This window comes from Talpa occidentalis, unplaced genomic scaffold (assembly GCF_014898055.3).
Source record: "Talpa occidentalis isolate TD23 unplaced genomic scaffold, MPIMG_talOcc4v2.1 talOcc4.3, whole genome shotgun sequence".
NCBI lineage: Eukaryota > Metazoa > Chordata > Mammalia > Eulipotyphla > Talpidae > Talpa > Talpa occidentalis.
The window spans coordinates 15,379,071-15,523,249 of NW_023603184.1; the positions used below are offsets into that span (position 1 = coordinate 15,379,071).

The window sequence follows — 144,179 nt, forward strand, 5'->3', positions numbered from 1 at the left end:
TGTTCTGGACCGAGCCAGCCGAAAACAGCTGCGGAACGGGGAATACCCCCTCCCCAGCCCTGCCCTGGCCTAGAACAGGAGGAAGGTGACTGAAAAGAGCTGTGAGCCTTTTTGAGTAAAATGGGCGAAGAAACTTTGTGCCTGTGAGTTGTGGAAGCATCGGCCATGACGATCCGCCCCCACCCCCCACCCCCAGAGTCCGCCAGCCAAAACCCTTCTGAGAAAGTCATGGACGCCATAAGCTCAAGACAAGTTTAACGAGTGACTGAGCGTCTCTCCCCCATTTTTTGGGTAATGGCTTTTATAAGTGACATTTTGTTTCAAACTCTTGTCCATCCATCAATCCTTGTCCATCCTTCTGTTGCCTTCCCAAGTCAGCAGCCTCTTCCCAGCCCACCTGGCACCAGATGTTCTGTCAGCCACTACGGTGTGTCCCGTGTCCTCCGAGTGGCAGAATGCGAAATCTCAGGCGACATTCACCTGGAAGCGCTTAGCCCTCAACAGCTGCAGCCCCTTGATTACCTTGCCCGCCTCGGCAGCTCCGTGCCGCCACCGTATCAATTGCTTGTCAATTCGGTTTAGCCATGACTTTGACTGACTGGATTGAGGGGTGTGGAAGTGGGGTGTAGGCGAATGGTTGAAATTAATTGCTACATAAGAAAAAATTGAAAGATAATTATTCCTGCTTTCCTGTCAGTGCTCGAGGGTAGATGACCTCATTAACTTGCAGCTTGTACACAATTCAATTACTAGGAGATGGAAAATACATTTTTAATTACCTCGGTGGCCTGCATACCATTCATCTCCATTTGCAAGGCTTTTTTTTTTTTTTTTAACTGTTGTGCTCTGAAGAAGTAGCACCATCTTCGGAAGGTTGTCATAAAAGCCGGTTCCTGGCTCCTTTTATTCCTGTTCAAGGATGGGATATTGAATGAGTGAGATGAACCCTTAGGTGCCAGGTGAGTTGCAAGGCAACCCTTGCTGTAGTAATGTGTTTTTAATTAGCTTGTTATGTCAGAAAATTCCCAACTCTGGGAGAGAGAGAATTAAGGAGGATAAAAACGTGGATTTGGTTTCCAATCACTGCAAGGAGAAATTAAAAGCCTCAAAAAGCCTGGGGATCAGGAAGGTGGGCCAACACGGTTATCTATATGGATCCCACAGGAGAGTTCTGGTCCTATTTTGAGGTCTGTTGTTTAACTGATTGAGTTAAATGGTAATTATTGTTGGTGTATCGCTTGGTATCTTCTTTTTCTTTAATTCTACCCACAACTTAGGAAACTTTCTAATCTGTGGAGGGCTGTGGCAGTGCCGGTGCGTGTGGCCTGTTAATGTGCTCAGGAGCAGTTGTGTTCTGGGGAATAGCTGTCACCCCTCTGCATCGCAATTCCCTGTGCCCAAAGTGCCCTGGGCATGGGTTCCTAAATACTCTGGAACAAGGCAGATGTGAACCTCTGAAGATGATCACACGCATGGGACCTGCCCCCTTCACACTCAGCCACACAACCCCCATCCCTCTACCCTACACATACAGAACTTGAAGACAACCGAGTTTATACTGTCCTCATAAAGTGCCTTTAGTTCACATATTTGGGGATTTCGGGTTGTATTTGCAAAGGCAGCTTATTTGTTTGTATGAACTTGATGGATCTTGTTCTTTAATTGTGATGGCCATGTGCATTGTAGAGCATAACCAGTTGTACGTTGTATATTTTGAAAAAGAAGCCTGGCTTTTTAAATTGACTTGATCTTCCATCTATTTGCATATAGCATCACGATCAAAACATTGCTCTTGAACCACATAGGAAATGCCTACATAGTATGATGAGACAGTTAATTCTGCCAATGCCACATTTATAAAGGAGATCCTTCCTCTCAGTCTCCCTCTTTTTAGGCATTTCTACATGAACTCAAGAACATTGACTGAATTCCAGCTGGGCAAGGGATGAATAAGAGCTCCAGATCTAGCAAGGGAGATTAACTGACAGTGAATCAGTAACTAATAATGTTGCTTGACAAATGCAACAAATAAATGTTCACATGTAACTAAGAAGAAGCTGTGATTAACTTTTCCCAAGGTGTTCAGGGGGGCTTTTTATTCCAGCTGGGCTTGTTGTGTTTCTGGGTCATGTTCCAGGGGAAATTTTTAATTCTGTTGAGTAATCTGTGGTTAGCTCTCTGGAAGATGGACTGAGAGTTCAAAAGACCTTAAGAAGCTGCGAACTGGGGCATGCATCCTTGGGAAGGGGACCAGGCCTGAAATGTTACTCTGCTAGAGGTTTCTTGGGATGAGTAAGGACCTTGTCTGTACAGTTATGAGAATTTATTGCTGAAGGAGTTGTGTAGGTTGCCCTGGGTTCTATCCAGTGGTGTACCTTAACTGTTTAGTAAGTGATTCTCCAGGAAAAAAAAACCTATTTAAAATTTTCCTGACTTAAAAATGTATTGCTCACAATATACACTCAGCCCAAATCCCTGCACGGAGTCAATGTGTAATAAATTGCAGCTCTTACTGTGAAAGAATAGCCTGCACATACTAGGTATGAAGTGAATTCAAATACATTTTTTCTCTATTAAATGGAATGATGATGATGATAGAATGAATGAGAAGCATGTGCTCCGGTGGACAGGCTCCTGTGAGGGGTCAGTCTCTACTTCCCGATCCCCAGCCCTGAAGTCTGTGCCCAGAAACAAGCTGGTCACGGAAACAAGAGTCCGGGATCACCTCCAACTGTTCACTTGTTCTCGGTTTTGACACTGAGTAGGAGGAACGATTAAGTGTCTTCATTTTTTTCTTATTTCAGAAGTAAGGAATGCTTGTTGTAGAAACTTAAGAAAATATAGCTAAGCCAAAATCACCAGTAATTCCACACTCATCAATAATTATATACCCTCTATGAATGCTTTGATATTTTCCTCCTGACACTAATTTCTTAGAATAATACTATAACACTGTTTTTTTTAGAATAACATTTTTATTTATTTATTGTATTGTAAATTTTATTTTTATATTCCCCATACAATTGCGACCCCCTTATTTTGACCCCAATCCCTCCCCTCCCCACCCCCATAGAGTGTCTCTGGTTCATAGTTGTTTGTATAACACTGTTTCTTAAATGTTATTACACCTAACATCTTGCAATGTAAGTAAGTATTCCTTGCCAATATTAATTTTTAGTATCTGTATAGTGTAAGAATTTACCTTAATCTCTTTACCAGGTACTTATTGAACATCTCTGTGGGTATAATATTTTCTGCAATCAGATATCTCGTCCTCAGGAGGACTTTCCAGTTTAAAAGGATTGCACATTTAAAATTTTATATTAAAAAATTCCTCCCCTATTTATTTTTAGGCTCTTCTGCCTCATCTTCTCTAGAGAAGGTGGCGTTCACACCTGGATCATGGGAAGGGATGTCAGGCCTAGTGAGGAACTTGCTGGAACTTCTATTCATCATTCTCAGGTTTCCCTTCTCAGATCTCTAGCTTCCCTAAAGGGTCTAGTAAAGAGAACAAAAGCTACTTAGAGTTCCCACTGCTGGTCTGGGGTCCTCTTCTCTGAAATGTCCCCCTCCCCTCACCCCGTGTCCAATTGTACCTTGTCCAGTTATGGAGGCCAATTCTGAAATCAAGGTGCTGGCAGGGCTGGCTCCTGAGGGCTGTGAGGGAGAATCTGCTCCTGCCTCTCCCTTCACTTCTGCTGCTTTGCTGAACCTTCTTCAGTGTTCCTTCCATCTCCCCAGACCCTGTCTTCATCTTCCTGTGCCAGTCTCTGGGTGCCTGCGCCTGTCCATCTCCGAATTTCCCCTTCTTATAAGAACACCAGTCACGTAGGAGTAGGATCCCTCCCCATCACTTCATTTAAACTTGATGCCCTCCTCAAAGACCCTGTCTCCAACCACATTGCATCGTGGTCCTGGGGGTTAGGCTGTTGGCATGTGAATTAGGAGAGGGGCACAATTCAGCCCATAATGGGGGATATACCAGTGCCCTTCTACAGATGAGAACACGGAGACCTGAGGTTGCACAATTAGAAAGTGGTGGAGTGAGGAATTGAACCAGTTTGGGCTGGAGCCAGCCCTTTGTCGGCTCTACTCTGCCGTGCTGCCTTTGGTGTTGGTGTGCTGATGGACACTGCCTTATGGAAATTCTCAGCTGCCACGGGGTCTGCAAGGTTTTATCTGAAGAGCCGATGCTACAATTAAATTCTTTCATCCTGATAGCTTTATGTCCAGCTGTGAGCCAGAGTACAAGTCTATAAGCTTTCATGTCTGTAGAACTAGTCTTCTCCCTTAGGAAATCTGGAAGCTAAAACCTGAGGTTACAGTTCTTTCCTTTGTTCATTTACTATTTATTAGGCACCTGCCATAGGTAGGTAATGCGGAGAAGATATAAAAAGACAGGACCCTGGCCCTCATCCATTCCTGTTGCTAGTCTGAGATGTGCATAATAAAATTTAAATTGGGAAGCCCACATGTGAGAATAAATTTGGCTTGGAAATCATGGCAGAACTTTTGATTTTTAATTAGTTTCAGAAAAATGAATCCACCCTATTCTCAGTGCTTTAAGGCTTCTTTAGTTAGCACTTCTTTAAAGAACGGAAGATTGGGGGAAGAAACCATGGTACCTTTCAGGATGCAGAATGGACCAGCAGACTTTGTGTGGCTTGAAGAAGGCTGAATAGCAACCATTTATTGACTGTGTGTCCGACTTTCTACCGGAAGCTCGATATACATGGTCTCATTTCATTAAACGCTTGTCACCACTGCTGTCCATGGTGCTGTTTTCTCGATCTTACAGATTAAGAAATCGAGTTGAGAAACAGATGAAACAGAGATATCTGATTGCAGAAAATATTTCATTCATTCCACAGATGTTTGATGAGAGCCCCGCTCTGTGGGCACCGAATGGCCGTTGGTCAGTGGGACATAGACAGCATAGGCAGAAACCCCTGGCAGAACTGAGTGGAATCTGGCTCTGCCCTCTCCAGAGCTTATGCCCTTAACTAGCACAAAAGCAGAAATGCCCCACAGGTTAAAAAGAAGGCAAATGGGGCCACGTCCAAGGAAGCCCATAGATTGGGTAACAAATCCTCAGACCAGCCAGAATGGCATTATCTTGCTTATGATCTCTGCCTGCACTATGGACTGCAGTCTAGCCCCAACACAGTGCTGTCAGTGGATCCAAAAACTCCACCCCATAAAACGTGGGGTCACATTATTGCTTATGAGAGGTGAACAGAAAGGCTGGGCTGAGTTTACTGCCAATTGTCCATTGGATAATTGGATATAAGCATTGTCATGGGCCTTGGGACCATGGTCTAAAATCATGAGCAGCACTCAGAGAAATGCAGTCTAGACCCAGAACAGGACTGGGGTGGTGGTGGGAGATAGGACTTGCGTTCCAGGCCATAGAAGAAAACAGAAGGCCAGATAGGTTACAGGTGGTGAGCAGGACTGAGAACAGATGGCAGCTGCCAGGTGAGACGGGGTGGTGAGAGGTGGGTGAAATGGGTGAAGGTGGTCAGAAGTTACTTACTCCCAGTTATAAAGTTACACCTTTAACAAAAGCAGCCTTGTTACACTGCCAGAGGGGAAGGGATTTCATTTTCATTTCTCAAATCAAACTTGTAGTTCCAAGGCTAGATTTTAGCGTGTGGTGGACTTAGGAGTCAGAGACAGCTTCCATAGCAAAATGAGAGCACATGTTTAGGAGGGCCCTATCCGGACCCTTATCAGGCCACAGGAGGAAGCTTTCAGGAAGATGCTATTTGGGAAAAACTCAAGCAGGAGGTGGGGGAGATGTCAAAAATCAGAAACAAAAAAACTCAGGCACAACTCCAAGCCTGACTGAGGAGTTGCCAGGAGGCCAGGTGCTGCTGCTGGAAGCCTCGCTTCCCACTTGGCATCGCCCTCCGTCATGGTGGCCATTTCCTGTGCTGGGCCCGAGAGGGACCAGTGTCCCCAGCGATGGGCACTACAGCCACAAGCACAGAGGGGTTTGCCAAAGCAGTGGTGGTGGGGAAAGAGACAGTGACAGCCAGAGAGACAGAGGGTTGTGAGAAGACCCTGTGCAGAAGCTCTCTCCGAGGGCTTCAGGGAAGCGGTGGGCTCATGCCCCACGCCTCACACTTCCTGATACTTCACGTTCTGGTTTCTGAGGAGAAGTAAAACCTTCTCCTGCCCGATTCTGCATCCTTTCCAGAGCAGGCACCCATGCCGGTGTGTGGCAAGGACCCAGAGGTGACAGCTTTAGCACCAAACAGGAGTTGAACATTGAGTGAGATGGGCACCCCAGAGGCAGGCCTCAGGTGAGCTGAGGAAAATCCTCATGGGCTGGATCCTCTCTGGCCCCAACCCAAGCCAAATGTTTCCTGCCTGTCTCCGGAGGCTCCAGAGTCCCTGCAGACAAACTTCGGTGTAAATAACGGGGGGCTGCTCCTTCCAAGCATGGAGAGTAATTCTTACTTTCATCTTGAGATTTTTAACAAAGTCTGTGTAGTTGGGTGGCAATGAACTGATGTTGGAACAGTCTGTTGTTCAGCTAACATTTATTGAGTGCCTGCTGCATACTGGGCACTGCAGGGGGCGGGATAGTATGTAGTGTAAGAAGCCACCCCTGGTTTACGAGATGTTGTGATTTGGCGTCTATGGCCAGATGGCCTGGCTGAGTCATAGCTTCATCATCTTTGAGTCACAAGAGTAAAGACTAGGAAAAGTTGTCAGCCTCTCCTAAAGCTGGTGATCTCACTTGTTAAAGGTACACGTACTTACCTCATAGGACTGTTATGGGGGTTCAGTGAGATGGTGCACAGAAGGCACACACTAGCACAGCACTTGATGCCTAATGCAGACTCCTAGGGCATAGCTATCATGAGAGATTGGCACCAAGTACTATGGGGGCACCGAGGACAGTCGCCTCATTGAGCTTTGCCCAGAGGAGAGGACCCCAGTCCTGAATCGTAAAAGATAAGTAGGAACAAGTCAAGCAAGAGGGAGGCCCCTGAGAACTTCAGTTTGGGAGGGTGTTGTTGAGAATCCTCTTGAAAGCCCTATTAGACATCAGTCCTATGATAGGCAAGAGATTGAACGTTCTCCACGGGGTCTTGGGAGTTAAGGGCTGCCTTTTGGGGGCTGCAACATTTGTAAAGTAATGAAAGAACTATACCACCACAATAGCAGTAAGCTTTGTGGTGGTATTCTGGCTTGTAATTTGCATTAGATGTAATTACATTTCCTAAACATAAAAGGAAATATTTGTGATCTGCAGAGAGAGGCCCTAACACACAAAGGCAGGTCTCTCTTGGTTCCCTGACCCATTATGTGACAATTACGGTACCTGTGTTAAACATCTTCTAAGTAGAATAACTTGCCATAGCTCTGTGCTGTTAATGCTTGAAATAATGGCATTTCCTCCCTCGGTTGCATAAATGTCAGCATTTATGATTTTAAATAATAGCACATAAAAGCCCAGCTCTGAAGTATTTGCTGATTTTCTCTGCTGCACCAATTTAGAATTTCAAGTCTTTTCCTCTTTATTTCTCTTTCTTAAGTAACTGTTGACCCAAGGAAGAAAGTAGAAAATCCAATGTAACAGAGATTTAAATAATAATGTAATTTTTTTCAATAAAAGAAGTGCTTCTATTGTCAGACATGGGTAGGACAGGACCCAGCTTTCTATCTCCTGGTCTCCATTTTGAAGTCACCCAAGATTTAGGCAAATATGTGGCAGCAAGAAGGAGGAAGTGGGCCAGGACAAATCGGCCAAATTTCCAGGTGGTGTCAACTTCCTTGGAGAACTTTCCTCGGAACCCCACACAGTATACATCTCAGTGGGCAGCCCTTGCCTCAGAGCCCCACCATCCATAAGGGCAATTGGGAAGGCAGTCACCCCAGTGAGTGATTGTCACCAGGATAACACTGGGGTTCTGTTTACCCCAAAAGAGAAGAATGGATGCTGGATGGCAGGCAGAGTCTTGACCAAGTAAGATAACAGTTTCCTGGGGATAGTGTTTGTAATGAAAATGGGAAGAGCTCACAGTTGAATAGTCAGGTTAAAAAGTATAATTTAAAATAACTCATATTGTTCTTGTCCTTTTGCAAAAGGAACATAACTTTATTATTACAAATTTTAAAATGACAGATTAGCTGGAAGATTATGATGAAAGAACACCATGACTGCATTGCATAGCAACAACTGCCATGAACATCTTGATAACTTTCCAGAACTTTCTACATTCACATATATATGTATGTTTTTAAATAAAATGGGATTATACTGTATGAACTATTATTCTATGCTATTTTGATATAATAAGATATGGTAAATATATTTTCTCTGTCAATAATATCAACCTGGTATTCAGACTTCTGATATCCCACTGAATGGATACCATAATTTCATAACTAATGATCTATTATTGAGCATATTTCCAGCTTTTCATCAAATAATATTGCAGTGAATGCCTCTCGACATGTATAGCTAAATCTCCGAATATTTTGATTATTTGGCATAAATTCCCATAAGAACTGAGGGTCCTAAGAATTTTCATATTTTATATTTCATATTTTGAATACTTTGGTGAGTATACCAAACTGCCCCCCAGAAAGTTTCTCCCCAGCATGTCAAGAATGCCCTTTGGGGTGGTCATTTAGTGCACCAGGCTAGCCACTTGGCTTTGCCTGTCAGGTGAAGGGCTTGCACCTCTGGTAGCTTTGTAGCTGTTTTAAGCCCAAACCACTCATCACTCCAGTGGCAGTGAAGTGAGCATGCATTTATTTTGTGGTACAATTGTGCAGTAAAGAGGGGGAGGAAGTGAGCCAGAGATCAGAGTGTGAACCCCCAAAGCACATGACAAGATAGAATTGACCTCTGTCAGGCAAAGGGATAGACATGTGCCCAATAGAGAGACTGAAGCCAGAGAATTCAAGCAGCTTTTGCTCATACCCCCACAGGCAGTAATGAGAAAACATCCTTATGAAATATTTGGCTTGAAATATTTGCATCTTCTGAATCCTGTAGAAAAACACAGTGAACCTGAAGTGGTTAATGGATAACGCGGATTAGGAGGCAGGGAAGCAGGCCAGGCCAAAAATGTAAGGTAATGTCTCCTCTTTGAATGGTACCAGGCAGCTACCTGGTCCAATCTGGTGCCACCTGTGAGCTCACCGTAGGTTTTGCCCTCTCTGCTCACCTGCCCTGGCAATCTGACCCAGGCTTAGTTCCTAGACCTGAGCACTCCTGTTCAAGAGCCCCTGTTCTGTCCTTCTGGGCTGGAGCCAACCCTGTCGCTGTCCCCATCACTCTGACTTCAGGCTGTTCCAGGGACCTGCTTAGCTCCATAGACCTCGGGCCTCTCCAGCAAACAAGGCCAGCGGCTGAGAGTGTCTTACTGTCCCCTGACTGTGTCCTCTGGGTCCTCTTCACCATAGTCCTTTTCTCTTCTATTCCTTTACCTGTCCTCTTTGCTAGTATTCTTTGGTGAACAAAAGCCCCTGAGAGAAAAAGGAAAGCAGAGAATACGGAGAGTGAAGAAGTTCTACACACAACAAGCAGAGAGAACTTTCCCCCCCATGTGAGGAGCTGTAGAGAGGCACAGAGGCCCAGAACCCTAAAACCCTGTGTCCTCAACCCGCACCCTCTGGGCAGGGGGTACACATGTGATTGAGGACCACAGAGGGCCATCAGTGTTATGAGGCCTGTTAAATGCCACAGGAGATTAAAAAGATGAGAAAGTCATTAAAACACTCAACCTGTTTTCAAGGAGTTCCCAGGAAGACCGGGGAGGTGGGAACATTTCAATATCCACAATAAACTGTGCCCTTTTTAGAATAGGTGGGGTACTGGTGGTGCAGGTGTTTGAGCGCAGTGCTGTGAAGCTGCCCGCAGCCTCTGCAGCGTGGGTTCAATCCTGGCCGGCCGTGGAGATACCCACATGGCGCGGCAGACCTCTCCTGTCTTGCCCGCTGCTCCCCACAGCAGTGTATTTCCTCAGTCTGCCTGTTCTGTTCCCCACTCTGTCTCTGGTGAATCCTCTCACCCTCCCGCACATCTGGCTTGTATCCCGGTTCTTATATGCATGAATAAATAAATCTTAAAAAAAAAAGAATAGCTGGGGTGCCATGCTTTGGGAACAGAAGACAGAAGCAGACTCCCCCTGCACAGAGTGTTCACATGACTTTCCAGAAGACCTTTCAGATGTGTTGGGTCTTGAGAAAGTGAGTGTTTGCCAGATTGAAAGCAGAGGATGGACAGCAAAGCAGAGGGGTGGTGTGGGCAAAAGTGTGGACATTTGAACAATGGTGGTCAGTTTGAGGAAAAGAAGCTTTAGAACTTGAAGCTTGGGCTGCACTGGACGTAACAGCAGGAGTGGGGTTGGGTCAGATAGTAAAGGACCATGATTATTTATTGTGTGGAGAATTAGTCTTTGAGAGTGGGGAGAGGTTTGATGGAGGAAGAAAGGTTGGAAGAAGTATAAATGCAGAGGAGACCCAGGGTGGGATTGGTGTATGACTGAGCAGGGCTTGAGATGGCGGTGGGAGTAGGAGACCAGTCTGGTCAGCAGGAGAATTTGTGTGAGGTGGGTTGAGAGATGAGGCTGAAAATAGATTTATGTGGGAAGCAAGAAAGAAGCTTATGAGCAAAGATGGGTTCATTAAATAAAATGTTTGAGGAAGAATTGTTTCATAGCTGTTATAGGTGGTCTGGAGAAGGGGAAAGGCTGAAGGCGGTTAGGTTGGTTATGGAGTTTCTTATAGAAATCCTGTAAATTCTATGTGGGGAAAAAAGTTCTTTTTGCATCCTGCTTGTCTGGTTCTGAAGCTACTGTTACCACAGGGACTGAAAAAAGAACATCAGAAATTTTTCCTAAATTGTATTGTTTTAGTTCCCTGCAGAAATGGCTTGCCAGTTTCATCTTAAACCTTTGCACTTACTTTTATAGGACATTAACTTCAGCAGCCCTTTCTGGAGAACATTTTTGTGCCTTCTGCTGACTGTACTGAAACACCTTGCTGATCCTCTCAGGTAGTGACCTTATGGTAAGGAAACCCATAGCCATTGTCACTCACATTCAGCCTGAGGAACGAAAACAGGTCTATCCAGACAAACTTAGTTACCCCAGGGACATCAGATAAAGGGATCAGTGTGCTGATCCAGTGTGCTTAGCACTTTTTCCTTGGCTGCCAGGAAGCTCAGAACTAAATTTGGTTTGTGAACATGGTAACCTTATACTATACTATTACACTCTATTCTTTTCCTCACTGACTCTTTTTTTAAAATTATATTTCTTTTTATTTATTTATTTATTTTAGTATGAGTCAGGTAAATGCCTCAGATACTTCAGGGAGATAAGCTAGGGGTATAATGTGATTAACTCTTAAATGAAATAATTTCCTTCTCCCTAGGAGAAGCTTGTACTGTGCTTTTCCAAAAAGCTTCTCCCTACTCCTCCCTTTGGCCCAGCGCTTGTCTGGTTGTGGTGCCCAGCCTGCCTCTCCATCAGTTCATCCTGGCCAAGCTCCTTAGTAAGATACACTCACTCTGAGCCGGTCTGCCTCTGCTCGCTGGCCCTTTTGGCTTGAGATGTTTTCTATCTTTTCTATATTTCAAAGCTTTGTGGTAAATAATCAATTCAAACCAGCACCGAGTCTCTCTTTCTGTAATTCTAAAAACCCATTAAATTATATTGTTGGGAGAAAACAATAGCTGTGCTAATCATGCCCTGTGCATGCGCATCTTAATTTCCCCAGAGGCCTGAATATGAATTTTTACTAACATGTTAATTTTGTGTGTTAATCAGTAGCTGTAGGCCGAATGAATGGATTGACTATGTAAAACTGTTTGATATTGAAACAACTCCTTTTGACCCCCTCAAATTGGCTTCATTCCCCTAAAGACGGTTAAAGTTAATTAAGCACTCAATAGGTTTATGGTGTTTAAATTAAAATATATTACTCCTCATTGTGTAGTCATCAAGTGAGAAAGACATCCTCCTCCTGGCTGCCTAGCTGGCTAATGGGCTTATCAAAATTCATGATGTAATAAGAAGGCCGACAAGTGCATAAGAGACTCTGGCTGTCACTCAAGGAAAAACACTGACCACTTTTGCCCACTAGAGGGCACACGCAAGCCATGAAAGCTTGTGACTTGGCCTCGCGCTTTTGGGAATGAGTAGGACCCGACCCCTTCTCAGCCTGTTTTCTCATTTGTGAAGAAAGCAATTTACTATTCTTTTTTTTCCAGCAAACGCAGAGCTCTGTTCATCTCGAATCCCCTTCTTTTTCTTTCCTTCCCTGTTCATGTTTTACATCCTTCTGTGTCCTCTTGGATTTATTTGTGACTGTTTATAACAGTCACATCTAGCAGAAAACAGCCCTCATGGCTGGAAGAAAAAAAAAAAAAAGAAATGTTGCTTTCCTGAGTCTGGATAACTTTTCTATGAAATTTTCATTGTGCTGGAGTAAAAGCCTGAGGCTTGTGCTTCCCGAGAAAATCACTGACATGGTGCAGAGAAAATATATAAAATAACACTTAAGTCGTCTCTCTAGAAAGACACATGAAAGCTATAATTGTGCCTGCTGACTTTCCCTCTGGGCCTCTCAGGGGCTGGGGGTAGGGAACACGGCTTTGCTGCCTGCCACGACAGTTAGCATTTAGATCCTGGAGAAGAATTGCTGCATGCAATCGGCAGAGTGCAGAAAGGGGGAGGTGATAGCGAATCCTGAAGGAATATTTACTTTGACTGAAAATTGGGCTTAGGGGATGCTGATGAGAGGAGATCTGTTAAATTGTATTGGACCCCAAACTGCCAGCCCCTCCTCTGTCCTGCAAATTCCATTCTTGACCATGACGGGGTCTGATGAATTGTTGGGGTTCAGTGAGTGGGGTTTCGGGTTCCCTCTGAGAAATGTTTCAGCAGTTTCCAATTCAGCAGCACGTGGCGTGTTTGCTGAGGAAAATGACCTTTGCATAGATGTGATCAGGCAAAGCCTGCGTTTTTTAAAGGACAGGTTTATTAGGAAAAGGAGGAAGGAAAAAGAGGCACCTGTGTAGACACAGGTGGGTACAGAGCTGCATTTTGCCAGGGCAGGAATTGTTCTTATATAGATTTGGTGGGGGGCGGGGGGTTTCCCTCCTTTGTGGAATTTTATCTATTGTGAGATCTATCACTTCTAGGGTCTCATAGGGCTAATCTGCAAGGACTGGTCTTTCTTTGTAATGACCAACAACCTCAATATCCCTAAGGATTTCCTATCTGGTTTAATGACTTGATAATCATTTTTACTCCCACTTCAAGTTTCTGTCCCTGGGAAACCTCCATCCCAAATTTTCTACTCTAAATCTCCATCAACCACAGAGGGTGTTAGGCAGCTGGGGACCAATGTGGCTGGTGGTAGGGATCATGGGAGGGGGGAATTCTAAAATAATTTTATCAATGAATCTGTAATTCATTAAGCTAGTTTTAAGATACGTGTACTTTCATCTAGCTGTTAAGTGTATGTGTGAATGGAGGAATGAGTTACAAAATGGACAGAAGATGCCTCTTTTAAAGGATAAGTACCATGAGGATAAGACAAAGGGAGAACAGAGCGATTCAGTGAATGAAATAGAGAGTCATGTAAGGAGGCTTACAGGATGCCAGGTTGTTGTAATGCCTTTGCACTTGAAGCAGTGGAGCCAGCCCCAGCCTAGACAGACAGCTGTCAGAGGGAACAGGCATTTAAAGGGCATGGTTGGCTGTCTTACATTAGGCTGTCTAATAGCTTGGGATTTTATTTTCTAAATAGTTTTGATTAGTAATTATTAGTGGCTATTACTCAGAGGGCAGTGGTTTTCAAACAATGAGGTGGGGAGCTGAACCTGGAGGGTGTGGTCAAAGGGGTGCTGCTGGCTGCACCCCTTCTTCAGCCTGAATGCTGTCCTTCTCTGTTTCATGTTTTGAGACCCTACTTAAGACACTGCTTTGCATAAGAAGCTGCTGCTGCTAAAAAAGAAAGAGAAGAAATTTTAAATTCAGAGAGGTTAAGAAGTATCTGCATGGTCATACAGTGGCTGACAGAGCTCATTCTGGAGCCTGAGTCTTGGGGTTCCCATTTGCTGGACTCCTCCCGCACATCACTACAGGATGGTGGTGAGCCAGATAGAGGAAGAACCCTGGGATTAACAGGCAGGGCAGCAGGAGGCAGTGGCCCCTCAGAAGGGGAAGAATTACCTGGAGCCTGGGTAGGGGTGGGCAGCTGACTCTTGGCCTGAACCCTCTTCCCAGGCCACCTCTTGGCTTGGAGAGGGGCAGAAGGCCCTGTTCCTTTCCTGCTGGGATGGTTATTATTATTCTAGTTCTTTAGCAGGTGGGGAAATTGAGTCACAGAGGGCTAAGCTAATCAGGAATCAATTCTGCAAAATTTAGGGCCCAGTCAATTGAGGTTTCCTAGTCATTCGGGGTGGGGAGCAGCGATTGGTTTTGGGGCTGTGAAAGGGGAATACTTGGGTCTTATCAGCTCCACGTGTTTCTGGCAGCCCCTCCTAACAGCCTGTTTCCCAAGATCACTCCACCTATGTCTTTGACAAACTTGTTTTGACAGGGCGGGTTCAATTCTTGTATTAAGATGCTGTCCTTCCCTCCCAGCTCTTTCTTAAAGTTAACCAGTAACTGGTCTTTTTGTTATCCCATTCTGGGTGAGGAACCCTTCCAACAATTCTCACGGAGAAGTGCTTGCGAGTTTTGTTTCCTTTCTCTTTGGGGTCCACAGAAAGCCTTTCATGTCCCTTTGTGTTGAGAGAGAGTCACACGCACCCCCTGCCCCCCATGTGCTAAGTGGCTTTTGCCTTTCTTAGCACTCCTGATGGAGCCCCGGACTGTTCCCTTCACATCTCATCTCTGGCAATAAAACAGGCCAGGGTGATTTAGGGCTCCCCCAATACCACGCGCTTTTAGGGCAGTCCCTTGGGAAGAAGCAGCAGAGGCGGCAGGCAGAGCGCAGGGGTAATTACATCTAAAGTTTCTTATTCATTGGTTCACTTTTTCATTGTGTGGAGTTCTTCCCCTGAAGAGGGGCCGATGAGCAGCAGAAAGCCTACGGAACCAATTGGCTGGAAAAGAAATGACAATAAAAGTCACACAGAATAGTTTTCTGTCAGCAGCCATTTAAGGAAAGCAGGTTTACAAGTTGCAGCAGAGAATTAACTCTTTGATTTGCTATAAGCCAAGAGGGGTTTTGACACTTAAACTAGAAAAAAAAAAAGTGGTTTACTTTTAGTTCAGATCTTAACTTTCCAAAATGGGACCGGATTGTTGACCCCAAAGGTATTGACTGGAAAAGTTCAAATTCGAGGCCCGGGGCTCCCTGGCTGTAGTCTGCAGCCTCGGAATGGGTTCCCTTGCTGCAGCCTCTCTGTGTCATCTCTCCTAATTTGTGCACTTAATTGACAGCTTATTAACAGTTCATTAGGAACACTGGGGACCACGTGGCCACAACAGATCTATCTAGCCCAGAGGATGTGGTCCCTTCTTCTGAACCACTTCACTGTTTATTTAATTTCACTAGAAGCAAAATCTCATGGCAGAAAAGACCCACTGCCTCCTTCAGAGCCAGCCTTTCCAGGCCCTTCCTGCTAATGATCTTGGCAGCGCCTGGCACCCCGTGTGGCCTCCTAGCTGGGGCTTTGTTCCCTAAGATCAGGAGAGCTTGGGCCCCAAGGTCCTTGGGGCAGCGAAGGGAGGACTCAGCCATCTGTGGAAACAGATTGGCCATGCTAGGAAGACAGGCTTCCCGCTTCCTTCTCCCGTGCGTCTCCGGAGACCCTAGACGTTGCCTTTGTAGAAGTTTCTGGACAGAAGAGTTACAATCTGCACTTCTTTCCTGTAATCCTCCCTCATCCCTGATCCTTAATTACCTCTTCATCTTTGTGCCTAGAACATTTTGCAACTGCTTTTGTGATACAGTGTCAGATGGTACTATGGCTCCTCCGGTTGCCTCTTGCCCTGAGTACCTGTGAGCTTGTGTTTTTTTCCATCTGTTTCCCCAGCTCCGGACAGCCTGGGTTAGCATTGTCAGAATGACTGCGTTAGGTTTCTGCCGGCATTCTGTCTCAACCAGGGCCTCACCACGCCCGCCCCTACGCTGTCTTACCTCCATCCCACGCCCCTAGAGGAACATCAGGACATGGGACCGAGTCTACAGGCTGAGCCTGGATGTTAAAATGGGTTGGCTTCTACAAAAGAAATTCAGTCTAATTTCACTCTATCAAATATTTACTGAGTACCTACTGTGTTCCAGGATTTGGGGACGTGGTGGTGAACAGAGCAGACCCAGTGCCTGCCCATATGGATGTCACTGGTTATTAATTACAGTCATTGCTATAGATTATAAACTTAGGAGGAGCATTCCATCTTTCAAATGAATGTGATATTGTAATGCCCCGTGGAGCAGAAATATACTAAGAGACACTCCAGTGTCAAGAATTATTCTTTTTCAAAGTGCATTCCTTGCTTCGTTACCCCTAGGATAACCAACCCCCTTGCACATGGTGCCCTCTCGTCACCAGCAGGGGCTGGCACAGCAAACCATGAGCTGAAGAAAAATTTATCTCAAGAACCCTTCATGAAAATTTGATGCTACGAGCTTCCTATAATCACTTTACAGGACATTGAAAGATGTGCCAGCCCCATGTGGGCCCCGGTTTTGCTTGTGTAATCTTAGAGTACGAGCTGTAAAGTCTTGAGCTTTGCTCCTAAAATCTGGCTGTAATTTTTAACTCCTGGGAGGTGTCTATGTCTTAATATCCTGGGGTTACATTCAGGCTTTCAATAGAGCAGTCCAAGGAGGTCCCACCCAGGATGAGGGATTTGTTTTCTTATACGTATTGTGCTAGGGAGATTTTCTCCATCCAAAGGAGTCCAGTTGATTATACCAGTTCTCTGCAGGGATTGAAATTAATATTATATGACACAGTTGAAGCTATGAGAGAAATTCAGCAATTCCCTCATTGAACCCTCCACACATCAGGCAAGATAAAGTAACAACCATGGACATTTGTTGTGTGGACATTTGTTGGGGTGTCTCTGATATCTCCTCCCAGCTTCTAACACTGAGGATTTGATTTTTCCCTTGGTGCATTCATTCCCCGCTCCCCACGATTCTTAACTGACAGTTGGGGTGGGATTAGCCACAGTCTTGTCTGTTAGAGAAGTCAGTAGTTACTTGTGATGATTGGTTCAGAGATGAACATGTGACCCAGTTTTGGCCAATGGCAGAGGATGAATTCTAGGATTTGTAGGGCACTGGCAAAGAGGCTCGTCTTCATGAACAGTCTGCTGCCATTGAAGCCACTCTGAGATCTCAGGGTGACTTGTACCAGGTGCCAGAGACCACTAAGTGAAACTTGAAGAGAATATCGACATGGAAGAGTGTGGAGTGCAAAGGGTACAAAGTCAGGTCCTAAGTAAAACTGATGAAACCTTACCTGAAACTTACCCTCGTTGGGCCTTCTGGTTGGGTGGACTGATAAGGCCACTAATGTTGCTTGAGTTAATTTGTGTTGTGTTTCTTGTTTTTTAAAGATTTATTTATTTATGCATAGAAGAACTGGGGTGTAAGCCAGAGATGTGGGGGGTGGGGGTGAGAGGATTCACCAGAGACAGAGTGGGGAGCAGAACAGGCTGATCTACAGAAATACACTGCTGAGGGGAACAGTGGGGAAGACAGGAGAGGTCTGCTGCACCATGTGGGTCACCTCCCTGGCCAGAGATTGAACTCATGCTGCAGTGGCTGGTGATAGCTTGATAGTGCTGTGACTTAACCCCTGCGCCATCAGGGAGGCCCTTGAGTTGGTGTTTCTGACACTTGCAACTGATCAGTCCTAGTTGATAACTTTACTAATATCCATAGCATCTTATACATTAGAATCAATTTGTGAGAGTGCAATAATGGAATGGGATTTGGCCAAAGAGATCAATTGTGTAAGTCTTTGGGGCTGGTAGCTCAGATATGGGAATGTCAACAGGCTCTTTTTACCCCTTATAAAAATTAGCTATAGCAGGAATCCCAAGGCGGGCCATGCTATCAGGTTCCGGGCCTACCAGGGGGCAAACGATGTCTACCACAGGCCACGCCCTACTCTTTTGGGTCTGTTCCATTGCCTGGTATAGTGCAGCTAGAAGGTTGCCTAAGGACAGTCACTCCGAGAAGTCTGGACCATGATCAGGGTAAGGAGAGAACAACTTCTGAACATCACTTTGCATAGAAAGGAAATTAATGATTGTGGAACCACCTTCGCGCTCCACGAGGCTGTCATCCCTAAGGCTGCACTGTCCAGAACAGTGGCCAGGAAAGCCAGTGACTGCTGAGAAATGTGGCTAGTCAGAATTGAGATGTGCTGGAGGTATGAAATAATATGGGATTTGAAAGATGTAGTGCCAAAAAAAATCTCACTCATGACTGTTGTTATTAATTACATATTGAAACTATACTATTTTGATATATTGGGTAAAATAAAAATATTAGTCACATTATTTCCCATGAATCTTTGTACTTTTTTTTTTTTTTTAAATGTGGCTAACATGGCTAATTTAGCTTCCCTATGTGGCTCACCTAGTATTTCTATTGGATGGTGCTGCTCTGAAGGACAGAGACAATGTCTCATTTGCTTTGTACACCAGAGCCTGGCCTAGAGAGAGTTCTCCATGGTGAGTGAATGAGTCATGGTTGAGATCTGCCATTGAGGGCCCCGCTAGGAAACACTGCGACCTGTATATCAACTACATGTTAGTGACTTTTCTGTGGAGATCTCCTGATGTGGTGAGGTTCTGAAAGATACCTCACTTCTGAGAGGAGAAGAATGTCTCCCCTGGAGAAGATGACCACTCTTGAGCCAAAGTCAGGAAAATTGCACCTCGGCTAAGAAGCTCACCTCAGACGCTGAAGAGCGGGGTCCTGTCTGTCCCTCTACTTTACTCTGACAGTTCTGGGATGGGAATAGGAAATAGAGGTGGCTGGAAGCAGGTGGGGAAAATGTCTTAGGGGACTCAGCAGGTGTTGAGAGAAAGCTGCACCTTGAATCTACACAACTGAGGTGTGTGTCACTCTGTGCTCATGTCTGTGAGCAAGGCATAGTCTGGCCCAAGAGTAGTGCCACAGGCGAGACATACTCAGGAGAAGCCTGAAACTCGCTGCCCCTCTCTGGGTGGAATTGCTTGCTCCCCAACAGCCCCAAAAGGTCAGAGTCTGATATGGGAAACATCTCTCAAATAATACTTCTCTGAGGTATGTCTGTCAGGACCGCCCCAAATTGGTGAAACCAGAGTGATCCCATGGTGAGGAAAGTTTCTCCAGCATGGGCTTACCCAGGCTGCTATAACAAATGACTTCTAGGATTTTCCTAAACTCAGACTTCTATGGGCACCAGTGCCAAGAGTCACTTCTAACTCTACACCTGACCCCATCCCTTTGAACGGAGGGGTGTTCTTCTATACCTTGTGTCTGACACAATTATTACATTTAACATATGCTAATATATCTGTGTTTAATTATATTAGCATTTAATTATATTAGCATTAATTATATTAGCATTTAACATATGCTAATATATCTGTGCTGATATATCTGTGTGTTACCAGATGTGTGTCTCCTTCACCAGACTGTGTCCTTCTCAAAGGCTGCCTTCATCATTTTACCTCTTTGCCCTGGCCCAGTGTTTGACATGCTATAGGCATTCAAGCAAAGCTTTTATAAAGAAGGCGGTGGGGGATTCAGGTCATGCAATTGTATGGGCAGACCTAGGGACACAGAGATTCCTGGGCTTGAAGTCTGGCTTCACTGCTGCCACCTGGGACACCTCCGTTAACCTCTCTTAGCCACTCTGGAAGATGGACATGATAAAACCCCCCAGCCTCATTTCATTTATTCACCCAACATACCTTTCTCGAACACCTAGCAAATGCACACACATATCATCCATGCATCCTCATATACATATAGGCAGCGCTGACCAGTGTCCTTAATGCTCTTCATCTGTTTAGAGTTCTTGTTGGAGAGATACTGCTGTTTTACTGCCTCCCTGGGTTAGAAGTGAGGGGCCTGCATGTAAATATATTTTCCTTGCCCAGAACTGAAATAAGGACGTGGAGGGACCGACTGCAGGATTCTGTGACTCAACTGCTGGTCCAGGCTCACGTTGCAGCTGAGCACGCACATGTGCCCTGCAGTCTGCCTTTTAGGTGTAGAGCTTGGTGTAGACAAATGAGTGTTTCAAGTCAGTGCATCTTCCTAGGAGCTATAAAGTCAAGGAATTCTCTCCTCCTGACAGAGGGATGTGGTTTTAATCCTTTTCTTGACTGTTCCATAGCCCCAAAGGAGCCCATGTGGACAGGAGACAGGAATGATCTCTGAGAGAGAATAGATGGGACAAAGCTGTAGACTTTTTTCAGTTTTATAACTTTTCCACTTGCCAGCTTGGCCATTCCACAGTGTTCCCCAAAGTAGTGCTGGAAGTCATATGGTTTCTGTTGTTCCACAGCTCCTAGGGAAATCAGTACCAGCTACTTATTTTTATTGTTGTTTTTTAGTAAGTTCTTCATCAAATTCTAGAGATGCCTTGTTTTATTTAATTTACACATTTACTCATTTATTCTCCTAGATTCTTCAAAAATGAGGTTTAATGCAGCTTTCAGGAACTTATGCAAATAATAAAACACTGCAGGTTAGAAATAGTTTTAAAGTTAGATGTTTTCTGCAAATTATTTCCGAAGTAAGCAACTCAATGTGACTTGTAGGGAAATCAGCGTGATGCAGCACGGAAGGCACCAGAAACTTTAGAAATTCTGGGTGAGAGCCCAGTGTTTACTTTTCAAGGAAGGCTGTTGAAACTTGCAGCTTTCAGGTTCATTGGTACAGTCACCGAATCAAGATCTTTAAGGATGACACTAAGAAAGACTGACAGTTTAATAAGGAATTGGCATTGTTTCTCAAGATCAAATCCAATGCTGCTGTCATTTTTTATCCATGCCAAAAGACCTAAGATCAACCCTATGCCCCAAATTCATTTTAAAGGTCCACTCTTCTCTTGCCAAAGACTGTCTGTCTTCCTTGATTTGGTGTTTTTAGCCTCTGTCCATTTCTCATTCAATCTGTCAGTTTCTAGCTTTGTAACTGGGCGGACACTCTTCCATCTTCACTGAATTCTGTGGTGAAATCTCAGTGACATCGTTTTCTGGAATAAATGACCTTGTTTCCTGATCTCTGACTTACAGCTAAGAATCTTAACTTACTTCTAGATTGACACTGTTGTGACCTTATGCTGACACCTTCTCCTTGGAGTATGTGGTCTGATGTTGAGCCCAGTGTCTCTCCAAAGAATATCCCCTACTTTGGGTTGTTATTTAGTGCTTGTTTCTTTCTTAGCTCTCAAGCATCACAAACATTTTCCAGGATGCAGGAATTAGCAACCTCACTGGTTTTTAGCTACAAGAAATTCAGCATGCTCGTTTAAAAAAAAAAAAAAAAGCATTGTCTTCTGTCTGCAAAACCCACTTTGTCACACTACTGCTAGTGCATGGTCAGAATTAGAAAATGTTTACTCTGTGTAGTCTTTATTTTTCACTCATCTTTATACTTGATCTTGTCTTCATCTCCCCCAAACCATCGTTTCCTTTGTTTTGGAGTTATAAAGCTATAGGTGTTAATCTTTGGGAACAAATTCCACATTTTTCTTCATGACTATCTTCATGGATATGGTCTGTGAGATTTAGCTGTCTAGTTAATGGAAGTGAATAGAATTTATTCATTTATTTATAATTCTTTTTAATAATTATAATTCATTTCTTCAGTGATTAATTGACTTGATTTAGTTACTTTGCCTCTCTGAGCTGTTTCTACAACTGTCAAATGAAGGTAATGGTATATCTACCTCACAGAATTATTGTGAGAGTCGCTTCAAATACTAACAAATGCCTAGAGAAAACAGGGTGGCCAAGAAAATTAGATCTCTTCACATATATTCCTAATGCAGTATTCATATGATACTCTAAGATGAAATGTAGTTAGGCAGTGATAAAAAGAGACTCTAGACAGCCTTGAGAGAAATAATTACTTTGTGATATCTGCAAACTTTTGATCACTGAGTAGAAATAAAATGGGAAAGAGACCAGATATTTTAGATACTTGTATGGAGCTTGCATAACATTTTGGAGTTAACTGTGCTACATAAATTAAATTTTAAATTAAGTACAATTAGAGATAGTATATTTTAAGATTTTTTAAGTGCTTTTTTTTTCATTGTTCATTTTTGGACAGTATATGATTTCTCTATGAAAATTTCAGATGTTTATTCAGAAAGCCAAACTGCATGCTATTTTGCAAGTCTGGATTTTTAAAAAGACCTAAACTTGCTCAGAATTGGCCAGAATCATTCCTTTGGCATGTTAAGGTTCACTTCAGAAAGATCTGCAAATTTTTTATTATATAAAAAGCAAAGGGCTAGCAAAGTGTTCTTTACAAATGAGAAATCCTATCAAACCACCTTTATGCTAGTATTTGCTTACAACATGGGAGGGGAGACTCACCACCGACCTGTCACTCCTGGTGTCGGCTGCTCCCCAAGTGGTCTCCGCCTATGGCATGATAAGGTCAGGCAGCTATGTCCTGGCTGTGATGGGTTGAGGAAGGGCTGGCATCTTGGCTAGCCGTGACTTGGCTCAGATGCTTATTCATCCATTCTACTCTGCGGCAATTTTGTAGGGTCAGAAATATATGTATTTAGTAAATTATGCATTTAGTAAAATTTATGTACTACAGAGAACACAAAATTAGTTCCACAGTCTGAAAGGGGTCCCTGTGAGAGAAGGGGCCTGAAGCTTAGGCTTCAGTAGCTGCATATAAATCTGCCCCTTCTCCCGGCAGAATCGTCCTGAAATGTGGAAGCAGCTGGGCTCCTCAAGACTGATGGGGAAGTTAAGTTTAAATGTGGTAATGGTTGACTGTCCCTCATCTCCAGCAGCTGAGCAGTTGTCAGAAAAGTGGGAATTGCAAAAGATGAATTTAAGAATGAACACCAAATGTTTTCTAATTATAATTTGTGTTTCATTATACTGTGCAAAATGTCAATGCTAAAATCATTTTTAAGCTAATAAAAATGCCTAGAACTACTACATAATTTGTTTTCTGTGTGCAATTTATCACACTTCTATAGATGCATTTTAGTGCCATATGTGGTCTTTTGAAATAACTTGCAAACTATGTGGAACGTAATAGAGAATTTCACTAGAGATCATGATTTTGGGGCTCGTAATTTCTAAACCATCAGAAATGCTTTGGGGGGGGGGTGGCACAAAATTGTTCCTGTGAGGTCTTAGATTTACATAAATATCAAAAGGATGATTTTGTACATTTCTGTTCAAACTCAGGATTAGGAATTTGTTATTTGGTCATTTTCATCTTTATGCTTAAAATGGTTTGTCAACTCTCATCAAAGTCACTGGACTATTTTCATCAGTTAAATGATATAGTTCCCAAAAATAAATAAATAACTAAATGGTATAGTTCCTTCTTCAAACCTTAATAGAATGTAATCATACGTGGATTCTAGAGACTGAAAATTCAGGTTTATTTTGGGTACCCTCTGAGGATTTTAGGAACAACATTCATTTTTCTCTCACATGTTTTCTTAGTAGAACACATTGCTGAATTCCCAGACACTGTTCATTTCGCCCTCAAGGCAGCAAAGGCCCTGTTTTCAGAAAACTACAAAATAAGATTTCCCCTTTTTTCTTTGGCATTTCTCCCAGTGGCCCTTCGCTTGCCTGGAGTCTGTGGAGCCGTGGTTTGTTCCAGATCCACCACTCTCCTATTTTGTTCACAAGCTGCCTGCTTACAACCTTTGTGATGTACAATTAGCACTGAAGCACATGCAGATAATAAGAGAATCATCATAAAAGCACTAAACAGAGCAAATAACATTTGAGACTGGATTTAATCCCAAATACCTGGCTGTCAGAGGCAGGGAGGTACAGAAACCCAGAAGCCAAGTAAGAGAGCACTGCAGTTAGCTGTGGAGTATTGGAATTGCATGTCAACGTGGTATACACACGGCCGCAATGGTCGAACTCAGACATTAATCAGGACCACATGCAAAGTTAGTAAATACTGCAAATTAGAGGCTAAAAGGGGCTGGGATAAAAAGACAAATCTTTTAGATACAACACAGCATTAAAACCATTCTTCTCATTTCAGGATAGTAAGAGAGACATTGAGATTAGCTGGGAAGAGTGAAGCCTTTCATGAGCTTGAAGTCTTGGCCAGGACTTTAAAGGGAGTTGAGTTACCAGGTTGACCTCAGTCTGGTCATTTATATGTCTTCGCATCAGTTTCCTCATTTAAAAAAAAATAAATAAAAATATATGCTAGCCCTGCTGATCGACTTTTACCAAGCACCCTGGGATGATCGTGCCTGATGAATCAGAATCTATTAGGAGATGTTCCCTAGGAGTGAGATGTTGTTTCTTCTGTTCTAACAATTCATTTTAATCATAGTCCCGGCCAATAGTTGAGTGCCTGCTCTGAAGCAGAACTGAGGTTTGGAAAGGTTAAGTAAGTCACTTTCTCCAGTTTATACAGCCACTCAGAACTTGGGTTTGAACCTGTTTGATCTGCTTCTGATTTAAGAATGCTCTGTTCTGAGTTCCCCCACCGAGTTCCTCCTTCTCTCTGGAGAAGAAAGGTGCCTTGATCAGAACCTGAGTCTCCTTGAGGTGGTAGTCTGTTCTCTGCCTCTCCCTCCCTGCTTTCAACCTATGAGGTTGCCACATATGATGAGCCCAGGATTGAAGAATAGATGTTTAGAAAGAGCAGGGACCATTCTCTACACTCAGAGGAGAAGGCCAAGTTTCTTCAGGTAAATCCAAGTACCTGGGCTTCCTAGTGATCCAGGGATACTTAAGAAAGCATGTGGGGCAGCATTAGGGACCAGTACAGAATAAATCTTCAATTTTCTTCCTCTTTTTTTAGTACACTTTATAAGGCAGTGTGCAAAGCTGAGAGCTAATGATTTATTAATTACATTTTCCAGATGAAATGGCCACCTAAGGTAAGATTTTCTACCTAAAATAGACACTGAAAATGCAGAAATGCTCAAGATTGAGTAAATGCCCTTAATGTTTTCATCTTTGCAGTTAAGCTTGAAAGGGCTGTCAAGTTGGGGGCAATTGTTCCTTTTCTAAGAGGTTGGTTTTATATTGTGGGGAAAATAGGTCTTTATGGATACTCTCCAACCTCCAAAATTTCATGTTTACAGAATTTGATCACAAGCTGAATTATATTAACAACTTCCATCTATTTTACAGCTATTTCCAGTTAATTGCCAACAAACCTCAGTAAGAAGGAAATGAGGATGGAGTCCTTCATTTTGGTAGAGAAATTGTTTAAAAATTGGCATGATATTGGTACTTTAAATGCACAGAGGGGTATTTTTAGCCAGTTTCTTTTAACTTTAAGTTGGATCTGACTTCAGCACACTGTATATTCATACCCAAAGTAAATGGAGCTGTTTTGCAATGCTTAAATGTCTATATGTGTGTGTGTGTGTTTTGCATTCTTTTAAATCTCTTAATAAAGCTTCTGAACTTCAGAAAGCAAAATCACTGGCCTTCAAAGGTTGTTGGATGTTATTATTTTTGTTTGCTCAACATGAAGAAAGCTAATCCTCTAACATATCACATTGTGTGTGGTTTTTCTCCTCCTGGCTTTTGGGTATTAGTCTTCAGCACAATATATACTTATTATCTCTTTTCCCAGTTTTCGTGGTGTGTATTTTAATAGCCGAAGGGGATTTGCTGATGATTAAGAAGAAAAATAGAGAGAGAAAATTCTTATTATATAAAATGATTCTTTGCTTGCATAGAGAAGATTCTCTGGGGCTTAATTGGAAAAAAAACAAACAGGAGGTAAAAGTCCTAGATGTTTACACGTTAAACATTCCATAAGTGGCTTGGAAATCAGCCCTTCCTGGCAGTCTTGAGGTGGCTAATTGCTGGAGCATCAAAAACGTTCCAGCGACTTCATTTTCCCTGGGGATCGACACTCACAACAGGATAATGCTTACCCTGATAGAAGTGTCACAGTGGGGACTCGGTATAATTTGCTGATATGATATCAAAAATAGCATTAAGGTAATTACATTTTGCACTTGTAATGTTTCACAGGCAATAATATAGTAGAAAATGGCGTGTTTTTTTTCCTAGGTAACCTGGTCATTTAAAACTTTTTTTTTTTAATGGAGCTGCAGTGAAGCTGACATGTTTGATGGGTTGTTGTTTCTTAACTATGTGCTCAATTTATAAATGCATAAATGCAGTCCTGAGGGTAACCTTTGACTGGGGTTGGAGAGCAAAAGTAATAAAGGGAACTGTTTCAATGGGTATCATAAAAGGTGTTTTAAAAATTGTACTAGTGGAGAAATGAGTAAGGGTAAGAACTTACTCTGCCAAGGGCAGATGGTTAAAGTGGAGACACTACTTTCAGAGGCCAAAGACCTGACATCTAGGCTCCCTTCCACTGCCTTATTGAAGCTTTCTAACCACTGCTTCAAGGAATGGTATTGCTGGATGGACTTCTGCAGTCCTTTCAGTTGTAATATTTATATGCCAAAATTTTCACTTGATTTTATTTTTACTTTGTGAAACATTTTCAGGGTCATTCTTTTTAAATTTGGATTTTATTTCTCCACAGAGGCAAAATTTCTTTTTCTCAAGGGAGCACCATAACCATCTGAATATCTGGGCTCACATTGTGTTTTCTTTGGCCTGTGGAAATTTTGGCAATGGCGTCTGGCTAATAAAAAAGCAAAAATATGACAGATTTAACTTCACCACAGAAACCCTCATCTTTCTGTTGTTCCAAGTGGACTTGGTGAGGATTCTCAAATGCTGCCACTTTCTTAAACCCCTCATGTGACAACTTTCTCATCCAAGTATTCATTTGGCAAATCTTCATTAAGCAACTATTATGTCTGATACTGTGCTAGGCTCTGAGCAATTCACTCGTGACTAGGACACAGTCCTGCCCTCCCAAAGCTTAATCACAGCAGGATATTTTATTTGCAAAAAACAAATCCATTTGTTAAAGCTAATTAAGGGAATCTATTAGCAGGACATGTGGGCATCTCCCACAAGCCTAAAGCAGGAAGTCTAGCTGGGCAACTCTCCACCTCCCTTCCCTCTGACCCTCTGTCCCTCCCTTGCTTGGTGTTTGTTGTCTTATCTCTGAAATCACTGTCAAGACCAAAGGAACTTTCCTCTGTATTTTCTTCTAGGAGTTTCATGGATTCAGGTCTAGATTTAAGTTTTTAATCCATTTTGTGTAAATTTTTGTGGCTTGTAGAAAAGGGTTCAATTTTATTTATTCTTTTGCAAGCAAATATTCAATTTTCCCAGTATCATTTATTGAAGACCCCTGAAAGTTTTGAAAACCAAAACTGTCTCCAGAAATTGCCAGGGTTCTCAGACTTGGCGCCCAGGCTGGCAGCCCCAGCCTCAGCTTGGGTGGGAAATGCAAATACTTGGCCCCTCCTCAGTCCTACTGATTTGAAAATTCTGAGGAGGAAGCCAGTAACAAGTCCTCCAGTTGGATGGGGGGTGAGAGAGATGTGAGGGTCTAGGGTTCACCAGAGAGACAGAGTGCATGCCTGTGGGTGAGTTACTTCCCACTTCTCAGTTCCAGCCTTCTGGAAGCCCAACCTCGCTCCTGCCCTGGGCTTTGGTGAGGTACTTCACTCTCTCAGTAACAAAATCTGCCTCTGACTTTTTTCCCTCTTAGGTTGATCGAAGTCATTTCTGTTGCTTGCAACTAAAAAATCCTCACTCATTCACCTCACAATATGACTAATACAATTCCTGTGGAGAGGAAATTATATGGACCAATATCCCACCCCAGATGCTCAGGTAAAGACTAATTTTATCAAAGATTCCTGGAAATATTTAAAAGATCTAGAGAAAATACCCCATGTTTCTTATTATCAAGAGCAAGAATTGTGTATTTATTTAAAGAAGTTTATTTAAAAAAGTAATAATCCACTCCCCTTGGTCGTTTTTACTCTTCAGTGCTAAATGCTTGGTGTTTTTGTGACTTCTCTCTCACTTGTTTATCCTAGTTTAGCCTAGAATTTAGATAAATCATAGTCAGCCAACATGTATGTTTTGAATGCTTACAATGTGTCAGTGTTTGAAAAGTCAATTGATCTTGGTTTCCTGACAGTCTCCCCTATAGTCTGGTAGGAGAGAATACAGTGACCTTACTGTTGGACATCACAGTAAGCCTCTGCTTATGAGTGTGATAAGTCCAGGATTAGGTTCCTGTACAAGGTTCAGAGGAAAGCTGGAAGAAGAATGATGCCCTTCAGGATGGGGAAGTTCTAGGTAAAGCAGAAGAAAGGGTAGTGGTCAGGGAAGGCTTCCTGGAAGAAGTTTCACCTCAATTAGACTTGGAAAGATGATTAGGTGTCCACTAAGCAGAAAAGACAAGGGAAGGAGAGTGTTCATTTGTGGTTTGAAAACTACCCCAGGAAAGAATCTGACATTTCATTGGTCATCATTTTTGGACTCTGACTGAGTTGGGGACTACCATATCTTACAAACATTGAAAATAAGGTAAAGATTTTTAAAAATATCTTAAAGCTCCTAACCACTATTTCCGTTATATCACTTGTGATTCCTCTTTCTGGACATAATTTATTAACCAAGTTTTTAATAAATTAAAAATAAGTGGCTGAACATCACTGGCCTTTTAAAGTCATCCTTGTAAGGAGGACTGTATGTTGGTTTATCTCAACTAGGAGAAAAATAAAAAGTATGAAGGGGAAAAATTCCCTATTAAGTTTTATAATTATAATACGAAAATTCAGTTAATTTCTTTTATCATAGTGAGTCATTAAAGACTGAAGTAGGTTCCCAGCCTTTTGTTTCCAGAACAATCCCCTGGAGGCTTAGCGCTCTGTCATCCGAATGGGCTTGATTAAAGCGAGGAACCTCTATCTTCAGATTACTGCTCTCCGTCATTAGCATTACGTTATCTTGCTCTTCAGACTGATTTTTAATTTTTATGCTTGCAATTATAAATGATTTACAGGGACATTCATCGCCCGACCTGTCCTGAGTCATTAAATTCACCTAGGTTGAATGGCCGATGTGCACCTGAAATTAACCAAATCAGTGACATTATCTTGCTGGATTTTTCAGAGCCTTTAGAAATAGAGAAGAGACTCCTTTCTCCCTCTCAACTCCTTGGCTTAATGGGAAAAATATTTTTAATTGATAAAAGAGGTAATTAGCCAAGGCTAAGAGGTGCACGCTAATTGAGCAGTATATCTTGCAGAGTGAGTTTGGCCTCAGGTTCTGGAATAGAAAGGAAGATGACCCAACACAAACTTGGCTGCAGTCACAGGGGGCTAGCTTGTTAAGTCCAGAAAAAAAGGTACGAAAATTTTTTAGGGGCGGGGTGGCTACTATGTGCCAGAACCAGAATTCGCCCAATAGTCCTTTCGCTTCTCTCAATGCTTTGTTTTGTAGTGTTTGGACGTAGGGAGTGGAAACTTCCCTGGGCAGGCACAGCTGAAGTGGGGACTGTCCCTGAATCTGACGAAGAAGAAACCAAGTGCAGACTTCCTAATGTCCGTGCTCTTTCTCTGTCATTTCTTTGCCAGTACAGACCATCATTGATAAGATGAAATGTGCTTACCTTTGCAACCCTGACCCCAGAAGACCTTGGCCTCATCTCTGTGTGTGGCTATTTAATCTCAACCACACCTGAAATCTGTGCCTGTGGGTGCCCCCATCACAGCCTCTTCTTCCCTTCCTGTAGGCCTGCCTGGCCTTCACCACGCTATCAACTCATCTGGAATTTGTCAAAGCTTTTTTGAGCCTATTTCCAAACTGAGCCTCATTTACAACTTCCCTATACGCTTCTGAACCAAATACATGGTTTCTAAGGAGGCAATTTTGAGGGATGGGCTTTGGAATCAAATAGGCTCATGTTTGAATTTCAGCGCTTTGAAAATCAGTCATTAGTTATATGACTCCAGACAAGCCTCAGTTTTGTCATCTCTAAAGTGGACAGGTACAGGATTCCCGGGCAGGCCGAGAGGAAACTCAGATACATCTGATTTCAGGCTGCAGCTTCCGCCTCCTGGATCTGTGACTACTCAAATATTTCCACTGGAGTCCTACCTCTTCTCTAATACTCTCTTTCCTTGTTCCTAGGAAACCATTACCTCCTGGTTTCCTCACATCACTTAGACTCCATGGTCTTATTTTTCCTTCCTTCTATGCCCCTGTCTTAAATTGGGGTCCCCCAGAGCAAACCTTGAAACAAAGGCTTGAGTGTTAGTGTCTATTTGAGGTGATCGTAGATGGTGCCAGCAGAGAAGTAAAACTGGAAAAAGAAAGAAGAGTCCCCATTAATGTGGAGACAACTGCAGTGGCCCACTGGTGCTTCATCCTCCAGGATCTCTGTGAGGTGGTACATACTACCCTTGCGTTTTCCCACCAAGCACATGAAAGCTAGGATAATTCTCCTTTAACTCACCAGTCATTAGTGGAGAGCTGTTAATCCTGGCATTTCTGGCCCCCAATGAATGCAACTTGAAAGAAAGGCCAGGGGATGAGATTCAGTAAGATGGCCCAGCCACCCTGGAAACCGTGAATGCTGAGCACATGTGGGCATGACACTGGGTTATCTGCCACAACCCCTTAAATGCAGGTTTTGCCCTCTGCTCTCTTTTCTAATTGTGCTGTGCCCTGCCTGTGAAATCTCACATGCTCTGTGCCTTCAACACCCCTCTCTGTGCACCAATGATTCCCAAATATGTTTCCAACTACACCCTCCTTCTTGGATTTCAAGCTACTACTCCTGGCCTACTGAACTTCTCCACCTGGGTGCTCCACAAGCCTCTTGGAGGAAACACATCTGAAGATGAATTCATCATCCTCTTCATCCTACCCCACCCAACCCAGGCATTTCTTTTATCATCTCACTCTTCATGGGTAATGTTTCCATATTTTCATTTTCATAAGCTAGCCATTTCAGAGTCATCTTTTTTTGCAGTAGCTATAATTAGTTCTCTGGCCATCAAATTCTCCTGCTCCAACCCATCCTATATTTAGCAGCCAAAATTATTTTCATGCAATCTCTTTACATCATTTTCCTGTAGAAATTATCTGTTATCTATTGTAATAAACTCCTTTTGAGCTATCTGCCTTGCTCCTATGAACACTTGTAACTTACCCCTACATTCACAAAAATGGGCTTATAGTGGCCATATTATCCCTAGCACTCTGCCACGCCCACCCCCACAGTGAATCAGACAGGCTGCATTGGTCAGAATCTCCCAGGGATGGTGAATTAGAGCTAAAAGTCCTTGAATAAAGCATAACAAGCTGGGGGGTGATAATATTCCTTTTGCCTTTTTGGTGGAAAAGACAGAAAACTGGTCTGTAGAAAAAGAAGCTGTGATGGATGATGGATGTGTTTTGACTGCCCAGGATCTGTTTGGGGAATCACCCTGCTCTCACTCTCTGTTCTTGTGGTTCAGGTAGGGCTGGCCCCGACCGGAGAACTCTGCTGTCCTGGCTACAGTGACCAGCTCAGGCTTGGACACATGACTCAGACTTGGCTGACCAAAGCACTTAACTCCTTGGCTACAGTGATTGGTTCAGAAATGGGTCTCAGTCCCCATGGCAGGGTCATCTTCTGAATTTCAACTAGAACTTTCAGGCAAGAGGTTCTCTCTTGGCTGCAATTTTTAGTTCTATAGATGATTTAAGATGAGAATACCTATCTTTGCCTCCCCTTAACAGTCTTTGGAAAATGAAAGTAGAGTGAAATAGGTGACAGGACCCCAATGATATCCCTGCACCTAGTTGTGCATGAATTGTATTCACTCCTAGACTCCCCCTTTTTATTGTCAATATATACATAACAAAATTGACCATTATAACCATTTTAAGTGTGTAAGTTCAGTGACATCACATTGTTGTACAATTATCACCACCAAAACATCTCTAGGACTTTTTCATCTTCCCTAAATGAAGCCCTTAAACAACATCTCCACATTCCTTTCCCCGGGCCCTGCAACCACCAGTCTACTTTCTGTTTCTATGAGTTCAACAACTGCCCTTTTATGAGTATCTTACTTCCCACAGCAAAATCTCTTCAAGATTCATCCATGTAATAGTTTATGCTTGCACTTCCCACTTCTGAGCTAATAAATATCTTTTTTTTTTTAAAGATTTATTTATTTATTTATACAAGCACTGGATACAGTCAGAAGCGTGGGAGGGTGAGAGGCTTCACCAGAGTCAGGGCCGGGAACAGAACAGGCAGACTGACGAAAAGTGCTACTGAGAGGAGAAGCGGGCGGCAGGAGAGGTCTGCGCGCCATGTGGGACCCTCGCCGGTGGCTGGGGATCGAACCGGCACTGCAAAGGCTGTGGGCAGCTTTGCAGCCCAGCGTTCAACCGCTGCGCCACCAGGGGAGGCCCTAATAAATTTCCTTTTTGACTAGAATTATTTTTAGTTATATTTCTGTCACATGACCAAAGGACTTCTGACTAATAGAACATAGACATGGAGAGAAATAAAACCAAGACAAAAAGTAGAAGAGAGTTCCTCTGACTTTCCAGTTTCTAACCCCTTTCTCGGCCTGACTGCAGGAAGTCCTGAGGTCGTTAAAGAAGAGGAAGCTCTCTCTCTTATGAATGAGAGAAATGAATGAGAAATGAATTCATTTCTGTTAAAAAAAAAAAAAGAGTTGTAACTAATACTCTACCTTAGTCTCTATAAAATCTAGGGATAAAGGTACTTCAGTATTTGTCTTGTCCAGGTGGATCCTATTTCTGGATTCTTGGGACGCTCTAGTCATTTATCAAATAATCTGGCCTTCTCATTTCTCTGCCTTGTGCTATCATCTCTGTCTAGGATATCTCCCTCCCCCCAAAGGAGAGAACTCCTACATAGTCTTCAAGACCCTGCTCAAATGATGCCTCCTCACTGTCGCTGTCTCTGACTTCTTTTTCGTTCTCCCAAGCCAAGGGCACGATGTGTTGCATTTGTTGGTAGTTTTCCTCGTCCTTAGACAAAGAGGGCATGGGCTATATTTACTTCTTTTATATCCGAGGGCCCAGTACTGACGGACTTTTTATTGAATAGATGAACATAAAAATTGTTGTTCCTGGTATATTTGATACTCTACATTGTTCTCCATGTGTTTGAAGTGTTTTCTGCCACCTGGTTGAATTAAAATAGATTTTTACACCACTGCTCCTTACAGCTTCCTGGAATTTTCCATAGAATTGCAAGATGCTAGATGCTTGGGACCTCACTGAAAGGTGTACAGGAAGGATCACATGCCTTCCTTAACTCCCATTCTCCCTTTTTCTCAGCAGGTCCAGAAATGGTCACTGTATCTCAGGCTGGCTTGATTTTGAGGGCTTGAAAGATTTAATAGCTACTCTTCAGAGAATGCTTTCTTCGAAATCTCTCAGAAAGTAACTCTTGCAAAGACAAAAAGCACAACAGTTGTGATATTGTTGATGTGTAGATTCAAAATTTCCTCTAATCCAGTCTTTCAGTGACATCTCTAATGGCTGATTTTGCTTCTGAATGTCTGGAAAAATCAGATCATCATCATCTACCACATTTGACCTTCAAGATTGTGTTTTCCTGTTAATTGAGCATAAAGTCACAGTCTTCATATTTTTATTCAAAATGTTTCAATGAATTTGTTTCATGTCCTTCATAATTTGGTCTTGAACTCTTTATCAAAACCCTTTAACATTCCATTTCTAAACACAAATTTGGAGATTTTTGCTTGTTATACACTGTGCCTCATGAGACACTGACTTTTCTTGTCATTTTGACACTGATTTACCAGAATGAACTTCGTGCAAGGTCACTCTTATGAAAGAATTGTTCTGATTTGGCAGCAAATGATTTTCATTTGATTTGCTCAGTTTGGGGACCCAATGTATGCATTTTAAAAATGGTAGTAGCTTTGTCATTAATTACACCTTTGATAAAGAAACATGTAAAGAATACAATTGTTTGACAATCTCAAAAAAAAAAAAATGGTAATAGCCAATACTCTGCTGGCAATTGGGTCTGGGCATTTTCCTGATGGGGACCATCGCCTGCTCGTTATATTAGCTGCTTGCTTTTAGAGATGGGCGACCTGTTTTAGAAATATTATTTATTTTTTTAATTTTATCTTTTAATATTTCCAAGTGGTGTGATAAACAGCACAGGATAAAGGCTTATTGATATATTTGCTCAGTCTCACTTATTACTCAACTTTAGTTCTGAGAAATCCTTCTTTTTACTTATGATATCATTGCTCTTAAAATAAAGCCAACATGTGCTAAAAAGCAACCTAACATTAACCAAAGGTAAACCCAGTATTGTTTTGATCATAGTTGTTCAAAATAGGGAGTTATCAGAAAATATTTCTTCCCATGTTTATCTTAACTGCCTCCTTTCCTTATTATGGAAGCAAATAAATGTGTGTAGTCTTTTTCCCTAGGGTTAGAAATAATTTTTTTTTCATTTTTATTACAAGGAAGACAAATCTTCCCATTATTTATTTATGCATACATACAAGAGCTGGGGTACAGGCCAGAGATGCGGGGGCAGAGGTGAGAGGATTCATCAGAGGCAGAGTGGGGAACAGAACAGGCAGACCGAGAAATACACTGCTGGGGAGCAGTGTGGAGACAGGAGAGGTCTGCTTCGCCATGTGGGTTGCTCCCTGGCCTGCCTGGGTTTGAAGTCATGCTGCAGAGGCTTCACAGTGTGGTGCTTAACCCCTCGCGCCACCAGGGAGGCCTCAAAAATCTTCCATCTTCCCATTTTATAAGGGATCAGTAAATAAAGATACTAGTGAAATTTCTAAAACTAGGTGTGTACACACATCCCAACATTTATTATGTAAGCCAAAAACTACAGAAATGGCTCGCCTCTCACTGCCAGGCGGATAAAGAGACTGCACACACTAGTGCAAACAGACAGGGGGGTTAGCTCCAAAGTTCTGCCTGGAACTGTCTAATGCCATCCCCTGCACTAGAGGGTAAGCAGGGAAAGTCCTTGGTCATTCCCACCATATTATGGAAGCTGCTATATTCCGTTTTATCAGCACCAATATATGGGATACATCTGGATTAAATGTTACATGTTACGTCACCTCAAAAAATGAAGATAGTACATGAGATTTTGGCTAAAGAGGGTACTCAAAGTGTATCAAGAAGTAAAAAAAATGATGAAAGATTCTAATGCATAAGTTTGTGTGTATTTTTAATCATCTGAAAACATTGGTTTGATAAATCACTTGAGGTTCTTGCTTCCAAGTTGACGAGCTCCACTTGTTTTCAATACATATTCTTAGACCTGCTCTCATATAGTTGGATTCCTGTTTGGGGGGAGGGGGGAGACACAGGGAATGGGGGGGAGGGGAGAATGGGGGACACAGGGAATGGGGTGGGGAGAGGAGACAACATTACTGAATTACACCACTAAGGGCAGCAGCGGGCAAGAGAGAGGCCCGCTGCACCTTGCGTGGGTTGACTCCCCGGGCCGGGTATCGAACTCAGGCCGCAGCAAGCACTGAAACACTGAGCCTCAACCCGCTAGGCCACTGGGGAGGCCCTGCTCAGGGCCTGGCTTTGAAGGCTACTAGTACTTCTCTGCAGGGAGCGCGGCTGCTTCGGCAACGGTGCGGTGATGTAAGCGCCTCATCAACTCGGAGTCCGCAGGTGCAGCCCGCGTCCTGAGGTGGCCGTGAGGGGTGAACGACGCGGTCTGGTGTCTGCTCACGGGGAGCCTGCACTCAAGGGGGCCTCGAGTTTACAGTCAGCGTGGCCCGTAGCCGCTGCCAGCAGGTGCCAGGACGCACCGCAGCTCCCGTCTGGGGGTGCGCGGCCCGGGTCTAGGGGTGCAGCCTCACGCGCACAGCCAGGAGCGCCCGTGCAGTCCTCCTGGCGCAGCAGGGCCTGGAGACGAGCGGGGACACGATTTAAAAATACAATGTGATATTTCTCTTTTTTGCCCCAAACACTTTTTGGTTGGCTTGGTCTGGGCGCCCGCCTGGCGGCCTCGCGCGGACGGCGCCTTGGGGCTCTGGGGCCCAGGGCCCGCACGAAGGCCCCCGGGGACCACGGCAAAGGTGAACCCGAGGGGCGGCCAGGACGCCCCTGCACAGGCCCGGCTCCCGACGGCGGTGCTCCCCACAATAATGTATTTTTTAGTACTTAAAAAAATTAGATGTGAAATTATATTTGGAGAACAGGACAAGATCACAGGTGTCACCATGCCTACGTGATGGGTAATAGGCAGAAATTGACCTGTGATGGCAGAAATTAACAGATGAAAGAGCCATTTCATCAATAGCCCGAAAAAGACTAGGAGGTGGTGGAAGCTCCTGCCTTTGCCGAAAGGTGCTGGCACCATCACTGTCACTGTCGAACACTGGCCTTTGTGATAGTGGACGCCAGTCAGCCAGGATGGCCAGATGTCAGTCCTCCATGCCTGTGTCTGGAGGTCACAACTTTTCATTCTGTTGCTGCCACCCAGCCAAGTTCCCATCATCACAATCATCTCCCAACTGGTGTCTGTCATCCACTTTTTTTTTAGATTTATTTATTTTTATATAAGAGCTGGGGTTCAGGCCAGAGGCGCAGGAGGGTGAGAGGATTCACCAGAGACAGAGCAGGGAGCAGAACAGGCAGAAGGACAGAAATACACTGCTGAGGGGAGCAGCAGGAGAGATCTGCCATGCCATGTGGGAATCTCCCTGGCCGGCAGGGAATTAAACCCACGCTACAGAGGCTGTGGACAGCTTCACAGTGCTGTGCTCAACCCGCTGCGCCACTTTTTTCTTTTTAATGAGGAAACATTGGTTTGCGACACTGATTTCGAGAAATGGGTGCACACTTCCTCAGACACATGTTACCATGCCATGTCTATCCGCCCTGCCTTCATCCATCCTCTTCTGAATGCTAGTCTTGAAATGCAAGCACGATCCTGAGACTGCCTCCCCTTTAAGCCTATGGGGTAGCTTGTCACTCTGTTCAGATAACACCCAGCATGTATATAACCAGGCTGGGCCTTCCTGCCCCCTCCATCCACTCCCCTCTCCCCACTGATACACTATGTGCTGGCTTCTAAAATATCATCATCTCTGCTGCCACTGCCATAGTCCAAACCATCATCTCTCTAGGACTGTGGTAGTTACCTACCTGTTCCCCCCACCCCCCAGACTATTTCCACCTAACTTGTTATTGCAATTTGAAGTCACATGCTCATTTTACTAAACAAGCTTGGTGTCACAGATGCCATTCCCCCTCCTGGAAAACCCTCTCCCCTGCTGTTCTCTTGGGTACTTCCTACCTTCATTCTGGTCTCACTTTAGCTGTCACTTGCTCAGATGGACTTCCCTGGTAGTCTAGGTCAAGTCACCCCACCACCACCACCACCAACTACAAACTTGCAGAACCCCTGTGGTTTCCCACACACAGCACTGCTCACACTGCATGGTAATGGCCTCCTGTGTAGGCCACAGCTCCATGAGGGCAGGCACTACCACCAGGCAGCTTGTTCACTCCTTTCTTCCGCTCCTAGCACCTGCCTTGAACAACAAACGCAATGCATGTTCATTGAGGAAAGAAAGAAAAGGAGAGAAGGAAAGAGGAAGGGGAGCAAGAAAGGAACATGACCAGCACCTTCTTCTTGCTAACGGGAGAAGAGCTGACATACCCTACCAACCCCCAGCCCTGATTCCTGGAGCAGGACTCTGTCTTGTTTCGTGTTGTGTCATCAGTGCATGACAAAGAGCAGGTGTGCAGTGGGAGTTGCTGAATGAATGAATTTATTCTAAGAATTTCTTGACCCAGATTGAAACCAAGTATACCAACTAGCCAACTGATAGTGTAACCAACTGGATAACTACTGGTTTTATAATAAACCTTGAACAACAACCTAACTTTTAGAGTATACACACACACACACACACATACACTCACAAATACACACTTTCATAAATAGATCTGAAAATACCAATAAAAATTAAAACCTACCAAAAAATGAACAACGAAAAAATTCTCACTGAGGGCCCCTATTATAACCACCGACCAAATCAGATTGGGTTATGAATTTGCAAGCTGGAGGTCTGTTGTGGAGATGTGAGGAAACTGTGACACAACACTTAAGGAAAATGTAGGCCTTAAAGTCACAGAAACAATGAAAGAAAACATAATTCATCACGGGACTGAAATGTGGGTTTCAGCTTCACCGTCTAGCAGCAGCATGGAAGACCCTGAAGTGTGAGTGAGCTCACCACTGCCTGAATGCTGGCTTCTGGGAAATGCATTCAGCCTCTCCTCCTTCATTTCTTTCCTATAAGGGAGGCACAACGAGACCTGTCAGCAGGGTTGTTTTGAAGATTGACTACAACATGTAAAGCACCTGGCACTGGCCTGGCCTGACCAGCCGCTCAGGGAGGACATTGTTCAAAAGCATTCCTGCTTTTCAATTATTTAAGAGGTCCGTGGCTGAGCTCAGAATCCAAGGAGCTTGTGAAATACTGCTCTCCGGGGTGGGGGGGGGGGTTGGGAAGAAGCGCTGTTTCTTGACTGTCAGTGCCCTACAACAGTGAGGAAAATGGGCTGAGAAAAAGGAAAGCAATAGTGAGGAAGAAGCATGGGAAATGAAAACAGGAGGATTTCATTCTCATCGGATCTTGAGTAATGCTGAGGGACAAAGCTTTCTGTTCGTGTCCCTTTCCTGTCCTGGTTTTCCTGAGGAAGGAGCCTTGCTTACACAGCCTGCTCATCTCTCCTGTACATTTCTGGAAAATGAAATTCACATTCAGATATTTTTAACACATTTTTTTCTTACTTCAAAGGCAAGCCATGTTCATTTTGGAAAGTTCATACTTGCAAAAGGAAGAAAACAGTGATCCCACATTGCACTGCTAGATAACGACTGGAACACTTCAAGGTCGTTCTTTGAAAGTCTTTTCTAGGAATAAGTACCTAAACTAATATGCTTTTGTATAGCAAGGGAGATGGAATAGCAGATTCTGTTCTAGAACATGATCTTTCTCTCTGAACAGCCTTCTTGACAGTAAGTGAATGTATCTAGTGTCGAGACGGTGACACCAGTGGATGCCAGGGTGACTGGCCACAGATACTCGCCCTGCCCTCCCGGGCAGAGCCTCAGAGCTGCTTCCTGTTTCTCCTCTGTGCTCATCAATTCTGTGAACAACGTTGTAGTCAAACCTTTATAGGACCCACCATTGTTCCCATACAGTGAATTCTCACTTTTGATCTTAATTTTCTAAACAAACAAACAAACCAAAAACCCAATAGGACAATGTGATTAAAATGTTTAAGCCATTTCAATCCTCCTTGGTGGGGAGAGGCTGTCACTCAGCTTTATGCTTTTTATTTCTGATTCTGTTCAACCTCACAATGTATCTTAAGTGCTTCTTCATTTCTAGTCAACAAACCTAAAAATAAACAAGACACAGTCCCTGTCCGTAATGAGATGACTGCCTAGTAGCACAGATAAGAGACACAGTAGCTATCTAATGAATTCGTTTTCTCTCTCATTTAAAGCACAAGTTTCTGGGGCCTCCCCGGTGGCGCAGCGGTTGAGCGCTGGGTTGCGAAGCTGCCCGCAGCCTCTGCAGCACCGGTTCGATCCCCGGCTGCTCCCCGGCCACCGGAGGAGGGTCCCGCATGGCGCGCAGACCTCTCCTGCCGCCCGCTGCTCCCCTCAGCAGTGTACTTCGGTCCTTCTGCCTGTTCTGCTCCCTGCTCTGGCTCTGGTGAATTCTCTCACCCTCCCGCGCTTCTGACTGTACCCAGTGCTTGTATGTATGTATGTATAAATCAATCAATAAATCTCTAAAAAAAAATAAAAGCACAACTTTCTGGCTTTTCACCATGCCAGGCAAGGACAAGCTGGTTATCATAGCCAATGTTTAATGAGCATTTAACCATGTCTAGGAACTGTTGATGTATGAAGTGGTATGCTGTATTAAATGACATCCAGCCCTTCATTCTCAAAGCCTGGGAAGGAGGTACCAGGGTAAAGAATATTTCCTTGTTGTGGAAGTTGAGGTCAGGGGCTTAAGTGACTTGCCCAAGGCCACTCAGCTAGTAAATGGCTGAGTGAGGATTCAGTGGGAGGCTCTTTGAAGCCACCACTCTATGCTGCTCCAACACAGACATTGGCTAGGAAAGAACACGGTCACTGGAATAAGCTTTGTGACTTCCCCTTCTAGGTACTGTGGCCTGAAAACCGGCTTGAGGACATCCTCCCTCGTGGGATTCATGGTGACCAATCAATGCACCTTCCACACACCTGTAGGCTTTCCTCAGGTCCCACTGGCCGCTATGGCTGTTGAGAAAGTGGGTCACTCCAGTGTGCATTACCGCCTTGCTCTGTTCCCACCTAAGCCCTCCTTGGAGCCACCTTCAGTAGACCACGGGGACCTCAGTGATGGCTTTTTCTCTGGTCACCCCAAGCTCACACAGTTTGACGTGTTGGCCTGTACCACAGGATCTTCAGTCCACGTCTTCGTGAATCCAGCCACGAGCAAGCCGGTGGGCCTTCCCGAAGACTTCCGGAGGGGCCTCCTGAGGCTGATGAACCCGGTGTCTGTGTGAATGAGCATGGAATTGTGCCTGTCAGAAAATGAAATCCAGATGATTCGTTCAACAATTTCCTTCTGATTTCTTAGCATCTATTTTTACTCTTAAAATGGTTGCCAATTTCTTAAGTTTTTTTTTTTTTTTAATTTCTTAAAAGTTTTTGTGACAGTCATCTAGTGCCCTTGATCAAGCATTCCAGCATCAGGCTTGCGTCAGTGATTTATACCCCATATGTCACTGGGTCTCACAGACACCAGGGAGGCAGGTAGTACTCTTCGCTCAGCGGAAGAGGAAAAGGAAATCTGCTGCAGAGGGTAAGTGTTCGGCCTAAAGTCCTCAGCTAGAGTCCGTGTGACTCTAAACCAGACTTGGGCATGTTCTCCACGGACATCTTTCTTTATCTCCAATGTCTTAGCCACAGCACCACATGCTTCCCGTGGTTTGAGATCACTCATCAGCTATGACTCATTAAATGGCCTCAGCTACTTACCATTGAACTCTTTTTGGTTAAAAAGGTGAGCTTTTGTGCTGAAAAGCACCTTTTTTTCGTGCATTTAAAATAAACCAACCTTTGGTGATTTTCTCCTAAATTCGTAACTTCTATTAGTCACTACTGCCATGAATTGAAGTCTAAAGGCATTCACGATAAATAAAAACTTTAATTCTGAAATACCTAAGGACCTTCCTCTGGTGTGGTAACAGAAGTGGTCACTATTTACTCACTCTGTGCACTGCACAGTGGTTACCTTAGTCTTCGGGGCTCTTTTCTACCGTAGGTGATATTGTTGCCATTTTTCTGAGAATGCTGAGACTTTAAAGAGGATTGGAATTGGGGGGAGATGGTCTGATCTAACCTCTGTCTCAAGTCTGTGATGGAGAAGACTGCACCTGAGCCTCGGTTTCCTCCTTGGAAAACATGATCCCAAGTTGGATCCGTGAATGTTTTTTGAATGTGGTCTTCGCTTTACTTTTGAATTGAGTTCCAAATGCCTGCTCATTACAAATAGCTTTGGAATTCCCTCACCAAGATTTAAACAATGCTGACTACTGTGCCTTTGTCACTTAATCCATTTAGTTTTACCTAGTAATAGGTCAATTTTGAGTTTTTAAAATCACTTCACACTGTAATTCTAAAGACTATTGACTAGGCCCTTGATGTTTGCAGGCATTCATCTACCTGACCCCTGGCATTTGACCCACTCAAGAAAGTCAACGGGGGGCCTCCCTAGTGGCACAAGGGGTTAAGCGTCAGCACTAAGTGCTACCTGCAGCCACTGCTGCACAAGTTTGATCCCGGGCCAGGGAGCTGACCCACATGGCATAGTAAACCTTTCCTGTCTCACCTGCTGCTCCCCTCAGTAGTGTATTTCAGTGGATCTGCTCCCCACCTGTCTATGGTGAACCCTCTCATCCCCCACACCTCTGGCGTGTACCCAAGTTCTTGTATGCATTAAAAAAAGGGCAACAGGGAGGACTCCTTTTATTTGGGCCTCATTTTTTTATCCTCACAGTTCGTTCACATGCATTACTTTACCTTGTGTTTGTCATTCCTCTGAGAGTTGGGTATCATCATTGTCATCACTATCTCCACTGTAGTCAGAACAGGCTGTTCAGAAGGAAGGTGACCTACTGAAATCCTGGAACTCCATACTGGCAGGGCTGAAATCCAGGCCGGCCTCTGGACCTGTCTTTCCATGCCATCAGCTCTGCCTTTTACCCTGTGAGTCCTGAATTTCCAATTCATTGCTACCAGTTTTTTAAGATAGTAGTAATACTAACAGTGGTTTCACCAAGAGGCTCTTAAATTGGAGGCAACAGTGAAATGGTTGAGAGGGTGAGTCTTCCATTAGAGGATTGGATTTGTATACTGGGTCTGCCATTTCAAAATAGGGGAATCACATATTTCATTTTGCCCAGGACAGACCCGTTTTTCTCAGCTTCATGACAGGCTGGCTGTTAATACTTGTGGGCTTTGGGGGTGGCAGTAAATACAGGAACTGGTTCCCCAGGTCATTCCTATTTCTTCCTATTAAGTTCCTTGGATGTGTGTGTGGACACCCCAGCCTGCATATTCCAGAGATGATGGAATATATGCTACTTAGTGACACCTCAGTGTGCCCAATCTCAGACACTGGAACTGAAGGGAACTGAAGGGAACTGAAGGGAACTCAGACTTAGCCACAGCACCACAATCCTTCCAAAGAAGGATTCTTTGGAAATAGTTCCAAATTCCTGTACACCTCCTGAGTTTAAGTGCTGATGACAATGTTTCCACTGCTCAAATTTTTAATACTTAAATGTGAGCCAAAGCAGTGAACATTACTTCACTTGTTGGCTTTAGTGGGAAATTCTAGCACTGTAAACTTGCTTTAAGACTCCAGAGAGAGCCAACTCTTAGTTGCATGTACTTGAAGGAAGCTGAATTTTATTATAAACGTGGCAAAATAAATCTAGAAAGACTTAAAAAAAAAAACAACAGTCAGCTATTCATCACTCATCTCATAAGATGTTTTAGCCGAGATCCAACTAGTGGCCATGTAGCTGCTATTTGCTGAGCACTTCTGAGCAGGTGGTTCGTGCCTGTGCTAACAAGGAACTGCAATAATAATCCAGGCATGTGAAGAAAACCTTCAGGTAGTGCTGATTTCCTAACTACATTTTTGTTACACTCGAATTCATTCAAAAACACACAATAAGACAAGAGGAACAAAATGTGTGTTCATGTTTTGCTTGGACAGATTTTGTCTCCTAGCAATTAATGCTTTAAGTCACATTAAGCATATAGATAATGCTTTGTGACATTACAATATTTCCCATTACAGGTCAATTTTATAGCATGTGTTCATAATCAGACATGAAATGTTACCTAGAAACAAAATATGTTTTCCTTGAAACAGTCAGACCCCATTAGAAATCTAAGGTTTTACAAATTGCCACGTTAACAGCTATGTCCCCTAGCTGAGGTTTTCTTTTCTTTAATAGTGTCAAATTCAGCCCTAGAAGCACTAGTCTCTTTGTGGATTCTCTTCAGCTGGCACCGATTTAAAAAGAAAAACTTGAGCCTCCGAGGTGGTACAGACGGTTGAGCGACGTACTGTGAGGCTGTCCGCAGCCTCTGCAGCGCGGATTGGATCCCCACCGGCCAGCGAGAAACCCACAAGGCACAGCAGACCTCTCCTGTCTTGCCCGCTGCTCCCCTCAGCAGTGTATTTCATTAGTCTGCCTGTTCTGTTCCCCACTCTGTCTCCGGTGAATCCTCTCACCCTCCCGCACATCTGGCCTGTGCCCTGTTTCTTGTATAAATTAATTTTTTAAAAAAAAAGATATTTTAAAAAAAAGAACAACTTATAGCTCAAAATCTATTTAGCATCTTACTATGTGTAACTTATATAAAGCAACCATTGGCCAAAGCTCTTGTAGGGGCAGGAGTGGGCACAGTGCAGGATCTCTATGATCCCAGCAGACCGGGTAAAGGAGGAGTCAGAGTCCTCAGTGGCTTTTGCAGATCTTTCATTTAGATTTACCAGGCATATGGCAGGCAGGGGTGTTGGGGGGCCGGGAGGCTGGCAGTCCTCCCAGCCCCCAGCAAATCCTCACTCTATCTGGGCTCTCTGGCGTTCTCCCGGCTTCCATTCATTCTTGGCTTCTGCTGGTGTCCCTGTGATGCCTCCCTTATAAACTCAGTTGATCCCAGGTGTACCCACTTCAGGTGCCTGCCATGCATTCAGGCATGCATTCAGGACCACAGGGTTCCCTCATCTATCCTAATGGTGGGAGGGCAGAAAAGCCTGATACTTTTTACCTTACCCTACAATCCACCCTCTCACGGTTTTCTGCCAGACAGTCTATGTTTCTCTTGGCAATACAACACTGCAGCCATGGCCCACAATAACAAGTAATATACATCACAATAGAACAACAAAATACATAAAATACAACAGAACACAAATAATTCCAGGGCACCAACCAAGTGGCAAAAGACAATTATTGGCACCAGCAGATGAGCCACCAAATCTGCTGCCGAAGGCGCTGCTCATACAAGGGAGGGGAACCACTCACGGCATCTGCTGTCACACACCAGGAGCCGTCAGGCTTCCTGGCCTTCTCTGGCTGTAGTCTCAGCTACAAGCCACACCCCGCATCCACCCCCAGGATGCACTCACTCTGGGACTGGGGATTCTATTCTACTGTTGGGGGTACTCGCCAACCCTCAGGGTTTCTGTCTGCGGTCGCTCCAACACTCGGCCTTCATAGCCACCAATGCCACACGCAGACCCCTGCGCTCAGGCCAACCCACTGCACAAGCACATGGGTCGGGGATCCAAACTCCACATGTGGCCTCTCTTGGGCCCCTATTCGGCTTGGGCTCCACCCCAAGCCACGTTCCCCACCCGTCCCCCAAGGATGGGTTCCTCAGCTCCTCACCCTCACTCGACAACAAGCAGGGCATCACCCACAGGTGATTTTAAGAGACTCACTGGTCTCCAGCACACTCAGGCTGCTTAACAGCCGCTCGGGGCTGCTCAACTTAGCACCAGCTTTTGCCTTCTCAAAATTGGCTTTTTTCCTCCGCCTGGCTGCTGGGCATACACAGGCTGCTTTTGGCCACTGAGGCCCACTGGCCACGCCCAGATTCCCAAAAACCATAACCTGCCAAGGTCCTCCGCCTTCTGTCAGGATTGTCAGTCCAAGTCCATGAGTCCCAAGTCCATAGGCTTACTTCCTTGTGTCAGCACTGGCAAGCTCTGAATCGTGGTCCTCTTTCTTTCCCCAACTATTCAGCTGCCTCGGCGGTCTTGGGCTGGTCCTTGCAGCTCCCGGACCTTGTCCATCTCCTGTGCTGGCATGAGGCCTCCAGAGTTGTCACAGGCAAACACAGTCTGTTACTCCGTAGTCCCTCCAGGTCTTCGGAGGGCTCCATACCTGTTTGCATGGATCATCTTGCCGACTTATGCCAATTGTAGGGGCAGGAGTGGGCACAGTGCAGGATCTTTATGATCCCAGCAGACTGGGTAAAGGAGGAGTCAGAGTCCTCAGTGGCTTTTGCAGGTCTTTTATTTAGATTTACCAGGCGTATGGCAGGCAGGGGTGCTGGGGGCCCGGGAGGCTGGCAGGCCTCTCAGCCCCCAGCAAATCCTCACTCTATTTGGGCTCTCTCTGGCCTTCTCTCTGCTTCTCTTCTTCTCTCGGCTTCCGTTCGTTCTTGGCTTCTGCTGGCGTCCCCGTGACGCCGCCCTTATAAACTCAGTCTCTCAGCCCAGGTGTACCCACTTCAGGTGCCCGCCATCAGGCATGCATTCAGGACCACAGGGTTCCCTCATCTATCCTAATGGCGGGAGGGCAGAAAAGCCTGATACTTTTTACCTTACCCTACAGCTCTATTGACCAGAGCCTTGGTGTTTGCAGATGTTCATCTACCTGACCCCTGGCATTTGACCTGCTCAAGGTCAACAGGAGGAACTCCATTTATTTGGACCTTTTGGGGAAAAATAATGTTAGCACTTTTTTTTTTTCCCTGTGGGACCCTTGCCAGTGGCCAGGGATCGAACTGGCACTGCAGAGGCTGCGGGCAGCCTCGCAACCCAGCACTCAACCTCTGCGCCACCAGCGGAGGCCCAATGTTAGCACCTTTTAAGAGTATTATGCTTACAATTAGGTTATGAGATGTTATTGTCACATTTTCTTTCAATGTTTCATTGCTTAAAAAAAGTCAGCCTATTTCAAGGTAAGAGGAAAGATTCTTGTTTCCTGACCACATTATCATTTAATGTGGTCAAGCAAATAAAGAGAACATATATCAAAATTTGGAAGAGTAGAATTTTTGGAGCCAGGACCCCTAGATTTGAATTCTGACCCTGCCACTGAATCACTGTGGAATCTTGAGCAAATTACTTCTCATTCAGGAAATGTTGGCTATTTAATTTTTTACAGATTGTTTTTTCCCCCTTCTGGAATATTCTCTGTGATTAAAGCTAATAACCTCTCACTCATTAAGCAAATAATTACTGAGTACTTACTGTAGATAGCCGCTACTGTTCTAGGTCCTGGAAAGCAATAAATAAGGCCAGACCACTGATCTCGTCAAGGTCATATTGCAGCCTGGGGAAGACAGACAGGGTAAGAACAAGATGTCAAATGGTATGGGAGGTTAAATGGTGGTTCCACCTCTAACTTGGATAACCTCTCTTGGAAAAAATCCTTGCAAAAGTAATTAAGGATCTCAAGAGGAGGTCATCCTGAATTACCCAGGTGGACCCCAAACCCAATGACAGGTGTCCTTATAAAAGATAGAGGAGCAATGGAGAGGAGAAGGCTGGGAGAGAGATGGTGGCAGAGATTGGAGTGATGCAGCCACAGCCAAAGGAAGATTTCTTAGAGCTTCCAGAGGGATCACAGCCCCGCCCACGTCTCCATTTCAATCTCCGGACCCGAAAGGTAAATGTCTGTTGTACACCATCTACTTTGTGATAATTTATATGGCAGCCTTCGGTAACAGATATAAATGGCAACACACACCCCAAGAAAATAAAACAGGCATGATAGGGACTCAAGTAGGAACTGCTACAAATGGTGAAGTCTGGAAAGTCCCATTGAGGAGGTAGTATTTGAACTGTCCAAAATGTGGGTTCTGAATCGAAGAGAGCAAGTGCAAATGCGCAACCTGAGAGTGAAATTGGTGTATTTGTGAACCAGAAAGTCGAGGGATGGGGGATGGGAGGTGAAAGGGAGAGTGGTGGGAAATGATGCTGATGACGTGCTAACTGGGTTTTTTTCCCCCAATTGAAACATATAGAAAGATCTTAGTTACAACGGCCTGCAGATTCCCTAATAGCATAGAGAAGGAAGCATACATTTTATCCAGTAAGTAAATAGATATATTCTGCACATGCAGATTAAAAAAATCCAGAATCTTTCTAATCTTATTCCTATAATCCCATCCCACTGTTAAATTCTGTAAGGAATAATGATGTCACAGTACATATGAAGTTAAACAAGACAGGACACAATAGAAAATCCTCACGGGGATCCTTTATTTCATTCACTTCCTATTTAAGAGGTGGAATTTCAACCTGTAGAGGTTGTTTCTACCAGTCAGTCAATGCCATGGAACATCACATGATCCTAGTTCCATGGTGTAAGACGTCCCTGGGGCAGGTGCAGGCGCGTGGCTTCCCCAGGCCAGGACGTGCTGGGTTCCAGTGCTCCCCTAGCCAGCCACTCCTGCATTCCCACTGGTGATCACTAGGAAATGGATTATATCTCTAGTTACTTTTTCAAAGATCAGACTTCCTTCAAGTCGAAAAATTTCTCAAGTATAATTGTTTACCATTTCCTCATAGTTCTTCATGCCTGACATTCATCTTTTCCCTACCTCTAAAATTCCTTTCTTTTTCACATTATCTTTCTTGATTGCTTCTTATTATAAAAACAAAGCAAAAAAAAAAAAACCCAAAGATGTGAATTTGTTGTGCACATTAACAGATCCGTACAGAAAAATGCACAGAGGTTTTAGAACCATTTACAGTAACAGCTCAGAGCACAATGTCAAAAAGGAAGAATCTGAAGTATCAGACTTGCTCTAAAGTAAGCCTACATGGAATGATACCAGTGGAGCTTCATCAGAATTTTCCCTCACCAATTACTCAACAGTGGTGAATGTAAAAATTTGCAGTTAAAATCCATAGCAGTCACTCCATATCCTTCCCCTCAACTCACCCAACTTCTGAATAACAAAGCTTTTCCAAATATTCTCACCCTTTAAATTTAATGGAAAAAGCTAGCAGTTTATCCCCTTAGAGCAATGTAGGGGTCCCCTCTTTTACCCAGATTTTAATGGGCTTTGAAAGAATTCTTACTGAAACAGTAATGATGACTATTTCTCAGTAAACACTGAGTGAAAAACAATTTAACCCCAATCTAAGATTATAAGCTTGCTTTTGGGGGGACAAACCACTGTAAATAAGACAAGTATACAACCATCTAAGACAATGAAAGAAAGCCCTATGACAGTCTGCCCCACGAGGGTGAGTGTACATCAAAGTTCATCGTGATTTTTTGTGAGGTCTTCCCCGTAATTGGTGGCTTGGCTTCCAACAAACATGTTCCAGTTCTCCAGTATCTCCTCTTTAGTTAGCTTTTCATCCTGTAGGAGAGAGGAAGAAGCAATGTCATAGAAGCTCTGATAAGCCCGAATAATGATTTTTTTTTTTAAAGATTTATCTATTCATGCATACAAGAGCTGGAGTACAAGCCAGAGACGTAGAGTGTGAGAGGATCCACCGGAGACAGAGTGGGGAACAGAACAGGCAGACTGACTGAAACACACTGCTGAGGGGAGCAGCGGGCGAGACAGGAGAGGTCTGCCTCGCCATGTGGGTTGCTCCCTGGCTGGCCAGGGATCAAACTCGTGCTGCAGAGGCTGCAGATTGCTTCATAGTGAGGTGCTTAACCTCTTGCGCCACCAGGAAGGCCCAAGTCCGAATAATAATTTAGCATGAAGCTTATGTAAATATGTAAAACTCCACATTTAATAATTTAAAAACTGCCAGGTAACTCCTTTTTCTACCCTTACTGAACTGTAAGACCCCAAATTCAAACAGCTTCCTGCTATAAAATCTATGCTAAATCTATCTGGCAGGTCCTGGAATCTATGTATGTCTTCAAACAGTGCAAGCTTCCCCAAAACAGGCCTGGAAGAATTCTATTTCTCTTTTATGACCTGACTGCAAAACTGTCTTTTAGGAAGTGGGGGACTACTTCCTAAATCTTATTAAATCGTTTGGCTATTTATCAACAGATGCTGAACTTCTGGGCCTCAGAGCCAGCAATGTGATCTTGCTTTTGAAGTGTCAGACTTGCTCTGAAATAAGCCTATATAGAATGACACCACTGGAGTTTCATCAGAATTTTCCCTCACCAATTACTCAACAGTGGTGAATATAATGGGTTTTAATGGGATGAGCTTCCTTCTACCTGACACATCACAAACTCCTGACAATCCTCTGCCGACATTCCTGGCTGAAAGAAGGAGGAACAAGTCAGTCCCAGGGCAATGAAGGGTGTACTTCTTAAACCCCTGCCCTGTTCTTAGCAAACAAAGTCACCAGTTCTACAGTCTAGGAGGTGGGAGCGAAGGTAAGCGTGTGGCCTACAGATGATCCAGAAATGTCTGGGCCTCTTGAGCTCACCCTGGCTTATCATGGTCTCAACTCAAGTTTAAAGTTCTTTACTGTCTGGCAAGAATGAGGAAGTCAGTAAGGACAGAGCCACACAGGTCAATGCTATCAGCAAAGTGGTAAACAGAACCAATCTTATGTAAACCGTCTCTCCCTTTAATGAACCACCCCGGGAGAATGTGAAATACCTTGTTTTTATCTGACTCATAGACCAGGTGCCTGGCCTCAGCCTGCGCATGGTCATAGTCCTGAGGGAGGATCCAGTGGCGAATCTCATCTTGATCCAACTTCCCATCCTTGTTCAGATCTCGGAATTCATTGAACTGCTCCCTCTCCGACAAAACCCAGTCTGGCTCGGGTCCACTCTCCTCGTGGGAGAACATATCCGCTAGAAGGGAATGTTGTTTGGATTACGAAGATAAGTGAAATGTAAAAGTCAAAGAAAACCCAACCTCATGAGTTGTTTTTTTTTTTAAACAAGAACTGGGGTACAGGCCAGAGGTGTGGGGGGTGAGAGAATTTACCAGAGACAGAGCAGGGAACAGAACAGGCACACTGACTGAAATACACGCTGAGGGGAGCAGCAGGAGAGACAGGAGAAGTCTACCGTGCCATGTGGGTAGCTGCCTGGCCGGGGATCAAACTCATGCTGCAGCGGCTATGGACAGCCTCATAGACTGTGTCTTAACCCCTTGTGCCACCAGGGAGGCCCTGACCTCATGAGTTTTTGCAAGGTTGATGACCCATCCTCAGACTTAACCCGAACCCCTGGTGTGCAGTTTCTTGGGGTTGATACAATGAGAGCCGCTCGGTGGACTTAGAAGAACTGATCTTGCCCCTTTGATGAATTCTGGCTCTTAGTTCAGTAACTGGGATTAAGTAACTTAGTTCAGTGACCGAGTCTTAAGTTGCCTTGTCTGTAAACGGTGCCAATGTAAAAATCACAGGGTTATTATGGAGATCAAATAGGACACTTTCTGGGGAAGCCTTCTGCAATCCAAATTGGCGCTCGATGGGGGAAAACAAAGAATCATAACCACTTAACCGCTATCAGGCACTTTCTGGGGCCCGGCTCCTGTATAAGTATACTTTATACACATTGTTCTCCTTTGATTTTTACTAATGATCCTATGAATTAGCCATTGTTCTCCCTGATGTATAGATGAAAACATGGAGCACAGCCTTGACCCCAGGACACACAGTCAGCACGAATTTGGGGCTACACAGGAGCACAGGTACTCTGCTTCCAACTCATGGTCTTAACCACTGTTTATTACTGCTGTTGTTTTTATCATTTCCCAGGGTGTTTCATATTTTATTGATTTACTTTATCCTTGTAACAATTCTGCAGGACAGAGCATTAATCCTCATTTTACAAAATGGCAGGGGAAGGAAAAAAGGCAGTAAATACATGCATTGTTTGCTAAGTCACTAAAAGACAGGTACTCCGTGGGCAGTTTGTCTTTAATGGAAGCACAACTTGGACATGTCAAGTGGCAGAGAGAGTAGGGACTGAGAAAAGGAAAAAGAAAGGCGGGATCCTTGGTTCAGTTAGAGTAGATTCACACCTGACAATTGCACATTGTTTTTCTTAATTTTTGAAAAAGGACTGTCAGCTACATTAGCTCATTTGTGCTTCATCCAATCCAGCAAGTCTGGGTACTCTTTACTTCCATTTCACAGCTGAAGAAACTGAGGCTTATAGGGAGTAGGAGACGGTCCTAGGTCCACAGAGTTAGTAAGTGGGGAAGCCAGGACTCCTATTTCTAGGATTGTGCCGAAGATTGCTCCTCCCTCCCCTGTAAATGAAAAGCAGCCGTTTGCTACACAAGTCCACACAGCAGGTCACCCTGACTGCAAGCTGCTCCAAATTCCATTTAAGAACAATGACCCCACCTCCTCCTCAGCCAGTGCAAAGAATGGAATGCTTCTTTAAAGCAAAGGCACTTCAAAGAGTTTTGCCTGACTCTGCACTGTTTCAATGCAGAGCCCAGAAGGACAGGAAAGAGCACATACTCTCAATCAAAAGTGCAATGTCGTTTTCATCAGCCAGCGTTTTCTGTCAGTCTAATTCCATCACCACTGTCAAGGCAAGAGGTCTGAGACTCAGAACCTTCCCTGCATGCGCAACAGGCACGAGCGAGGCTGTCCTGTGTGGACAGGAGGCCATCGCATAGGTTATGCTACAAAGGTGGCACCCCCAAGATCACTTGAATTACTCTAGTGAGACGCTACCTGTTACCACAGGCAGAGAACAGCATCTGATTCTTTGGCATCGAAGACCAAAGACTGATGGCAGAGACTGGGGCTCTAGTTTTACTAAAAGATACTGATTGCCTTGATTAAGTATGTATACAGAAACAACGCTTTAGACTCTGACAACTGAATAGTCATTGGCCAGAGAAGGGGAGGGAAGGGAATGCATAGAAAGGGCCAAGAGGTCGGTGGTGGATGGTGAATGGGCAGCTGATAGCGGACTTGCTGGGAAAATGCCATCACAGACCCTATACAGCATTGTAAATGAACGTCAGCTCAATAAGCACCAACTAAGGAACTGGTACCCAAAAAAGTGCGCAGAAATTTAATTCATACATATGCATATATCTATATTCCATCCCCCAAATGACTGTTCAGCTTTCATTTTCTGAGACTTGGGAAGAGAAGAGCTGTCTGCAGCTGGAGCCAGGTGCCAAAGCACAAAGCAGCAGCTGGTGAGGAGCTGATGAAAGTTCTAAACTGCCTGCTCCTGTCCTTCACGCCTGCAGGACTGCCGGGCTGCAGGGAAGGGCTCTCCCCAGCAATGGGGGTTCTGACCCAGATGCATTAATTTGAGTCTCATTCAACCAATGCTCAGTTACCTGAAAATGCTCTTCTGGAGGGTGTTTAAATGGAGCCCTTCAGAACAAATACTGGGTATGTGCAGTACTCCCAAGGAAAGAGTGGAAACCAGGGGTGCTAAATGTCGCAAGCTACTATGGAGCTGTGTGTGCTGTAAAAGGATTTGCCTAAGCCGCATGCCTTGCTGCAGAGATCCTGGGCGTAAGAACAGTTCTGCTGATCATAGTTGTGCCTCCTCGAGCTTCCAGGTCCATAATCAGGTTTGAGTCTTTTCCGAGGTTGTGCACACTAGCCTCACTATAAATCTGTAGAACTTCCTCCAAACCCATTTGCAAAGGTAAAACTAGAGCGTGCTGAAAGGCAGCTCTCGAGTGGCAGGGCCAGCTGCTGGCCAGTCTAGTGGTAGAGCCAGCCTTTCAGTCTCTTCTCCACTGAACGAGGTTTAATAATAACTCCCTGGGGTGACATCACTGGGCTGGGGTGACAAGTTCCTCCCTACTCCTTCTCCTCTGGTTAACCACCATTTGCTACAGCTGTTGCTGAAAGAGTGATCTGGGGAAAGTGGCCAGACGTGAGGGGGGAGGGAGCTGCCCATGTGGGCCAGCTGAGCATAACTCCAGCAGGACTCACCGATATACTCGTCCTGATCCACAAACCCGTCGCCGTTCTTGTCAATGTCCTCCAGAGTTTCCTAGGCAGGAAAAGGGAAAAGAGAATGACTATGGCTGTGTGCTCTCAGTGAGTCTGAGAATCCTAGTGACTGTCCTCTTTTGTCCAGCTTGTGACTGAATGCTTGGTGACATCTGGCCTGTCTCCTTATCTCCCCAGCATTTTCTTCTTATCTGTGGAAAACAGATAGTGATTTCTGTCCCTCTCCCCACAACCCCCCAGCTCACAATTTTAAGAGCAGAAAAATCTCTTCAAATAGACATGTACCTGTAAACACACGGGTATTCTGATTTTATCAGTAAGCCCTGCACACCCAACCATCTTGACTGAGCAGCCAGATTATCCCCTGGGGTACCTGCGAGGAACCCAACTTGAGGACCCCTGGGCCAGACGACCACAGAGACAGACCCCAGGGTCAAGTGCACCATGAACACCAAGTTGATGTCAGAAAAAATACAAAATAATGGACAGTTAAAAAATAAAAAGTATATCTGAATTTTTAATGTATTACATTCTCTATTAAGTGCATCTGACTTCTTAATTAGGTGTCTTGGTAGGCTGAATAACTGAATCTACCGTCCACTGTCATAGCAAGTTAGAGGCATCCTGGAGAAAGAACATAGCCAACCAGAGGGCAGAGCCAATCCAGAGCCACATAAGCCCTTTGTGGATAATTCTCCATCTTCATCATCCTCTGGCAAATTAGCCATCACTCATAGACATTAGGTGGTAAAAAGAAATGATTCTTAAGAGCCACTGGCCAGTCCTTGGGGTTGCCAGGGCATGAGGATATAGCATGAGGCAAGAGTAGATTCATCTACCAACCGGGAAACTCAAGCAGCTCAGAGCTGGATACAAACAAAAGCTTTAGCCACTTGTTTTCCAGCATTGAAGCGGAAGTATCTTGGGAGATCGGCCCAGCAAACAGGTGATGGCACTTATATACTGTTGTACAAATGAGGACATCTGGGACCTACTAACAAGACACCTTGGAAAGCAATTACACTCAGAGATCTCACAAGTAGAGCTATTCCTTAAAGCCTGGGCTGAGACTACCTACACTGGACTTGCTATAAGCAAGACTTAAGCTTCGATCGTGTTGAGTGGCTAGGACTGGGCTACTGATTACAGCAGCTAGCTGCTCTGACAAATTTGCTGAGGAGACAGCTATTCCAAAATGTTCTATTCCAGAGTCCTCCAACTGCCCTCTTGCTGAAGAACATTCTGTCTCTGGAAGAACCCTCCGAAGACCCACACCTAAGGGAGCGCCCTACCCACCACAGTTTTACTGTAAGTTTCTATGTGGCTTAACAATCCAGTGGATTCCATCTCCATCTTTCTAGTTTCCTCAAAGCTGAAAAATGGGACAGAGATAGTTAGGTGTTCACTGCACTCATTTGCTCTCTCTGAGTACCCATCTCACCTCACCTTATGTAGCAGGAACCCGTGGGATATAAAAGAATGACACATGTCATTTCCTGGCCAGAATAGACCAAAACAATTACTTTCTCATTCCCTCTTTTCCTTTGTCCCCAGCTGGCTGTTGCCAGGATGACCTTGAAGCCACAAGATGGAGGGACATGAGCCTGGGTGCCTAAGAGCACTTAGAGAACTGCCCAGAAGCCTCATCTGTGAGGCTGGGGCCACCTGCACTGGACTTGCTGTAAGCGAGACATAAGCCTCGATTGTACTGAGTGGCTAGGACCAGGCTACTGATGACAGCAGCCAGCTGCCCTAATGTGCTGAGCAGACAGGACAGGTGTTCCCCTCCAGAGTCCTTCTCCAGCGTCCCTCAGGCTAAAGAACATTCTCTCTCTGTAAGTAGTGGGTGACAAGACTTTACTGCAGTTTTCACCCTGGTCTTTTCCCACCGAGCTCTATTATCTTACCAAAACCACAATTTCCTTCATATGCTCAAACTCCTCGGGGTGCAAAAAGGCAGTGAATTCCTCCCGAGTGGCTGTCTGGTCCCCGTTGAGGTCGGCAGCCTTGAACCGTCTCTCATCTCGTGGCAGCATCTTCTTAAAGGTGTGATGATCTGAGCTATCGTGAAACTCAGCAGGGTTCCCTGCATGAAGGCGCAGAAACGTTTAAATGGGGCTGCTGAGGAAGGCATTTCCTCCCGTCGAGCATCCTTCATGCCCAAATGGGACACCTGGGAGGAGAGGTCCTGACCTGCCGAGTCCTGTGAAACATTTTATTTCAGGATGTCTCTGGTAGCTGTCGCCTCCCACCCTCCCTAGCCCAGGCTGTCATGGCTCATCAGGGCACGATGGCAGGTGGTTAAGAACACAGGCGTTGGATGCACTCATGCTGTATTTCTCTTGGCTGTACCTGCTTTCATCATACCATTCTTGAACACAACACACAAAGGGTCCCTACCACCCATGATATTTTGTCTGAATGTTTCTGCCTGGCCGTGAGTAGCTGTAGCTTCCATTCTCCTCAAGCCTGTCTCCTTCCTGTCTCTACCGGGCACCCCGGCCTGGATTACAAGATCTCCCTTAATGTGGCCATGAGTACGTGATGTGGCCATGAGTACGTGTACCTTCCATTCTCCTTCCTGTCTCTACCAGGCACCCAGTGGGTGTTCACCCTGTCCTTTGCACACACCCTTCCGTCATTCCCTCAAACCAGCCTCTACCTCATTCCCTCAAACCATTCCCTCAAACTTGCCTCTATCCAAACCCAGCCCTGTATCCAAACTACTGCTGACTGCATTGCAGCAATTCTGCTCCTGCAGCTGACCCACCTACCCCACTCATCTTTATCTCTTTCAATATAAATCCATCCTTCAATGCCCAGCTCCCAAACCACCCTCGACCAGATAGCCTGATTGCTCCAGCCCACTCAGTCCTTGACATCTGAGACTGAGCAGCATTTTGAAACTGTACACAGACATGCTTACTTTCTGCTTTGTCCTTTGAGTGTACCTCTGAGATCATATGCCAGGGAGAGAAGTAACCGAAGTCTTTTATTATTAAACTCTTGACCTCTCGCCTTCTCACTACCTATGACTTCAGAGTAAGTAACTTGGTCCTGTCTTAGTAAGGAGAGGAGGCTGTTACACCAGCAGGCCCTACTAAAGAGGTTGTGACATCTCCCCAAAGGGGTGAATATAGTGAGAGAGTGAGCAGTCTCTGGTGATGTGGACCCCAGCTGTGTGACAGCTCCTGTGGCTCTTCTTACCTAGGTAATAACCATAGGTGGCTTGTTTGTATTCTTCCCAGGAAATTTTATCATCTTTGTCCCGATCATAATCCTTCCAGACTTTAGCAACATTATCATAGATGTATCTTTTCTGCACCCGTTTGATCCAGATTTTCAGCTCCTCAGTGGTGACAAAACCATCCCCATCATCGTCGATTCGATCGACGATCTTCCTGTAGTCAAAAGAAAAAAGACCCAGATGCTATTAAGGTTATATGATCCTGATCCTGGAAAGGTCAAATGCCTGCAGAATCAAAAATGCATAAACATGAAAATAAAACAATGATCCCACAGTGCTAGAAAGGATCTTAACATTTATATTTAATTTTATATTTAATTTATATTTCATAGGATCATATGCCTCCTCTATCCCTACCCAGTGCCAATGCCCCTCATCCTGATAAACCTACAGGTGGCCTCAGAATCCTTCTCAACACAGTGCTCAACAGATGGACACCACCGACTGGTTAAAGTTGATCTGAGAGATGAAACCCAACAATCTTCCCTGATGTAGCCCCTCGTTTCAAAGTAATAATGGAAACTGAGGGTGCAAGAATTTGCATTTTCCAAGGTCACACAGCCAGCATTTAATGACTGGGAGAAGAACTCATGTCTTCTGGCTCTTGGTTCAGTCTAGATAAATAAAAAAAAAAAGTGAATTTTTTTTTAAATTTCACCACTTTGGACTCAAAGACTTGAAATTTAAAGTAGGTAGAGACCAGATCTTTTTGGTCACAGCATATAAAAACCTTGCCATCAAGGACACCATTCAAGAAATGTGACCAGCCCAGCACTGCAGAAGCCTAAACCCTATTCTTATGGTGAAGACGCCTAAGTCCACTGCTGCCTCCTGCTCACAGCTGGCCCAGCGGTTTCCCACTGCACTCGACCGAGAAGCGCCAACCCCTAGTCTTCAGCAAAGACTGGGCTGGGAACTCACCACGTACCCACATCTAGGCCAGAGACAGGGTCTCAAGCCAGCGACGCCATCACTGTAGGGTGTCTGAAGACACCTAAAGATATTTTCAATGTTTAAAAATATTTTACCCTAGTAGTCAATTTACCCGGGATGAGTCATGCTGGCTAATTAGGAACAGGTTTCATAGCTTTGGGGTGGAAGTCTATCAACCCAGTGGTAAAATTTCCTTACTGTGAACAGAAGTTATGACACAGCTAATCTCTGATTAATTGGAAGTAAGAAATGAATTCACTAGCACTCAAGTCTTCATCTCCTCCCCGAACCTGAGCAGCCCGAGATCTTCTTCCTCGGAAAAGTGTCAGCATCTAACACTTAATGTGTCCCTTCGTTTGCAATTTTAATAGGTTTCAAGACTAAAAGACTAAACCTCGGTATTCAGGCTTCCTTCTAGGAAATGACAGCAGACACAGCAGAATTCTCTCGACACTGAACACTGTTCAGCCAGCCCACTGTGTCCCAGATGCTGCTCCAAGCCCAGGGAACAGAGTCTCAGTGCTGTGGAGACCTAGCGTCAACCGTGTACAACCTTTTGTGGAAACGACAGCCTCTGATCTATGCCAAAAATATAACCAGGATGCCCCTCAGCCCAACACATAGTAGGAGCTTAATGAATATTTATTATAAGAAGTAAGATCTTAATCTTACGCTTCAAAAATCTCAGGAGAAACTGGGAATGGCAAATACTATAATCAGAATGCCTAGATCCTACTCCTGTGTGACCTTGGGCAAGGGACTTGCCTCCCTGGATCTCAGTTTCCCCGGCTATAAAGTGGAAAACCTATGTTACAAAGTAGGTTGTGAGGAATAAAGGGGAGACTATGAGCCTGTCTTCACTGAGGACCGTAACCTAGCACCCAGGTGGAGGGAGAACTCAAGGACACCCATCAGGTACCAGATGTGAATGAAGCCTTCAGACAGAGCTGAGGGCAACCTGGAGATGGCTGCCAGCAAGACTGTCCAACTCTGCTGCAGACCTGGTGGCCCCGTGGGAATAATGGTCCACAGACCTCAAGAGAAACCAGAAATCAGGACCTGCATCTGGATCACTCTGATTTTAAATGTTGGCAAGTGTTCACATTTTTCCTAGGACCGCACAGCCCCTTTGTGACTTCGGGTTGCCAATGTGACTTTGCAGCACCCCCCCACCCGGGGTGTTAGAGCTGTCACATTTTCAGAACCTGTGGACAAGGGGTGACAGAGTCGCCCAGATCCAGCAGTCCAGGCTGCTCACATTTGGCCCCATCCCAAACTGGGTCCTTGGTTTCCAGCTCTCTGCCCTCCACCCCTCTAACCCAGCTCTCCCTTGCAGGTGAGCAGCACAGCCACTGCCCATCCAGAGACCCAGATGTCACCCCCATTACCCCTCCATATTGAGGTAGGGGCAGGCACTGCCAGTTCCCCCTCCCATGTGTCTGGACTCACCCTCCTGCCACCCGGACTGGTCATGAGGGGTTCTGGTGTTCACCACCATTCCCCTCCCTGTGGGTTCTATCTGTGCCTCAATTCTGTTCTCTGCCCTGCTGCTAGTCTGACCTTCCCAGCAAGTTTCTGGGATGATGACATTTCCGCCACACACAGGATAGCCTCTAATCTCCCACTCACAAAGGCCTTTCCTGCTCTGCCCTCGATTCCCTCTCTACTCCCGCCTCCTACTTCTTCCTAACACTGTCCAACACCACTACCCCAAGGCCCTTCATCTCCCAGAACAGGTTTTATAAACTTCGTACACCTGGCAACCTCTGGATCACCCCATAAGCTCTGCTCAGTTGACATCCCCAACCCCCCAAGATCCTCTCTCCAAGCTAAAGTCCTAGAGCCTCCTCCTGGATGTGGTCACTGCCGGTTTACGGGCTGCCATCCCAGCAATTATGTGTGTGTCTGCTTGTGTTTCTCTCCTCCAGGTTTGATTATAAGTACTTACAAAAACTAAGCATAAAGTTCCCTTTGTACCTGCCAGATACCTAATGCCCTGGCTGGCACACGGCAGCCATTCAAAGGTTTGTTGCATGAATAAATGAAGCTAAGATGTGTGTCCAGCAATCAAAGGCAGACCAACTCCACCAGGCCTTCTCTCACTGCTGCACTTATGGGTCATTATGAAGGCATTAAATTGGAACCTGAAGGATGGCAAACTACAGCAGTTCTCTACATCCCAAAACCTCCCCCGCCCTCTGATACGGCTGCCAATGGCTGCCATTCAAGGCCCAAGAATAAATCCGTTTCCAAGTGTCTCAGAGCAATACAATAGACTGAACTTATTAATGGCCCCCATTGTTAAGTCTCAGACACGAAGAGAAAGTACTTCTCTGCAAAATAAAAGGTGATTGTTTGGAGGTGACTTTGAAGTTCAAAGATCTTTTTATCAGAGCAGGCAGATGGTGCACCTACACAATAGGTGTAATTTAGCTTTATACGCTAACCAACCACATTGGCCTTTGGTGGCCCCCATCAGCACAGGGATGGCTGTGTTCTCTTTTATGCAGCAGGATATGAAGAGCCTCCACCTCCAGGGGCCCCCTCCAGGAGGCAGGGTCACTGGTATCCTCCGCAGCCCAGCCTCCATCTGGGACCAGGCTGGGTGCTGATTCCTCCGTGAAAAGGTTTCTAGATGCCTTTGCACAATGCCGGTGTGTGTGTCCCCAGAGGACCTGAAGAGGGTTGACTGGGATGTTACAAAGTTCTGTTTCTCAGGTCTGGTTCCTGATTTACCTGCCTTCAACAGGGAAATTCGCAATCCATCACCACACCACCCCTAGCTTTTTGTCCTCATTTATCAAGGGACGGGGTGCCTCTGCAGACATCGCTGGAAACAAACTAGGGGGCCAGTTTCCATGTCCCGTCCAACTCCCATCTCCTGTCCCCCAAATCCCCTCCCCTCTCAAAAACAGTCTTTTTACACACTGCCACTGGATGGGCTGGGCCATTGGGCTAAAGGCAAGAATACCCCAGCACTGACTGGCCCAGGGGCACAGTTATGTCCTTCATCTGCCCCCTTCACCGTCAATCCACTTCTGTCCATCCTTCTGGGCGTCTCAAGTCCTCCTCTACGGGCCAGGAGGAGAAGCGGGAAACTAGGAGGGTTGGGAAGCACTCAGGCCACTAAAAAGCCACCCTAGACAAACTCTTCTTGTTACTCTCTCCCCTCCCTTCTGATGCAACCACGGGAGGGGGCGGGCCCTCGCGGGCCGGGCTCCCGCGGCTGCTGCCACGTTCTCGCTGCCCAGCGGGAATCCACCCCGCACGGGGCGCGGCCGCGAGCTCCACGCGGAGGTCCGGGGCGCAGCGGGCAACTTGGCACCGGCCCGGCCGCTGCGCCCGGCGGCCCCGGCCCCTCTCCACCCCCCACCCCGCCCCACCCGCGCGCCCGATTTCGCTTTCGCTTTGCGGCTCGCGTCCCGCGTGGCTCCGGCCCCGGGCGCGCCCCGGGCACCCCCCGGGCACCCTGCGGCGCCCCCGATCGCGGCCTCACCCCAGCCTCTCCTTGCTCTCCTCCGAGGTGAGCTGGTCGAAGGTCTTGGAGTCCTCCTTGCCCAGGAAGGCCTCGTGGTCGTACTGGAAGCTCTGGTTGTCCTCGGGCGGCCGCTCGCCCAGCTCCGAGTCGGGCCGCACCACGCGCTCCTTGCGCACGGTGGGCTTGGCCCGCAGCGCCCGGGGCGCCAGCGCCAGCGCCAGCAGCAGCCCCAGGGCGAGCCCCAGGCTGCGGCCGCGGCCGCTGCGCTCCATCGTGGCGAGCAGAGAGCGGCCCGCAGGGAGGCCCCGAGCGCGCGGCGAGGGCGGCGACTGGGGAGTGGGGACCCGCAGCGCGCGGGGGAGGGGACGGGCCAGCCCCTTGGCCAGCGCCCTCCCTGTGCCAGAGCCGAGCAGCGCGCCCCGGGCGCCGGCGGGGAAGCGGGGCTGCCCGTCTCACGAGCCCATTGGCCGCCGGGCCGCGGGGGGAGGCCAGGGCCGCGGAGCCACGTCGTCCGCCCGGGTGGTGGGCGCGGGCCTCGGGTTTCCCTCGGCCCCTCCCCGCGATCTCGTCGCGAGGGGCGGGCCCAGGCGAACCCGACTGGGGACTGGAGGGCTAGGCGGCGGAAGACCGGGAAGAAGTTCTTTGTCAAGCAACAGATGTGCAGGATGAAATTCCCTCTTTTCTTCGGGAGAGCTGCGAGGAGGGCTGGACTCTCCACCGGACCGCGCCCCAAGACTTGGGGGCTTCCACCAGGCGATCAACCCCACCCACCCTAACTTGGAGGACGGTTGCAAACACGAGAGACTGGAAGTGTTGTAGAGCAACCCCCATACAAAACGGGGTGCCTGACTGTGGGTCCTCACCCGCGCGCTTAAAAGGACTTATCAATGCTCTACTGCAGGCACATGTGAAAGGTTAATAAAAGGTTTATTTACAAGGGAAGGGGAAATGAGGAAATGTACAGCTCAGGGAGAAAAGTGGGAGACAAAGTTTTAAATGAGTCCTACCCGATCTGCCGATCAGGAATCCCAAATGGCACTCTGAGAGCTGGCTGCAAGCCAGGAGCCGTGAAGCCAGGAGACAGCGAGCCCCCCAAGGCCCACGTGTTTGGTTTTTATACCCAACCTGGCTGCTTAATTCCACCCTCAGGTCCCAGCCACCTTCCCTTTGGTGGTGATGGGATTTGTCTTTCCCAATGTCTTGATGGCTTTAGTCTGGACTGGGGGTGGGGTCCACAAAGCCTGTATGGGATTAGCTCAGGACATCATTTCTCCCTAACAGAAGGAGGCTAAGGTAGAAGTCCCTGGAAACGAGGGTGCAAACTCAAATGTAGCAGAGGGGCATGGAGGCAACTGCACTTAGACCCAGGACCCCAAGCTGACGGTCCTCTTTTCCAGAAGAAATCAGGGTTTTAGATATGTATGTTTTCATTTCCAAGTGATGGCAACTCAAAAGCGCTACAGGATTCAATTAAATCTTTGTGCACTGGATCCAGAGTAGTGCTACCAATACAGAGATGCTCTATAATGTTCTACAACAATGGAAATGTTCTTTATCCGGGCTACCCAAAAGGCAGTGCTTACTGAGCACAAGACATAGATAAGGTGACTGAGGCTCCGAACATTTAAATTTAAATCGCCACGTGTGGCTACTGGCTATCAAATTGGGCAGTGCAGAGCCAGAGCAACTGATTCTTTTTTATGTCAGAACCTTTTAAGGCTCATTGAAGCCCACAGACCCTCTGCCAGAAAAGTGCGGTTACTGGCATGTTTGGTTCAAGTACCAGAAGTTTAATGGATTAAAAGTTTAATGGAAGCCCCGTTTGTGAGCCCCAGGTCAAGAATTCCTAGAAAACTTGGACTGGGGTTGAGAGGAGCCCAACCCCCACAATTGTACTCCCAAAGGTTATTTGTTTTTTTGTTGTTGTTGTTGTTTTAGCTATCCCTGTTTCCCCCACCCTAGATAGTCTAGATAAGGTCACAGGGCTGTGCTTCTGGCCCTTGCAGTAAGGACATCAGGAGTGTTCGACATCACTATAAAAGCAAGTATGCAAATCTTATGAAGACTGGTTTCAGTCTAGTAAAATCACCCTGGCCATACGTTGGACTGGGTGCTGAGGTACAGTGGGGAATGAGATGGTCATGATCTCTGCAGAGCTACAGTATATGTGAACAGATATTCATTCATTCATTCATACCATCCATCCGTCTGCCCATCTGTCAGGGCTATGGTAGATACTGGCTTACTGAGCATTCACAGATTGCTTATCAGTGTGATCAGTGCTTAGGAGGGAGCTTCAATATCATGGGCCAGGGGCCCCTACTTAGGGGCCAACCAGGGAAGTACTCCTTCAGAAAAGGACATCTAAATTGAGACTGAATGTGAGTAGCACAAGCCAGGCAGTGTGGGTGTTGGTATGTGAGAAGAAGATCAAGTCCTGTGTCAGCTGGCAGAGAGAATTTAAGGTAACATCCTTGTGACCTGAATATCCCCACCAGTTGGCAGAGACTAGGGGTGCAGTCTGTGGTCCTCCACCTAAGCTGACTTTTCATGGCACAGGAAGTGTTGCACTTGATGCCAGTCATGTCCCCACTGCCAGTCTAAACTTGAATTCCTGTTATAGGACAGAGAGAGGGGCAGCCCAAACCCCTCAAACCTGCCTATTCTAAATGGGTTCTGCCATCCGCCGCATCAACACAAAACATATGAGACTTTAATGGGAAGGAACTTTAATAAAACTAGGAAACAATACAGGTAAGGCAAATAATCTAGTTTCTAAATCAAGCACCCAAAGTTACCCGTCCCCTCGTGGGTAAAAGTCCATCCATATGGGAATGGTGTAGAGCAAGGCCCCAAAGCCTGCCACAAGTCTAAAGCATCTTCCAGTGGGGACCCACAGAAAAGGGTCACAAACAACCGGACAAGCCAGGAAGGAAAAGAGCAAAATCAACATCAAGATAAAAGCTGCCATTGTCACCTCCCCACAGGTCTCACCCACATCTGTGTCACCCAGTCCACAACCCAAAGACAAGCGCAGTTTCTTCACGTGTCTCTAGGCTCCATGCGCCTCCTCCAGGTCTCCTGGCTCCATCCTGCTTCCTTCCTTCCTCAGTCTCTTCTTGCAGCTTCTTCTCTTCCTGCTCAGCTCCACCCTTCCTTGGGTGGGGCAGGGAACCTCCCCCTTTCCTGAGGACCACCCTGTTACATTCCTAGTGGCAGGGAAGTATTACTTAGGGCGTGTAATCGCTCCCTGTTAAAAAGCAAAGGCCTTGAGGGAAGTTGCTTAGTACCTTCTGTGCTCATCAGGCAAGCAGGATATAAATTGTTGAACGAGGGGAGAGAAGAAGGAATGGGAGACAGAATATTCTAAGACTAGAAAAAGAGGAGGAGGAATAGGAATAGGAAGGCAATGGGAAAGGGGTGGAGATTGGAGACAGTTGGCTGGTTCACAATTTGGGCAGGCCTCGGCCCCTGGGATTGATCACGGCTCTTGGGACAGCGCATTGTCATTGGCTTCCTGCCACACACTGGCAGTTTTTAACAGTTAGATTGTTCCAGAGGTACATTGGCTCCATTGGGAATTATCAGAGAATTCTAGCTTTCTTGTGTGAATCCAGAAGAACTATCTTTTCTGCTGGGCTGGCATATACTTGCTTCCTTTATCTTTTCATTTCTCCACCATCCTATGAGAGAGAAACAAATCCTCTAAACCAAAGGATTAGGAACAGTAGTGATATTAGTCAGGGTATTTCATTGTGCAGTTGTTTTCTTTTGCTTTTAAAATGGCTTTTTATTTCTCCCCTGGGCCTCTGTGCCTAAGTATGTTGTCATCTCACAGGTTAATCTCCATGCTTTGTCTCTTTTTAAAATCTCCATTCTTGATAAGGCAAAGGAGTGACTTTTATAACAGAGGGTGGAACCAGTGGAGAGGAAAGCAAGTTTCAAGTCGGTGAGTGGGTCAGCTGGGGTATACTGATGTGCTAGATGTGACATAACTACCACAAACATCCAAGCAGAAGTTACTAAAACAGTAAGAAAACTTACAAAATTTTAGATTAGATCCATTTCAGATTGGTTAGCTCAAGTGGCTTGATGTCATCATCAAGGAAGAAGATTTTCTGTTATTTTGTTGTTGTTTTGTGTTTTTTTTTAAAATAAATTTTATTTTTATATTCCCCATACAATTGCAACCCCCCCATTCTGATCCCAATCCCTCCCCTCCCGCCCCCACCCCCCCCAAAAGTGTCCCTGGTTCATAGTTTTTTGTTGATTCTGATTTTCACTTTCTTATAGTTATTCATTTTCCTGGTCCCTTATTTAAGTTTTCTAGATTCCTGCTATGAGTGAGACCATCCGGTATTTTTCTTTTTCTTTTTGGCTTATTTCGCTGAGCATGATCCCTTCCAGCGCCATCCATGTTGCTGCAAATTGCATGTGTTTATCTTTTTTGAATGCTGAGTAATATTCCATGGTGTATATGTACCACATCTTTTTGATCCAGTCATCTATTTTTGGGCATTTGGGTTGTTTCCAAAGCTTAGCTATTGTAAACAGTGCTGCTATAAACATAGGGGTGCAGGTGTTCTTTGGAATGGATGTTTCTGTGTCCTTTGGGTAAATACCTAGGAGTGGAATTGCTGGATCATATGGAAGCTCCATGTTTAGTAGGTCCAGAAATCTCCACACAGCTCTCCATAGTGGCTGGACCAGTTTGCACTCCCATTGTTTTGTGTTTTGTTTTTTCCTGACCTTCCTCCCTTTATTAGAAATTAGGAGCAACGCTTTTAGTGTATTTCCCTTCATATCTCATTGGTTCAAATCGTGTCACATGCCTATGCTTGAGCCAATGACAGGCAACAGGAATGGAATTTCCACGGATTGATTTAGATGAATGCAGATTCATTTCCTGGAGCTGAAAGGCTCACATCCTCTGCAGCACCAGTATATTGTTCTGTTAGCAAAAGGACAAGCCAAATAGTGTGTCTTCCAGGAAAAGTCATGTTTAACTGCTTTCAAAGCAGTGTTTTAAAGTGAAGTGTTTAAAAGTGCCTCATTTTACCTCTTTCTACTTCTCCAGCATCCAAAATTGAGATTTATGGCCCATGAAGTACCTTTCCCATGAAGTTTTCCCTTATATTTACAATGAGAAATCATTACTTTTTCCTGAACATGCCCAGATCTTTATACTGAAGCATGATACTTTTCATAGTGTTTGTATTAATATCTCAGGTTCTCCTCATTCTGAATTTATGATATGATCCATGCTAAGTTCATAAGTCCAGAAACTAGCACATTTGCCTTCTTGGAGAAGTTGATTCCCATAGGACAGATTTGCCATGAGACTGGGAACTCCATATTTTTGGTTTATCACTATAAACCCAGTACCTAACTAGTGCCTTGATCACAGTACATGCCCAGCAAGTATTTTGAATAAACTAATGGAATAATGATAGCTACTGATTTCTGCTTTTGGACAAGATAGGGGAGGGGCTAGATTTACCCTCCCATTTGAATCAAACAAACAAACAAACAAACAGCAGACAAAAATATATGAAACAACAGTTTTCAAGGCACTGGACACCAGGCAGTGAAGGACATTGGAAAGAAACACTGTGAGTCCCATGATTGCCTCGGCTTGTTGTCAGCCAGAAAATGGAGACTATCAGTAAAGAGATAGAAATTATAGAAAACAACCAAATGGAAAGTGGCAGGTTGAAAGTGTAATAACCAAAAGGAATAATTTACTTATTGAATAAATATCCAACAACGCTATCTTTCAAAAGTGGAAGTTAAATAAAGACACTCCTAGACAAACAATTCTTATATTTAAAGTAGATACTGATGGGTTGAGATGTATAACATAAGTCCTGGTGCAAAGAGTAAGGAAATAACTAAAAAAATATGCTGGGAGGGGCCTCCCCAGAGGCGCAACTGTTGAGTGCTGGGTTGTGAAGCTGCCCTCAGCCTCTGCAGCGCTGGTTCAATCCCCTGCTGCCAGGAGAGGGTCCCACATGGCGCACAGACCTCTCCTGCCGCCCGCTGCTCCCCTCAGCAGTGTACTTCGTCCTTCTGCCTGCTCTGCTCCCCGCTCTGGCTCTGGTGAATTCTCTCACCCTCCCACACTTCTGACTGTACCCGGTGCTTGTATAAATAAATAAATTTTAAAAAATGCTGGGAAAAGAATCATTAAAAATATGAAAATATTGTACTAAAAAACAATCACTGGGCCTCCCCTGTGGTGCAGGCGGTTGAGCGCTAGACTGCGAAGCTGCCCACAGCCTCTGCAGCGCTGGTTCGATCCCAGCCGGTGGGTGAGAATCCCACGTGGCGAAGCAGACCTCTCCTGTCTCACCCGCTGCTCCCCTCAGCAATGTGTTTCAGTCAGTCTGTCGTTCTGTTCCCCCCCCCCTCAGTCTCTGGTGAATCTTCTCACCCTCCTGCGCATCTGGCCTGTACCCGGGTTCTTGTATGCATGAATAAATAAATCTTAAAAAAAAAAAATCACTTCATACAAAGGAAAGCAGTAAAGGAGAACTAAAGAACCCAAAAAAAAGAAAAAAGAGAGAAGGAAGTGTTACCACACATAAGTCTGACTCAAAAGCAGAAGAAATGATAACTGAAAGGATAAATAGATAAGATTTTTAAAAATTATTTAAAAAATTAAAATTTAAAAATTATTTAAAAAAATAATTGCCCAAATAAATTAGTAACAGTGTATTGTAGAGTTTATAGCCTGTATATGAACAATTGTATCAAGACAAGGCAAGAAATGGAAATACATCATTTTAAGGTTCTTATACAAGAAGTGGTGCTATGTTGCTTTATGGTAGATTGTGATATAGTAAAGATTAAGCACTAACGGCCAATTACAACAGGAAAGGAATTAGTGTGAGTTCTTTTACTAAAGTTTCTACATAGTCCTGACCCCTGAGTCCAGGCATGAAACATAGTCATTCATTGTGTTGTCTTGAAACCAGAACTCCAGGGAGTCTGGGGACAATTTTTACCAACTTATCCATACTGTTCATTGAACTCCTGGAGGACTGTGCTGTTATAAAGCAAGAATATGCCCATAGGACCAAGGGAAGTCACTATTTTGGGGTTCTTGGGTTCTGGAGTATACTTTATACATGATAGTATTTATTTATTTATTTTTTTATTAGATAATAAATTTTATTGTTATATTCCCCATACAATTGCAGCCCCCCCATTCTGACCCCAATCCCTCCCCTCCCGCCCCTGCCCCCCTAAAAGTGTCTCTGGTTCATAGTTTTTTGTTGATTTTGATTTTCACTTTCTTATAGTTATTCATTTTCCTGGTCCCTTATTTAAGTTTTCTAGATTCCTGCTATGAGTGAGACCATCCGGTATTTTTCTTTTTCTTTTTGGCTTATACATGATAGTATTTATGATCCAAGAGATAAACTGAATTTGGCAATGCCCTTACAGAATGAGAGACAATAGGACATCCTTCCGACCTTTCCAGACTCATTGCTGTGAAATAACCTTGCTTATGTTGCATGTTTTTGATGTGTTGTAGATTGCATTTCCCCTGTTGTATGTTTATGAGCATTGTCATTTTGGGTCCTGTCAGTCATCTTTAACTTCTGTTTAACTTCCATTGTTACTGTAAAGAAGTACACTATAAACCTTAAAGCAACACAAAAATATTAAAGCAGAGTTATAGCTAATGAGCTTCAAATGTCATAGAATGAAATCACATAAACTATCCAATTCAATAAAAGACAACAAAGGGAGAGTCCAGGACAAATATGAAACAAACAGCAAGATTAGATTCAAACCTAATCATATTGATGATTATATTCAAAGTAATTATTACAAACATCCCATTTTAAAAGGCAGAGATTGTCAAATTGGGTTAAGAAAAAAGCAATAGTCAGCTATATGCTTCCTACAGGAAGTGTACCTTATATATAAAGATACTGATAGGCTAAAAGTATGAGGATGGAAAAAATGTTCCGTGCTGACAACTAATCAAAAAAGTTACGGTAAATAGGGGCCTCCCCGGTGGCGCAGCGGTTGAGCGCTGGGTTGCGAAGCTGCCCGCAGCCTCTGCAGCACCGGTTCTATCCCCAGCTGCTCCCCGGCCACCAGAGGAAGGTCCCACATGGCGCACTGACCTCTCCTGCTGTGCCCAGCCACCGGAGGAGGGTTCCACATGGCGCACAGACCTCTCCTGCTGTGCCCGCTGCTCCCCTCAGCAGTGTACTTCGGTCCCTCTGCCTGCTCTGCTCCCCGCTCTGGCTCTGGTGAATTCTCTCACCCTCCCACACTTCTGACTGTACCCAGTGCTTGTATAAATAAATAAAAATAAATCTTTAAAAAAAAAAAGTTACGGTAAATATACCAATGTACATTTCAGAGCAAAGATTATCACCAAGGATAAAGATTACAAAATTACAATCACACAGGGATAAATTAATCAAGAGAACAATACTAAATGTTTATGTGCCTAGTAGCAGAGTTCTGAAACATATTAAGCAAAAAGAAATTAAAAAAAAAAATCTCCCTCAATAACTGATGAAACAAATAGGCAGAAAATCAGCGAGATATAGCAGACTAACATGCTTGATTTGATTGACATTTTGGAAAATTCCACCCAACAACAGCAGAATATATATTATTCAAATCCAGAAAATAACCCAAGATAGACCATACTCTGGGCCACAAAATAATTCTCACTGCATTTAAATGGATTTAAGTAATATAAATTATGTTATTGGAGCAAATGAGCTTATTGCTATCACCTGCCAGATTTCATAGTCAAAGCCAAATTAGCCACTCAAAAGGCTAGCCTTGGTCAATCAAATACTAACCTGTCTTAAGTTTAAAACCAGCCCTTGAAGGCTTATCATAGAGCTGAGGCATCCAGGAAGAGAAGGGGAAGGAAGGGGTGCAAAATGGATTATGGTAAAGGATTATGTTGGCGGACTGAAGGTGCTTTGGTGGTGGGAAAACTATGGTGATCACACCAGAGGGGAGAAACCTTATATTGTGAGAAAACAAACAAGGATGTAAAATAATGGTACATCAATAAAAAACAAACAAACAAAAAACTAACCTGTCTTTGGGCTTCCATTTTCAGCACCATCAAGTAGAGAGCTTGAAGGTCGTCCCTACTGACCTTATGAGGAAAAGGCTGAACAAACTGAAAATCGTGACTTTTTTTAACCCCACAAGAAAACTGAGGTTGCAGGGCAAACTGCCACCTGAAATCTGGAGAGACAGGTAAATGCAGAGAATCCCAGCTGAGATCAACTCAATTAGAGCAGACACTGTTTGTAAGGGCAGGACTGGACACAGTGCAGGTTTTCTGATCCAGCAGACTGGGTAAAGGAGGAGTCAGAGTCCTCAGTGGCTTTTCAGGCTTTTATTGGGATTTACCTGGGACACAGCAGGCAGGGGTGCTGGGGGGGCCGGGAGGCTGGCAGGCCTCCCAGCCCCTAGCAAGTCTTCACTCTATCTTGGCTCTCCGACATTCTCTGCTTCTCTCTCTGCTCCTGCTGGCATGCCCGTGACGCTGCCCTTAAAAACCCAGTCTGAGCCCAGGTGAATCCCATCTAGCTATGCCCACACCCTACTCCAGGTGCCCGCCAACAGGCATGCATTCAGGACCGCAGGGTTCCGTCATCTGTCCTAATGGCGGAAGGGCAGAAAAGCCTGACATTTTTTCCTTACCCTACACTGTTGAACCAAACACATGGTAGGAGCATTAAGATGGTAATTTTGATGAATTTCTGGAGGGGGTATGTAGACTACAACAGTGAGACTCCTGGGTGCTGTAATCTTAGGGACAATGGTCTAGACTGTTGTGGGTTTTACCTCCAGGACCTGCTTCAGGTTCTCATGGTAAAGTGCCGAGAAAACAATCACCTTGTGTCTTTCCTGTGGAGGGGGAGAGTAACCATCTTGAAATATACTTAGAGGATTCTTTATAACAAAGGACTAGTCTCGAATGAAAAAGATTTTCCATAATCTTATCTCACCTGGGGAAGGCATTTTTCTGTCTCCACTCCCCTCTAACCTTCTTGTCTCTGCTAAGAAAGAGGAGCAAAGAAACACTTGCAAAGGTAGCAATGAGAAATGCGAACCCATGAAAAGACTATAATACTAGAGAATTCTTCTTTGCTCCATTGTTTACCACCCCATCAACAGGCCTCCAGTATAATAACAGTATATTCCAGATGAAAAGTTTTAAAAATACTGTCTCTATTTAAGAAGGAGCTTGTAGGGAAGCCCAAAGCCAACAGAGGAAACAAAAACAAAGAGACTGGAGGAATTTGCAGCCATTGGCACCTACAGTTATAGCAAACATTAAACACAGTCCAGTTGTTAGCCAGATTAAGGTAAAAACCTCACTTACTTACTTTATCTTCTATTTACTTTAGTTCCTATTGAATGTCTCTTTACTTTAGTTCCTGTTACCCAATTTATCATGTCTGCCTTTCAACAAAAAAAACAAGATACACTAAGAGGCAAGAATAAACACAGCCAGAAGAGGCAAAGCAAACATCAGACCCAGATTGAGATTACTACAGGTTACAAAACGATTAGATAGTATGTTTAAAATAACTATGATTAATATGTTAAAGGCTCTAGTTGAAAAAGTAGACGTAAGAACTGTGGGTAATGTAGGCAGAGAGATGGGAAACTTACAGAATAATAAAAAGGAAATGTGAGACTTATTAAAACAATAAAGCACTGGGCAATTCCTATAAGACTTGGTACACAGGATCAGAGGAGAAAGTGTGCTTTGAGTGGGCAGTTTATTCCCAAAAGGAAGGGTCTGGGCTACTGCAGCAGTATTCTGGGGGGTTAGGGGGGTCGCAGACAGGGAGATACCACGGGTGTTACATAATAGCTGCTCCTCCAAATAGCAGAAAAACAGATTAGAAGTGAAGAAGTTTCCCCCAACATTGTGTTTGAAAGCACTTGCTGACTACAGCCTGAAGGGTGCACGGAAAAGTAGGAAGATGAGTTAGGAGACTACTGCCAATGGAACAAAGATTACAACACAGACATCTACAGTCAGTTTATTCTTATCCCTGATACTATGGACTGAACCATGTCCCCCAGAACTCTGAGTCCATGTATTGATGCTATATCCCCCCAGAGTGACTATATTTGGAGATAGGGTTTTTAAGAGGTAATTAAAGTTAAATGAGAACATAGGGTAGGGGTCTAATCCCATGGGATGTGTAAAAAGATCTCCCTACACATGCATGCTTGCATCAGGGAAAGATCATGTAAGGATATAAGAAGAAGGTGACTATATGTTAGCTAAGAAGAAAGCCCTCTCTAAAAACCAACCTAGTGGGCACTCTGATCTTGACCTTCAAGCCTCCAGATTTTGAGAAAACAAAGTTCTGTTGATTGAGCCATGTAGCCTGGTATTTTGTTATGGCAGCCCAAGTAGACCAATATACCTGCTAATGAAGTTTCATGATTGTGCATGGTTCTGTGAAGATGAATAAAAGGATACCAGTCAGAAAGGGAAAGACCTAGAAATCCAAGAAAGTGCTGGTAACTGATAAGCAAAATTCTAGGTCAATAGAAACCTTAGAAAATTAGATGAAAGAAAGGAACTCTTTGAAAAATTGACTTAAGGATTAAATTCATCTTTCAGAAGATACATGGATTACCTGGAGTGTCTCATAGACTCCACACGATTTCTTGTAGTAAGACTTGATGACTGATGACCTTGGGGAAACCAAATGCGTTGAGATTGAGAACTTTGAAGGGAGAATGGACTTGGTGGTAACAGAAGCAACAAGGGGAGTGTGGAGACCTCTGCAGGGGGAGAAGAAAGGACAGCTGATGGACCTCACATGTTAAGAGTCAGTGTGTCTGTGGAGTATGCGGGTGTGGGGGGGCAGAGGTTTGCAGGCATGAAAAAGATTGAAAGGTTAAAAGAAAAGTGTTACATATAGAGCTCCCTGAGGGGGAGGCACCATTTCTCTGCCCCCGCTTATATGCAGCCACCTTGGGTTACAAGTCTCAGTGAGTGGGGCCTCCCTGGTGATGCTGGGGGAAAGTCTGAGCACTATTAGGCTATTTCCAGCCACTGTGACATGAGTTCAATCCCCCACCAGGGAGCTAACTCACATGGCGCAGCAGACTTTTCCTGTCTCGCCCGCTGCTCCCCTCAGCAGTGTATTTCAGTGGATCCACCTGTGCTGCTCCCCACTCTGTCTCTGGTGAATCTTCTCACCCTACCCCCAGCCTATACCCCAGTTCTTGTATGCATAAATAAATAAATCTTAAAAAAAAAAAAAAAAGCAAGTCTCAGTATGTGAACTAGAATCCCGAGCCAGGGAACTACTGGGTGGAGCTGAGTGACCAGGTGGGTCTATATAATATAGAAGGCAGGGGAGCCTGTACTCTTGCTTTTCTGATTTCAGCTTGCACCAGAGACTTGGAAGAGACACATGGAGGAGAGACACAGAGGGGGCTGTCCTTGGCAGAGACAATGGCAGCCACTATCTTGATTTGTACTATGCTTTTTCACTTTGCCTTCTGCCCCAGCTCTCTGGGACCTGCCTAGTTCCTTTCTTATGTCCCTTGCCTTACAGTACCTTAGGTTTGTGGCAAACATTTGGGCCTCAGTGGCACCACTGCAGTACAAACCTGTTTGGCTGAGCATTTTGAGTATTTGCCACTAGGGATGGGTAATTTTGGGGATTTTATTGGGAAACTAATATCCTTTGTTTGCTTCCTCCCTCTATTCACACTAATTCTATTAAAGACCTTTCAGGATAAGAGTCTGCTTCCTTTGCCTTTTTTTATTTTAGGAATTTTTTAAAATATTTATTTATTTATGCATACAAGATCTGGGGCACAGGCCAGAGGTGTGAGGGATGAGAGGATTCACCAGAGACAGAGTGGGGAACAGAACAGGCAGACTGACTTAAATACACTGCTGAGGGGAGAAGTGGGTGAGACAGGAGAGGTTTGCTGTGCCGTGTGGGCAGCTCCCTGGCTGGGGATTGAACTCGTGCTGCAGTGGCTGCAGACAGCTTCATTAGCTGTGTCTTAACCCCTTTCACCACTAGGGAGGCCCTGCTTCCTTTGCCTTTGTGCAGCAGATGGCTGGATCTCTTTTAGAGGGTATACCCCTGAGCATTTTGGGGCTCCTGGGTACTCCTCAATCATGTGCTAATAAAAGAAGATAAAGAGGAATGAAAAAGAGAAATCCAGTGTTTCAGGGACAGCAAGGTGGGGTAGTCCTATCTGACTGCTGTAGAACCTATCACCCTGATATGTAATTTTCACCAGCTCTTTCAGAAGGGTTTTAGAAACAGCAGCGACAGTGATGGGGGGAAAATGGACATAGGATTTACTGAATTGAGGCAAGAAGAGTACAGTGGCATAAGCACAGTTGCTATGAACCAGGATTTTTTTTTAAAGATTTATTTTTATTTATTTATACAAGCACTGGGCACAGTCAGAAGCGTGGGAGGGTGAGAGAATTCACCAGAGCCAGAGCGGGGAGCAGAACAGGCAGACTGACGAAGTACACTGCTGAGGGGAGCAGCGGGCGGCAGGAGAGGTCTGCGTGCCATGCAGGACCCTCTGGTGGCCGGGATGCAGCAGGGGATCGAACCGGCGCCGCTGCGGAGGCTGCGGGCATCTTCTCAACTCAGCGCTCAACCCCTGCGCCACCAGGGAGGCCCAAACCAGGATTTATTTTGAGTAAAGGCCCAACTGCCAAATGTTAGGGAAGGAAGGAAAGAGCAAGTAAGGATGGGGGAGTGAGAAAAGGGAAAGGAAGGAAAAGAAGGAGGGAGAGAGAAGGAAACAAAGAAAAGTCCTTTAGGCCTTTGGAAGGATGAGTATTAGGTATCCTTGGTCTGCCCTGGGGTATTGCATTTCTTAGTCTGAATGAATGAAATTTGATACCCCCTTGCAGGAAGTTAGAAAAAGTTCTCATTTGTTTGCCTAAGGGCTATAACTAAACCCTGTAGCCAGAAGTTATTGGGGGTGCTCCACTCTGTTCCCAGTTTCCTCAAGCTTTCTCTGGGCTGGGGATTCTTTGGTTCTAATGGTCGGCTGGAAAGATGGGGTTCTTTTCAACTCTGGGACTTGTGAAGCCACCTCCCCCCTACGGGGTTTCTCTTTTCGGGTTTGCTGGTGGGAATGGACAGAACACTACTGATGACCACCTTCTTGAAAATCATTCAGGGTTGTTACTGATAAGCCAAAAGACAGTTTAACAGAATGTTGTACTCCATGGTAAGGACTTTTTAACTTCCTTTTGAAATATTACATCAATGACACATTCTTATAGAATAACTATAGAGTAAACACAAAATGAGAATCACCCAAAACTTACCACCCAGGGATAACCATATCAGTATCTTGTATATCATACAAGATTTGTATATCATGCAAATGCAGACATGTATGTTATATGAAAATAGTGTCATATCCATCCATTGCTTTGCAACCTGTTCCCCTTCTACCATTTGTCAGGCTATTGTGAACATTTCAGGCCAGTATTCTACACAACATTGTCAATGGCTGGCAACCCCAAACTCTCAGAGGTGGAAGAATAAACATTTGTTTAGTTTACAAGTTTACAAGGGTGCAGCTGATCGGGGCTCTGGGTTTGCAGTTCAGCTGCTATGGACTCAGCTTCGCTGCTCTTGAGCTCCCTCATATGCCTATACAATCAGCTGCCAGCTGCCACTTGGCTGAAAAGTCCTCCCCATTTAAATGTGCTCATTTGTCTAGCACTGGCTAACTACTGGTTCTTCTAGGAAGACTCCAGTTGGCCAGTGGGGGCAAGTTCATTCATTCAAGGTGAGTTATGCTCCCAGAGGCTAGTGTGGGCATGTTCTTACGACTATTCAGAGGAGCACGGACTAAGCAGAAATGTGCAAGCACTTTTGCAAGTCTCTACTGGTGTGATATTTGCTCACATCCTGTGGTAGGCCAACATAAGCCATGAGGCCAAGTGCACAGAATGGAGACTGAGCACAATTTTGGGGGCAAATGTGGATACAGGGAGAGGTGGAGAATGTGGGACATTTTTTTTTTTACAGTAAATTCTGGCACCAATATCTGTGAGTGTTGTCTGATTATTGTGTGGAACAAATCCCAAGAGTTAGCATTGTTAGGTGAAAGTTACATACTTTTCTGAAGACTGAAGGAAACCACCACATTTTCCCCTGGAAAGATGAACTGTTGTACATTCCCATTAGCAGTAAATGAAAGAGCATATTTCTTTATGAACATGATTCTAGAAATAATATGCAAACTGGGGATACTCTAGGAGGACATGTTTAAGTGACATGATGCACCCCAAAGTTTCATACACAAGAGAAAATAGACATAAGAAGAGAAAATAAGGTTAGACATAACAAGAGAAAATAGACATAAGCAAGAGAAAATAAAGTTAACCTGGAAGTCTCAGGAGAGGTACCCCAATGTGGCTTTTGGAAATGTGTCATTTTCATTGCCCTAAGGCATATTGGAAAAACTCTGGGACAATTTTTAGTGACAGAGAAGGTGACTATATATTTTGGTTTGTGTGGAAATATCTTGGCTTACCCTGATGTTCCAGGTTTCCTGCCCCACCCAAAGGAGGGTAGAGCTGAGCAGGGAGAGAAGAAGCTGCAGAGGAGACCGAGGGAAGGAAGCAGGGTAGAGAGCCAGAAGGAGACCTGGAGGAGGCACATGGAGGCGAGAGACACATGAAGAAACTGAGCTTGCCTTTTGGTCGTGGACTGGGTGACACAGATGTGGGTGAGAGACCCGTGGGGAGGTGACAGTGGTGGTTTTTGTCTTGATTTTGATTTTGCTCTTTTTCTTCCAGACTTGTCTGGTTGTTTCTTATCCTTTTCTGTGAGTTCCCACTGGAAGATGCTTTTGACTTGTGGCAGGCTTTGGGGACTTGCTCTGGGCCAATCCTGCTTGGGTGGACTTTTACCCACGAGGGGACGGGTAACTTTGGGTGCTTGATTTAGAGACTAGATTCTTTGCCTTTCCTGTATTGTTTCCTAGTTGTATTAAAGTTCCTTCCCATTAAAGTCTCATACATTTTGTGTTGATGCGGCGGATGGCAGAACCCATTTAGAGCAGGCAGGTTTGCAGGGTCTGGGCTGCCCCTCTCCCTGCCCTGTAACACTTTTCATTGCCCTAAGGCGTATTGGAAAAACTCTGGGGCAATTTTGAGAGACAGAGAAGGTGACTATATATTTTGGTTTGTGTGGAAATATCTTGGCTTACCCTGATGTCCTGGATTAATTTTTAAGTGTCCTCTTTCATTCTCAAAAGTTTTCCATTTTGGATTATGGATTATGTGACCCCCCCAAGTCAAGAATACCTCAGCTTCCCTTGAGCTGAAACTCCTTCATTTATACAATTAATGTTTTTTTTAAGATTTATTTATTTATGCATACAAGAACTGAGGTACAAGTCAGAGGTGGGGGGGGGGTTTTGAGAGGATTTACCAGAGATAAAATGGGGGCAGAAAAGGCGATTGCATGAAATGCACTGCTAAGAGGAGCGACAGGCAAGGTCTGCTGTGCCGTGTGGGTCACCTCCCTGGCCAGCGATCAAATTCCTGCTGCAGTAACTACAGATAGCTTCATAGTGCTATCTGTGTCTTAACCCCTTGAGCCACCAGAGAAGCTTTGATTCTAACACAGGCACAAGTGGTGCTGAACCTCAGTGTGATAACACTGATCGAGTGGCTAGAAAGGAAATGAAGTCTCCTCGGGGCGAGAGACATTTCTCCTTCTAATGGGAAATTATGGTGGATTGTGTCAGGAGACGCTGTAATTGTCTTGGTTTGAGGGATTGCAATTTGAGGGCCCAGTTTGTTCATGGGCACCTTTCCAGAGTCCTGAAAGAGAATTGGACACAAAGATGTATAACCTTCAAAGGAGCCCTGTCTGTGCTTGCCTTGGGGGCTTCTCATCCTAAGGCTCTCTCAACTGGAGGTTTTGTTGTTTGTGCAACTTGATTCTGGAAATAAAAATGGGCTTTCAAAATCAACCAGCCAACCAACCAACCCACCCTGTGGAGGGTGGTACGTTTGGGCTAATTGTTTTCCTTTTCATTTAAACTTAGGTCCCACTGAGTATGAGGTAGCACTTTCAAGTTAATCTTTAGTAATTCCCAGGCATAAAGCTATTGCCTTCACTTCCCAGCAGGACATATGAAAGTGGACTCATTTGTAGAGAGAACAGGAATAGCAGCTTTTATAGCTTAAGGCCTGGAAGAAAACTGCTTTTTCCCCCTGACAATCATAATCCACCCATGCTTCTGAAAACACGTTTCAAAATCAAATGGACTTTGAGACTCTGGAATGTGCTTATATTAAGGCATATCTTGTCAGCCAATTTGCCTATAATCTATTATGTACAATCTAGATAAACTTGCCTCTTGTTTTTCCCTCTCTTACGACTTCCTTGGCCACTTTGAGTTGCCCGGAGGTCAAAGAGTTAGGCCTGCCCTGAATTAGTAGAGGTAACAGGAGTCAGAGAGAATCACTTTTTTTTCTTGGTCTCCACTGTGATTCCCTGATTTGAATTCACAGTGGCAGGATGAAGGAAGGGCGGGTGTCTGGGAGGGGAGCACCAGCTGAATAAAGGTCCAGAGGCCAACAGGTCATGGGGTCATTGTCTGCACAGACTCTGGAAGCAGAGCAGAAGCAAAGCTGGCTTGGTGTGGGCAGCTGGATTAGGGAGGCTGAGCAGAGGGGCTTTGAGTGGTGCCTGGGGAAATCCTGAGCCATTTAAATGAGCCATTTAAATCTGACAGACAAATTGGTGTTTTAAGAAGATTTACCAGGCAGTCATGTGCAGGATGAGGTGGAGAGAGTGGGTGGGAGCAGTGTGGTTGGGGGCTCCGTAATGGAGGTTGGGGGCGGGAGGGAATGAAGCTAGAATAAAGGTTCTGTTTTGAGCCAACAAACACTTACTGAGCACCTACTGTGTACTTTGTTGAGTCAGGTACCATCTTCAAGAAATCTCCCTTTCAGGGCCTCCCTGGTGGCACAAGGGGTTAAGCACAGCACTGTGAAGCTGTCTGCAGCCACTGCTGCACGAGTTCGATCCCGGGCCTGCCAGGGAGCAACCCACATGGCGCAGCAGACCTCTCCTCTCTCACCTGCTGCTCCCCTCAGCAGTGTATTTCAGTCAGTCTGCCTGTTCTGTTCCCCGCTCTATCTCTGGTGAATCCTCTCACCCCCCCCCCCCGCCCCCAACCCCACACCTCTGGCCTGGACCCCAGTTCTTGTATGCACAAATAAATAAATCTTTTAAAAAAAAAAAAAAAGACATCTCCCTCTCGGTGAACATAACCAGCATCTGCCCTTTTGTCCAAACCTGGAGTTCTATCTTGAACCTTCCTCTCCTTTTCTCCCTAATCTATCAAGTCTTCCTATTAATCCCATGCCTTTTGCACCTGCCTATTCTCCCTCACCCCCCACTTCCTTCAGCCACCTCAGCTGATGCCATCCCTCCCTGCATTAGGTCTGCCTGCTTCCACTCTCCCTCCCACCTCTTTCCCACTGGGCAGCTCTCGGGGAGGCAAGGTGACCTTCTAAACTATGCCACCGAATCAGGCCACCTCTCCCCCAAAGGGCCACCTTCTCCTGCAGTGGCTTCCCCAGTGTCTTTAAGGTAAAACCTAAGTTCCCCAGCAGAAACAGTAAGTCCTTGGTACCTGAGTCCCATTTGGGGTCCCTCTCTCCCCACCTTGCCAGGGCTCCTGCTTCCTCTACCTTGAAGCTTTGGATGTGGTCATACGAAATTACTTTCTGTACCTCTAAAGGGTCTAAAGCGTCCCATTGCCTCTCTTCTTTTTTGGGGTGACCCAATCCTCCATTCTGCCTCTCCCCTTTGACTTGTTCTTCAGATCCATGTAGAGTTCCCTTCCTTCTGGAAAGTCTGGCCCACAGGTGACCCTGGCTGCTTTCAAAAAAATGGTCTCTTTGCCTACCCTGGAGTTTAGCACGGCACGTCATCTCTGGCTGTTTTCTCCTACAAGTGAGCTTCAGGACGGCAGGGGATGCCTCTTTCTCCTCACCCCATGCTCTCCTGACACATAAAAGGTGCTTGGGAAATATTCATCAAATACGAGTGGATGAATGTACAAGAACCTGGGTGACAAGAGACGGGGAGGAGTATTGGTTCTGTTTTACAGATAAAGAAACTGAGGCTCAGAGAATGATTTCATAATTTGTCCAAAGTTTCTCATTTCACTCCCAGGATCCACTGAGCGCTGCTGCCTTCCTGCACAGGGCGTTCTCCTCTTCCTTGCCTCACCATGGAGAGCACCGAGACAAGAGTGCTCAGCCGCCTTCGCTTCTGGCTGATCATTCGGAAAGCTTCCAATGGGACCTCTGAAGGCACGAGAACAATAGATGAAGAGGCTTTGATATATTAGTGAAAAATTTCACAAACGAGTATTATTTGGCTTGGAGAGGGTAAAATGTGAGGAATCCAAATGAGCCATTTTCCAACATAACGTGAACATTTATTTCACTGAAGTCATTATTCAAAACACAAATCCTCCCTGTTTTTGAAAACCCAAGGATCTGGTTGCATGTGTTCACTGCTGCTTTTTTTTCCCCCCTTCATTCCAATCAATGCTCCTTGCTACTTTTTTTTTTTTTAATTCTTTGATTGACTGGAAGAGCCTCATTGCAGCATGATAGATATTGTTCATTTAACGCCAGCATTTACTTTTCCCCTAAACTAGTGCTCTGTTCATGATTGATCAGACTTCTCCCCCATTTAGCACCCATGTAAAACATTGCAAAAGATTGGGTCTGCAGCTCGGGGAGCATTTTTGCAGCAATCTGTTCCAGCCGCAGCAGGCATGCACAGTGGCATGGAAGCTCTTAATGAAACGTTGGCAGATATTAGGGTTTTATGGACTGGAAAACAGTACAAATCAAAGCGCTTTGCTTACTGTTTATATGTTTAGAACATTTTTATTTTCTAAACCTAGCAATGCTCATCTTTTTCATCCTGCACTTGTGCTTGGTTCTTTACATATTGATTTTCCTGTTCACTGGCATGCCTCGATGAAGTCAGAGCACTCAGGTGTGCTGTCTGCACGAGGGGCAGCCAGGGGGCATTTCCTGCTTGGAGACCCCTCAACCCACCGAGTGGGAGGCAGAGGAGCTCTCTGTATAGAAAAAATCCCTCTATATCACTTTCTTTTGTGTGGTCCTTGGGCCAAAAGAGTTGGCCTTTGATATTAGTTTCTTCCCAACATTTACATGCAAACGCTATAGTAAAAGTAGCATTCTCTTCCTAAAATTTATGAGGGGAGGGCCTCCCCGGTGGCGCAGCAGTTGAGCACTGGGTTGCGAAACTGCCCGCAGCCTCTGCAGCGCTGGTTTGATCCCCAGCCACTGGGCGAGGGTCCCACATGGGGCGCAGACCTCTCCTGCCGCCCGCTGCTCCCCTCAGCATCGTACCTCGGTCCTTCTGCCTGCTCTGCTCCCCGCTCTGACTCTGGTGAATTCTCTCACCCTCCCGCGCTTCTGAGTGTACCCAGTGCTTGTATAAATAAATAAATAAACCTTAAAAAAAATTTATGAGGGGATATGCAGTAAACAAAAGCCATCACAGATGGTTTCCCTAGGAGTTGGTAAATCTTTTATGAGAAAGAGCAGATACTTTTGGCTTTGGGGTTATATATGGCCTTTGTTGCACAAATTTGTCATAACACTTAAAAGATAGGTAATGGGAATGGCTGTTCTAGCAAAACTGTCTTTACAAAAAGACTGGACGGGGCGAGTTGTAGGATGATGGGTCAAATTTGCTGATTCTTGGTTTAAATGTAAAGACTTTAAGAGACATTGTATGCCTATATGGACAGGATCAAGAGAATGAACAAGGAGCATGGAGGTACCTGGAGAACAGTGCAGCAGGAAGCTAATACTTCCTCAAAGGCTGAGGGGGCCAGGGGGAAATGGTGTCACCGTGGCCCAGTGAGAGTGCGGTCCTAGGAGCACCAGAGCAGGGAGGAAGCTGGGAAGAAATACTTCCGCTTTTTCCTCCCTCCTGCATATCTCCTTCCTGTACCTCCCACTGTCTATTCCAATCTGGGGCCAGCCAGCAAGGGGCCTGGGGAGTAAGTCCCCAGGGGCCATCAGCTCAGAGACCATACAGCAGGTAGAAGGGGCAGGAGTGGTGGGTGAAGGAGGGAGAGAGAACAAATCAGCGAGGAGGTGGGCTAAAGCAAAGGGAGAATCCGTAGCGCAAGCGATGTCTATTGGGGGATAATCTTCTTTGAACCCACTCCTTCGGGGAGTGAATGCAAGCTTGTTTGGGTGCTTCCCTGGGCTCTGACTTTATTCTAGAGAACTGAGATGCCCCAGAAGCCTGCCCCAGGCTCAGGCATATGATAGGTTCAAGGAGAGCTCCTGGACTCATTCAGGTGAAGGAGGTCCAGGTGCAGAACTTTGGAAAGATGAGCTCCCTTTTTTCTGGTGGGTTCAACTTTGACAGTCAACTTATCAGGTGGAAAGGCCTTCACAGGGGGACGCTGTGCCCAAAAATCATGGGGGAGAGAATGCCCGGTGGGTGGGAAGAAAGCCAGATCCCAATACTGTCACTGAGCCCCTGGATCAAGTTATATCTGACAGAAAAATCATTTCTCAAGTAGATGAGTCAACAACTCCCCTTGCACTGAGACACTTCTGTTTGAGTGAGAAAGTCCAGATTTTTCTCTGGAGCCATGACAGGCCTCTTCACACTGCATGGACGTCACATGAGGCACCCCTAATCGCCACAGCAAATGGAAGACAATGATTCCCCTGTGAGCACGAAGGTTTTCAGGTGTGTGTGCAGCTGCTGTAAGCCATGGCATTTATGGCTAGTGTGTACATTTCTAAGACATAAAAATCTTTCTTTTTTGAATATCTGCATGACATGAACCTCATAAGTCACAAAGACAGCGTCTTCCTAGGTAATTACATAGATGTGGTGATAACCATGGCAACCTGGGAGTTCTGAGATGTAATGTCATCGCAGAGTGCTCCGGCTCGGGGACGCCGGTGTTGACATAGTGCCCACCAGCTCTGTGCTGTCTGGGTGCTTTCCCTTTGCTTGAGATTTGCCACATCTCGGGTTTCCTTGCAACCACCTGGCCTCTTGCTATGCCACCCCTGCCATCAGCGAGTCCCAAAGTTTTGAGTTTTACAGGCCAGGAAAAAGTCCAAAACAGAAGTAACACAAAACTGCCAACTTAATTTTGCTAAGAACATGTCACAAGACAGAGAAAGCAAACAACTACCATCTACTATTCCCATCATTCCATAAAGAAAGGACATTGTCCTATGTCTGAAAGGAGAGAAAAAACGAGAACCCTTTGAACAGAGAGCAGTTATCTTTCAGAAAAATGCCTGGTGTTGGGGAGGCTGTGTCTGGTGGGCCACCTGGATGGGGCGCGAGGCCCGAAATCCAGCCTCACTCTTCTTGCCAGGCCCTGGGTCCAGCACCAGCTGTGTCCACTCGGATGAAGGGATACCTTTTTCTTTGCACAAAGGGGCTTCCTGCTTGCCAAGCTGTGTGCCAACAGGGTTGTGTCTGCCCAGAAAGGGCAAATTTTTCTCATCTGTGCAAAACATTTTTGGAGCTGCCAGTGGTCCTGTATGACATATAAAAAAAAATTCACTGGGGGTTGTGCTTTGACCAGTGCCTGGCACATAGTAGGTGTTCAATAAATATGTGTTCAACAAATATTAAAGAACTGACGGGAACTCCATGGAGGGCCAGCCTCTCTGCATGTTGACTCTAGCTCAGCTACAGGAATCACATTTCAGGTCCTTTTCTGTGGAAAGGAGTGGAGAGGGAGATCAAGAAACCCCTCCTGCTCCTTTGTTCCTTGAGAGGACCATAAAGAATCCTGCTTTGGAGGGAGGGCAGTGACCCTTTGTATGGCTACACCATTTAGTGTGGTTTACAGCTCAGGTAACTGAGTCTTTGAAGGGTTAAATAACCTGTTCCAGGTCACCCAGTGGCAAAGTGAGGTTTTAACTGTGGAGTCCATACTGCTTGGATCTGAGTAGTTATACCCGGGCCCTGCACTCAGGAATGTACATGTGATCGTTTGCCCTGGAGCCCCATGAAATTGCCCAGGCTTGGAGTTTGTGGTCAGCTGACCTTCTCTCCCTTTTTAGCAGTTCTGTCACTGCCCCGCCCCATTCTATGTCTGATCCATGTGGATGTCATGACTATGATAAATACCGAAGGAAATGCTTTCTTCCCAGCCATGAGTGCACAGGGGTGCTAGCAGGCGTGTCTGGCGCCTTGTCACTGCCTGCCCAGCCTGGAAACTTTCCTTTATCAGAACTTTTTCTTTTCATGCCTTGCCTGTATTAGTAAATCACACAATGAGTGAAGCTAGAGTGAACAGATGGAGTGCAGTCAGAATGATTTAAGGGGGCCTCCCCGGTGGCACAGCAGGTTGAGCGCAGAGCTGTGAAGCTGTCCGCAGCCTCCGCAGCGCAGGTTCGATTCCTGGCCGGCCAGGGAGAGTCCCACATGGTGCAGCAGACCTCTCTTGACTCGCCTGCTGCTTCCCTGAGCAGTGTATTTCAGTCACTCTGTCTGTTCTGCTCCCCGCTCTGTCTCTGGTGAATCCTCTCATCCTCCCATGCCTCTGGCCTATACCCCAGCTCTTGTATAAAAATAAATAAATCTTTAAAAAAAAAAAAGAATGATTTAAGGATTCTGATTTTGGGAGTGAGAACTCATACCTAACATTTACCACATGTTTACCATGGGCCAGACACATTATATATCAATCTCCCTTAACTCCACTTTGCAGATGAAGGAACTAAATCCTAAGAATGTGAGGTAACTAGTCTGAAATAAAGCCTCTGGTAGACATAACGTGAGAACCTGAATCCAGGTCTGGTTGATTTCAGAAAGCTCAGCTTCTCCCAGTCTTCTGCCTGCTCTTTAGTGAGCGGTTAAGGGTCTGGACTCGAGGTAGAGGACAGGGGCGCAAACTCTTCTTCTACCACCTCCAGCTCTGTGTCTTTACCCAAGTAACTCAACCTCTCTGTGACTCTGCTTTCTGAGCTCCAAAACACTGGCATTCATAGTACCCACCTCACATAATAGTTCTTGTAAAACCAAATAGGTTGCATACATAATGTGCTTGGAACAGTAACCAATTTTTAATAAGTGAATTGTTCTTATTGGGACATCAAGTAACTTAGGCAAGAGAGCCAAGTGTCCTCTCAGCTCATGAGTGTTAAGGGTGTTGGGCCCAACTGCCCGTCCTCTGGAGGCTGTGCTGTCTGCAGGAGCATGTGCTCTTTGCTGAAGGGTAACCATGGCAGTAAAGGTTCTGCCCAGCAGGATGGAACCTGTGGCTTTTCCACGGATGCCTGTTTGAGGGGAATACATCTGTCTAGCTCTGGAGTTCTGTGCTAAGGGGGCTGTGGTATGGAGCTCATGTGTAGTCAAAGATTCACCAGAGACAGAGTGGGAAGCAGAACAGGCAGATCTACTGAAATGCACTGGTGTGGGGAGCAGCAGCTGAGGCAGGAGAGGTATGCTGCGCCATATGAGTTAGCTCCCTGGCAGGGGATTGAACTTGTGCTGCAGCAGCTGCTGGTAGCTTCAGAGTGCTGAGATTTAACCCCTTGTGCCACCAGGGAGGCCCGACAATGGCAATTTTCTAGACTGAGTTTATTCCAACTGCGGGGTCTCAAAGTGCAGGTGGCATGGAATGGAGCCTCCATGCCACAGTGGACTTGCAGTGGGAGCGAAAGGTGTGTTTCTATCAGCCACTAAGCTTCCTGGGTTGTGTGTTCCTGCATATAACCTACCTGTTCTGACTAACACAAAGCTTATTGTCTTTGCATGCTGGAGTCACTTTCTCTGCCACCCCTATCAATAACAGACTGGCATTAATATCTCCAAATCCTCCCAACTCTGATGGGTAGAGGCTGTTATTTGAGCTCCCTCACACCAGGGTTCACATAAGGGTTGCATTCTCAGAGCTCCAGGTAATGATTTTTTAAAGATTTATTTATTTATACATATAAGCACTGGGGTACAGGCCAGAGGGGTAGAGGTGAGAGGAGTCACCAGAGAGAGTGGGGAACAGAACAGGCTGATTGACTGAATACACTGCTGAGTGGAGCAGCAGGTGAGTCAGGAGGGTCTGCCTCGCCATGTGGGTAGCTTCCTGGCTGGGGATGGAACTCGTGCTGCAGTGGCTGTGGATAGCTTCACAGGTTGCATCTTAATCCCTTGTGCCACCAGGGAGGCCCTCCAGGTAATCATTAATTTGCCTCTTGGTCTACAAAAAGGAAAGTTGGAATCATCAATAGAAAATGTATTGGTGAGTTGTGATGTTGTGAAGTGAGTGGAAGATTATTGAGATAAACGGATTAATCTGATTGAAATGGTTCCCAGAAGTAAATGTCAATGAACCAGATGTGGTAATTTCTTGCTCATGAAGTAGTGTTAGTATGCATGTGATTTGAAGTTTATGTTAAAACACACGCATGAGATTGCCTCTGAGGCTGGGGATGGGGTAAATGGGGTGGGGTCACCATGAATGGGAACTGTTTGCGTCAAATATGGTTAGCTCAAACAGCATGACGGGCCTGACTCGAGTTCCCAGAAGGTAGTTGTGAATCCTAAACAATAAAACAAGGCCAGAAATATATCCTTTGTGTAGAAATTAATATCAAGCTTTCTGCAGACATCTGCTAAGCAAATTCCAACTGGTCTATCATGATGGGAGTTTACTTCAGCGCTTCAGAGAGAACCAACTGTCCTCTTAAAATGTGTGTGGGGCTCTTAGGAGAGAAATAGTTACTCAGCCACATTTTCCAAACTGGCTTACTGTTAAAATATGTGCTTAAAAAAGGATTCTGGGCCTCCCTGGTGGCGCAAGGGGTTAAGCACCGCACTATGAAGCAACCTGCAGCCTCTGCAGCTCGAGTTCGATCCCCGGCCTGCCAGAGAGAAACCCATATGGTGCAGCAGACCTCTCCTGTCTTGCCCGCTGCTCCCCTCAGCAGTGTATTTCGTCAGTCTGCCTGTTCTGTTCCCTGCTCTGTCTCTGGTGAATCCTCTCACCCCCTGCATCTCTGGCCTGCACCCCAGTTCTTATATGCATAAATAAATCTTAAAAAAAAAAAAAAAGGATTCTGTGATTAAAGAATAATTGAGGTAATAGAGTTAAGTAGTTTCTTTACTGTGGAACTTCTCAGAGACTCTAACACATTAATGCTTGCTTGCTAATAGTCTCCAGAAGGGACTATAATATATATCCATCCAGCTCCTCAAACCTTTGTGACCAAAGAACTCAGATAGATGATAGATATATACACATGCATACAGAAATAAATATATCTATATCTACCTGTATATCTATAGTTGTATCTCTATATATGCATGTACATATGTGTGTGAATCTCTCTCTCTCTCTATCCATCCATTTACCTACCTACTTATCTGAGAGAGGAGAAAGTGGGGGGAGAGAGAGGAATACTAAGTTAAATATGCATATGTATACACACACACACACACACACACACACACACACACATAAAATAAGGAATTGGCTCATGTAATCATACAGGCTGCAATCTCAAGATCTGCAGTTGACAAGTTGGAGACCCAGAAAGCTGATAGCATAGTTCCAGAGTCAGTCCAAAGGCACAGAGGAACAATGTTCCAGATGAAAGATAGAGAAAGAAAATTCTGTTCCTTTCAGCACTTTCTGTTCAGGCCTACAGTGTACAGAATGGAGGCCACCTGCATGGGGAGAACAGTCTGCTTTACTCAAGCTACGGTTCAAGTGTCAACCTCACCCAGAAATACCTTCACAGACACACCCAGAATGATGTTTAACCAAATACCTGGGCACCCTGCAGCCCAGTCAAGTGGGCACATGAATCTAACCATTGTGTTTAATCAAGTCATCTCTTCAAGCTTTAGTCACTTCATTTGTAAAATGAGATATCTAGTTTTGTGAGAATTAAATAAAATGACATATTTAAAGTACATATTTAAAGTACTTAGTGCAGCAGCTAGCTGGTAATTTGCTCTCAATGCAGATTTTTTTAAAGCACAAAATTGGATTCAGGGCAATAGTAACTACCTGTTCTTATCAACTCTTCCTCTTAGCTGCTCTTTTGCTGCCAGGGTCTCAGTGCCCTACAAATGCTGAGTCAGCCAAGGACCCTCAAGGGCTATTACACACAGACGCGACACAGACACTGGTCTGTCTCCTGCAATTTGCTGCACAGCCTGGTATGTCCCCTTTCCCCTGACCTCTTGCAGATGGCAGTTGTCTGTAGCCCTTTGAGGTGAGGGTGTTGACAGGCTTGCCAGAGACGCATCTCTACTCATCTAAGATGGCGGCCTCCTGATTCCAGACTGGTTCTGAGAAGTCAATGGAAAATCCTCCAAGAAGCACAGAATCTTCCATGAAAATCACTCCTTCAGCTTCTTCTGAAAGCTCTCCATTGCTTTTTCACTTAATATTTATTGAGGGGCCTCCTGATGGTGCAAGGGGTTAAGCACAGCACTATGAAGATATCCGCAGCCTCTGCAGCACGAGTTCAATCCCGGGCCCGCCAGGGAGCAATGCACATGGTGCAGCAGACCTCTCCTGTCTCCCCTCCTGCTCCCTTCAGCAGTGTATTTGTCAATCTGTGTTTTGTGTTCCCCACTCTGTCTCTAGTAATCTTCTCACCCCCTGCACATCTGGCATGTACCCCACCCAGTTCCTACATGCATAAATAAATAAATCTTTAAAAAAATATTTATTATCAACTACATGTCAGCAGCATGCTAAAGAGTAGCTCACAGATGGTTGGCTATTGCACTGAACACTGAAGATTTGGAGTAGGGGCCTCCCCGGTGGCGCAGCGGTTGAGCGCTGGGCTGCGAAGCTGCCCACAGCCTCTGCAGCGCGGGTTCGATCCCCGGCCACTGGCGAGGGTCCCACAAGGCGCGCAGACCTCTCCTGCCACGCCCCTCAGCAGTGTACTTCTGTCCTTCTGCCTGTTCCGCTCCCCGCTCTGGTTCTGGTGAATTCTCTCACCCTCCTGCACTTCTGACTATACCTGGTGCTTGTATAAATAAATAAATAAATCTTAAAAAAAAAAAAAAGATTTGAGAGTCGGGCAGCTTCTGCCTCTTCCCCAGACCCAGGGTCCAAGAGGCCGCAAGGTGGGTGTCCTGAAGCCTTGGGTGTGAAAGGCTCAAGAGGAAGGTGCAGTGGTGGCTTTTGAAAGTAAAAACTATTCTTCTTATTGTACCCATTTCTATATTGGATCTTTTGCAGCAACTTCTGGCCAATGTGCCATTTTGGGACAGAGCTAGACACAAACAATTAGAGCGTCTTCCTCTTCTCTCTTTTGTCTGCCCTCTTCTGGGATTTTCTGCCCATTCCTGGGTCTGAAAACATCTGACAAGGAGCTGAACTGTCTACACCAACAAGAGTCGATGCTTCAAAAGAAAAACAAGGTTCTAGTGTTGGTCAATGTTGCCAGTGATGCCATAGGTAAGTTTTAAATTCAGTGAGCTTAGTGCAGATCCCCTACCACTGCAATAACCCTTGGGAGTTTAAGGTCCCATGGGTATGATATTATGGATCCCAAGTTACAGTTTACTTTATCCAATACAACAGTTTTTCCTCTCAACACAGGAACAGATTGCTATTTCTATGTTTGAGCACCAAACATTTGTGTTTGGAAACCACGATGAATGCAAAATAGTCGTGTTTTTGTTTTGTGTTAGCTAACTATGAACAAACAGTGTGCATATTTTTAAATGTGTATGAATGGTGTGTATTCAATGTAGACACCATTGCTAATAAATAATGTGCCAGCCATTTCTCATGCCATGGAACATTTAAAAAATAATTTAAAACCATTTTATATTCTCCCTCTAATCTTTTATTTTTGAAAAGTTTCCACCTAAAAAGGAATTAAAATAATACTATAATGAGCTCATACATTCTTCACTTAGATTCATCAATTGGTAATATTTTGCCACATTAATATTGGCTGGCCAGATATTTGGTGAAACATCATTCTGAGTGTATCTGTGAAGGTGTTTCTGGATTAGAGTAACATCTATGTCTCTCTCTCTCTTACACACACACACACACGCACACACATAAATGCACCTTTGTGACAAACATTAAGATCAAGAAACAGATCACCAGCACCCCAGAATTCTCCTCAATTACCTTCCTGACATCACCCCCTAAGGGAAGTCACCATTCTGACTTCTAATACCAAAATTGGTTTTGTCTGCTTTCTAATGTCATGTGAATACAACCATCCTTTATATACAACCATCCTTTTGTTCAGTAATACTATGTGAGGTTCATTCACATTGTACTCTCTTTTCTGTTTACCTACATGTGCTGCCCCCACCAACCAAACCAAATCCCAAATGGAGCACAAAATCCAGACACCTTAGCTTGGCATTTAACAACGATCTTTGAGAGGAACTAAGTTTTATGGTAAAGAGAGAGATCTCCCAGCTACATTTCAGGACAAGTGACCTAACTCCCAAAGCCTCATCTGTTAAAGGAACATTAGTGGTACCTACCTCCTCTATGTGTTTGAGGATGAACAGAACTAATACCTATAGATTCCTTAGAGCAATGCTGAACAACTAAGTTTCCACAAGGCTCACTATTAGTGTTGTTACTGCATTTGCACATCGCTCTGAAGAATCTCAGATTGGAGCAAATTTCCTGAGAAAATATCTTAAGAGAGAGAGAAGATTGGCTTTGAAGTTGGAACGATTGGGCTCAAGTCCCAGCATGCTATGTTCTTACTCAGTGTGACCTTCATTTCTCTGAGCCTCAGTTTCCCTACTATAAAAGGTGCCAATACCCACTTTGCAGACTGAGATAAAGATGAAATCAAATGAGATAAATGTACAAGAAAATGGTCTCTAAAGTACAACCACACTCTGCTAATGTGAGGAATTATAATTATTAACCCAGCAAAGGGTGTTCTGTGCAAGCATTTTCTGATGATCTTCATTGCTGCTCTCTTGTTGACTCAGTGCATGTCAACAGATGACTCCATTTCAACCTAAATGTCCCTTGCCCAAGCTAATTGCTAATTTAGACTTAAACTGTGCCCAACTCACGATTAGAATTCAAACCTTGGAACTCCATTAGGGATGCATAATGCTACATTTTCCTTCACTGAAATTAATCAGCTGCAAATGATTAAATTACTATATATAGTGTGAAACACAACAAAGCTGTAATTTTTATATAAATTCCAGAATGTTACATTATTTCCCTTCAGTGCTGACATTGGAATAATTCCTCCACAATCATTGCTTTGTCTTCTGTAAAATAAAATTTTAAAAACCCATTGCTCTTCAAGCGTACCAAAGTCTGTGTTCAATATTTAATATGATTAATGTTTACTGTATTTGTTGTGGGGTTGTCTGCTAATTGTGGCGTTAAGCCGCACCCCCTTCATCATCTTCGGGGGCTGAGGGATTTTGGTTCAGAACCACTGTTTGAGAAAGTATCAATTAAAATTCAGCTCCATTGAACACATGAATCTTTTTTGTTGTTTGTTTGTGGTGCCCAGCATATCTAGTGGCGACACTCCTCACTCCCTCTCCAAGCTGCGAGAGCAGATTGAGATGCTAGGCGACTTCTCAGTGAGGCTGGAACCCGTGGTGAAGCCCCAAGGCTGGCTCCTCAGGCAAGCAGGGACCAGAGAGATGTGTGTGCAATCCCAGGGCTTCCTGCCAAAACTCCATTGCTGCAATGGGGGGCCTCTCCTGGAAGGGGCGAAAAAGGTGGCCATGGCAAAATTTAAGCCAGCCATGCACTGGTGTGACCTCTGGAGCTGCCTCAAACTCCCTAAATTTTGTGCCCTGGACACTTCACCTGCATCCCATTCTGAGTAAGAGTAGTGATTAATCATCAAAAACAATGTAGGACAACCCAGTATGTCCTACACCACTGATTGATCTTGGATCAGTCTCTTACCTTTTTGCTTTCTTATCTGCAGCATAAGATTAAAAATCTCTGTTGGGAAGATAGAGGATCGAGCGGGTGCTCCGTAAGTTGCAGAATGTTCTCCAGATGCCGGGGTCATGGGCACTGAGTGGCTGTTTCTCTGGCTTGCCTCCCCACTGCTTCAGTCTTCTGGTTCCCTCCTCAAAACCTCTGCAACCATTTTGGAGAAACTCAGGGCAAAGTCTTGGAAGTGCTGTTGACCAAGTATCCTCAGACCCCTTTTGGCTTCTAAAACTCAGGACAGGTGTCTCCCATTGCTGTAACTGCTCCTTCCAGAGGGTGGAGCACCAATCTGCTGGCTTTGAGGCCAAATGGACCCAGCCATACCCACATCACTCAGTAGTGATGGAGTGATCTCATCCATCACCCTGTCCCATGCTTGTCAGTTCCACTTTCAAAGCATATGTGGGCAAACCACCCCTCCAGTTTCTCTTTGTAACCTCTCTCTGTGGAGCCCATATATAGGACCGCGTGGAGGCTGAGTCCATGACTTTGTTCCTTCCTCTCATCTCCCTTCACCTCTGAGAACCCTGCCCACAGATGCACCCAAAGCTTGAATACCACACTAATGCTTGGCCATCATAAGTATTGATTGGCACCCTCTGTTTTGGGGGGTACACAGAAGCGGGCATGATCCTTACCCCAAGAGCTCAGAACACACGGGGGATTTCCTCATGCCACGTCTGTCTCACCAAGCCTACTCAAAAGGTCCTCTTTCTATTAGCGAGCTCTCCTTTCGTTCTCATGGAGAATGTGCTCTCTCCTTCACTGGAAGCATCTAGAAGGTGGGGTGCCTGCATATTTTTGCCTCCATCAGCTGCAGAAAAATAGGAACCAACTTTGTGACATGTGGATGTCAAGTTGTCCTTTCAGAACTGGAGAGAGATTCTCCTAAATTCCTTTACACATTCTTCACTGATCCCTTTTGCCCAAGAAGACATATTTATACACAGTCTGTCCAGTTTGGCCAATGAACAAAGGGATGTTCAAGTGGGATTGGAATTGAACCCCATAGCTTGACCTAGAGTTGATAATCTGCCAGTATGTAAGTATGTCCAAGCAGATTATTAAAATACTGAAATACTTCTACATCAGCTGGTCAATAACCACGCCAAGGGCTCCTCTGCATCCCATCTTGGGTCCACTAGATTTCCCCTCAATCAGGGAAAAAGGCACTGGCACCCCAGGGTTAGTTATTTTCTTGGAGGCAGACAATTTAAGACTTAAAAAAATGCCAAGAAGAGGAAGTGGAGCTGATTCCACTATGGGCTAAGGCCATGCCTTAGCTGTGGTCGTCCATTCTATTGGAATCTGCTAAGTCCAGAGGGACTCTGTTCCATTCACGCCCTGAAGGCTGGTCAGCCAGTCTGCTGGAGTCCCTGCCCTCCCACCGCTGTGGCTGATGGGGGACCTCCCCCCTTCTACCCCTTAGAGCTGATGGGGGAACAAAATGGCCTTGTCTGTGCACAATTTGCTGTTGATGAAAAATCCCAACAGGAAAGCCTGTGGATAAGAAAAGTTCCTGCTTATTTTTTCAATTTAAATTCAAAACCTCCCTTATCATTAGGCCTGGAAGAGCTGCTAATTCAGCCCATCCAGAAGTGCCCATCAAAAGGCTAATTTGCATTTTGCCCCAGGACAAATTTATGGCTGAGGTAAGTGGAGGGAGAGAAACATTTCCTCCTGGTATGGGAAGAAGGAAACCCTGGTGCCAGTGTTCTGAGAGGAGGCAACTCCAAGTCTGGGGGTTTTCTTCCTCCAGACCAGGGAACACTCTCTCTGCCTCAGGGACAGCCTGGCCTGGGACCTAGCAGCAAACAGCCAGATTATCTGTGAGTCTTTTCAAGTTGGCTTGAAACTTGCGCAGAGCAGACATCACCACTGCGCCACCTGCTGGAGGTTTAGGAAAAGCATCTAAACTCATGGTTTGACTGTCACTAGTGGCTGTAGAGTCCTAATTATTTTTAGTCCTCCTTTTGTCTTATGCCAGTTACTCAGCTTTTTTTGAAGATAACTAGAAAGTTCATATACGTGAAACAAAACATAAACATCACTCACAACATGGTCACCCAAAGGTTACCATTGTTTATATGTTATTATTTTCCTTTCAGTCTTTTTTCTAGTAGGCTGTTAAATAAATTCATATCCACTATAGGTCTCATTCAATACCTGTTATTTTTATCTTGATTTTCAGACTTAAAAATGTCTTAAATATCTTTGCATATCATTAGATGTTATCTGCAATATGACTTTGGCTTAGCAGTTTTTTCTATCCCTATACATAGTTCCAGGACCTCTTCTAACATGCGCTAACAAATCATGTTTCCTATGCTTTGAGTTTTTATTAAAATCTCATTTTCCCTCTACCTTTTCCCTCCCATTATTTTGTTCTCTCTCCTTCCTTTCTGTTTTACATCTTTATTTCTTCATTTTTACTCCAATAGGAAAAGTCCACAGCAGAAGTTGTTGGGGGCACCTCAATGAAGTGCCTCTTGCCTTCCTCACCACTTGGATACAAGGAACTCAAAAGACTTTCTGCTAAGCCCTGGATCTCTCTTCCAGTTGGGTTCTGCTGTGCCTGGCTTAGAAGACAAGGCATCCAGCAATCTTTTCAAGATGAGCAAGAAAAAAGGGATTCCAAACTAAAGCCCCCTCCATGTCTAGTAAAGAGCAAAAAGCTAACAAGTCCTGATCATTTAATCTGTGCCAGCCTGGCTCCGCTCTAAGAACCTGACATGAATTATCACATGTGAGCTTCACAAAACCCTCATGAGACTTAGTCCCTCTCTTTCCTTCTTGCCATTCTACTGGACAGTTGAAGACAACAAACTTGAGATGAGCAAAAGAACTTGCCCGCATCACCAGCTATTAGGCCATACCTCAGGGTGCAGTGGCTGCCCATTAAAACAGTACAACAAAACAAAGAAGACTTTCAGCTTCTCCACATTGCAAATATTCTCCCCACAACAGAGAAGTAATGCCTATTGCCAACTACACTGTGGCCAGGTTGGCTTCATTGAACAGAACAGGAGAGTTTACAGAATGACAATGACAGAGTCAGTGTTTCACCTTCTGGCTCTCTAAGCACCAGGGTATATTATAGCTGTTTTCAAAGAATAACCCTGAACATGGTTTATGGAGCCTGAGTGTGCTAATCCGGGAGGGGGAGGACACAATTATAGATCAGAATGAAATAGTTGCTCTGGGTGCTGTCCCTGAGCTACCAGAGTAAGTGCACCCAGGGACAGACAGGAGTGCTTTCCTTGGTTTTGTTGGTTGACTAAAAGCAGAAATCAATGGTGGTTTTATTAAATGAGGTTGAGATTATATAGAGCAGGAATTGGCAAACTTTTTCAGTAAAGGGACAGAGTAATACAATTTTAAGCTTTGTGGTTCATACTGTCTCTGTTGCAATTAATTAGTTTTACTGTTGCAATGCCAGAGGAGTCACAGAAGATATGTAAATGAACTGGGTGACTGTGTTCCAATAAAACTTTATTGATTAAAAACAGAGGGTGGCTTTATCTACCAAGGCAGACCATCATTTCCTCACCCCAGTGAAGGAATTAAAGACTTAAGAACAGAAGTTTGGAGTGGATTTATCCTGCATGAGCCATGCACTGTTTGAACTAGTTGGATCTCATTTTCCAGTAAGATTATTTTCCAATCGTTTCAGTGACTGGATTCCCAGAACATCAGAATCCTCATGGGGACTCCACTAGTCATTGAGCTGATTGAGCCAGTGAAGGCAGAATTGCCCCCAAATGGCTTGTGCCAGGTGGGTACTATTGTCTTCCAAGTGCTTTCTTTAAGGACCTGGCTGAACAGTATCATTTAACACAGCAATTTCAGGCCTTTGAGAGGAGGCTTGAGTCAGGTGAGAGGAAAGTAAATAAAACAGGCCTGAAAAGTCTAGATATCTCTCCTAAGTCTGGGGTCTCAGTTTTAGGGGTTAGGATAAGCAAATGACAAAATGGGTAAGGAAAAGACGAGCCAGGGAGTGAAAAACCATCAGGTGGGTATGTGTTTATATTTAATATATAAACTGCCACAAGCAGTTATTAAAATTAGAGTTAGTTAATATTAAAAGAAAAGAATGAATGGGGTTCCTAGGCCCATTCCTCAGTGGCAACCTGAGGGTGTGTGTAGGGTCCCTACACCAACAAGAAATTTTTGGATATTAGCAGGAGTCTGAGAATTCACCTCAATTCAGCTATATTTTGACACTGGTAGTGTTACAGGGCAGGGAGAGGGGCAGTCCAGACCCCGCAAACCTGCCTGCTCTAAATGGGTTCTGCCATCCACCGCATCAACACAAAACATATGAGACTTTAATGGAAACAATTAGGAAACAATACAGGAAAGGCAAAGAATCTAGTTTCTAAATCAAGCACCCAAAGTTACCCGTCCCCTCGTGGGTAAAAGTCCATCCAAGCAGGATTGGCCCAGAACAAGTCCCCAAAGCCTGCCACAAGTCTAAAGCACTTTTCAATGGGGACCCACAGAAAAGGATCAGAAACAACCAGACAAATCTGGAAGGAAAAGAGCAAAATCAAGACAAAACCCGCCATTGTTACCTCTCCAAGGGTCTCTCACCCACATCTGCTGTTTCAACCAGTCCACAACCAAAAGGCAAGTGTAGTTTCTTCATGTGTCTCTCGGCTCCATGTACCACCTGCAGATCTCCTTCAGGCTCTCCATCCTGCTTCCTTCCTTCCTCAGTCTCCTCTGCACCTTTTTCTCTCTTTGCTCAGCTCCACCCTCCCTTGGGTGGGGCAAGGAACCTGGAACCTCCCCCTTTCCTGGGAACCATGCTGTTATAGTAGCATCAGATTCTGCAGCTCTAAGGGCTCATGTCCCAAAACCTCTCTCTTCAACTCTGAGTCACAAGCCCTGTGCTTCTGACCAACTGACTATGAATTAGAGGCTCCCACTACCTCCACCTCCATTTTGGTTAATTTGCTAGAGCAGCTGATGGAACTCAGGAACCCATTTATTTCCTAATCTCTGATTCATTACAAATGATATCATTACAAAAGGAACAGCCAGTTGGAAGAGAGGCTTAGGGCAAGTGATAGGGGCAAAGGCTTCCACACCCTCTCCCAATCTCCCCAAACCTACATATGTTCACCAACCTGGAAGTTCCTAAAGTCCCTCCCTTTGGGTATTTATGGAAGCTTCATTAATAGGCATGATTGATGAAATCATGGGTGATTGATTTAACCTCTAGGCCCTCTAGGACTAGAAGTTCCAACTAGAATTCTAATTAGTTGGTTGTCATGGGAACCAGGCCCCACCCTTAAGTGCTTCCAAAATTCACCTTATTCACATACCAAAGGACACCTTTATCATTCTTAACACTGAGGAAATTCCATGCCTTTTATCAGCTGGATGCCAGAAGCTGTGGATGAAGACCACATGAGGTATATATTTTGGTCATCTGAACAATAAGAAATATCAATTTCTTATCAATCACAATATCACAACAAAAATTTAGGTCCTCAGTCAGAGCAACCATGTTTTAAGAATGTGTTGTTTGTGAGACTGCACTGATATAGTCCTCTTCTCTATGGGAGGGGTCACTCCTCCATGGAGTGGCCTGTTTGTTGCTGATTTGGTTTAACTAGGCAAAACCTGGAAGGCACCAGAGATTCCAGGATGGGCCCAATCTCCATTATCTTTACCCTCAGGCCTCTACTCCACTCCCCAGAGCAGTCTGAGCCTGCTTGGGTCTCATGCCTTGTGATAAGGCATTGGTGCCTGAGGGTCACGACCTCTATAGGTGGGTTAATGGTCATGTTATTCCCCTCAACCCCCATCTCCTTATGTGAGTCAGGTTTTGGTCCTGGGTCACCTTCTTTCCAGTCTTTCTATTCTTTTCCTCCATCAGCTGCCACATCGGAGCATGAAGACAACATTTCTATCACTGCAGAAAGTTCTATTGCATGGCATTGGCCTACAGATTGTGGATCCAAGCATAGAAGACCTGAGGCTTCCAGTTCTCTGCTTTGAAGGTCACTGGGATTTTATTTCCTGAGAGGGTTGTTAAAGAAGGAGAATGACAAGGCTCAAGGATTCTGTTGCAGGGCAGCCCCGATATAAAACAGGTTGCCTGGCTGTGGGTCCTCACCCGCGCGCTTCAGAGGGACTTATTAATACTCCACTGCAGGCACACGCAAAAGGTTAATAAAAGGTTTATTGACAAGGTAAGGGGAAATGAGGAAATGTACAACTCAGGGAGAAAATAGGGGAATAAAGTCTTAAATGCATCCTACCCGTTCCGCCGAACTGGAAACCCAATGGCACTCTGAGATCTGGTCGCAAGCCAAGAGCCGTGAAGCCAAAAAGCTCCCCCAAGACCCACGTGTCTGGTTTTATACCAAACCTGGCTTCTTAACCCCACCCTCAGTTTCCAGCAACCTTCCCTTTGGTGGTAATGGGATTTGTCTTTCCCAATGTCCTGATGGCTTTGGTCTGGAGTGGGGGTAGAGTCCACAAAGCCTGTATGGAATTAGCTCAGGACATCCTTTTCCCCCTAACAATTCCACTCTGGATAAATTCCTGAGGCTGGCAATGTTGAGTCAAGCTGGGAACTCTGAATGCGGTGAGGCCCAGTGTTCAGCTGCTGTGCCCCTGATGCTTGTGACCTCTCCCCTCACTGCTGTTGCTCTCTGCAGGACACTGGGAGAAGGTGGGAAACTTGGGGGTAGTTTGTGGCTTCCATACTATTCTAGTCTTCGCAGGGGCAGCAAGCATCTGTTGCATTCACCTACCTGGGTATCAATCACCCTTCTTTTCATGATAACAGCCCTATTTTTCTGCTGAGGAGGCAGCAGACTCGGGTCTGAAAGACCACGGTCCTGCTCTTTGGCAGAGTACGGGGGTATTTATACAAAGGAGTAAAATCAAATGGAGATGGACAAGGGTAGGCATGTCCTTTTGATGCAGGCATACGGGGGTCTCTAGTGGCTGGGGTGGGGCCAGCTTGCTTTGTTAACACCTGATGTTTAACTTCCTTAGATGTTTAACTCCCTTATTGCCCTCTTAGTGTGACAGGGTAGTCTCCTGTGACATTAGAAATATCCTTCCTTTTCCTTAGAATGCAAGAACACAAACTTGTGAAGTAGGCTAGGAATGCTTATCTGACAGGGCAGGAAGAGAGATCTGTCCTGTTTCCCTGTGTCGTGGACATGTTGGACACAAGGGCTGGACAGAGTCCTGGCGAACTGGGGCCAAGCTTATGGGTCTAAGTGTGGACATGTGTCCCACACAGGTGCAAGGAGAGTTAGAATTTCTTTGGAACTGTAGGAAAACGGGCACTGTCCTTACACTGGAGATGCTGAGTAGATAAAATGTAGATCTTTGAGTGATTCAGGCAATTTTACTACCACATGGGAAGACCCTGTGAATGATGACAACAAAAGGGAAAACTTGAGGCAAAAAAATGAGAGAAACAGAATTCCCAGGAGCTATGGATAGCTTGTGTCTGAAGCCACTCTGCTTCTGGACTTTCAAATTTTCTAAGTCAATACATTTCATTTTTGTTTAAAACTGCTTCTGTTGGGTATCTCTTGCTGGTAGAAGTCCTAATAAATATTAGGTCATTTCCTCAAGACTCACTTTGCTGGGTCCTGGACCCCAGTGTTGGTCTGGGAGGAGGGAAACTATACTGAGGGAAAAAAGGCCGGACACTCTTATCCACACCATCATCTCTCTGCTCCCTCCCAAGCATTTTCTCAGCATTGCCCACAACTCCTTCCCCAGCACCATCTTCTGACTGCTGTTAGCTGACTTCTTTTCTATTTGATATTCATTATAACTTGATTTCCTCTGGATATGAATGTGCGTGTGTGTGCACACAAGCAAACTTGAGTGTGCATAGAAATTACCAGGTGGACTTGATAAGCACACTTTTTCTAGTCTCTACCCCCAATTTTCTAATTCAGCATGTCTGGGTGGGGCCCAGGAATTTAAATTTCTAACATGTTCCCAATGCTGCTGAGGCTGCTGTCCAGGGACCACACTTTGTGAACTACTGGCATATGGGATGGGGCTAGAATGGAGAGTAACACCTGCCATTTCTAGAATGCCTTACAATTTGTAAAGACCTCTAATGCAGTTTATTTTAATTGAGCCTCATAGTTATCATGCAAGTGAGAAAAGACAACTATTATTGACATAACTGTTATTCTGAAAAGAAAACTGTGGTTTAGAGGGCTAAGGTCATTTGCTAGGTTCACATAGCCAAGACTTATCATTATATAACTCAGACCTCCTGACTGCAGTATGTTTTGTATTGCAGTGTGCCAACTTGTGTGGCAGTGGAATCCAATATTAAGGAGCAGAGGGATAAGGGAGGAAAGGAAGAGAGGGGGGGATCAAGGAGAGATGGGTAGGGAAGGGAGGGAGGGAGACCCTGCCATTGAGCCCCTGGGGTTATGGGGAATACCAAGATTATCAAAGGCTTGACATTAGTTAGACCTGGATTTGGTGCCATTTCTGCAAGATAATAATTACCTACACTGGTAAAAGGGTGGAATGTATGGGGGTAGATGGGTAGTAATAAATTCATGTGACATCTCCCTTAAGAATGGCATAACACATGATGTTCTAGATGGTTGTTACTTCTAGGGCCCATGAGGGGTTATGATTGGGAAGAAATCAGGGGAGTCTCAGCTCCATTGGATTTATTTTATATATTAAGACTGGTGATGGGTGAATCTTTACCTTTTATAAAGGCAGAATAGAAAGGGTTGTTTTTTTGGAACTATCTGTGCATGCAAGCTCTTCTAGATATCTTTGCATTTCAACAGAAGACAATTCATAAACATAAAGGAGAGAATGCCCAGTGGAGGAAAGTCTAGTTTCGGCAATGTATAGGTAAGAAAGACAGTCACAGAGAAGAGAAGAGTCTTTGGGGCCTGCCTGCAGCTAGACATACATCACTGGCCTTGACAGGACTACCTAACAGCTGACTTAGGAGAAAATTACACCCCACCCTCCAGAATAAATCTCCCTGGAAGTCAGCTGGTGTCTGTTCTGAACCCTCACCCCAAAGAGCATGTTGCAGCAGCCATTTTAATAGTCACACCCCTAACCCCAAAATGTCTGAGTTCCCTCTGTGAGTGTTCCTTAATTTTTTTGAGCCAAGATGAATGAACATGCTAATCTTTCTCCTCTCTGCTTCATATCAAGCCCTGGTGCTCGGCCTTGCATTATTCATGAAGGTTTACATTAATCAAATGCTTCCAAGTTTCATAAAGTTTCTATTTTGGAGCACACATTCTTTGTAGAGTTGGCACTTAGTGGACAATAGGATAGGATTTTGGAGGTTATCCAGCATTCTTAATTCCCATCTGCTTTATTTGCTGCAGCTGTTTTATTTCTTCCTCAGAGACCATATCTCAGAATTCTGCAGCATGTAGACTGTGTTCAAATAAATGTGAGCACCAGGAAAGACCTACTGGCTTGAGTGGATGCAAAAAATGTTGAAATAGTCACCCTCATTTTGTCTTCTCTGTCTGCTGAAATCCTGAGATGCTCTTGTGTATAATTTTTGGGGCAGAGGGTGCAAATTGTCCTTCACTATCTATTGTCTCTTAAAAATTGAACTCCCCAATTTTTGTTGAGTCAGGTAGAATAAAGACTACATTTCTTGGGTTCCTGGAACACGCCCTTACAGAGGTCAGGTGACCAAGTTCTGGCCAATGGGGCATAAAAGGAATATTATCTGTGATTTATAGTAGGGGCATGCCCTGTCCCCCAACTCTTCTGTCCTCCTGCCTGCTGAACTGTTCTATCATGGCTGGATTGGACTGCAAAAGGAATTATGTATGGAGGGTAGGAAAGCAATAAGTGGAAGACACTGAAATTGCTAATCCTTATAATATCTTAGCAGCTCTGGACTTTTTGAAAGTGAAAAACTACCTAGGTATTTTCTGGGGAAGGGTTGAGACACATAGGAAGAACCTTTCCTTTCTCATTCACTCTTTAAAAAGACAGTGTCTTCTGCAAGTTTCATAAGAAGCACCTTAACAATTAGAGAGCATTTTACAGGTTTAATATCAGAGGACATAACTGGGAAGGACTGAACTCAAGATACCAGGTCCTGAAACTATAAAGAGCTTCCTGTGTGATATCAGACCACTTCGTTCCAGTCTCATTCTACCAGTACCCATAGCCCTACATTCATGGGTGGAATGGCCTGGGGATTGTATGCCTATTGTTTCTGAAGAAGAGAAACTGATTCAGCTAAGTAAGAATAAAAATGCCTCCAATACCTTTGAGCCAGTGGTTGAAGAATATTGGATTAGGGGTATTTTTCTCAGTATAAAAACACTGGAATGGAAATCATCAATAACCCTACAACCAAGTTATCATTCTGATTTATTTCCATTTGTTTTTTTCGGTGTGAACATAACATAGATGTTTATCGTTTCATAAATGGTGTCATACAATTTATATTCTCTATAGTTTGCCTTTATACAACTACATAATAGTCAACACTTTCACATGTCATTATGAATATTTCTACAATAAGATCTTTAATCATCTTTACTTAGAACACTATATGGCTATACTCTAAGGTATTGCCCAATCAGTTCCCCCCAGATCTGGGCACAATTCTTTCCTCTTTCTTTGCTTTTATAAAGCACAAGGATCTCTAACAAAGATAAGATCCTTGTAGATAAATATTTGCACACATCCTGATTTTTTTATCAGGGCAAATTCCTAGACCTGGAATTCAGGATGATTTAACCACAGTTGCTATTACCTGTTTTTTAGACTCATTTTGAGGTCAGTAATACTCCACTCTCTCATCTGGCTGGGCAACTCTCAATCAGGTTTCCAGAACAATAACCCATTGTCTGATTTATGTTAAGCAATGGGAGAATTTGAACATTTCTTGTTCTGAAATATTCATAGGTTTTTGTTTTCATCTTCTACCGTTGCAAGCAGTTAAACACACAGCCTGGAGAAGTGGCATTTTTCTTTCAGAAAATGAATTGGTAATTTATTCAAATGAAGCTGGGTAGTTGTTTTAAATTATTACCTTATGCAAACCTCTAATGAAATGAAGTCAGTTTACATCTTTAAATAACCTTTAATATTTGTACAAGTAAATATCTCCATTTGATGATAATGGAAATTGTCAGAAATTTTCATTTTCTCACAGTTTAGCTCACTCACAATGGCTGTCAGACAGTCAAATGATATGACGCAAAGCACTGCTAATCGTTTCAGCAGAAGACAGTATTTCAAAGGTACGGGAAAGGAGGTGCAGACAGTAATGAAGTTTTATTATCAGAACATAGAATTAGGATTGTGACAAGAGACAATGGTGGCAGTGACATGTAGTTAGACTGCTAAAGCTTGTGAAGTCTCTAGCTGGATCTCAGGGACAGAAATGTTGAGAAGGGTAAACTGATGAATACCCCTAAGTGGAAACACACCAAGTTTCAGCTTCTCTGACTAGAAAGAAGGCGAAAAACAAACAAAACAAACAATAACAACTACAAAAAGACAACCAAGCAAAATATAAGAGGAGGAAAGAAAAAGCTCACCCACACCAATTTGTGATCAGTAAAATAAGCAAGGTGTGGGGTGTGTCAGTATGGATGGAGCTGGCATGCTTGGTGTGTTTGTGTGTCTGGAAAATGAAGTAGGGAAAGCTGGCTCCCATGGATCATTCCGTGAAGAATTCAGGGTTTGAAATACAGTCTTATCAGGGATTTGTAGTTTTCTATGGGTGAGGGAGGTTAAGAAAGGGAAGTGGGGAAAAAGAGAGGAAGGTCCACCTTCATCCAAAATGGAGCTCAGGGCCTCCCTGGTGGTGCAGGGGTTAAAGTCTCAGCACTACCAAGCTATTGCCAGCCACTGTGGCATGAGTTCGACCCACATGGTGCAGCAGACCTCTCCTGTCTAGCCCGCTGCTCCCCAGCAGTGTATTTCAGTAGATCCACCTGTTCTGCTCCCCACTCTGTCTCTGGTAAATCCTCTCACCCTCTGCACCTCTGGCCTACACCCCAGCTCTTGTACGCATAAATAAAGTAAATCTTTAAAAACAAAAACAAAAAAAATTGAAACCAGGGTTATCCATCTCAATGACATGGTCACTTCAGAATAGCCCCTTGTGTATCTTTCATTGATTCTTGTTCATGTATTTTTTGTGTACTAAATGCCAGGTGCTGCTCTCCTAAACACTGGTAATATGGTGAATAAGTCACATAAGGCCTTGGTTTGCACAATTTGCATTCTTGAGAAGGAGTACTAGAACAATAATAAATGAATTAAGGAACTACATGCAATAGCACTACATACTATACAAAGAATTATAAGAAAGTGAAGTGATAGAGCACTTGGAAGCTACTTTATATTGTGTGTGATGGGTTTTTTTTAAAAAAAAAGATTTGTTTATTTATACAAGAGCTGGGGTACAGTCCAGAGGCTTGGGAGGATGAGAGAATTCGCCAGAGACAGAGTGGGGAGCAGAACAGGCAGACAGACCGAAAACACTGCTGAGGGGAGCAGCGGGTGCAAAGGTCTGCCGTGCCATGTGGGTATCTGTCTGGCCAGCCAGGAATCGAACCTACACTGTACAGGCTGCGGATAGCCCCACAGCACTGCGCTCAACCTGCTCTGCCACTGGGGAGGCCCTATTGTGTGATGGTTTTAAAATAAGTGCTTACATTCTTTGACACTTGTGTTATTAAGAGGTAAAGTAGGGGGCCTCCCCTGGTGGTGCAGCGGTTGAGTGCTGGGCTGCGAAGCTGCCTGCAGCCTCTGCAGTGCCAGTTCGATTTCCGGCCACTGGTGAGGGTCCCACATGGTGCGACAGACCTCTCCTGCCGCGTCCACTGCTCCCCTCCGCAGTGTATTTCGTCAGTCTGACTGTTCTATTCCCCACTCTGGCTCTGGTGAATTCTCTCACCCTCCCGCGCTGCTCACTGTGCCCAGTGCTTGTATAAAGAAATAAATAAATCTTTAAAAAAAAAAAAAAAGAGGTAAAGTAGGTCCCTCCCCTAGCCCTTTGTGGCCTTTGTGACTGGAAGAACAGGAGGCAGAGGAAGTGACACTCCACAAAGCTTCTCTGTATTTTCTTGCAACACCCATTATAGGTTTCTCCAGATGAATGTTAGAAGTCTAGCTGCTGTGAGGCCATCATGTGGAGATACCACTTAGAGAGGCCACAGGAAGGAAAGGAAGATACCTGACATCTTCTCGGCCCAGATGTCATAGGACATGATCTTACCCCCTCATACTCCTGAACCAAATAAATGGCGATGACTGGTTTTTACCATTGTTTTGCTATTATCAGCAACAGAGAACTGGAATAAGGTGATCTAGGAGACTTTTTGGAAGAGGTTACATTTGAAGACCTCTTTGTCATGAAGGAGCTATGGGAAGAAGAAGAACACTCCAGTTAAAGGAACAGTGCAGACATGCTAAAGTGAAAATGGACTTAGCAACATCAAGAGAAGAAAAAAGTTCAGTGAGTCTAAAGCATATAATGCAGTGGAGACATCTTGTATATTTTTAATGTAATTGTTCTCTCTTCTAGGTATATACTCAAGACAAATGAAAATGCAAAACCACACAAAAACTTGTACATAAATGTTCATAGCAGAATTATTGATAATAGCCAAAAAGTGTGAACAACCCGATGTCCACCAACGGGTGAGTGGATAAATAAAAAGTGGTATGTCCATACAATGGAATATTATTTGGCCATAAAAAGAAATGAAGTTCAGTCATATGCAACATGAACAAACCATGACAGCGTTATGCTATGTGAAAAGCTAATCACGGGCCTCCCTGGTGGCGCAGCGGTTGAGCACTGGGTTGCGAAGCTGCCTGCAGCCTCTGCAGCGCTGGTTCGATCCCCGGCTGCATCCCGGCCACAGGAGGAGGGTCCCGCATGGCGCGCAGACCTCTCCTGCCGCCCGCTGCTCCCCTCAGCAGTGTACTTCGGTCCTTCTGCCTGCTCTGCTCCCCGCTCTGGCTCTGGTGAATTCTCTCACCCTCCCGCGCTTCTGACTGTACCCAGTGGTTGTATAAATAAATAAATAAAACTTTCAAAAAAAAAAAAAAAGTCAAGCTCTTAAGTTTCATTCATCTTTAAAAAAAAAAAGCTGATCACAATAGAACACATATCATATGATTCAATTTATGTGAATTGTACATAACTGGCAAATCCTTTTTATTAAAATTTAAACATTTAAAAAAATTGAACTATATAACATTTGAGCTTTATAGTATTATATTTGTTTCAGGTCAGAATAAGCAAATCTCCACTGTCTAGGATTACTGCTAAGGGGTGCAAGTTTTCTTTTTGGGTGATGAATGTGTCCTGAAATTGATTGTGGTGATGGTTGCATAATTCTATGACTATATTAAAAGTGATTGGATGGATTGTATGATCTGTAAATCATGTCTCAATAAAGCTGTAATAAAAACAATAAAAACAAAAAAATCAAAACTGAAACCAAAGGGTCAGGAGCATCTAGAATAAAGAGTGCAGGATCTGGAGCCAAAATCAAAACCAAATGATATATGGGGGAAGAAAGAAATTGGTCTAGAATCAGTCCATGTGTTGATAGTTGTCTACTTACATTAAGTTTGAGTGAGCAATCTCTTCACATAGAGGCGTCAACACAGAAATGACCTGCATGTGCAAGAACTGGCTTGTGGATTTCTGTGGTTGTTGCTGTACAGCCACATATAGCTGATCAAACTGGGGTGTCTACTTAAAAAAGGCCAGCATCACACAACCCAGGAATTGCCTTTCTCTTCTCTCTGTACTTTTGCCTATACCATTCTAGATGATGTTTTATAATAACGAGTCTTTTCACAACAAGTGGGGCAAATTTTCTCTTAAGTCAAACCATCTCATTCCTGATGGTGGTGAGGTAAGGAGGGCATTCAAATCATTTCCTCTGCCTAGATTCAAAGCAAGTCATTTGGGACAATTTTGGATACCATTCGCCAGAAACGAGGGAGACCATGTGGTCTGCAGAGGCAAAGCAGCCTCTTATATCATCTCTCCTGTTCTAGTTCATTTGAACTCTGCATATCCTTGGAGTCCTTGAGGTCTCTAAATGTCTATGCTGAGCTTCACTTCACTTCCCATGATCAAGTTTGTGCTTCTCTTTCTTGCAAAAAAAAAAAAGGCAGGGAGCGTTTGGTATAGCTTTATTTAAAAACATCTTCTGTGCTAACTTAGATTAGAATTAGATTAAGGACCAAATGACCTCCCTGATTGAATATAGGCAGGAATCATGACCTTTTAATATTTGTGTTACTGAAATATTTGCTTAATTGAACTGAAATTGGTAAAGTGTGTGAAGACACTTTGAAAACTCCAAAGCACATGCAAATGGAGAGCATAAGGGATTATTAATAATCTGATTAAAATTTTATGAAGCCCCCATTAGTCATCTTTGAATATCTGTCACAGTGAATAAAATCAAAAGAAATGGCTAAAATATATAGAAATTAGGGGAAATTTCACTTCTTCATCTGAGCAGCTTTAACTATAATCATTTTCTAGAATGAAAGGACAGTTTGAGAGAACTTTCCTCAGCCAGCAAGGAAAGCAGTTCCTTTTTGAAGCTGACATTCAGGTCCCTTGGATGAAAACCACACTTGTTCATTTCATAAATGTTCTAGAATGAAACTGCCAGGGTCTAGGCAGAGAGCAGTTTTTCCATCTCAGCTAAATTCCAGGTTCTGTGCTGGAGATGAGCTTCAATGGAAAGGAAGGGTTGAGTTTATCAGCTTCATTGGTTTCTGTTCAGTGCACATGGGCATGAAGACAATCCCCGGTTCTTGAAGAAGTGCTTTGGGGTGTGCTCTGCTGCCCAGAGGATCTCCATTGGTCAGCTTCCCCTAGTCACCCCACTTGGCCTGCATAACCTCCATTCTATGTTAAAAATGTAGGAGAAAACCAAGATAACCATTCAAGAATTAATGAAATAGGGACTATTCTCTGCATTGTGTGGCCACCTACCTAATCCAAACTTGTAGCAGCTCTCATTCTGGGGCAGAAGACATTCTGGGTGCACTGATATAGCAAAAAGGCACATCTCTGTTCAAATCAGCGCCTAGTGGTCAAGAGCCATCTTTGGTCCCTGGAGGCCCCCACTGCGCCTCCCGGCCTCCCTACCTCCCCTCCACCACCATAGTTTATCAGACAAACAGCTGGGATGGAAGGGATGGACCCCCTTTAAAATGTCTGCAAACAACCTCTCCCAGTTCCTGACACAACCTTCTGGGTGTTAATTACTCCCCGAAAGTGAGAGCCATCCCAGGATCCTTCGGTGACATTTTCCAGTTTCCTGTCGTCTCCACTTATGAGAAACAAATGGGCTGGCTGGCCTCCCTCTAGATTGAGTTTTTCATGAAGTCATTACTTCTGTCACGGGGAGTATTTTCAAATTGAAAAATCTGAAACAATAAATGATGGTGAAGCAGTTAATAACTGTTAAGAAATCACATTTGGAAAATTGCATTTAAGCAATAACCTTTCTCCCTGTAATTAAATGACAGAAAGGTCCTGGTTTTAATTAAGTCAGCAATTTATAGTTATGAAGCTATACTTCACTATGCAGATTAGCAAATGATAGGTCACAGAACACCCTGAGTGCATTTTGAGTGGGCCTGATATGGTAATTACTCCACTGTTCAGCGGTGACCACATTGAACCGTATCTCTAGATGAAACAATTTTCTTTTCCTTGCTCCATGATGTATAACTAGGATGAATAAATGTACCACGAGCACTGCCTTGCGCATCTTTAAATTAAAATGGATTTTAAATGAGGGGGCACGAGCAGAGGGAGCGTGTTTGAGGAACAGCACCAGGAGTGAATGGGCTACTGGTCGATGCCCGCCAGCAGAGAATATATCATTGTTTTACAGGGCTTTCTATCTCATGCCTGAGTGTTTGCTGCAGATTTATGAGGAAGTAAAATGCTAATGTTAGTGTATTTATAAACATATGATGGGGGTTTCATCTATAATTTATTTGCTGGCCCTACTCTCTGCCTCCTCGGAGAGAAAATGAAATGCTATGTTGGACAGCCTGTAGGGTCATTAATATGGCTTTCACATTTTATTTAACTAACCCCCCAGCTCATATTACACATTGATGATCACATTGTGAGATGTTTTCGGAAATGCTTATTGTGTCTTGTCTCCTGGCTGACCCAGCCTCGGCTCTGCAGAGTTCTAGCAGTCAGCAAATGGCTTCAAGTTATCAGGTGGGAATCTGCATAGTGGGGGATCTTGTGTGTGTTGGGGTGGGGGTGTGTATGGATCTCAGGGGCTTTGGCAGGAAAGGAAAATCCAGCTCTTGAACAATCATTTTTTCCCCCATTTTTCTTTAGGTTTCACAACCACCTGAACCCTAGGAAATGACTTGTTTTCAAGTGTTCTATTTCTTCTTCAAACCCCGAGGCTCCCCACCTCTCCTGATGAGTGCACATCTCCACCCAGATGCAGGAAGGAGAGAGGCTGCAGAAGACATTAGAGCATCGAGACAAACATCAAAAGGCAAACACATCCCAACACAGCAGAGGGGCCTGAGGAAGGAGGAAGACCCTCCTTCCAGCCCCTTCAGGTGGATGAAGGTATTTCTCCGGGGCAGGAGCAAAGGGTGTTCTACCAAGTCTAGTTTCATACACTTTGTTCCCCCTCCTGCACAGGCAAGTAGAGACGTGAGGTGAATCAGATTTGATTTAAGCTGACCAATAAATCATGGAATGTGTCACAACTATTAGTGATTCACTAACAGTGAATCCCTGTTCCAAGCAATCAGAAATGAAGCAAGATTGACTTTTCTATTTAAAAATATTGATTCTTCCTCTTTTTTTTTTTTTTTTTTACCAACAGATTTTTATTTTATTTTTTTTTTTTATTTTTTTTTTTTTAAATATTAAATTTTATTTTTATATTCCCCCATACAATTGCAAACGCCCAATTCTGACCCCAATCCTTTCCCCCCCGCCCCCCAAAAAGTGTCTCTGGTTCATAGTTTTTTGTTGATTTTGATTTTCACTTTCTTATATTCATTTTCCTGGTCCCTTATTTAAGTTTTCTAGATTCCTGCTATGAGTGAGACCATCCGGTATTTTTCTTTTTCTTTTTGGCTTATTTCACTGAGCATGATCCCTTCCAGTGCCATCCATGTTGCTGCAAATTGCATGTGTTTATCTTTTTTGAATGCTGAGTAATATTCCATGGTATATATGTACCACATCTTCTTGATCCAGTCATCTATTTTTGGGCATTTGGGTTGTTTCCAAAGCTTAGCTATTGTAAACAGTGCTGCTATAAACATAGGAGTGCAGGTGCTCTTTGGAATTGATGTTTCTGTGTCCTTTGGGTAAATACCTAGGAGTGGAATTGCTGGATCATATGGAAGCTCTATGTTTAGTAGGTCCAGAAATCTCCACACAGCTCTCCATAGTGGTTGGACCAGTTTGCACTCCCACCAACAGTGCACAAGAGTTCCTTTTTCTCCACATCCTCGCCAACATTTGTTGTTGCTAGTTTTTTTAATATGTGCCATTCTCACTGGTGTGAGATGGTATCTCATGGTAGTTTTGATTTGCATTTCCCTGATTACAAGTGATGTTGAACATTTTTTCATATGTCTGTTGGCCATTTGCATTTCCTCTTCAGAGAAGTTTCTTTTTAGCTCTTCTGCCCATTTTTTGACTGGATTATTTTCTTTGTTGTTGCTGAGTCTCATCAGCTCTTTGCAGATTTTTGTGATCAGTCCTTTATCATTAGTGTTGGGTGCAAAAATGTTCTCCCAGTTGGTGGGGTTTCTCTTTGTTTTTGTTATTGTCTCTTTTGCTGTGCAAAAGCTCTTTAATTTGATGTAGTCCCAGCTGTTTATCTTTGCCTTCACTATCACTGCTTTGGGTGATGTGTCTGTAAAGATGTCTTTGATGTGCATATCACGTAGTGTTTCGCCTATATTTCCTTCTATATATTTTATGGTTTCAGGTCTTATGTCTAGTTCTTTAATCCATTTTGAGTTGATTTTTGTGTATGGTGTGAGGTGGTGGTCAAGCTTCATTCTTTTGCATGTAGCGACCCAGTTTTCCCAGCACCATTTATTGAACAAACTTTCTTTGCTCCAATGCATATTCTTTGCTCCTTTGTCAAAGATTAGTTGACCATAAATCTGTGGGTTTATTTCTGGATTTTCTATTCGATTCCATTGGTCTGTATGTCTGTTCTTGTTCCAATACCATGCAGTTTTGATGATTATGGCTTTGTAGTATAGTTTGAAGTCTGGGAGTCTGATGCCTCCATTCCCTTCTTTTTTTTTCAGGAGAGCTTTGGCTATTCGGGGTTTTTGGTGATTCCATATGAATTTCATCAATAATTGTTCTATTTCTTTGAAGAATGACATTGAAATTTTGATTGGAATAGCATTGAATCTGTATATTGCTTTTGGTAGGATGGCCATTTTAATAATGTTTATTCTTCCAATCCATGAGCAGGGGATGTCTCTCCATTTCTTTGTGTCTTCTTCTATTTCTTTTAACAGTGTTTTATAGTTTTCTTTGTATAGGTCCTTTACCTCTTTTGTTAGATTTATTCCCAAATATTTGATTTTTTTTGTTTCAATAACAAAAGGGATGGTCTTTTTGATTTCTTCTTCTTCAGATTTATTGTTTGTGTATAGGAAGGCTACTGACTTTTGCGTGTTGATTTTGTATCCTGCCACTTTACTGAACTGATTGATGAGTTGAATTAGCTTTTCTGTGGAGTTTTTGGGGTTCTCTATGTATAATATCATATCGTCTGCAAATAGTGATAGTTTGACTTCTTCTTTTCCTATTTGGATTCCTTGGATGTCTTTCTCTTGTCTTATTGCCCTGGCTAGGACTTCCAGTATTATATTGAAAAGCAGTGGTGAGAGTGGACATCCTTGTCTTGTTCCAGATCTTAATGGAATTGCTTTCAGCTTTTCACCATTGACAATGATACTGGCTGTTGGCTTGTCATAGATGGCCTTTATGATGTTAAGGTATGTTCCTTGTATCCCAAGAATTTCAAGGGCTTTTATCATGAATGGGTGTTGCACTTTGTCGAAAGCTTTCTCAGCATCTATTGATATTATCATATGGTTTTTATATTTCTTTTTGTTGATGTGTTGGATAACGTTGATTGATTTTCGGATGTTAAACCATCCTTGTGCCCCTGGAATGAATCCAACTTGGTCGTGGTGAATTATCTTATGGATACATTGTTGGATTCTGATAGCTAAAATTTTATTGAGGATTTTTGCATCAGTGTTCATTAGGGAGATTGGCCTGTAGTTTTCCTTTTTTGTGTTGTCCTTGTTCGGTTTTGGTATTAGTGTAATGTTGGCTTCATAAAACGTGATTCTTCCTCTTTTAAGGAAAAAAAGTGACACCAGTGCATCTCCCACTCATCCTACCTTGGGTGTTTTGGAATTATTGTATTGTATTATTGTTTTCCTAGAAAATTTCTTTTTATTATATTTTGAAAGAAAAATACCATAACATTTAAAAAATCATGTCATGTATGTTTAATTCAAATATCAGTTACATGGGTGTCCCCAAGTCATCCTGCTGGGGACACGCTGGCCTTTGGGATGTTTTTCGGTCTCACACCTTCATCCAGCAAGCACATGGAGGGAAGCAGTGCTCTTAATATTTTGAGAGTGATTATTGGGGTGACTCAGATCTTTCAGTCACCTCTGATCTGAATTCTTCTTTCTGTTGAATTTCTCTCTGTTTTGTCTTCCATGAGCCTCAACGATATACTCTCGGCTTCCCTTTCCTGCTCTATCATCTTATTGGGCATCACTGCAATTTTTTTCTACCCCCATTTTACTCCTGGTCCAGGATTTGGAGGCAGCAAGCTGTCAGAAATTGTTTCTCTTTATTTACAAAGTAGAGTAAAACTGCATGTGTCCAGTGGGAGAGAAATCTTTAGATGGAGAAAACTAAAGAAATGTTTCCTTTTCAACTTTTCTTTGCAATCTTTTCTTGAAAATTCTCCCACAATTGGGTCACTTGACATATAAGGAAGATGTTTATGGTTGAATTTCAAGTTACTAGAGACATACATACAAGGACTCCTCTTCTTCCTCCTTGATGATGTGATATGTCTTCAACCAGACTGAAACAGACTTCATACAAACTAGGAAGTCTGGGCAGAAGAGATACCATTTGACTTTCTCATGCATGCATCCATGTAGTTTCTTCACTTGTGCATCTGCCATTTGGTATGTGCTGTGATGGGCAGTAGGGATATGAGAATGGATAAAACCAACCAACACCAGGAAATTTATCCCCTCCTCCTCAGTCAGAGATGGGGTCAGTGAGGAAGTGGAAGAATTAGCAGATGTAGAAGCAGGTCACAATGGCATGATATCAAAGAATTTAAGAGGAAGACTTGGAGTTAAATCATCTGAGATTAAACTGCTTTCAGCACTTATTGTCTGTATGCTCTTGAACAAGTCACTTAACCTTGCTTTGCTTCATCTTCCTCATTAAAATGGGGGCAGTAATAGTATGTACTATATAGAGTTATTAGGGAAGACTGAATAATATAATATATATATAATTCGTGATGTACATTAACTACTCTATTAGTTATTACAACAATATGTGAGTCATATGATAATAAAGGAAGCATCAGACATTGTATGAGAGCGCAGACGCAAGGTGGTCATCTAACTCAAGTGGAGTAATTACCGAAAGCTTCTCAAAGACCCTTATCTAACTTTAAATTCGATGTTCAAGTAGTACATTCAGTTAAGGAGTGGTGGGCTAGCTCTTCATGGAGAAAGTGGGCAAATTTGAGTACCATCCTAAGATTCTGATCCCGAGTCATCAATCAATAAACTCACTTATTCCCTGTTGGCAATGACTGGAGTCAAAGCTAATGTCTTAGGGAAGGGAAACAAAGTTCTTTGTATTAGGTTGGGATAAAGAAACCATTATCAGCACTTCTTCCCTTCATTATAGCCCAATAGATGATCCCTAAAGCCTCCTCAATACTGAATGCCATGGTTCCATCAGGTGGGTAAGTTCTGAGCCTTTAAGAACACAGAGCATCTCTCTTACTTGTGGAAAAGCTGTAAGAAAACTTCCTGTCCTGTGCATTGATGTAGGAACTCTCCCAAAAGAGTTGCCAAGGCAAACAAAAGTTTAACTTCCTGATCTTCTTGAATCCTCCAGTGAATTATTATCAAGTGGAAATGCATGTAATTAAGGTGGGCGGAAGGCGGGAATTGAATTATGATAAAACTCATGCCTGCTGATGTGTTTGATGACAGAGGAGAAAATCATAAAGGGAAAGATGATGAATTTCTGTCTTTTCTCTGGGAATAACTGACTTAGAATCAATGTAATGAAAAATTGTCGAGTGAACACAGAATGGCACAGGGGAAAGATACGTTTCTGATGGAAATATATTAGCTTACAGCGGAGCTACACTTTCAATTTTGATCTCTGAGGGGAATATATCACACAAATGTATTATTTGGAGAACAACTATGATCATGCCACTTTTCTGCCAAAAAGTTCTCGGTGACTTTTCTTCCTTTCCTATAAAATAAAGTTCAATGTCCTGAATATGGCATTCAAGGACTGTTATAACTGACCCCAGGGGGCCTCCCTGGTGGTGCAAGGGGTTAAGACACAGCACTATGAAGCTATCTGCAACTGCTGCAGCAGGAGTTCAATCCCTGGCCAGGGAGGTGACCCACATGGTGCAGCAGACTTCTGCTATCTTGCCCACTGCTACCCTCAGCAGTGTATTTCAGTAGATCTGCCTGTTTTGCTCCCCACTCTGTCTTTGGTGAATCCTCTCACCCCCCACACCTCTGACCTGCACCCCAGCTCTTGTATGCATAAATAAATCTTAAAAAAAATAAATAACTGACCCCAATCTTCCTTATCACCTACTCTACCTAATGTACAAGTATGGCCATGTGTATGTGCGCTCGAGCGTGCGCGCGCGTACACACGTACACACACACACACACACACACACACACCCTTCCTTAGTACACTGCAGACCAATACATTGTTTACATTTTCTACATGTGCTATGTGAAGTATCTTGCAGGTGCCAGCATGGCCTGCCAGTCTCCAGTGGTCATGTTCCAGCCCCACCTAAGGTCCAGTTTGAATTATCCTTCCTTCCTTTCAGCTTTCCCCAAAGCTATAATTAATTTCCTCTCACTGATGCTAAGGGTTTTCTCTAGATGGTAATTAGTGATACTTGTAGTACTTAATAATGCCTTATACTATCATTATTGATGCATTTTCCTTATATCTTGTAAAATCTTTCAAAGCAGGAGACATATTATATTTATTTTTGTAAATTTCACAGTGACCAGTATAGAGCATGGCATAATATTGACTTTAAAAATGAATTTCTCTTTTTGCTTTGACTGTCAGGAAGCTCAGAACTCAGTTTTCAGATTCTATTAGAGTATCCCTTCATTTAGTTTTTCTGGTATAAAAATTCTCCATCTTCTTTACTTGCCTCTTATACTTGTGTGCATGTTAGTCTTTTTTATTATAAATTATCACTTAAGAAGTAGACAGGCAGAAATAAAAGCAACAAAGGTTGAATTGAACTCAAATTGTTTATGAAGTTAAAAGTAGACTTAAGTTTTCAGATATTAACATTGACAAAGGGCCAACTAGGGAGATAGAAATAAATAAAAAATAGACCCAGTAAGATAATTACATCTCTATTGAGATTTACAGTCCTTCAGAATTACTTTGTTTAACCTTTCCAGAAATTCTGTGGAAATGTATAAGACACTTCATTGACTTTCACCTAATTCATTTAGCAACAACTGAGGCAGAATAAAGATCAGAGAGGTTGTTTCTTTTTTTTTTTTCCTGGATATGCAATTTTTACTGTTTTATTATTTCCATTTGTTTTCCTTTACATATAGGCTTTGGGAATATAATTGGCATCCAATTGTACATATTCTTTCATATTGTTTTTAAATCTAATTCTTTACTCTTGACATCATTTTTCTATGCCATTTAATATTCTTTTACAATATGATATTCTCTTACATTTATTTACTCCTGTTCCTATTTTTGTTCCTTAAAATTTATCATAAATAATGCTTGGTGAACATTTTTTAATGACTTTTTTAATTTAAATTTTATTTTTATATTCCCCATACAATTACAACCCCCTTATTTTGATCCTAATCCTTCCTTTCCCCTCCCTCACCCCCCATAGAGTGTCTCTGGTTCATAGTTTTTTGTTGATTTTGATATTTTCTTTCTTATAGTTATTCTTTCTCCTGGTCCCTTATTTAAGTTTTCTAGATTCCTGCTATGAGTGAGACCATCCGGTATTTTTCTTTTTCTTTCTGGCTTATTTCGCTGAGCATGATCCCTTCCAGCGCCATCCATGTTGCTGCAAATTGCATGTGTTTATCTTCTTAGAATGCTGAGTAATATTCCATGGTGTATATGTACCACATCTTCTTGATCCAGTCATCTATTTTTGGGCATTTGGGCTGTTTCCAAAGCTTAGCTATTGTAAACAGTGCTGCTATCAACATAGGGGTGCAGGTGCTCTTTGGAATTGATGTTTCTGTGTCCTTTGGGTAAATACCTAGGAGTGGAATTGCTGGATCATATGGAAGCTCTATGTTTAGTAGGTCCAGAAATCTCCACACAGCTCTCCATAGTGGTTGGACCAGTTTGCACTCCCACCAACAGTGCAGGAGAGTTCCTTTTTCTCCAAAACCAGAGAGATTGTTTCTTACTAAGGCCACACAGTCTATGAAAAGCAGAGCTAAGTATAGCTCTTATGAAGATCTTTTTCCAAAACTCTTACAATTAAGAGTACCAATCTACAGTGGGTGACGTCTGGCTGAAGAAAATCCATGGCAGGGCCTGGTTGGCTTAGAGTGGAGAGCTCAGGATTGGAGTGACTTTTCACTTCTAAAGTTATTATTATGAGGTCTGGATTCCTCCATTTCCTGGCCACTTCCAGCCCCTTTAAAGAATCAGTGCCTTTGGTTGCAGTTCAAAAAGTAATTGTCATTTAGAATAATTAATCAGGATACTTTTGACGAAGGCAAAAAAAAAAAAAATGCAACTCAAACTGGTCATAAAGACAAGGCTGTTGATTGGCTCCTGCAACTAGAAGTTTAGGAGTTAGAATAACTTCACAGAGATTTCATCCAATCACCTCTCCTGTTGTTCTCTGGCTCACACTCTCCTCCATGTGTCACCCTCAACCTTGGGCCAGTGACAGGGTGGTAACAAGGAAAGTTCCAGAAATCCTGAGCAAATCTTCCTTGCATTCCATTGTCCCAAATTGGATTATATAATCATTCCTGAACCAATCACTTGGAAGAGGATGGATTTAACCTCTGCCAACCAGGTCCACTTAAGAGTGGGGTGGATTTATCCTGAGTTACAGGGGCAGCAAGAAAGTGGGGAGAAGGGCCTCCCCTGGTGGTGCAGCAGTTGAGCGCTGGGCTGTGGAGCTGCCCACAGCCTCTGTAGCACCGGTTCGATCCCTAGCCACCAGCAAGGGTCCCACATGGCACGACAGACCTCTCCTGCTGCCCTCTGCTCCCCTCAGCAGTGTGTTTCGTCAATCTGCCTGTTCTGTTCCCCGCTCTGGTTCTGGTGTATTCTCTCACCCTCCCACTCTTCTGACTGTACCCAGTCCTTGCATAAATAAATAAATAAATAAATCTTAAAAAAAAAGAAAAAGAAAAAAAAAGAAGGTGGGGAGAAGGGTAAGAGGGATGGGGAAAAGTATCACCTGATCAAAGTAGGAGTATTGAGTTCAGTTCAGGCTCTTTTCTGAATAAACACACCCTTTCCCTCCGGCTCTCTCCTGGGGCTATGCCTGAGACACTTTTTCTAGCTGCAGCCCTTCTTCCATTTATTTTCTTTCCATTCGTCTCTCCTACTTATCCTCCCTTGTACTCTTTATCGGTTTTTTTCTTCTTTGCATTCAGTCATCAAATATCCCTTGCACCAGGCCCTATGCTAGACACTACAGGTACCTAGATAGTCAAGACCCCACTGTCCTCTGTGTGGGGAGCTCCCTTCTGGCATATATGGCCAGTATCCTACAGATTCAGGTGTCCTGTAGAGGTTATCCACAGAGGGGAGGACTCGGGCTGTTCTTCTATTGGGCAGAGTTATGGCGCTAATCAGGAAGTTTGTTTCATTTAAAGGAGAGAGCAGTGAGGCAAGGAAGACTGATTTTTGTCCACCCAGAACCGAAATACCACATTAAAATGCCTCCTAGCACCGAGAGGTTTGTCCATTAAATTTAATTAAGCTTTCTTTAGAAGCACATGTCTTGGGAGATCTATTATGCCACCCAGGGGACAAAGCACTTGCTTTTGCCAGCCTTTGCCTTGCTCTTTGCATTGTTCTTTCTGATCAGAAAACCCCCGTGCCTCTATTGTTTAGCAGAATGTTCATATTTAGTGGCCAAATACAGGCGTGTGAATTGTGGAAATTCTTCCTTATAAGCCTCCTGCCGTTTGTGGCTTCCAAGGCCTCCTTAGTGAGAGCTCTGCAGTCCAGGAGCTTTGTTTTCCCTTAAATTGGAGTGTCTTTAACAGGGATTTGCATTGTTTTGAGGACAGCCTCTCTGGGTCTCTGAGATTCTTATTTCTCTGAAGCAGCTCAGACATTCTGGAAGCTGTGATTCCTTCAAAGGGACCAGCTGGGAGAGGCATGTGGCCGCGCCAGCCTCAAGAGTGGGTGTGAATTCCATAGTTTGAAAAAAGAGCAATTCTGTCTGTTGGGGTGTCTGTGCCAGAGCTTAGCATGGCAACTTTGTTGATATTAGAACCCTGGCATATTGTGGGGAAATATTTTAGTGTTTTCCAGCCCTGGGGGTCTGTTTACCCACCTGCACTTAGAGCACAACTACTTGGAGTTGCCTCTGATACCCCAATTGACAGTGGAGAACACCTACAAACACATGCACACACACAAACCCATTCTTGCATCCCCCAAATCACAATACAGAAAGTTGAAGAGGCACAATGTTCCCCTTTACAACGGCCATTTACCCAAAGGTGTTTCCAAGATTGCTAATAGGTATTACAGGAGCAGGCTCTTTGGTCAAACGTGCCTAAGGAATATCGAATTAAACAGAAATAAACAAGGTTATAGCAAGACCTCTTGCAGTCTTTAATGTGCTAATGTGCCTTGTGAAGGGCTGGGGGATGTAGGAGGAGAGTTAGGTAGCATATATGGCATATATGCAGTTTCCTAAGCAATTTCACTACAGAATCATTGATCTTAAAGTATCGTCTGGGATTAGTATTCAAGGGAACATCCTTTGTTAACATACAAAGCCTCCATGATTCCTGCTCATTCTTCCTTCTACTATGAGAACACTCTATTTTCAGTATTCCTCTGTTGCTTTTGCAGTGTGGGGGGTTGTCTGGATGCCTCAACAGTAGGGCAGGATCCAGGTTGATTTAGACTAATAGTTGCAGCACCACTGTTGTGCAATTCTCTCGTCTCGGTCCTCTTCTGCACACCAGTGTCATCGTCAGCGTATTGAAGTGGCTGTAGTCATCCCTGGCCTTGCGTGCCAGGCTGGGCAAGACCAGAAGCATGGCAATCGGCTTTTCGGTGTTCTTTTTTTGATGGTTCTTTTTTAAGGGTAAGGACACTTTCCCTAGAAGACCCCACCAACTTCTCCCCATCATTTATTGGCTCAAATGAGTCTACATGTGGGTACTCAAACTGATTTCTATGGCCAGGGAAATGAAGTGTTCTGAATGGGTTAGACATGTGTTCCTTAAGCAGAGAAGGGAGGAGTCCCTTGATGGGTGGCTTGAACTTTTCAGAGTCTACCCTAGAGCTAGAATCACTCCCCGGTCACTCATTGCACACACTGGGGAGGGGAGAATTGTGTTCAAGAGCGCTCCAAGGTGTTTCCCACATGATCTTTCAGCTTTACTTTGTTAAGAAAATTTAAGAACTTACTCCCCCTCTAAATTTTTGTACGAACTGATATTTAATAAGCAACATCGTTAAGGTAAACTCACCCTCAGAATCTGTAAATTATTCCTTATTGCTAAAAAGATACTATATCATAATGATATCACCAGTGAATCACCAAAATTATACCAAAGTTATTTTGCTCATCTATTGCCTGACAAAAGAAAACATGAATTTAGTAAAAAATAATATGCATGCCTGTGACAACTTATAGTTTATTCCTTGCAACAGATTTTTCCCCCTGAAATGAACTCATTTGTGAAAGAATTTTGCTGCCTTGGTGAAAAACCATCCAAGGCTTGTAATATCTAAATGTCAGAGAACAATGGGATGCATGCATCTTGATTACTGCAGTAATTTGTACAAACCAAGGGGAAAAATTACTGACGGGCTAGATACTGCAGGTGAATAAGTAAGTCTTTGAGTACATAGAAGACTTTCAGAGAGATACTGGCTTTCCATGGTTATTGAGTAAATAATGACTTCACTTCCTGACTCAAGTGGCCCAGGAATTAGAAAATGGAGCTTGCCCGAGATGGAGGTGCAGACGCCACCATTTGCTGGCCTGTGCCTTTAGGCAAATTACTTAAGCACCACAGACTTCAGTTTCCTCCTCTGGAAAATGGAAAGGAAAATCTCTTCCTCTGCAGGTTTTGTGAAGATGAAAGGTGATACACACAGCTTAGTAAGTATTTGGAACATAGTTGATACTTAATAACAGCTGCTATTAAAATGCCCAGGGCATCCTAGAAGCTACTACAGGTTCCAGGAAGTGAGCGTTTAGTTAAACCTGGGTTTGCTTGGATCAGTTAGCTCTTGGTGGGCTCCATCAACCCATAGACTGAATTGGGGGCCTCCTTGCTGTCCCCAGATCAGTAAGTGCTTTGAGCCTTAATTGCTCATGCAGATTCATGAAACAGATCGAAGTTTTATGTTAAACAAAGCAAGTTTGATGAAAAATAAGAACTAAGGCTGAAATATAAATGTCTTTATCTGATATAATCTTGCCGAGTTCTTGGTTTGTTGTTAGTGGTGTTTTTTTGGGTTTTTTTTTTTTTTTTTTTTTTTGGTCTTTTTCATGATTCCTCAGTTGATGGCGTGGAAGCATATGTAAAATTCCCTTTCATTTTGTTCTTCTTAAAAAAGTTCAAGTATTCTAAACTGTTTGGAAAATGTGCAGTACATTGTAAAAATAACTTAAGCAATATAAAGACAGTGAAAAGTCCCTCCATAATCCAAGATTGACTCATGTCATTCTTCTAAATCTTTTAAGTGTATATGAACAGAATGAAATGATACACATTTTAGTATAAATGGGGAAATAATCTATATATTATTGAGAAGGGAAGAGATAGAGGGAGAGACACAGAGTAGGAAGTAAGCATTTTGTCAAGTACTGCTTTTCCTTAATGCAGAAGAGCCTAATTTAAATTTTTTGTTTATTAAGATAACATTGGTTTGGTTTAAACACTGTATGTGATTTAGGGGAATAGATTTACACCTCCTCAGATAAACCTAACTTTTTCAAATAGCTGTAGAACATTTATTCTCTTAGATTTCGGTTGTCTCCAACCTTTCATCAATAAAAAACAAAGGGGCCTCCCCTGGTGGCGCAGCCGTTGAGTGCTGGGCTGCGAAGCTGCCCGCAGCCTCTGCAGCGCAGTTTCGATCCCCAGCCACCGGGTGAGGGTCCCACATGGCACGCAGACCTCTCCTGCTGCGCCCGCTGCTCACCTCAGCAGTGTATTTCGGTCCATCTGCCTGTTCTGTTCCCTGCTCTGGCTCTGGTGAATTCTCTCACCCTCCTGCGCTTCTGACTGTACCCAGTGCTGGTATAAATAAATAAATCTTTTAAAAAAAAAAAAACACAAAGGAATGAACTGCTCTCATGTACACAACTTTGTGGGTTTATTTGCTGTCCTTGATCTTAAGTACCTCATCAGATTCTCAAAAATGTAAAGTAAATCTTTGAGCACAACATAGCAAGTATTAGACAGATGGTGGACAGATTACCAAACACTACGTGAGAAAACCAAATGGGGCTACTTGAGTTTAGATAAACTCTCACCAGCCTTTGGGTGTTGTCAAGAAACCATCTTTGGGTGCAAGAGAGATCCTGTCCAACATACTGTGGTTCCCATAGGTCTGATAGATCCTGGAAGTGACTGTCACTTGGCTCATTTCCAGAATTACCCAGTCATTCTCCTCCAATGGGCTCAGTCCAGTTGCATCAATGTGGATTTGAATGGGCAAAACTTTGTTTCCCAGAAGCTGCATGAATTTACACAAAAAAGGTCTATTGCAGAGATTTTTGGAGTTTACTCTTCTTTGATGTAAGAGGTTAATAAATTTGGGGTCTATCTATTTCCTAGCTAGCTAGCTAGCTAGCTAGCTAGCTACCTATGCATACACACACACGCAAACATATATACCCCCATTTTTTCCCCTGAGTTTTCAGATATTTCTGAAATATCATGGATCAAAGAAAAACATATTTACCCAAGTCAAAAAATACTCCCAAAGGCACCATTTCTCTTTATTGATAAAGGGATTTCCATGATATTCCCTTTAAGAGCAAATTCTCAGCTCTCACTATGTACTATACAAACATATTATTTCCTTCTGGTACATTAATTTTTGGATTCCTTTAGGGGACAAAACACCACCAAAGTAGTGGTTTGGCTATAACTCCCTTGATATCTATCCAAACCTCCCAATAATAAGGATGTAATTGCTTTCAAGCTCTCACCACTGAGATTTTTCTGGCCACTTCTCCCATAAGTAAAAAAGTTAGCATTTATATTTCTGTGGTAATACAAACCACAACTTATCATAATATTTACCAAATTGTGATAGGATAAAAGCTCACTTTGGGGGACATCAGAAATAATATTTAGCACAGTCAATTAGGGAGTAGTGAGTATTGCCAGAAGTGACTGCTTGAGAGAACTCATGGGAAATCAGCTTCTCCCCTTGCTCCAACCTCTAAGTTCTTCCACTCATGGCTTTCATGGGTAGTGTCTGAGACATTGCTTAAGGTGCACAGAATGTTTGGGGTGAGTTTGTGGTACTAATTTGGGCTTTTCTTTGTTCTTCCTTGGACTTTCCTGCCTATGTCTCCAGAAATGTGATCTTCCTCCCACGTAGACTCTTCTTGGGGACTCTGTTTTCCAGAATGGAAGACTTACACTTCCAGTGGCAGGAGAGAATGTTCTATGAGGCCCAGTGTCTAGGCATTAAGGAATCTTGAATCAAAGAGTACTAAAGTTACTAGTTTTCTAATCTCTAAATCGAAAACAAACATCAGTCCCTTTACATGTGACCCCTGATGAGCATAAGGTGAGCCTGAAGATGATATTTGGGGCTCCTAAATGTGAGCACCTCGAAACTTGGACATGCACAAGATATTTCAGGTCACTGGTCCATGTATGCCTGAGTGAGTACTTAATTTCCTTTTTTAGACCTCAGTAATTTCTAGCAGAGTATATAGAATTCATGACATAAACACATCTGGATTTGGGGGTCTGGATCTGAACTATTTGCAGGTCAATATGTTGGGAGCAGATGTTGAATTGGCAGCCAGGGATGATGGGGTGATCTCCTTAGAGGTCCCATCTGGACCGTGTTTGCAGCAATACAACCTTCCCTGCTGATTTCAGCTGCTCCACAAACCTGGGTGTTTATTCACCTGCCCAAAGGTATCTTGTAGCCCTTCACTACAAGAAGCACCTAAAATCTTGGCATTCCTGCAACGTATGTAGAAAATGCCAACAAGGTGAAAAACCATTGCTTTTATAAGGCAATGAGTGTTACCCATCCAAATGGGTGCAAGCTAGACTTGTCAGCCCAGAAAGGAGTTCTGGAGGCCCGGGGTGGGGCAGACTCTTCTTCCTCAGCTGGGCATGGTGGATGGATGGGGGCTCTGGAGTGGGGCAGAACTGGGTCTGAATAAAGATTCTACCACTTTCTATTCTTTTGACCTTTCTTAAGCAAGATGCCTATCTGAGACTCTGTTTTCTCATCTGTAAAATGGAGAAGCCGCTTGAACAGAGTGTTCAGAAAATTAGATGAGGAGCTGGCACATATAGCAGAGAGCTCTTGCCCCCACCTTCCTTTTCATGTAACTACTTCTGGACTGCAGATGGCCATAGGAGACCCACATGCTGTGGCCAAACCAACAATTTAACAGAATTAAATTCAACAGCGACTCAAGCACTTCCTATAAGCCAGGCACCGTGGTGCCCATTGTTTTATGTGCTTATCTGTCTCTGAGCCATCTCTTATGCTGTTCCCTCTGCATGGAAACCTTTTCCCCCTTATTTCCTTCCATCCTCCTCCAAACAGGTCAGTTCTCACTTTCTCACTTTGATTCTCCTGGCTACATGCCATGTCCCTTTTCTATATTAATCATCAGAGCTTCTCAAGTGTTAATCCATGTAAGAGAGAACCATAATGCCTGTCAGATTTGTTTGTGAGGGTCAGATGAAATGTGTATAAAATATTAGCATGAGGTTACACAATTAGTAGATGCATAATAACGTTTGACTAGTATAAATACAATGCAAATGTATAATAAATAATTTCATATCAAATAATAATAATGTGACAAATTTTGACAATAAGAGGAAGAGGAAACATTCTGGGACTGGCAATGGAAGAAAAGGATTGTACAAAATCCAAATAGATTCCTGAACACCAGCTTCTTCTGGAAATGTGACTACACTGCTTAGAGTTAATGAGTTTCTAGAATAAAATTCTATGTGAGGGAAGAGGTTTCAGGTGCCAAGTTCTATCCATACCAATTCTCACGCATTGTAACCCTTGGCAAATCTTCTGATTCTGGCTCAGCTTTCTAGCATGGTACCAATTAATTATGGTAATAAGATAAGGCATTGCTGGGCAGCTGGGAGATACTGGGCAAGAATGGGACAGCAGGATTTGGCGAAGAGATTTCTTATAAGCCAGTAAATGGCATTGGAGAATCTATGAGGAAGTCTATGTCCACTGCAGTGAAACTAGGGGCTGGTGGGTAGGGTGGGGGGCAGTTCACAAGGAAGAAGGGAGAAGATATTGGAACAATTGTTTCAAGGAATCAAGGGCCATTCTAATGCGAGAACATGGGGAAGAGAACTGGTGGGTTGGGAGAATTGCCATGGATTAAAACAGAACCAGTGCAGATAAGATGAATTGATGCAGGTTTATATCAAGGCCAAAAGATACCCACAGGTCCTGGAGCAGTTTCCAAGTGTGTCAGCACCAAGTGAACAACACAAGTACCTTTCCTGTCCTGGATGCAGCAGCTCTGCTGCCAGAGAAAGGGAGTCCCCCATCTCCCCACCAAAGCCTCCCAGTCAGAGTCCATCCGGGGACCTTCCTCTGGAGACCCTGGAGTATGTATATAAGTCCCCAATCCAGAGTTCCCTGACTTTCACATGTCAAGCATCATTAAGTCTTTCTGTTCTTGACATCAATTCTTTCTGTTCTTGACATCATCCCCATTGACCCACATTCCTGTGCATAGCATATGATTTGGGTTAGAAGAACTTGGGGTGAATTAGCCTTGCTGTTCCCTTGCTCTGTTACTTTGGACAAATGACTTCACCTTTCTGAGTTTCAGGTTCCTCAACAGTAAAATAGGGATCATGAAAACTTCTTTTGCAAAGTTGTCAGGAGCAAACAAGAGAATGTGGGAACTGTGAATTCTGTTTTGAGATGCAACCTAATTAGGGTTGAGCTCAAAGACTGTTTGGGGCTTAGGTTGTAAAAGATTAATGTTCATTTTCCTGGGCTTTGTTGCAGCATTCAGCTGGAAAAAAATTCCAAAAGAAGGAAGTTGTGTGGAAGCTGTGTGCTGGAATGGGGTGACAGAGGCTGTAGTTGGAGAAATAAGGTCTGTTTCATCAGTTAACAATCTGAGAGCTGCTAAGCTCTTTGCATTTAATTCTCCCAACTACGTTGTAATTCTATATCCATTTGATAGATGAGGAAATGATGGTGCAGAGAGGTTAAGTAATTTGTTCTAGGTCACACTCTAGAAAAGTGGCCAGGTTGGGATTTGAACCCAGGTCTCTTGTACTCTGCCTGCAACACTCCCTGCCTCTCACATCAAGAACATCTTGCATCTGTGGGTTGTTGCTGAGCACAGTCAGTGTTTGCTGCTCTCCTGGGCACAAAGGAATCTTTCAGACTTGCTGAAACTTGCTCTGAGAGCCTGCTTCTTGCTCTTTCTCTTCTCATTTATTTACAGACCCCCAGATGGCCATGGAAGTGGCCAGGTGGTCAAGAATTTCAGTTAGAGAAAACTTCACTTGCTTTCCTTCCAAGATGATGGTGCATTTCCCAAGGAAAGCCAGGAGCCCCTAATGCACAGCAACGTTTGAGTGTGGCCTGGGCAGCCCCTTTCTTTCTCTGAGTCTGTCCCAGCAGAGAGCCCACCTGTGTTGTTATGTGTCCTTATTCGTTAAGGATTCCCTGTATTGAGATGCAGCCTAATTAGGGTTGAGCTCAAAGCCTGTTCGTTTGGGGGCTGAGTTCATAAAAGATTAATGTTCATTTTCCTTGGATTTTGGTGCAGAATTCAGCTGGAAAAAATCCATGGTGCTCTTCTTCCAAGAAAAGTAGCACTTAGGTGGTTTGTGAACATTCCTTTCCCTATGTTAAAACCTTGTTTTTTTTTATGTCTTTCTTTCCCCATCCTTTGCATTTTAGTTTCTGATGGGGTAGAAGACACATACATGAATTTTGTACTCAGATAATCTATGAAAGCTATTATTCAAAGGAACATATTTACCAATAAATAATTTTTAAAAATAGGTGGCAAATAAAACAGTGCATTTGGAAAGTGTTCCATCACTCAACAAACATTAACTGAAAACCTGTAACATACCAGACACTGTATTTTGTTTTTCAAAACCTAATCCTTTTTTATTGTTTTATCTTTTAGTGAGATAATGTTGATATAGTTTCATCTGATTTTTCTTTTTGTGATTTACTTGATCAATTTAAGCCCATCATGACAGCACTAGTACAAAGTTCTTCCTACATATAAATGTGTCGCTTCTGTCAGTACTTCCGCCGAAAGAAAAGCAGATTATCCAGTTTAGACAAACGTCTACTATATTTTCTGAAACAAAAGTACTCTATGTTAATGGTAAACATGCCCAATAATAAGGATTGAGTAAATTTTAGAATTGACAACGCTTCATAATCCCAACTTCCAGGGATTTCAATTGTTAGTGGGTGGCATACATTCTTCTGGGCTTATTCTGAATCAATAAACTGTCATAAAATGTGACTTTATTTCAGAAATGGAAAACAAACATCACTTCTGTTCTGCACCTTGTGTTGTTCACTTAATGGTGTAACCTGTCTTGCTGCTCTTTCCACGTTAGCCTGTAGGAAGCTCCCTTGTTTTAGTGGCTGCATAGTATTCCACTCTGTAACATCATATAGTCCAGCAGTTCTCTATCCTCCATTTTGGTTGTTCCTTATTCACGATCTTACAAACAATACCTCATGGTAGTCAAGTTTGGACATTTCTACAAGTATTTCTGTGCATACATTCCTGGAAATAGAAGAACTGAGTCAAAGTGATGAATGCCCCTTTGTGGGGGCTCCTTTTTCACTTGTATAAAATGTCAAGAACCTTCACACACTAAAATGTCTCCACTTTCATCATTTCCCTCACACACTCTTTTTTCTCTAATTCCATGCCTCTCAAAATATTTTTAAAGCAAGCCCAAAATTGCCCCAGGTGTTTAGGGAATGGTGCTTTAATTTAGAGAAAGGAAGAAGGTGTACAACGTAGCTGAGTTAAATGAATCTTTTTTCCTCGGAGCAGCTCTGGCTGCCTGTGAGCAAACAAAAATAGCTTCTTTTCTTCCCTTGAGTCAACATCCTCACGAATTCCCGCTGAGGTGATTGTTCCCCCAAAGAGACAAAGCCCAGGTTGACTTGCCTATCCTTTCCACTGGTGACCTGACAGCAGACAACAATAGTCATGGACATTTGTGGAGGAGAGTGTCATTTAAGTTGAATAAATGAAGGCGATAGTAGCACATTCTTGAAGGAGATGGTAGCAATTTGATGGATTCTCTAAAACCCTGCAAAGCAAAATTATCATCACAGGATATGGCAGTGTAGTGGGGTCGGATGAGTCATTTCTGTGTTGGCTAAATTTAGGAATAAAATAGTTCTATTTCCAGTTCTACAATTTCAAATATTTATTAATACACGTCTCATCCAGGCTGTATATTATGATTCTTTGACATGTTTCTCTTTGTGAAAACTGAAAACTGACAACTGAATAGGTTGTAGATATGCAAATTATTTATTTGGGTATCTCTTAAAGTTTTTACTTCTGTTTTCTTGGGTAACATGCAAAGGGGAGACCTGTGTCATCCCCGTTAAAAGCTTCTTCAAGGGATTTTTCTCTGCGAGGTTGAACCTCTGGCTCCTGGCTGATTTTACCAACTCTCTCCAACAGAGGGCAGTGCATTTCTCTCATTGACCCGCTCAAAATTGAGAAATATTCAGTAAAAACAGATGATTCTCAGAACCCAAGCATCCTTTTCCTTATTAACAGCATGCACGGAACCCCTCTGTGCTCCAAACACAGAATGGGCAGGGGAGATTTCAGGGTTCCTTACACTAGAAAGAATGGATGTGCTTACTTTCAAAACCATGAAGAGAGCAAAATAGTCCCCTCAATGTCCTTTATAAAGTACTGTAAACAACTTTACAAAATTGTGTTGTTTTACTGCTCTGTTTTTTCAGCTTTAGTTTTTGTGGTTTTTTTTTTTTTTTTTTTTTTGTAAGTCTCAATATCCAGGAATGTCAGGAGAGTTGCTTTTGAACAATTTGTAGTTAATCTCTTCCTAACATCACTCATTATCAAATTTTTCCTATTGTCCATTTTGATAGTTCTCTTTTTCTCACCAAAAGCTACATGCGTGTGAACAAAATATCCTAAAATATATAAAATATAAAGTTTTAAGGAGGCCATATTTCTTTTTTTTAAGTTTTATTTATTTATACAAGAACTGGGGTACAGGTCAGAGGTGCGAGAGAGTGAGAGGATTCACCAGAGAGAGTGGGGAGCAGAACAGGCAGATGGACTGAAGACACTGCTGAGGGGAGCAGCAGGCGAGGCAGGAGAGGTCTGCCCCGCCATGTGGATTTCTCCCTGGCTGGCCAGGAATCGAACCTGCACTGCAGAGGCTGCGGACAGCTTCACAGCGCAGCGCTCAACCTGCTACACCACTGTGGAGGCCAAAGAAGGCCATATTTCTTTTTTTTTTTTTTTTTTTTAATTTTTTTTTTTTTTTATAGAGGCATGCTTTATTTATTTGTTTGCTGGTTTGTTTGTTTGTTTTGTTTATACATGCACTGGGTACAGTCAGAAGCGCGGGAGGGTGAGAGAATTCACCAGAGCCAGAGCGGGGAGCAGAGCAGGCAGAAGGACCGAAGTACACTGCTGAGGGGAGCAGCGGGCGGCAGGAGAGGTCTGCACGCCATGTGGGACCCTCCTCTGGTGGCCAGGGAGCAGCCGGGGATCGAACCGGCGCCGCAGAGGCCGCGGGCAGCTTCGCAACCCAGCGCTCAACCGCTGCGCCACCGGGGAGGCCCGAAGGCCATATTTCTTAAGGGGAAAAAAGTGGAGGGCGGCCTGATGAATTCCAGATCAAGGAAGGGGCCCAGGAGCCAGCAGCCCTTGTGTTGATGGAAGGACCTACCATTCTTGGCAAAAAGAATGTGCCATCAATTACAAACAACCCCACGCCATTCCCCTTAGACTGGCACGATGATTTTCAGCATGAAGAGTTGTGTCCAATGCCAGTCACTGACTCTGCTTAGAGTTTCCACCCTTCAAACTCCACCGGCAGGGAGATGGGCTGAGATAGAACTGTGTAGGGGCAGGATGGACACAGCACAGGTTTTCTGATCCAGCAGACAGGGTAAAGGAGGAGTCAGAGTCCTCAGTGGCTTTTCAGGCTTTTATTGGGATTTACCCGGTGCACAGCAGGCAGGGGTGCAAGTCTTCACTCTGGGCTCTCTGGCCTCTCACATTCTCTCTGCTCTCCTCATGGCTCTGCTTCTTTCTCGGCTTCTGCTGGCATCCGCGTAACGCCGCCCTTAAAAGCCCAGTCTTAGTCCAGGTGAATCCCATCTACCTATGCCCACACCCTACTCCAGGTGCCCACCATCAGGCATGCATTCAGGACCGCAAGGATCCATCATCTATCCTGATGGCGGGAGGGCAGAAAAGCCTGACATTTTTCCTTACCCTACAGTCCACCCTCTCAGGGTTTTCTGCCATATAGTCTTTATCAGTCTCTATATACAAGTCATAAACACATGTCTCTTGGCAATATGAACACTGCAGCCATGACCTGCAAATGAAATATATCACAATATAACAAAATACAACAGAAATAAGTCCAGGCAGGGCACCAACCTAATGGCAAAAGACAATTATTGGCACCAGCAGATGATCCACCATTTCTGCTGCCGAAGGCACTGCTCATACGAGGGAGGGGAACCGCTCACAGCATCTACTGTCACATGCCAGGAGCCGTCAGGCTTCCTGGCCTTCTCTGGCTGTAGTCTCAGCTACAAGCCACACACTGCATCCACCCCCAGGATGCACTCACTCCTGGATTGGGGATTCTCTATTCTGTTGGGGGTAATTGCCCAATCCTCAGGGTTTCTGTCTGCAGTCGCTCCAACACTCGCTTTTCATAGCCACCAATGCGACACGCAGACCCCTGCACTCAGGCCAACCCACTGCACAAGCACATGGGTCGGGATCCAAACTCTGCATTCGGCTTGGGCTCCACCCCAAGCCACGTTCCCCACCCGTCCCCCAAGGACAGGTTCCTCAGCTCCTCACCCTCAAGAATGAGCAGGGCATCACCCACAGGTGATTTTAAGAGACTCACTGGTCTTCAGCATACTTAGGCTGCTTAACAGCCACTATGGGCTTCTCAACACCAGCTTGTGCCTTCTCAAACTTGGCTTTTTTCCGCTGCCCAGCTGCTGGGCAGTGCACAGGCTGCTTTTGGCCACTGAGGCCCACTGGCCACCCCCAGATTCCCATCTCCTGGGGTGTACAAACAATAGCATTCTCCCCCAGGGTCCCAAAAACTTAACCTGCCAAGGTTTCTCCGCCTTCTGGCAGGATTGTCAGTCCAAGTTCATCAGTCCAAGTATATTAGGCCCCTCCCTGCATCAGCACTAGCAAGCTCCCAATCATGGTCTTACCTTCCCTGGCGATTTTTGCTGCCTCGAGTGTCGTTGGCTGGTCCTCTCAGGCATCACCTCCTCCAGCTGAGGTCTCCTCCCGCAGCTCCTGGACCTTGTCCATCTCCTGTGCCACCATGACATGTCCAGCGTCGTCACAGGCAAACACAGTCTGTTCCTCCTTAGTCCCTCCAGGTCTTTGGAGGGCTCCATACCTGTCTGCATGGATCATCTTGCCGACTTACGCCAATTGTAGAGGCAGGAAGGACACAGAGCAGGTTTTCTGATCCAGCAGACCGGGTAAAGGAGGAGTCAGAGTCCTCAATGGCTTTTCAGGTTTTTATTGGGATTTACCCAGCACATGGCAGGCAAGGCCTGGCAGCCTCCTGGCCCCCAGCAAGTCTTCACTCTTTCTGGGCTCTCTGGCGTTCTCTGCATCTCTCGGCTTCTTCTCGTTCTACTTCTGTCTCGGCTTTCTATTGGCATCCGCTGATGTCACCCTTAAAAACCCAGCCTTAGCCCAGGTGAATCCCATCTACCTAGGCCCACACCCTACTCCAGGTGCCCGCCATCAGGCATGCATTCAGGACCGCAAGGATCCATCATCTATCCTGATGGCGGGAGGGCAGAAAAGCCTGACACTTTTTCTTTACCCTACAAACTGCCAGAGGAGTCTGGAGGAGGAAAGGAGAAAAGGCAGAGGAAGGAAACTGTCACTGCCCGGGCATGAGCTTTGTCCCCTCCAGTCACTGTCTGGAGACAGAAGCATCCTGAAGGGCCCGGACCCAAATGGCCTGTTTACCGGTGGAGTAACTGAGAACCGTGCCGGGTTCCTGTTGCTTTCACATCAGTGGTGGCTTGTCTCCTTATACTCACCTTCGGGATCAGGAGGTGATCAGCACTCACCTGGTGCTCATAGCCTTAGGAGACCCCTCGGCCTTCCCAGAATCTTGATCACACCTGTGACTCACTTGCGCCAATAGGCAAAAATGGCACTGAACCAGTTCAAGGCCTGCAGAAGGTCCAGTGGCTTCTACTTTTGTGCTCTTGTTAGCCACCCATCACGTCAGAAGCCCAGTTCCCCTGCTGGAGCCTACCTGGACAGGTTCTAGAGAATGAGTGGATCAGCAGAACTGCCCAGCTGAGTCCTGTCAGCTCACAGTGTCATGAATAAATGACTTTTAGCCATTAAGTTTGAGGTGGTTTGTTACATGGCATTAGCTAACAGAAGCATTCCCTATCACATCAGCACCGTCTGGGTGATCGGTGTTGATATCCAATGAGGCATGGAGTCTGGTTGCCCGGGGAAGTAGGCTTCCTGCCCTAAAGGCACGAAGGAGAGGGAGGGTCGTACTCATGGGACAGAGAATGAACCCTCTGCTGTGACTGGGAGACCTGGCTCTGCTACCACTGGCTGTGTGACCTTGTGCAAATAAATTTCCTCATTTGAAAAAGATGAGGTCTCCCTGGTGGTGCAAGGGGTTGAAATGCAGCTCTATGAAGCTAGCCTCAGCCACTGAAGCATGAGTTCGATCCCCAGCCAGGGAGGTGAACCACATGGCACAGCAGACCTCTCTTGGCTCACCCGCTGCTCCCCTCAGCAGTGTATTTCAGTCAGTCTGCCTGTTCTGCTCCCCGCTCTGTCTCTGGTGGATCCACTCACCCTCCACATCTCTGGCCTGCACCCCAGCTCTTGTATGCATAAAATAAAATAAATTTTTAAAAAAGACAAAAGACAAAGATGATAGTTGAACTAATGGAGTGGCAAACAGGAAGCCGCCAATTTCCCTTTCTTTGCCTATGGCAGATATCATGAATCTTTTGTGGCTTGACTGAGCCTAGATTTGGTTTCAGAATCCTGGACACAGACAGCTTCTACCTTCTCTGATCAGAGTTGGCACATCAGATGAATTCTGTTTGCTAAGCCCAGATTAGATGAATTCTAAGTCCCCTTCCATTGCGTTTGAAAAATAATTCACTAGCTACAGAAAGAAGATGGGTTTGGAGTAGGGTGTCATTTCCTGGTGAGAACCTTCAATGTTGCCCCTTCTCAGAAGGAGAAATTTGTGATTTTGAAGGGTCAGCTAGATCTTGTATGATCTGAATCTTGTCTATATCTTCAGCCTCATCTGTAGTTCTCCATCTGTATCCTCTTCCTAGATTTCATGCTCCATTGCAGTGATTTCTTTACTAGATTGCATCTTGGCTCAACTGTGAACTCCTTGAGACCAGGGACAAAGTTTTATCCATCATATCCATCATATATGTACACTCGGCATGTGCCTAGAATCTACAGACTTACAAATTATTAACAAAATAGCTAATGAGAACCATTTTATGCATCAGTCTTTTGGGACAGCCTGGGGTTTGCTCTTTCAGCACAGGATGAACCCAAGCTTTGGTGGGTTTGAGCTTTGCAGCTGGAGTCCTTCCAGAAATTAGATCCAACTAGCCAGTAACATAATAGTGTCAACAGAATCATAGAAGATTCTTGATTATTGCCACCTTAGACAAGGATTATAAACGCAAATGTTGGCAGGAGACAGAAAAGTAAACTGAAGAGTGATGTGGACACACTCCATTCAAAGACTTCAGAATAAAGCATAGCATATAGTAGGTGCTCAATAAAAAATTAGCCTTTTGGGCCTCCCCGGTGGCGCAGGGGTTGAGCGCTGGGTTGCGAAGCTGCCCGCAGCCTCTGCAGTGCCGGTTCGCTCCCCGGCTGCTCCCCGGCCACCAGAGGAGGGTCCCACATGGCGCACAGACCTCTCCTGCCGCCCGCTGCTCCCCTCAGCAGTGTACTTTGGTCCTTCTGCCTGCTCTGCTCCCTGCTCTGGCTCTGGTGAATTCTCTCACCCTCCCGCACTTCTGACTGTACCCAGTGCTTGTATAAATAAATAAAAATAAAAAAAAATCTTTAAAAAAAAATTAGCCTTTTGTTCATTTTGGTTGTTTCCTTTATTACTCTACCACTGAATTTTACCTTTCATTAAATACACAAAAATTTGGGTGCCACTCTGAGTAAGTTCCAAAACTTCAGAATCTGCAGTCTGTTTGATATTTTGTCTTTCTTTTTCCCCCCAAGAATCTGTCTCTTTTTAAATTGGTATTTTTTTGTTTGTTTGTAATATTTTTTAAAATGCCCATCTTAACATAGGCTAGCTGATCAGAATCAGTATTTTCTCAAGATGGACCAGTGAAGGGAAGTTCTGGTTTATGAGATGCTTTCAGATATTAGAAATGGCAACGGTCTTGGAGTGAGGACAGTTGGGTACAGTTATCCTTGATTGGCAGCATGATCCCGGCAAGACACATCTTCCACCAAAGCCTTGGTTTTCCTGTCTGCAAAATGAGAACAATAGCTAGTTGTTCACGTCCTTCTCAATGCTGTTCTGAAGACCCACCACTGTGGTGCCTGCAGTGGGCTTGAACATGGACAGTGAGAGGCTGACCAAGGAACCTGCAGAGCCCCCAGAAGCTGGGACAGCCTCAGGCCAGGCCAACAACACTTGTAAGAAAGCCGAACATCTGAATAATGAGCATGTTATTTAAATGGAGCGGTCGCCTTGTGCAATGCTGAGAAGTCATTTTCCGCAGCTCACTATTCTCCTAGTCAATGGGGCTTGACTTGATTATCCTTCCTCCCGGCTTCAGGAGATGTGGGTAACATTTGAGATTTGTTAAAAATTAACTAAATAAAAATGCCCCCTCCTCCCCTGCAATAGTTTCTGTGAGTGATGGGGCTTTCGTGGGGTAATTTCTTAGGTGGATGTACATCCAAGAACAGGAAACACCCTTCATGTGTCTATGTATGTGAGGGCTGTGCATGGATGCAGATAGAATTCTTCATAATTAGTGGGACAAATAAAGCAAACCAAAGAGTCTGAACAGGGGCTACCCAGCCAGACTTAGCCTGACCCGTGGATTTCCAGACATTGCCACATCCACTTCTCTCTGATCTCATCATGCTTGGCAGTGCTCGGCAATGCTGGTGCTGGTGTTTTTATTGCTGCATGTATTTGAACAAGTTGAAATGTTCTAAACAAACCAAAAAAAAAGCCTTCAAAATTAATTAAAATGTTATTTTAAAATGCGATTTTTAAATAAAGAGAAACAAATGTTTTCTGCCCCCCACTCCGGCATCTCGATTCTAAAAGCAACTGTAGAATATTTGAAAAATGCAGAAAATAAAAATCACCCACAAGTGCATGCAGAAATAACATCTCAAGCATTTTCTTTCCATTTCTTTAATGCGCAGATGTAAATCTACATAGACATGCATGGGCTGCTTTGGATCTGCCGGACACATGCTTTTCTGCATCGCTTTTTCACCTGATATTATGATGATTGCATCCCCCCTGTATTGTTGAATAGCTTTCAAAATCATGATTCTTAATGGTGGTGTGATTTTATCAAATGGATGGACGATGACTTAAATATTTCTTGGTTGCTGGAAATTTAGGTTGAATTAGAGTAACTTTGCAATGAGATAAAAAAAATAATGCAAGCTAGTTATGAGGCAACAATGATTTCTCACCCTGCATGAGCAGCCAGCAATAAAAGTCAACGACGCAATCTGCCATGTGATGAAAGGTCCAGAAATCACTGGGAAATGGATGGGGATATTGTAAGGAATGAAGTGAGTTGTTAGTGTTTATTATTTATATAGTACAGTAAGTACATATAGCTCAGGACCAAGCATTCACTTGTCAGCAGCTTACAACCAATATCTGTGGTCCCTGGGAGCTTAAATCCACGGCAGAAGGCAGCGCCGTTAGGGGGCATGGCGAGTCAGCCATTTTGGATGGAAGGGCGCCTGCTGAAACATCTCAGGGCATTCCCTTTGCCATGGGGTGACTTTGCCTTAGGGAGACTTTGATTTCCAAGGACAACACCTACAGTTCCCTGACATGGAGGAGGAAGAGAGGGGAGAAGAAGATTAAAGAGTTGGGGGGAAGAGACAAGGGGTGGAAAGACTATTTCTTTTGTATCTTCCTAGTTTTGCCTCCTAAGATGAGTTTTCAGTGGCCATACTCTGACCTTTGCTTGTTAATCTAAGCATCCCCACAGAGGAGAAAGCGTCACAGGCTATGGACACAAAGCAAAGGCTATTTTCTCCAATTTACAGTTAAGAAAATAAAGTCAAAGAGAGTACAGTGCCTTGATGGGTTTTCTCTTTGTAAGTGATAAACTAGGCCTAAAACTCAATAGCCCTGCTCCCTCAAGTCCTCCAGCACACTTGATCCCTCATTCCTGCCTAATTGTTGTCTAAAGCACATATAGATTTTAGTTAATCTATTTACTTAAAAACTGAATACTATAGATTTTAATTAAAAATTGAAATGCCTCCCAATTAGAAATAAGCTCCACCAGAAATGTATCCTTTGAAGGAATTGTGGAGACTGTAGGCTATTAAAGGTTATAGCTGTAATTTATTGAAGACCCGCTATGTATCAAAAACTTTTTAACTCTAATTTTTATCTGGTTGAGAAAAAGCATTTTTTTAAAAGATTTTTTGCTTATTTTTATACAAGAACCAGGGTACAGGCCAGAGGCACGGGCGGGTGAGAGGATTCACCAGAGACAGAGCGGGAACATGACAGGCAGACTGATGAAATACACTGCTGAGGGGAGCAGTGGGCAAGACAGGAGAGGTCTGCCACACCATGTGGGATTCTCGCCGGCTGGCGGGGATCGAACCAGCACTGCAGAGGCTGCAGACAGCTTCACAACGTGGCGCTCAACCCGCTGCGCCATTGGGGAGGCCCCGGAAAAAGCATTTTTATGACACTTTTACAGGGGAAGAAAACCAAAGTTCAAAAGGGGAGAACAGAGCCCCTCAGAGTCAGCGTCCATACAGGGATGGGATATTATCTAATCCAAAGTCCAAAACTGATTGAGAAGAGACAATTAGGTCACACTGGTCCCCAGTAGGATCTTCCCTGTCTGGTGTCTGGGTGATGAGTGGACAGTGAGGAACAGGTCTTGGGTCTCAGGGATTACAGGAGAAGCTCCCCACACCCTAAGCTTCTAAGTTGCCATTTTCTCCTGATAAATCCTTTGATTTCCTTCTTTCTTTTTAACCACTAGTTCATCCTTTAAGGCAGACTTGGACTGTTTCAACATTGTTCATGAAGGGCTTTCCAGATTCTTCTGTAGGTTCCAGGAGCCAAAGAGCCCTCGGCTGCCCAGAAAGGGGGACATTCAGAACATCAGGCAATGTGGAGGTGACATTTCCTCCAATTCTACATGCCCCTTTGAGCTGGAACTAAGGCCATGATATAAACATATATGGGGAGTTTCTGCAAAATGGCTTAGAGGTTCTAAATTTCCATCATCTCTAACAAAGGCACTGTGTTGTAGCCCTGTGTGCATTAACTCAAAGGCAGGCTGTTCCATGGGGAACTGGATTCAGGTCCTGGCCTTATCCTTTTCCAGCTCCTTAAGCTTTGTAGACAATATTTTTTAAGATTTATTTATTTATGCATACAAGAGCTGGGATACAGGCCAGAGATGCAGGAGGTGAGAGGATTCACCAGAGACAGAGCGGGGAACAGAACAGGCAGATTGACCGAAGTACACTGTGGGGAGCAGCAGGCGAGTCAGGAGAGGTCTGCTGTGCCATGTGGGTTGCTCCCTGGCTGGCTGGGAATCGAACTTGTGCTGCAGCAGCTGCAGAGAGCTTCATAGGTTGCATCTTAACCCTTCTGCCACCAGGGAGGCCCTTGTAGACAAATGTTTTAAACTCCCTTTCCTTTAAGAATAAAATAGTGCCTAAATACTTTCATCAAACAAAATTTAAGCTTGCATCCTGGAATGTCAATCAAAGCAAGATAGGGATGCTTGGGACAGAAGGCAGAAGTTTCTCTACTAGGCAGCCCAGCTTATTTTCTTCCCCTGGCCTAGTCCTGTCCTTTTCTCTTTAGATCCCCAGGAAGCCCTGGCAAACCCTGTCCTAGATCAGATGAGCCAGGATAAGTTAACTTCTAACAATCCAGAGTGAATCAGGGCTACCCCACAAGCCTCTACCTTTGTTTTAGGTAGTGACACACCACTGAAAAAGTGCTATCAGGTAAATTCAGGTGGACAATAGCTGTGAGTCTGCAGAAGTCACACATCAGCCAACACAGCCCCTGTGTCTCAGACAACCAGAAACCCCCAACTTGGGAGCTACTTAACCCACATGGAGCAGGGGGACAAGAAGCAGGCGTATTGTCTGAATGTGGAATTAGCAGTTTTTCAGGATATAACTCTCAATTTTCATTCTATTGTGCCATGAATATCATAGTTTTTATGTTGGCTCTGAGAAAATATAACATTATTTATTTTAAAGATTTATTTATTTTTATTTATTTATGCATACAAGAACTGGGGTGCAGGCCAGAGGTGCAGGAGGTGAGAGGATTCACCAGAGACAGAGTGGGGAGCAGAACAGGTGGATCTACTGAAATACACTGCTGAGGGGAGGAGTGGGCAAGACAGGAGAGGTCTGCTGTGCCATGTGGGTCACCTCCCTGGCTGGGGATCAAACTCAAGCTGCAGTGGCTGGTGACAGCTTGATAGTGCTGAGACTTTAACCCTTGTGCCACCAGGGAGGCCCCGAGAAAAGAAAACTTTAGATTAGATTTTATAATTTATGTAACTGACTTCATTGATTTTACAAATATTACTGAGAGCCTACAATGTGCCAAGCCCTGTTCTAGACACTGGAGAAATAATAATAAATAAATGGATGAGACTCAATTAAGTTTCACAGCTCGATGCTATTTTTGACCATTACAAATGCTACTTCTATCCCCAAATATTTGCTTCCATGCAAACAACCAAAAGTTGACTTCTTTCCTCCTACGAGGAAACTTCTTAGTTGAACTACTTAATGGTTTCAGAATGGTTATTCTAAACTGCTCTTTAAAAAAAAAAACAAGATACATATTCAGATTTGCTGCACTACTTGCAACATAAATTTAAAACAGTTTATGATCAAATGACGTTCTTTAATTTGTCTTGATTCATGTGAAAGTAATTTGGAGTCACATTAGTCTTCGGGAAACTGATCATTAACACTTTTTAACGGATTTTGTAAATACATTTTGCTTCCAAAATAAACATAAACAGGAAAGGGGAACACTCGGTGTAGCTGAGGCATGAAGACACACACATTAAACGGGAAGGACTGGATCCCCAGCAGAAATGGCGAAGGCATTTGAGTCATTTCATCATCAACTTGCTTCATGAAAAATCTGCAAGAAAAATATGAATAATTTCATATTTGCCTGATGGGGGGATTTCAAGCTGCAAAGTTGTTTGTGTGTCTATCACGGATCATTGCAAATAATTAAGAAGGGGTGGGAGGAGGGGACTGATTAGCATTTGATAAGGCAGGAGAGGAACAACATATGGCAGGGATGAGCAAAGTGGCTGCCTCCAAGCTTAGACAGGGTGGGAGATACGGGGATGCACAAAACCCTAGGAATTGGTGGTCCAAACCTCCTCAGTTAATGCTGGGATGACTATAGGTCAGCTCAGCTTGCCTTTCTACGACACCCTGTTTACCCACTTACTTTAGTCTCCAGCAGTTTGGCATGTAAGGATGCATCTTCTAAACAAGCCCCAAATATTAATTGCACACATCTACTGATCCAGGGGGAATCTAATTCACAAGCACCCCCAGCAACAATCTTGTAGCCCCTTTTCCTTGTCCTGGTCACTTCCTATCCCATAAGCTCTAGACATCCTTCCTCCAAACTCTACCAAATACCTCTAACCTGCTTGAACTCCGGAACTTCTGGTCCTTCTCCCATTTTGCTCCAGATTGTGTAGGCAAAATGCAAAATAACTCCGGAGCCCCCCTGAAGGACAGTGAGGAAAATTCCTAAGGACCAGACTATTTGGTCCAGCCTGTTATATTGATCTGCAATCTGACACAGTGTAGCTTCTGATGGGTCGCTGCTCTCTTGAAGCCTCAGTTTACTTATCTGTGAAATGGGGATCCTACAAATTGGTTTGTCAGTATCTCTAAGCTTTCGTAAGGAAAAAAAATTGGAGAGTCAATGTGACTTGAAATTATAAAAGGCGGTGCAAATCTAAAGCTGTGGCTAACCTTGACCTTGATTAGTGTGAGTAAACTTGGAGACTTCCAACTTTTCCCTAGCCTGCTTCCAAAGTTAGAGAGCTAGAACTCTGAAGATGCTCCAAGCATAAGAACACACGATTGGCCCCCAACCCTTATTTCACCCCTCTCCTGGGAGAGTCACTGGGTTTCCAGCCATCCACCTGCAAGAGTCAGGACTGACTTCAGGTGACAAAGATGCAGCATAAACAATCTCCAGGAAAAAAACAGCAATGTACTGGCTCATGGTATCTGAGAGAAGACTGTGTTGAGTGTTCATGAGCTGTTGAAATGCTTAGAATATAATTTTGGGAAATGCTCTTTCAAACCAGCCAGCATCTCCAGCCACAGTGATTGGTCCAAGATGTGCACTGTAGCCAATGCTGCTGGCACCTGTGTAGCCTGCACAGGGACAAGCTGTAAGTGCCATGGAGTCACTCATGCCTCCTGAGCAGCCTATGACCAGGGAGGGGTGTGAGGAGTGCATAAATACTCCAGCTTCTCCACTTCTCGGTGGTGTGCAGAGGGGTTGGGACCAGGTGCCACATCTAAGGAAGTACTCAAAACTTAGCAATCAAGGGCCTCCCCTGGTGGCGCAAGCGGTTGAGCGCAGCGCTGTGAAGCTGTCCGTAGCCTCTGCAGTGCTGGTTCGATCCCGGCCAGCCGGTGAGAATCCCACATGGCGCGGCAGACCTCTCCTGTCTCGCCCACTGCTCCCCTCAGCAATGTATCGTCAGTCTGCCTGTTCTGTTCCCCGCTCTGTCTCTGGTGAATCATCTCACCCTCCTGCACATCTGGCCTGTACCCCAAATGAATAAATCTTTAAAACAAAATAAACAAAAACTTAGTGATCCAGATGAACCAGGCTTTGTAATTTTGAAAAATCAAAATTCTGTTAATTCCAAAACTAAGGCAAAAATTCCATGATGTACAAAATATCAACATTTTGAACACTAAATAACGACCGCACTGCTATTACTGATTTTTCCTTTTGTCTCAGGCTCTGATACAGCTCATCTGGGCATTAGTATGCACCTTCCAACTGCTTGTTTGCAAGTGCAGTAAGAAATGGAAGTGAAGGTAGCTCTGAACAGGCTGACATGTCCACACCAGGCTTCTAATTGGACCAACCTGTGTTCTGCCCTGTTTGGGGTGCTGTCCCCCACTAGTGCTCAGAGGGGCAAGGCAGGAGCATGTGGGAACAGTAGACTGAGGACAGATGGGCAGTTTATTCTTTGATGTCCTTGGAAGCGTGGTCACAGTTTGCATGATGTAAGCCTACAGTCAGGATAGATAACCCTCAGGAGAGTGAAGGTCGTTTCAACTAACAGATCACTTATTCTGGAATGGAGAAAGCAAATCAGGAAAACAAGGTAAGTTCCTATGAGAGAGCTTTAAGCCAGTTCCTTCTCCCCAGCCCCCACTCTATGCCCCCTCTCTCCCTCTCTCATTTCTTTACATCTGTGGCTAGCCTTGCCAGTAGCTGAATGACACAAAGCAGGAAGCATTGGGAGAATGACTTCTTCCTAAGCACACCCCAAAAGACAAGAACTACCTAGAGACGATTGCCTCTTTTGTGGGGAGAATTTGATCCTTGCGCCATTATAAACCAAGCGTGGGAGAAGCCAAGCCCACAATCAGAATGTAATTGAAGTATGTTACCTATAATAGGTTCAGATGTTTGTGATCTTCAGCACTTTATGAATTCTGCAGCAGATGGGCGAGGGCCAGGTAGCGGGCGAGAACAGACTGGGTAAGGCAGGCTGGCACTCTGACAAGGGCAGCCCCAGCTGTGGTCCGGGTGTTATTCAGCACGCCCACCCACCGCACCAGCAGCGTGCCTTCCCCTCTCACGGCCGCGGCGCCTTAATGAAGAGTGGAGGTAAGCACGAATCCCAGCTTCCCAGAGATCGCCACATTTGAGAAACCCAGAAGAATCGGCATGATGGAAATGGTGCCAAGTTCTTTTGCCTTTTGCATTTCAACAAAAAGAAGGCGAGAGAAGAAAGATCATACCTGCTAATAAAATGCACATCTAAACACTTTCCATTTTTCCTGGGCTTTGGGGTTTTTTCTTCAAAAATCTGTGCTGGAGAGGGGAAAGCCAAGAGCAATGGCTGACAAAAGGAACCCCAACTGGATACCAGAATTTAGGTGCGCTGGTATAATGGACAGGATGTCCCAGTTTAAGTCTTAAACCCTTAAGTCTTTGTCCCCTTGTGTCACTTTGGAGCCAGTTCTTACCTGCCTCAGCTTTCTGCTTCCTCTTTTGTCAAATGACCAAAATATTATCTGTCTCACAAGGGGTTTTATTGTTGTTTTTTCCATGAAATGAAATAATATGCTAATAGCTAACATTTATTGAGCATTTACTATGGGTCATACATTTATGTCTTAACTCTTTCATCCTCAAAACAACCTTGTGGGATTCTCACTCACAGATTAAAAAGCAGAGGACAGGCTTTTTGCGTAAGAGTATAGCTCAAAAATGGCATACCTGGAAGAAGCAATGCCTGCTCAAAAGGCCACACTGTAAGCTCTGGCGTGTACAGTTTCCTGGGTCCTTACCTGCCATGCCAAGCTCCTAAGAACCAAAAGTCCTAACTCATTTGACAGTAGATCTGGACCTGAGTTGAAATACTTAGCAGCAAAACTTCACCTGAACCTACTTAAGTCTATCAGTAGTTTTTATTTGTCCCACCTAATGATATTCATACATTGCCACAGACAAATGTACCCATTTGCCTGTTTTATAGTGGGATGCTGCTCATGTTTGCTGAGTCTAGATAAGACCCAGCCTCCCTGGTGGTGCAAGGGGTTAAGTCTCAGCACTATGAAGCTATCTGCAGCCAGTGCAGCACGAGTTCAATCCCCAGCTAAGGAGGTGACCCACATGGTGCAGCAGACCTCTCCTGTCTCGCCCGCTGCTCCCCTCAGCAGTGTATTTCAGTCAATCTGCCTGTTCTGCTCCCTACTCTGTCTCTGGTGAATCCTCTCACCACCACCCCCACCTCTGACCTGTACCCCAGTTCTTATATGCATAAATAAATAAATCTTTAAAAAAATAGATAAGAGAGCTGTCATGACATCTGGAGATTCTGAAATACCCTGGCTCCTGGCTTTCCCCATAGGATCTAGCTGTGCTGCCTCGCCAATGTGGGCGCTCCACAAGAGTTTGATGGCACCAAGACTGCCTCATGCTCCACAAATGCAACTAGAGTAATCGCTTCTGTTTGTTTAGGTATTCATTCAACATATACTGCATGTCTAGTATATACTCCCCTCTGCTTTGGACTCTGCTGGGAGGACGAACTAAATATATGTTCTCCTTGCCCACATAAAACGTATAGTCTAAAAGAAGTAATAAGAGTCTAAGAGAAATAATCAGAGGAGCGAAGAAAAGAGGTGCACGTTCTAACAACAGGGTGCTATCGGTGGAACGTGTGAGGATGTCCTGCATTCTTCTAGTCTCTAAGCACACACAACAGAAATGAGCATAACCTGTAATAACGCAGAAATAAAAGAATTTGGGAGAAAAAAACAACAACCCATAATTATTCTAAGAGAGTAAAACTGTGTGCCTTGAAATATTGAAGTAATTATCAGGTTAAATTTCTATGATCCCTGCAATTTCCGCGAAACCTGGAAATGTTGGGAACGTCGGCCTGGCATATCTCTTAAAGTAAAAATTATACTTCTTTTTCTCTCAGACTAAAAGGTCATAATTAAAGATATAATGAAGCTAAGTGAGTAATG

The 144,179-nt window shown here is 44.2% G+C and overlaps 1 protein-coding gene and 2 long non-coding RNA genes across 5 annotated transcripts; 1 reads left to right on the top strand and 2 right to left on the bottom strand.

Moving 5' to 3' along the window:
• Nucleotides 1-16,945: 16,945 nt before the first annotated feature.
• On the top strand, nucleotides 16,946-34,161 carry LOC129146583 (uncharacterized). The gene is made up of 4 exons (XR_008553464.1): nucleotides 16,946-17,421; nucleotides 26,716-26,895; nucleotides 27,802-27,926; nucleotides 33,420-34,161. It is a non-coding gene; the product is annotated as an uncharacterized LOC129146583 (long non-coding RNA).
• A 13,506-nt stretch (nucleotides 34,162-47,667) lies between these two features.
• RCN1 (reticulocalbin 1) lies at nucleotides 47,668-61,316 on the bottom strand. The gene is made up of 6 exons (XM_037522519.2): nucleotides 61,024-61,316; nucleotides 56,555-56,748; nucleotides 55,255-55,433; nucleotides 53,327-53,387; nucleotides 50,047-50,246; nucleotides 47,668-48,825 (listed from the first exon to the last, which is right to left on the bottom strand). Exons 1-6 carry the CDS (start codon nucleotides 61,275-61,277, stop codon nucleotides 48,718-48,720), a joined length of 996 nt encoding a protein of 331 aa, XP_037378416.1. The 5' UTR covers nucleotides 61,278-61,316; the 3' UTR covers nucleotides 47,668-48,717.
• Nucleotides 61,317-79,322: 18,006 nt separating this feature from the next.
• On the bottom strand, nucleotides 79,323-96,971 carry LOC119255391 (uncharacterized). 3 transcript variants are annotated; one of them, XR_005127457.2, is made up of 4 exons: nucleotides 96,621-96,971; nucleotides 92,685-92,860; nucleotides 92,014-92,193; nucleotides 79,323-80,380 (listed from the first exon to the last, which is right to left on the bottom strand). It is a non-coding gene; the product is annotated as an uncharacterized LOC119255391 (long non-coding RNA). The 3 variants fall into 3 exon arrangements; XR_005127458.2 differs by lacking the exon at nucleotides 79,323-80,380 and adding an exon at nucleotides 82,883-83,643; XR_005127459.2 differs by lacking the exon at nucleotides 79,323-80,380 and adding an exon at nucleotides 86,068-86,313.
• Nucleotides 96,972-144,179: the final 47,208 nt, after the last annotated feature.

Coding starts and splice junctions, on each gene's coding strand:
- RCN1 (XM_037522519.2), bottom strand. CDS start 61,277: ATGGAGCGCAGCGGCCGCGGCCGCAGCCTGGGGCTCGCCCTGGGGCTG. Junction 55,434..56,554: donor CACCTATGGTTATTACCTAG/GTAAGAAGAGCC, acceptor GCCTTCATGCAG/GGAACCCTGCTGAGTTTCAC. Junction 50,247..53,326: donor GGATCAGGACGAGTATATCG/GTGAGTCCTGCT, acceptor ATTCCCTTCTAG/CGGATATGTTCTCCCACGAG.